This window comes from Ornithodoros turicata, chromosome 6 (assembly GCF_037126465.1).
Source record: "Ornithodoros turicata isolate Travis chromosome 6, ASM3712646v1, whole genome shotgun sequence".
NCBI lineage: Eukaryota > Metazoa > Arthropoda > Arachnida > Ixodida > Argasidae > Ornithodoros > Ornithodoros turicata.
This window is the reverse complement of record NC_088206.1, coordinates 54,396,494-54,525,105: the sequence shown is the minus strand read 5'-3', so window position 1 is coordinate 54,525,105 and position 128,612 is coordinate 54,396,494. Positions and strand designations below refer to the sequence as shown.

The window sequence follows — 128,612 nt, the reverse complement described above, 5'->3', positions numbered from 1 at the left end:
GCACGGTATTTTCCTCCGTGGTGCTGGCGTGAAGCAAAATATCCAGGTAACTTCTATAGCTATACAAATCATTATTCGTAATCATGGTCTGATTCAAGAAGACGGCTACGTTCTTGAAAAGCGAGCTGGCGAACGCTTTGACGGGTGGACCTCGTCGTAGGTCGTCCGATCGCCAGCGTTTGTTTCTGGTAGCGAACCATCGTCACGTACGATGCGGACTTTCGTCACTATGTACGCGGAGTTCAAATCGAGACAGTGATGCCCCAAATTCGAAAGCTGGAAGTCTATGACGGAGGATATGTCAGCGACCGGGTAGAATACCTCATATTCCCCCTCCAGTATATGCCACTGCGTTCCCGGCACCGAAAATAACTGTGTTTCCGACTTATCCAACAGAGGAGTGTCAGGATGTACGACGTTAATCGTGTCCATCTCGCAACTAAATTGTGGCCGCGCGGAACGTACGCCGTCGGATACGTCTAATACCGTCGGAACGCCAAATCCGTAGACTGGTACCGCTTTAGTGTACATGCGTCAGCGTCGACATACCGCGATTTTGTAGCGGTAGCTTGTGACCCGTGTCGTCGCGTATAGAGACAGAGATTGAGGAAATTTCGCGCTGCACTAACTTAAAATACTGAACGGGAAGAAAGCTGAAACTCAGTTGTTCTTTCGTTCTATCGTATACGAATGGAATTAATTTCAGTATCGGATGACGCCCGTTTCCCACTGCGGAGGGCGTGACGAGATCCGTGTATATCATAATACAGTTAAGGCGGTGCATCAGCGCCGACGCTCTATGGGAATCCCCATACATTTTCCAACTCTCGTAGCGCCGCGAAAATTTGGTTGATCTCCGTGCAACTGCTTTTAAATGGAAGACGATGCTTAGATCTAGTGCATGATCGAAGCAGATTTTGCGTTTTAGACTCATAAATTTTTATATTCTCGTCGAAAGGTCTGGGAAAAGCTATATTTCGAGGTTCCGCTCGCTTACAAAATAGAGCTGCCCAAAATCGAAAATCTGGCTCGATCACGCACTGGAGAAACATATCAAGAACCAATACCAACAAAAAGATTTCATCTATGTTAAGCCGTTGACTCGGCACAGGGGTTTTTGTCATGTATGGTCATCCGTAGAGTACGTCCCGTCATAATGGGAAGCGCAGTGCTGCCATCTATCATCGAGTGTGTCGTGACAAGCAACAACAATCTGACCGCTGGAAATGATATACCGCTGCACGTGGCCGGAAGACGACGAGGCCGACGTTGACCATGACGCGGGAGCACGGGCAGCGTGGCCCAGCCCCAAAATTTTGTTTATTGTTTGTTCAAGGATGCTCATTTTCTCGGGGAACAGTAGATGAAACTTATTTGTCTTGGAATTCCCAGTCGCAGCCACAGAAATGTGGAAGGATCACGCTCGTAAAAAAAATAGTGGCGCTGGATAGGTTATACAGTGAAATCTTTTCTTTTACAGTGGATGCCGGAAACCTGGCAGCGCTTTTAGCACTCATCCAGTAGGATATCAACAGGAAGGGAGGTCTATTGTTTCGTGGGACAACTTTACAATAGTTATTTGAGCCGCACTGGAATGCTGTGAAACACCGCTGTGAAACGCCAATCGGACTGCACGTCGAAAATGTTTGCAGGTATGAGTGATGATCGTGATGATTTGATTACTATTAGTTAGATGTGTCATTTTAGAAACTTCGGAGGAACTTGGAGTGAAACAGGATAAGAAGATTCCGAACGTACGGTGAAGAGGAATGGGGTGTACGTCGTGACCTACATGGAAAACAGGAGTGTCGTGTCATCTTCTCTAAGAAAATACAAGATGTGAGGTGGCCAACGAACGAAAGCTCCCTGTGGTCCGTGAGTGCATCGCACAGTTAGGCATATGCTTTGTCTAGACACAGTGAGTGATCAGACTTATACTAAGTGGTATGTAAATGTAAAGATGTATTGATTATTTCTTTCTGCTCAGTGTATGCTTTTAGCAGAATAAACGGTAATTACTTGAGCAATATGTGCATTTCTACGCATTATTTTCGGTCATGCATTCTGTGGTCCCAGCTGCTAAGTGGCCGGATCCCGGACCACTTAGCAGAGGGGACTACTGGATCAATTCCACTGGTTCCACTTCAAGTGGGACCATCGTGAAGCTGGTTCCACTTTCAACTGGTCCCAGTCACTAAGTGGTCCCACACTCAAAGTGGGACCTGTCCAATAAACCACTTTGAAGTGGTCCCACTCCAGATTTTTGCCTGGGAAAGTAATCGGATAATGTAAGCGACACGTTTTCCCGCAAGCTCAACGAACAGTTCCTCGCCCATGCATCGTACGTGAAGGGAAGCCCCCGGCTGCAGACGCTCGTAGATATCGCTCACGAGAGCTTCGGGTGTTTCGTAGTAATTTGGTGGAAGTGAAATGCGCCGACTTCCCGTCTCTCATGTGTTTATGTGGATGCGGTACGTCCTCACAATGGGATTACACGTGATGCGTTTTCGGGATCCTTCAACGTGGATGTGCTTCACATGAATGAGGTCCTGGAACTCGGTCGACAAGTTGAAATTCGCCAGGAGAGAGAGCGAGTAAGTGTTGTCTTTGTATTCCACCCTTGATTCTGTATCGTTCGTCGCTCTGAAGAATTCGTTGAATGTGTCGGTAATTAGTGATCGGGGTTCCAAAATGAGATCATTATTGATCACTATCACCCGCCGAACTCGCATCATAACGGCTCTTTCCTCAGCGAGCGGTAACATGTTTGGGACGGCGCATACTCTACCACCCTCCGGGTGATCTCCATCGATTTCGACGATTCCGACGATTTCGAGATGCAGTGGTCTGTCGATTAATTTCACCGAGCGCACGCGCGACGGTAGCTTAAACACCTAGTGATCTTCCTCGCAAGTCCACTCTATCCCATATTCAGGGAATATTTTATTCAATAGTGTGTCCGCGTCTTCGAACGTGAGCTGTTTTGTTTGCCACTTCTCCATTGATAGAGTTATCAGGTTATCCCGCGCTTGGTTCACGCTCAGGAAGCTGTTGGGAAAATCTCTCTAGAGCGACGACGTACGAATCATCCAGGTGTAGCGGCTTATCTAACGCGATCGTGAAGTCATTCAGCGTGTTGGGCGGGTGCAGGTCAATGCTGGCGTTCGAGAGCAGATACACGTAAAATTCATTTTCTGACATCGCTGACGGGCACTCAAGAATCGTGATCTTTGGCGTATCCGAACCAACGAACCAAGTAGTGCAATACCCCGTTAATTTTCTTCTTTCTAATCACCGTGAATATGAGTCGCTTATCGTACGAGGAAAGATGGTGGACGGGCTTCAGCTCCTGCTCGTAGAATGATCCCAGTATTTCTTTTCCCGTCGAATCTTTCACGTACACTACGGGTGGATAGCTTTGCGTGGTCGCAATCTGTGCTCCTCGTGAAGCTTCTTCTTTGTGGTTACTTTGCAGTTGCGAGCGCTCACGTGTTGTGATGTCACCGCCCTGAGCGAAGAGCAGGCTGGCAGCGAGGCTGCATCTTCTCTGACCAATAGGACTGTTTCATTTGTTCCGATAGCTCGCGTTCTCGTGCTCTCATACATGCTCATTGCCTTCCAATGTTCGTTCCCAAGCTCGTTCGTCATCTTCTTTTTCTTCCCGTAATAAAACTTGTGTGCATCACTGTAAGGATAATCGTCGAGCTATACGCAAAAAATTGTAAATCATTTTCCTACCCTGACGATGGTGTGGAGTGAGAATGGTCTTAAGTATGATACCAGAACTAGTGTGTGCTGAGTTCTAGTTCACGTGGGAGTCCGAGACCAGAAAGGAAAGACGTAGTGGTATCAGAAGTATCAAAAGAAGAAAGAGGAGGAGGCTGCCGGTTCTCCTCAACGTGTACACTTATTTCATTAACTTTATGTAACTTTTTCTTCAAGCATGGAAGTACAATGCGCAGCCTTACAGTCAGGTTTCATAAACAGTGCGAACAGCATTTCTTCCCGGACGGAACAACTTTACAAAATCTATCTGGTCCAGTTGAAAGGCATCCTGACGCCTAAAACATTTACACTGTATATTTAATTCGAACACCACTATATGCATCCATTTCGCCTTTGTTGTTCATCACAACACCCATAGCTATCAAGACGGAGTGAAGTACACAGTCCCAAGTCCTCACAAACGGTGCGGAGAGCGTTTCTTGGTGGACGGAAGAACTTTACAGAATCTGTTTCGTCCAGTTGAAAGGCATCCTGACGCCATCACGTCCATGGGGCACAGTTAGCTGCTTGTGTGATCGCTCAAACGAGGAATCACTCGCCATCTTTCTTGGGCAGCTTCAACGTCAGCGTGTCGTTACGAATAACGAAACGAAGAAACTTATCGACGCCTTGCTGTGGCACAATCCCTGCTCCTCGTTTAGCTTCTTCGTTGAGGCTATCGTGCTCGTAACGAGCCGTTACGTGTTGTGATGTCACCGCCCTGAACGAACTACAGCTGCCAACGAGGCTGTAATCTTGTCGACCAATGAGGTTGTTTAATTTTGTTTGGATAGCTCGCATGGTTTGTCTATGGCTTGTCGTTGTCACTTCTTCGTCTTCTTTCTCGTCTTCATCTGCATCTTCTCGAGAATATCTCACAGCCCTCATGTAACCACTGGTGTAAATACGATGAAAGGGGGAGCATGTCATTTTGTACACAGTCGTGGAGCAATACATGTTCGTTTCTGCAGAAATTCCGTTTCTGCAAATCTCCAAATGAAGATGTTTCACATTCTAACGAGTGGGTAGACCCTATCGTTAGGCAAACGATCTAATTTGATCATAACTGGACCGAGAGATTACGCCCCTGTCACTTTAAGGAAAAGAGCGCGTCATACACCACGTGCTCGAGCTCCCGAGTGCCTCGCGCCTCGTTAGATCATGAGCCATGTAGGCGATGAAGCCTGTGAGCACGTCAACACATTCGTTAGGCATTCGCACAAAGCGCCCGCAAGACGTAAAGAAGAGAGTAGAGTTTTCCGTCATGGAATTCCGAAGAATCTCCTCACGGATCGCGGAAGCGAATTTTGGGGTTCCCCCATTCGTCAGTATTTTCAGTCGCTACTAAATCACTATAGCACGCAAAGCGGAATGAAGGCGGCCTCCTGTGAACTCGTGCAGAGAACAATTCGAGAAAGAATAGCCAGGCATTTCACTAGTACGGGGAAGTTTAATTATATCAACGTGCTGCCGAAGATAGTGGCCGACTATAACAACTCGGTACACTCCGTCACGGGCGAAAAGCCGAAAAACGTGAACGTGAACGTGAATTCGGTAGTTACGCGAGCAAGAGATTACGCCTTTGTCCCGTTAACGAAAAAAGCGCGTCACGCGTCACGTGAAACGTGTCACGTGTTCGTGTTAAGGAGAGCTCCGCCCCTCGTTGGCTCGCGAACAATGGAAGTGATTAAGCCCCCTGGTCCCCTGCTTTATACTTGCTCTCGCGTGGGGTCGTCTTACGATTCAATCTGTTGAACAGAGCTACTTCATTTCCGGCGTTCACGTTTTTCGGCTTTTCGCCCGTGACGGAGTGTACCGAGTCGTTATAGTCGGCCACTATCTTCGGCAGCACGTTGATATAATTAAACTTCCCCGTACTAGTGAAATGCCCGGCTATTCTTTCTCGAATTGTTCTCTGCACGAGTTCACAGGAGGCCGCCTTCATTCCGCTTTGCGTGCTATAGTGATTTAGTAGCGACTGAAAATACTGACGAATGGGGGAACCCCAAAATTCGCTTCCGCGATCCGTGAGGAAATTCTTCGGAATTCCATGACGGAAAACTCTACTCTCTTCTTTACGTCTTGCGGGCGCTTTGTGCGAATGGGGACCATGTACAGGTACCTCGATAGCGTATCTATGACCGTTAAGATGTACCTGAAGCCCTTGTTAAATTTCTGATATTTATGCATATCCAGAAGGTCAGCCTGATATAAATCCCTCACGTGAGTTGCGATGATGAAGCGCCGTTTAAATTTTTTCTTCACGGGCTTGTGAAGGGTGTAAGCATCTTCTTTTTTCAGCTGTTCGATGGCTTTTCTGCGCGTGAGCTTGTGATAACGTCCGTATCGATCCACTCCACCTAACCCTTTCTTCTTGATCTTTCTATAAGGCCACATATTTGCTCCAGCGAGCAATTCCGTGCATTTTCAGAGCGCTTATAATTTTGGATACTTTTTTGTACCCACTGGGTTTCTTGATGAGCGCGCTACGACGTGCTAAGTAGCTCACAAGGGCCACAATGTTTGAGCGGTTGATTCGCTTCCCTCTATATACTAGCACATTATCCGCCTGCCAGGTGAAACCTTTCTTCAATTCTTTTAGCACAGATTTCGCGCGTGCTTTATCAACGCCGGAGGGTGGTGGTGATAGGGCTTGCCGTTGTCGGCCTCACGTATGTGGGCAACGTCACGACTCACGCCCTGGGGGAATGTGCGTCCTGGGCCGACTTCTAAGGGAACTGTGCCGACATATGTCTGAAAGCGTCTGAGGAAAACCCAGGAAAAACCCCAGACAGCACAGCCGGCACCGGGATTCGAACCCGGGTACCTCCCAGGTTCGAATCCCGGTGCCGGCTGGTAGGTGCCGCCGGAGGGTAGAAGATTAACATCGAATTGATTGGGTTCCGGTTCGGGTGCCGAATGGACAGGTTCCAGAGGAGGAGGAGGAGGGGGAGGATGATAGTGAGCGCGCTTCAGCAAGTAATAGAGGGCTTCCAGTATTTTGGCCACTCTTACATCGTCCGAATCATTAGATTTCAGAACGTCACCTATTTCTATTCTATGAGCCATGACCGATGGCTTTGTATATCGCTCGCCCGGCGACTCCCGCCACGAGACTTGATAGCCCTGAGAGGAGCAGTGGAAGTATGGGAATGAGACCACCTCGTTGTTGCCTAATATACTCCTTCAAGTGCCGGAGGCACTATTTGAAGTGACTTGTAAGCGAGGAAGCGGAGGACTTTTTTTTGTTTCTTCAAGTTTTTATGAAGTTCCGTAGAAAGTGGGATATTTCCGCGTAGAATGTTGAGACAGATTTCCGAAAGGCTCTTTAAGTAACTCTGCGCGGTGCGTCGGTTTGCTGGTGGCCAATACTTTGAGGAGCGTGAGATGTCTTCTAAGATCGGCAGTCATTTCGCAGGCGTAAACGGGAACTGCCAATCGTGCGGTAAAATACCCGTTCGCAGGCTACGGGAAGGAGGTGTTTGCGAGTTAAGATCCACAACTAAATAACCGTGCGCCTTCTCCGTCGCATGGTTATATGCGTCGAGAAAATAGGAGAGCCCCTGTTTCCCGGTATTATTGACGTCCGAAGGTTTCGATCTGTTGTACGGACCGAGCGTTCCGGAACAATATGATATAACTGGCGTTCAGCGATATCGTTCGAAAAGAGGCGTTGTGGTAGAACAAGGCTTGTGTGATCAGGATCACGGACGCATTCTTATGGTGGCTACCACGCACAAACAGTGACTCTACTTCCGATAGAACCCCCTTTTCCGTGATTTGATCATCAATAACTATGAGAGTGGGATATTGTTCATCCCAATCTGCGGGTATCCTATCCATAAACCCCATGCCGTCGAAATCCTTTTCCCATCCGGCTGCATACTTTCGTACGTAGAGTATCTTCTGCGGTGGAATGCTAAATAACTCGGGGTGTCTCATTATATTCTGCGTGAGCACCGTCCTCCGTACATGGACGCGCCGGAGAATTCGAGCGGGGTGCTGGAACTGCATGCGCATCGTGGAATAACTTGAGCAGACTGTGTAGAGAGGTGTGATGCATCTTTATTTTCATCCATAGTTCCTAGCGCGATTGATGATCGTCTCCAGGACTCTTATTTCTTCCTGACATAGTTTCTTAAGCTCGGGCAGTGATTGCTCGCTGTAAGCCGACAGGTACTCATCCAAGATTTCGCGTATGATGTCCCGCAACTTGTTTGCCGTAAAACGGGAGCGCAATATGTGGCAGCACATCACGACGAAGTTCTCTCACTTGTGTGTGACGCCTCAAAGCGGAACCGTGCTGACTGCTGAGTTGATGCACATGAGTCGCGCCATCTGGGTAAGTTTGGACGTATGAGATAAAGCCGCAGCAGGGTCGCTGCCGAGCGCGCCATCTGGCGGGCGCTAACGAAGGCTATGTTCAGCGGGCCTAGTCAGCCAATCAGTGGGCTTAGAACGGGCCAATCGGTAGGCTTAAATTGGGGACAGCCAATCAGAGGGCTTAGAAAGTCTGGAAAATGTGGAGAGTGATCAGTAGGCATAGAATGGGCCAATCAGCGGAGCCGGTTAATTAGCATAAAAGGGCGGAGCTGTGCTCAGCAATACACATGCACCAATCAGCGTGAAGTGGGCGGAGCCGAGTAATTAGCATAAAGGGGCGGAACTACAGTCAACCAATCAATGATCAGTAGGCTTAGCACGGGTCATTCAGCGTGAACTGGGCGGAGCCAAGCCAACTAATTAGCATAAAGGAGGGGAGCTACGGTCAGCGAATCAAAGATGAGTAGGCTTAGCATGGGCAAATCAACGTGAAGTGGGCTGAGCTAATGACGGCCAATCAGATGGCTTTGGATTTGGCTTGTGTTGGATTAGAACTGGATTATGGCTTACAATTTGATTCGAATTGGATTAGAATTAGATTGGAATTGGATTAGAGAAAACTCTTGGCTATAGGACATATATTTATACTGCTATGCTGAAGGGCACTCCTTAAGAGGGCATCAACAAACTCCTAAGACAATGTTAACTTTCAATAATTAACTTATTAATTATAAAAGCTACGAAGTTGTCCCAATGAGAACATCTGTTCCGCATCTTCGGAGACGCATATTTCCTTCATCCCCAATGTGAGAGGATGAAGGAGCACAGTGCCACCTCATGCGACGAAGATGAGCTTCAACTTGCGGAAACAAAACAAAAACAAATGTATCGGGTGACTCTATCGGAGCTGCCCTTATCTTGTGTTGCATTTTCTGTTTTCTTTTAATCTTTTTCCAGGATGGGAGTCATCAGTTATCAGTTTTTTTACCTCTGCTGCCGCCGTGGGTTTGCAGCACGACGGTTGTGAAATGGTCGGTGGTAAATAGTAAACTTTATGGACAACGTAGAACTTCCGTTCTCACTGTGAGGCTCGTGAACCAAATTACCGGGAGCAATATCGGATCTGAGCGCTGACGATGAAACACCTCAATCATTATCTCGAAATAAAGTTTCCCTTTGGTCGGTGTATTTGACAGTGACACAGTAGCCAGCGGTGTTTTACCGTCACGAAAGCGGCAACTGTAAATCATTGATCATTTTGCTGATCCAGTTTTTGCACCTTCCTCCTTATACCGGATGTTTCAGTTAAATCCCCGGGCTAAATGATTCGCGAACGGGCGCAGCAATCGACGAGCTTTCTTTTTCTATCTATCCGATACCACCTACAAGCTGTGCATCGTGTGAATGAGTGGGAGGCCCTCATATATTTAAATAATAATTCAAATGAGTTTCGTACAAAAACATAACTTCTAAAGCAGGGCGCTGTCGGCATTAAAATGGGTACTACCCCTTTTGGGACCTTCAGTGGACACCTTTGAGAACAATCTGCCACCGAAGCGGGTCATTTGTTGCAGTAATTAATTGGTTTCTGTTTACATATTTTTGTTGCGGCTGGTCGCGGTGAAGCGCAAAAGGACGCTCTTCCACTCCCTCGCACACCAATTAATTATGTCCTTACACCAATGAGTTACGTCCTTTTGCGCTTCACCGCGACAAAATATGTAAACCGAAACCAATTAATTACAGCAACAAATGACCCGCTTATGTGGCAGATTTTTCTCTAAAAGGTGTCCACTGAAAGTCCCAAAAGTGTATACCCATTTTAATGCCGACAGCGTCCTGCTTTAGAAGTTATGATTTTTTAAATGAAATTCATTTGAATTTTCATTTAAATAATGAGCGCCTCCCACTCGTTCACACGGTGCGCAGCTTGTACGTGGTATCGGACAGATACCTGTAAAAAAGAAAGTTCGTCGACTGGTGTACCCGGGGACTTAACTGAAACACCCTGTATAGAGGCAGCTGATTGGGCCGCGCTTTGAGGGTCGAGCCGCTCAGCAGAAGAAAAAAATTTGCATTGTCTTTCATTATAGACTGCGTGATTAATTAAGCAGAGTGTCGAACAACACCCTCAATTTCATTTCATTGCCCCTTTCAGCTCTTCGGGAATTGAAATTGGAGAGTCGGTTCTCGCCTGTACAGCCTGATTCACCTAACGCTAGAATGCGTTAGGTGAAGATCCCTTCACGACTCGGTGCCATGCGATGAGTTTGTAGCACATATAGAAGCCGCGTACAAGATACACAAACCTTTCTCCGGCGAAATCGTGCGAACCACTTGCTATTCGGGACGTTTATAAAAAGCACACGAATTGTCCCTACGTTGCTGTTGTTGACAAAAGACCAACACCGGTGTTGTTTATATTTGAGTTACGCGTTTTCGGTATTCGCCGAAAAATGGCCGGAAACACCCGCCGAATATTTTTTTCGAAGTTCGGTACGTTCCGAAAAAGTCCGAATTATACTCTTGCATATGGTACTACATGCCGAAAATGCCCGTACCTGATTGCACTTTTCTTCCTCTGGGGCATCACATTTTCTTTTTTCCTTCACCTCGAGTTCGAGTTTGAGTTGGGTTGAGTTGAGTTGGGTTGAGTTTCTAGGTGGGAAGCAGTGAGTGCCGCTCTGCGGAGCTGCTAGCCTCTAGTTTAGAGAAAAAAACTTCCCCTGTAACACTTTGATCAGGAGTAGGAGGTTTAAGTACACGTGGAACCCTCCAACAAAGGAAAAGAAATTATATGCGTTCTCAATGTCCTCTTACCAGGCTGCTCTCCCTCCATAGTCCTTCTCCCTAGTGATTATAGCTGCCGATTTTTCGCCATCTATTTTTGACGGCGCCAGCTGCTAACGGGAAGGTTTCAGGAGGTCGTCGTGTCAGTGGCACAAAACACCCCTCACCTATCCGATACAGAGAGGAGGAAAGCAGAGTGTGCGCGTATAGAAGACTTTCAGTTTATAAACATGGGACGTCACGAGAAGACTGGTTCGAGGTTATGTCTTGCTGCGGTGGGCAAGAACAACACCACCTAGATAGAGAAAGCCTGCGCATTGCCTCCTCTCCCTCTTTCAATTAAGAGTCAGAATTCGTCCGCTACTGCGATTCACCGCTCTGCGAATTCAAGAACCCGCAAATGATTGCAGCTAACCTGCAACCTGCAGACCTAAATATTTCGACAAAGAGGGCAACACGCTTGCAAGAAAATCAGTTTTGAGAAAGATTGAGACCATTTTGCGCTTTATTTCCAATTTTTCCCATTTAGTATGAGGGGACGTTCAATCACAACTTGCAGACGACGGTGGTTCTTCTCAATGGTCACGACCGCTGAAAGTACGTTCGTGATTGGCTACGGCAGTTGAAAACAGGATACTGATTGGCTGACTCTTACTTGTTACGTCACGTCGACGGGCGCGCAGGCTTTCTGTATCTACACTCTTAAAAATGAACTTCACCACACAGTACGCTCCTAGCCAACCACCATCGCGAATGACAACGTTCTCGCCCCTGATTTGTTGAAAACGGGAGGAGGAGCCTATTTCGTGCCGTGCATAATGGCACAAAATAGGCTCCTCCTCCCGTTTTCAACAAATCAGGGGCGAGAACGTTGTCATTCGGGGTCATGGTTGGCTAGGAGCGTGCTATGTGGTGAAGTTCATTTTTAAGAGTGTAGGTGGTGTTGGCAAGAAGCGGGAAAAACGCGTCGGCTGATAGGCTGATAAGGCTGACAGTGCCCTCCAGCATGCTTTGCGCGACGGCGTTACGTAATCAATGGCATAGGGGTTCAGGTCGTCTATGGGCGCCTTGAGGTATTATTTCTGGACTCTGACGGGCAATCAGAGGATGTGGGTTCGAATCCCACCGCGGGTGCCTTTTCTTCAGCTGCCATCATTCAATTGAAGTGTGCAACTGGGTGTTGTGAGGCTTGTGTTGTATTTGTCCCTCTATGTTTAATTGCCTCATCCACTACAACGTTAGCATAGATCCGATCGCGCCATGCAGCCGTACGCTTCATGTATTATGCATTTACAGTACATATGCAGGGAGTTTTAGGAACTCGTAAGTGCCCTCAGATTCCGACTCCGTATCGCTTGTCAGTCTATCAGATATCAGCAACGTGATGTCACCCACTCCGAAGGAATCGGGCAATTGGCGTATCATGTTTTCGGAAACGTTATCATCAAGCTTCTACATTTTTCTAAAGTTCCCTATAAGAGGGTTTTAGTAGATCGTAAATTGTTCACATTAACGATTTCATAAACAGTCAGTCGCCCTGTATCCTTGAAGCGGGTGACATCACATTGCCGATCTTTGATTTGATAACTTTCTTTATCGTACAGTTCTTCCCATGTACTAAAACTCGCTATTGATAGTACCCGACGTCTTCAACGTAGACGTATCCAAGACGACCATGGAACAAGTCTACGAGCAAATGGGATTTGTGATTCGAAAACGATGTCACCTATCCGACGTCGCGCAAGGGCACCTGCATAGATTTCGTGAGGACCAGACCGAACATGGTCTCGGTTCACCATATCATCGACATCATCAGCAATCATTTTTGTCCTAGACTGTTTGCCCCATCCCAGTACAACTGTTGACCTTGTGTGCATTCTGCCATGCACGAAGATGGTTCGAGGTGCGGTGGTGGCAGTCATCCTGTGTAATTTACCGTCCATCACGAAATCTGTACCTCTAACGGACCGTAAGGCTATTTCGGAGATTGGACAACACACATCTATTGACCATTCCACGGATATACCCTAATAGCCTGCAATCGTTTTGCTCGGCTGGTAAAACCGCTACACATTTCAGGCAGAGTGCATAAATTCTTCTCGGAACAATGACACTTCATATACTGCACGCATACCTGTCCGGCTACAAGAGTCACGGGTTCTGGATTACGTATGTCGTAATCGAAAAACAAATCTATGCTCAGATCCAAGCAACTCCAGAGTAGTCAACAAGAATTGCCACAACTCCCAAGGCGCGCGAAAAAAAAAAAACCTAAATAATCAAGAATAGTTTTGCAAAAGAGATGCGCCTTTAATGCAGCATTTATGTGTGAGCTACATAACGTGAATCTATGTGAACAATAAATACAAAATGTATCCCTCAAATATCCGAGATAGTTGCTGCATTAGCGGCTGGGAGTTGTGGCGTGCTCCTGTAATCCAGCTACTTGGAGGCTAGGTCTAGAGGACAACCTGAGGTTGGGATCGATGTCTCGTGCCACCCCATGTTGATCGGGTGTCCGCACTAAGATGGACGTCATCATGGAGGTCCTAGAGGAGTCCAGGACCACCAGGGTGTCTAAGGAGGGGCGAACCGGCCCAGGGCGGAAACGCAGCAGGTAAAAGTTCCCGCGTCCAGCAGTTGTGGGATCGCACCCGTGAATGGGTAACGTGAGGCAGCCCAGCCAACAAGGCTGAACCTAGACCTTTTGCAACTTTGACGCATATTGTTAAAGAAGAAGTGAATGCTTTAAGTTCCCTGTGACATACATAAACACATTTCGTACAAGATGGTGCGATTACCAGCCGTACATGATGGAGTATACCGTCTTCGTCTTTCTCTTTGCCTCGTGTCAATCAATTGGGAGAATACAGAGCAAAATACATTATCAGTCGTTCTTAGCATTAAAATTAACGCTTGCCATGCGTGTACAGGTTCTGCGATTACCTAAGTCACGATCCGTCCACGAAAGTCCCAGTGTACATCGAAAAACTGAAAATTTGCTTTCTAAGCAGTCACAAGGAATTGCGCGAAAGAGACGTAACTTCCACGGAGCGCTTGTATATCTGATACGCCAACCATCATCTCCAATGATATCGCTATCTGTCCTGATTTGTTGAAAACAGGAGACGTACGCCTTTTTTGTGACAATTATGAACAGCATAAGTGTCACAAAAAAGCCGTACGCCTCCCGTTTTCAACAAATCAGGGCAGAAAACGATATCATTTGAGGTGCTGGTTGGCTAGGAGCGTGCTATGCGGTGAAGTTCATTTCTAAGAGCGTACTGCTAGTTCCGTGACCTGCTTGCTTCGCGCAAAACGGCGAAAGCTGCGATGCAAAAGGAAAGCGAAAAAAAAAAACGGGCTGACTGAGGGTGCATGGAAAGGATGCCATCACTCCACCGCGCAGAGCGCGAACCCTGGAATTCGCATTACAGAGTCGCAACTGTCCTCGTAAAATCCATTGCGCTGCATCCTCTTTCAGTGCACACTGGGGCCGCTACACCACTCGAAGTGCCCGTCCGTGAAGATGACATCGGAGATATCTGTGCAGATGGCCAGTGGACTCGTGATAGCCATGTGTTACTTCCCACCTCGCGCCACGACGGAACGGATGCGCGACTATATAGTCTACGCGCTCACACCTTACCGCATTAACAAACTCCTCCTCGTCGAGAACTTCAACGCGGATGTTTCAGCGAGCAAGAACACGGCGTTCCGAGAAAACATGTCCCATCAACTAGATCTGACGCTACGCACCGACGTCCTCCAACCCACCACCAGACAACGGGCCGTGCACAGACACCCACTCTGAAAACACCCACTCTGTTTAAGACGTCGCTCACCTCGCCAAACATTTCCGAGCCCAAGATTCGCGGACAAAATAGACGCAATGCATAAGAAACGTATAATTTCATTTTGAAGGAGAACGCCGACACTTTTCTCTGGTTCGCCACTGGATCCTGTGAGATCTATATAAGGAAGGACTTATACAAGGAATTATGCAAAAAAGTAATTATCCGGCTTTTGTTCCCCCGGCGTTTGAAATCTTACACATTGCACTCAATGGGACAGAAGCAGAATTCACGCTCCATCGTGATTTCACACACAGTCTTATACATCAAAATATATCCGCTGTAGGTAATTTTCCACTGCAGTTTCACAACTAGGGGGACCATGTTTGGAACTTAAAGTGGATGTCTTGGTTTTGTAGCGAGCCGATTTTGCTCCCGAGGGCATCAAAGTGCGGCTAAAATATGAGACATCACACTTAAAGAGGGCTTAGCCTATCGACACTTTTGCATGTAGGAAAACCCACGGTACGTTTGAGCACGTGTAAATGGGAGGAGGAATAAAACTCGAAAGGGAGGGGAAATATCAGACTTCAGCACGCATTCTCCTCTGATAACCAGCACGCAAGACGCGTTTGATAAAAACATATACAAAATAAACGTGTGCTTTCACGGCCAAAAAGGCTGAAGAACATTTCTGGTGACTTTTGCTTTAACAACAGAAAAGACAAGGCCGCAGATACTGCGTTCCCATGAGGTTCGCGTTTTGGGAAATCGAACGCTCTCTTCTTCTTAGTATCAGTTACTTAAACTCTTTCTGACATTGTACATACGGCGTTAAAAAGATGTACAAAAATTCCAATGGCTTTAGTGTACTGTTATGCGTTGTGATCTGCCCGCCGACGATTTCCTTTTCATCTTTACCTCTTTTGAGTCGTCATGAAGAATGTTTGTGAGTAAAATGAACGATGTCACGAGTGGGAATATATGTGATGCGCGCTGTCGAATTTACGCATTTTCCGTAGACACCCGTCACAAAAAGACTGTTGGGGGCGTTGCCCTAATTCACAATACAATTTGCTATGAGAAGAAAGGGCAATTCGAGAGGAACACAATGATGTAGATTACTTTTGGGTACCACATCTAGGGGACGAGTTGTGAGGTTCCCAAAACGTACCATATTTTACAAATGAGGCAACTTTGCGATTGCTCTCCTTAAAGGCTTGCTCTCCTTAATTGCTCTCCTTAAAGGCAAACCCTAGAACCTTCAGAACATAGGATTCAATGCTACCCACTTCAGAGAATACGTGGGAAAAAATTCAGCTGAATATGTCAAATAGTTATGAAGATACGTGGCGTCAAACTTCGCAGGAAGCGCAATGGTCGAAATGCCCACATCTGAATGATAATTCATTAAGAAATAACCACCAATTATTTTCAAATACTTTCAGCACCAATATGCCACCTAGGGACAAGGCTTTAATATATGTTTGAAAGAGAAAAAAAAAAAATGGAGAGGTCGACCGGACAACCCTGCCTGATTCGGCGTGAAATCACCCAGGTGCAGAGGTGGGCAAAACTCCTCACGGTCTTTGCCCTCACCTCGATTTTCCTGGACGGAGCTTTGTGCTCACCTCACCTCAACTACTTTTCGGAGAAGTTCCATCACCTCACCTCACCTCAAAAAAAATTCGGAGAATTTTCCTCGCCTCACCTCACCTCAAAACATTATCAGAAAAATTTCCTCATCTCACCTCACCTCAGCCTTTCCTGAAAAAATATTTCCTCACCTCATCTCACCTCAGCCTTGCATAAAAAAATTTTCCCTCACCTCACCTCACCTCACCTCAAATTCCATGAGGTGAGGGGGTTCAAGGCGCCCTCACCTCACTTGCAGTTAGGAGGGTGCCCCTCCCTGCTCAAGGTCGACACTTCTCACTTTTTTAAATGACGAAAGTACGCAGCGTAAAGCAAGTATCGAGACTAAAGCATCAGGTCCCGACTCTCTGCTTCAGCGGATTGTGACTGTAGGTGTTTGTGGCGCAAGCGCAACAGAGGCCAGAAAGCGCCACGACTGCGGTGAGTACCTGATGAATGGCGATGATAGCTAAAATTATTTACGGATCATGTCCTACGCATTATATCATGGCCGCTCGCCATCAGCTAGTGGGATGGCAGGTGCATTGCTAATTGTCTCGTTCACCGCCTTCGCACGGCTTCCGATAGGTTGAGCGCTACAGTGGTGGTAGAATCGAAGCGCAGCTTTGTGAATCATAATCGTATGAGTGTCACGTCATCAGTGCACCCAATGTCGTGCCCATATTGCCCCCTACTTTTTGTGGGATGTGCAGCCAGAGTCTAGACCCATCGTCAGGACTCAGGACCAGCCAATAAGCAGCGATTATTGATAGTGAAGTGCAACGACTCGCGTCGTTCGGTTTACAACAGTCACTGAAAAAACAAATAAAGTAAAGAAGACAGCCCTAACAACTACCTTTTGCCAACTTGCCTCATATCACCTAAAAATTTTCGGACACATTTTCCCTTTTCTTCTCTCGACACACGAAAAAAAGACCTCACCTCACATAAAAAAGGAATCCTCACCTCAGAAAATTTTAACAAAATTTCCCTCACCTCACCTCAAATTTTTTTCAGAAAATGTATCTCATCCCACCTCACCTCAGCCTTTCTGGAGAAAAATTTTCCTCACCTCACCTCACCTCAGTCTTTCCCAAGGAAAATTTCCCTTACCTCACTTCACCTCAGCGTCTTCTAGGAATATTTTTCCTCACCTCACCTTACCTCAAATTCCGCGAGGTGAGGGTGAGGTGAGGGTGAGGGAGCCCTCACCCTCACAAGCCCTCGCGAGGGTGCCCACCTCTGCCCAGGTGCGACATCGGCTGTGTTGCACTGCTACCGCGCTCTAGACTGTCTCCTTCCACAATACCAGTATAATTTAGAGCTCTGAAGGAGTCAGACAAGTATCGCTTCAAGACCAAGTGGTTTATGAACGGTATACAACGTGACGATATCTTTGCGCTACACATCGACAACTGGACAGCCCAGCCACAAAACATGCCGCCGATCATTGTAGTTTCATCACCATCTAATCATTGTAGATCTAATATTTTCGCCTAGCCGGTTCATAGCTGATATTGTGAAAGCGTACAAGTCACTGGAAGCACTCAATTACTTCACCTTAAGCGACCTGCTTGATCGGGACGTTTCTGGAAACAGCGCTGATTTGGTACGGTGCACCGGTTCATGTTAGCGTCGTTTATTTCTTCTTTCTTTCTTTTTCTTCCTTTTTTTTTTTTTGTTTGTACACAGGTATCGTAAGGGATATCGTGAGGGATATCGTGAGGGATCTCACAAATGTGATGTCAGGCGCTGATCGCATGATTCTATAGGTGGCGTAGTTTTTTTTATTATTAGAAATCAATGACACGTTTTCTGGGACACCCTGTATACCAGAAGCAGGCTACCCCAAAGCAGTCGTATGCGGCCCGCGTGGTTCCTCCATGGTTCAATGCGGCCCGCAGACACGGATGAGTTCGGCACCCCTGGTGTACACTAAAAAAAAAAAAAAAAGATCGGATATCGTCATGGTGATGGGAATATTGGGGTAACGTTATCTTAGGCTATTGACAGTACTTTGTCAAAGGCGAAGTACAACGTCACCTCGAGTGTTTGCAAAAATCGCCCAGGGTGCACTATTTCCCGCGCAAAAAACATGCCGCTAAAATATAACCAGGCAACTGCACAGAATGATGCATGTCTGCGAGCATTTGCTTAAAGGAAGGATCAAAAAGCCCGCTTCTGGCAATGTGTTAAGTTTCTGCACAATTACGGCGTCATGATTGGCTTGAAGTCAAGAAAACATTGACACAACACGATTATATGCGCCCAGTCCCAGTTGCATTCGACGCATTTAAGTGAGTTGAACATAGGGGCATATGCCTTACTTAGATGACATACACATTTTGTTCGTGAATGACGCTCCCGCACAGCGCAGGCGCAACGGCTCGGCCATGCACGGTTTAAGCATGCTGTCTCCGAGACAAGTGTATGCATAAAGAAAAGAAAAAGAAAAATTGCCTTGCCGTAGCTTCTCCTAAATAGAGGTATATATAACGTCGTTAGACAAAATATACAATTTTACAGCCATTAAGGTATCCCTCAAATTTCATACTGGTAGCAACCAAGCTTCCCCGTGGTGCTGCGAGGAAAAATTAAGAAAGAGTGTGAAACATAAAAGTAAGCATACATTGTATACATACAAAAAAACATGACGGTCACAGATAAGGTAAAGATGAAAAGGAAATCATCGGCGGGCAGATCACAATGCAATAACAGTACACTACAGCCATTGGAATTTTTGTACATCTTTTTAACGCCGTAAGTACAATGTCAGAAAGAGTTTAAGAAACTGATACTAAGAAGAAGAGAGCGTTCGATTTCCCAAAACGCGAACCTCATGGGAACGCAGTATCTGCAGCCTTGTCTTTTCTGTTCTTAAAGCAGAAGTCACCAGAAATGTTCTTCAGCCTTTTTGGCCGCACACATTTATTTTGTAGATGTTTTTATCAAACGCATCTTGCCGTGCTGGTTATCTGAGGAGAATGCGCGCTGAAGTCTGAAAATTCCCCTCCCTTTCGAGTTTTATTCCTTCTCCCATTTACACGTGCTCAAACGTACCGTGGGTTTTCCTATTTCAGTCGCACTTTGATGCCCTCGGGAACAAAATTGGCTGGCTACAAAGCCAAGACATCCACTTTAGGTTCCAAACATGGTCCCCCTAGTTGTGAAACTGCAGTGGAAAACTACCTAAAGCGGATATATTTTGATGTATAAGACTGTGAAATCACGATGGAGCGTGAATTCTACTTCCGTCCCATTGAGTGCAATGTGTAAGATTTCAAACGCCGGGGGAACAAAAGCCTTTATAGATATACGGATAATTCCTTTTCGGCATAATTTCTTGTATATAGATGTCACAGGATTCAGTGTGGCGAACCAGTGAAAAGTGTTGGCGTTCTCCTTCAAAATGAAATTATACGTTTCTTATGTATTGCATCTATGGGTGTAATGCAGGCGAAGCACGCTTTAAGTTTTTGTCCGCGAATCTTGGACATGAACGACCACAAAGCAGTGGTGACCACACTCAAACTAATGCGTCCTCACTCAACCAAGCTGACGCTAGAATTCGCGTTACAGGAGCCGTAACAGTCCTTGAATTTTGGCGCAAACGTTTCAGAATACCGAAAATATCCAAATTTGACAAAACATATAAATGCCTAAAAACACCCGCCGAATCTCCCCAAGAATAAATGCCGAAAACGCTGAACCCTATTATACTACAGCGCGCAAAGGCTCAGAAGGAGACTTGAGCGAAAGTTGGAAACAGGGGAACGTAAGGCACAGCGAAGCATGGGATAGAGTGTTACATTGCCGATATCTGCCCCATCCCACAACCTTCGAAATGTGAAAATGTACCTGTTTCCGTCAAACAGTACGAATTCGTCACCGGTTCATGCCTCAAGTGGTGGAGCCGCGACTGTTCGGCAAATCGTGCATCCGGACGTAATTCGATGAGGAAAAAATATTTCCGTCACGTCTCTCTGTGGTATACAACAATGTGCTTGTTGCAATGAAGTCAAGTGCGGTGCAGAAACGTCTCGCCAACGGGAACCGGAAATGGTGAAGCGCAGGTGGTTTATTCAGCTCGGCTGTCAGTAGTATAGATTAATACTGTATAATAACCGTGCTAAACAATGACATCCTTTTTCTAATCCAAGATGGCCGATTCTAATCCAATTCGAAGCCAAAATCCAGCTCTAAGCCAACAGAATCCAGTTGTAATCCAACACAAGCCAAATCCAAAGCCATCTGATTGGCCGCCATTAGCCCCGCCCACTTCACGTTGATTGGTCCACGCCAAGCCTACTGATCTTTGACTGACTGACATATGTCGGCACAGTTCCCCTAGAAGTCGGCCCGGGACGGACATATCCCCAGGGCATCAGTCGTGACATTGCCCACATACGTGAGGCCGACGACGACAAGCCCTTTCACCATCACCACCCCCACCACTGACCGTAGCTCCGCTCCTTTATGCTAATTAGTTGGCTGGGCTCCGCCCAGTTCACGCTGAATGACCCGTGCTAAGCCTACTGATCATTGATTGGTTGACTGTAGCTCCGCCCCTTTATGCTACTTACTCGGCTCTGCCCACTTCACGCTGATTGGTGCATGCGTATCGCTGAGCACAGCTCCGCCCCTTTATGCTGATTAACTGGCTCCGCTGATTGGTCCATTCGAAGCCTACTGATCACTCTCCCAGACTTTCTAAGCCCTCTGATCGGCCGTCCCCAATTTAAGCCTACCGATTGGCCCGTTCTAAGCGCATTGACTAAGCCCGCTGAACATAGCCTTCGTTAGCGCCCGCCAGATGGCGCGCTCGGCAGCGACTCCACTGCGGCTTTATCTCAGATGTTCAAACTTACCTTGTGGGGTGCAACTTTCTGCCCACTTCATGCTGATTGGTCCATTCTAGGCCTACCGGTTCAGACGTCTAAGCGAAAGCCTACTGATCACCCTCCCAGACGCTCTGATTGGCCGTCCCCAATGTAAGCCTGCCGATTGGCCCGTTCTAAGCCCACTGACACTGGATGGTGCAACTCTTTACTCGCTCCGCCCACTTCACGCTGATTGGCCCATTCTAAGCCTACCGATGGCTGGGCCTGATTGGTCCACGCTAAGCCTACTGAATGGTGATTGGCTTACCTGAATTTGTCGCTCCTAAGCCAGGCAGCAGCTTCAGACAAGACACACGACAATTGTTGATTTCAACCTTTATTTGGTAAAACAGCCTCCTGGTCCAGCTGTGGGTAGGTTCAGCTGCATCAGAGCTCAAGACGCACTGACGCTCCAACGCTTATTAAACAATGCTATGCACGTACATACTCAAGCTTAAAAAAGAAGACTCAACCCAAGCTCCATCTGGTGTCAGTGGGTTTAGAACGGGCCGGTGAGGGCCAATTAGAGCGTTTAGAAAGTCTGGTAGAGTGATTAGTAGCAGGGGGGTGTCGAACCGAAACGTTTTTCATTCCGGTTTTCGTTCCGGTTACATCATAAACGATCCTGTACCGGTTCTGCTCCGGAGCAAAAAAATAACGGTTCATACCGGTTTTTAACCGGTTCTTCTGCTGGGAATATTCATCCCCACAAAAAAAAATCAATGTTACAAAATATAAACCCGTTTATTCCACATACATGGTATTTAATATTAATAGACAGCTGTGAAATTGGTAGCTCATGGTTCCTGTAGGTTACTGTATGTTCAAATGGGCTTTCTCCTTTCTTGAAGCACATGCTACAAACAGACTTGTTTGTCATGATGTCATACGTAAAGTACTTTCTTGCTGGATTGGAGCGATCGCGACCCATCCGAATGTCTGTTGCTACTGTCTAGCCAGCAAGCACCACCGCACGAGTACGACGCAAATCGAGGAACACCTTCACTCACAAACGTGCTTGACGGCTCCGTTTTATTTTCTTCGTGTCCTGTCCACAAAAGAGATGCCACTTCGCACGGGCTTGCCCTCGCGTATACGTAAATGTATTGAATTTAGCTGCTCTCAAACAAGGGACGCGTTGCGCGACATTACCGATAAAGAAGCCGTTATGCAGCCCCCTTGGGTCGCGGTTTAGTTGAGGAGAGTTTGCGGGGATCAAATTAAAACGAACACTACGGCACATTGGTAGAGAGTCACATGTACCTCTAAGTCTGTGTGCGTGCGCGAACGATAAACCATTACAAAGGGAGCCTAAGGGTCATAGTATACCGACATACATTCCACCGTAACCGTAACCCTCGTATAGTATCCATGTCATGACTTCAGAGCACACGACGTCTGTTTCATTCGCCTATCCGTAGTCCAAACCGGCGAAGTTTTTTCTTGGACCGAAAACATTAAATAAAACATTAAATTAAAATGTTAAATATATTTTTCGGTTTCCCTCCTGAGCGAAAAAAACGTATACGGTTTCGATTCCGTTCCGGTTCGCACCAAAATAGCGGTTTTCGGTTCGCTCCGACACCCTGATTAGTAGGCTTAGCGTGGACTGGCTTAGAAGCCAGCAGGCTTAGAATGGACCAATCAACGCGAAGTGGGTGGAGCCAGTAAAGAGTTGTGCCACGAGGTAAGTAGCATAGACCAATCAGGGCCAGCCACAGCAATACCAAGCCGTGCCCTATGACGCAGCTGGACCAATAGCATAATTTCTATTGAATGTGTAGGGAACCTCCTTCGGCGCCGTCAGAGCATGCGCAGAAACGTTGTGAACCAATGAGCAGCAGGGTGGAGGCATGCAGTTAGCACGGGCCAATAGCAGTTGGAGCCCACCAGCGTATGACCCCGCTAAACTTATCTTATGGTAAAAGTTACAATCTCCCACAGTTAAATTTATCTCATCTAGAGATGAGTGTGAGTGAGCAATGAGTGGCTTGCGGTTCAATGGATCAATAGCAGTGGGTGAGTGACCACTTGCAGTTAGATGAACCAATAACAGTTGGAATCTACCGAGGGAGCTGAGTGAGCAATGAGCGCGAGAGATGACCGCATAGAATTATGAACCAATGATCTCTCTGATGCAGCTGGACCAACCCACAGCTGGACGAGGAGGCCATTGTACCAAATAAAGGTTGAAATCAACAATTGTCGTGTGTCTTGTCTGAAGCTGCTGGCTGGCTTAGGAGCGATAAATTCAGGTTAGCCAATCACCGTTCAGTAGGCTTAGCGTGGACCAATCAGGCCCAGCCATCGGTAGGCTTAGAACGGACCAATCGTTGTGAAGGGCCAATCAGCGTGAAGTGGGTGGAGCCAGTAAAGAGTTGCGCCATCTGATGTCAGTGGGCTGGTGTCAGTGCGCTTAGCGAGGGCTAATCGGTAGGCTTACATTGGAGACGGCCAATCAGAGCGTCAGGAAAGTCTGGGAGGGTGATCACTAGGCTTTGGCTTAGACGTCTGAATCAGTAGGCTTAGAATGGACCAATCAGCATGAAGTGGGCGGAAAGTTGCACGCCACAAGGTAAGTTTGAACATCTGAGATAAAGCCGCAGTGGGGCCGCCGCCGCCGGGCCAATCGGAGCGCCTGGAGAGTAGGACCAATCAGCGGAGCCAGTTAATTAGCATAGCGGGCGTGCACCAATCAGCGTGAAGCAGGGCGGAGTCAAGTAATTAACATAAAAGGGGCGGAGCTATGGTCAACCAATCAACGATCAACGGGCTTAGCATGGTCCAATGAACGTGAAGCTAGCGGGGCCAACTAAATAGCATAAAGGGGCGGAGCTACGATCGACCAATCAACGCGATGAGTAGGCTCGTTGTGCGCCAATCAACGTCAAGTGGGCAGAGCCAAGCCAACTAATTAGCATAAAGGAGCAGAGCTACGATTGACCAATCAATGATCAGTGGGGCTTGGCGTGGTGGCCAATCAACGTGAAGTGGGCGGGGCTAATGGCGGCCAATCAGATGGCTTTGGATTTAGCTTGTGTTGGATTACAAGTGGATTGTGTTGGCTTAGAATTGGATTAGAATCGGCCATCTTGGATTAGAAAAAGGATGTCGTTGTACGTAACGGTTCTTATACAGGCACCGTTATTATGCCGTATTAAACTATACTACTGCTGTCGTTGCCTGTTGCACTAAAGTTTCGCCCGGCGACCGCTGCGCCAATTCCCTCCCCATATGCAGGGCGCCCATGCTCGACGGTAGTGTCCGGCATATTCCCTGCCGTTCCGCTGTAACGGGAACGTCATCTCTTTTGTGGAAATCATTGTGCCACGATTTTGCTTGCTTGCTTAACGTCGAGTAGGGAAGCTCGGCAGAGCAGCAGTGTAGGCGACACATGCCTGTGTACGGACAAACCTCCGGCTACACGACCACAACTGGCGCTGCAGAATACGGTTCGGAGCGCCCCCAAACGCCGTGAGACTGCTCATACTGACTTGAATCCTGCGCACTGTGGTGGCAGTAGTAGAAGCGGAATTCAGAATTAGGATCAAAATGTGTCATCTGTTTGCACGTACTGCTGAAATCGAATTATTTTCAATCCCGAATTATCCTATATAACACTGGTTATCGTTATCGTTGCTAACGATAACGACAGTGTCCTTATCGTTATAATATCGTTAATGTCCTGCCTGTGCTCCAGTCAGTAGACGCCGTTAGCCCTGCTAGTACGTGTTGGAAGTTTACTTTCCATGAATTAACATTTTCTGAATGCTGCACATACCTGTTTATATAATCTTCCCTCACTTTTTCGTCTCACTGTGCTTTTCCCCTATTTCACACAGAGTTAGTGCAATTGCATTTATGTGCAAAGCTATTAAAACATGATGCGAAAACAAGGTGTGCAAAAAGTCTTCATTTTGTGTAGCATACAGCGTGAACGCATTTTCCAAAGTTGAAAGGACACTAGACATAAGAAAATTACTCTCAAATAATCAACGAAAAAGTGCCGTTTCTTGTCTGCCCGCTGTACAAGCAGGTTGAGCTAGATGAACCTTTGCTTAAGAATATGACAGATTATACATAGATTGAGAAGTTACCCGTCAAAAGGAACTCGTTACAAGTTAAGTTACCATGTGCAAAATGTAACTAAGTTAATAACGAAGTTCTTCAGCCTGAAATGTAACTCGCAGTTACTGAGTTACTTAAAAAAAAGAACGAGTTACTTCCAAGTTACGTCGGACACAAAATAGCATTACGCAGGTCCAGCGCGCGTAAACAGTTAAGTTAGACCTTGAGTTGCCTGTGGAGGAGTGCAACACGCTTAGATCGTTTTCGTTTATGTCCAAATATAGACCTTTCCCTGCTTGTAAACAAATGACGTCATAGTGTTCGACAGTTCAATTTGGTAGAATTGAACTACGCTCGAAGCTAGAGGTGAACAAGATCGCGCCCGAAAGCCACGGTCATGAGGGGATTACGATATGACCCGCGGTCCTGCTTTTCTTTCAATGGGAGGCAGCGAACAAATGCCCGTTCGTGGAACCCAGCCCACTCCTTCCGATTTGTTTCGGTTTCAGTCTGTCTACCAATGTCATGATGACGTTTCTCTGGTTGAGGTCTATTTGAACGCTTTGCATCTTACTCCCTCTGGGCGCACAATGGTTGAGCTTCATTTCAATGGCAGCTGTTCTTACTTTTTGAATAAAATACTGTCATTGATTGAACATCACGTTTTATAGCAAAAAATGCCATGAAGGAACCGGAGAGAAAGCAAGAATATATGTGGACGTGAGTGAAAAGCGAGTTTAAAAGTAACTTGGAACTTAACATAAGTTACTTTGGCAAAGTTACCTGAAAAAAGAACGAGTTCCTCTGAAAGTTACCACGGCGCAAAAGTATCGAGTTAAGTTACAAGTTACCAAAAAAGGAACTTAGTTACAGTAACGAGTTACTTGTAACGAGTTACCTTGGTTCAGACTAACCTGGTTACCTAACCTGGACTACCTAACTTGGTTCAGACTGAGCTGGGCCGCAGTCACATGGCAGTCTTACTAAGAGATACTAAACGAATAAATTTCTTCCTAAGTAACGTTTACTTGCACTAAGATACCTGCTGCAGAACTGAATCCAGAGCATCAAGCAGCAAAGAACGTTCAGGCAAGATCAAGTCCCAAGGTCAAGTCCCCAAGACCTCTCTTGTTCCGTCCGCCTACCTGTATCTGATAGCCACAGCCACGCAAAATGTATTTTCAACCACTGACATACAGCCAGCCTTTAGTCAGCAACAACTACATGCTGGCATTCATGGACAAATAGGATGAATTTATTTTAATAAGATGTCTCTGTGATGCGGCATCATTCTCTGAAAAGAAAAGAGGCATGACTTTAGGCCTTTCAGCTGCCGTTTATCAAACCTGGAGGCGGTATGTATCGTTTAGTATAATTTAACGGAGGTTAGCACACGTCTAGGCTAAGCACAGACCGACCGTACGCCCTCACTCAATGACTCAATGAAGAAGGACATCGTACACAACAACGATGTGTCTTGCTACTTCGAGGCCCCAGGTGATGCCACGTAGGAAAGCCGCACAAACGAGTGCAGTACGATCACAACTTGTGGTAACTGGGGTCATGAAACCTCAAATCTATCGTTACTTTAGGCAGCTCTTAACAGCAGTCTGCTTTATATTCCAATTGGAACAAACAATTGGCAAATATGTACAAGTTCCTCCATACTGATCGCTTGGTATAAATGAGCGGTGTGGTCTAGATGAACGCATCGTACGAACGTTGAGGAAATTCCTCGGTAGCTTTGCCAGTGCACTATACGATCACACCAATGACGAATTTGTTCACTGTTCGTGCAAGCGAGCCCAAGTCTACATGAGGGACATACAGCCGATGACATGAGACCACAGTGAAAGTAGTACGATAAAGATGCTCTTTCGCCAGCTATCTGACATAGCTGGCGTGCATCTCTTACAAAAATACTAATTTGCCACTTTGCGGAAAGCGTTGAGATAGCTCGTTTGAAGCATACGTGCGACGTCCTGAGTTTACTTTTCTGGCACCATCGGTTATATTTTTGGGAGCTACGGTACACTATACCGAGCTTTTCCAAGACTAGAGTGAAATTGATACGGATAAGACTGCAACTAAGTAGAAGCAATCACAATAAACCAAATAAAACGACCTATAGGAGATGCCGTAATGGGCTACTTGTGGTAGCGAAGACATTTAGTGCGTAAAATGCATTTTTACATCGAGTAGAGCAGGTGTACCTCGCATTACTCGCAGCATCCTTTTCTTATCCTTGTTGACTCTCGTTGAACACTCAAATACTCTCGTGTTATACTCAAAAGTCCTCCAAGGAGACATCCAGGGAGCTATCTCTTCTAGGGCAACGGCATGTATTCACGAGAAACGCACATGTTCTTGTGCTAATTTTGCTGAGTCCGTGCGTACGAGCCTCTCGCGCAGTGGACGATGCTCGAGTCCGTAATTTGACACGTGTCCGTATTTGGATTCGTATTTTTCGTTTTCCGTATTTGGTCTGTACGTGTCCGTATTTGGTTTCGTGAAATCGGCATCAGACGAAGAGAATAACTTCATGAAGCATGGTGTGTTCCTTCTCGGATATCTATTCACTCTTTCACTGTTTACAAACAGAAGGTACAACCGGAAACTGGCTAGCGTTCCCAGCGTCAGCGACTACATGCGCCACGCCGCGTCACTCACTTCAGTTAAATCCACTCACCGTTTAGAAATAGTGAAACGGTTTAACTCAAATGAGTGACACGGTGTGGCGCCACAAGCAGCCGCTGATGCTGGGAACACTAGAGAACCTCTGGTTGTGCCTTCTGTTTGTATAAACAGTGAAAGGGTGAATGGAGATGCCCAGACGACACATATCAGATCCGGCCCTAAGCCCCATAGTATTCCGGTCGCTCCCATCAATGATACTCGAGATATTCAAGACCATTGCATTAGCATACACTGTCATAGCGCAGTTCTACTTCAAAGCACTCACCAAGGTTCATGCAATGTTATCTAACGGTACAGCCACCATCCGCTTCGGGTCTGGTCCCTGCTGGTAGTCGCTGTCCGCGACAGATCTCGAGGCATTCGCGACGTCTCCCATATCGTGCGTTGTGACGTCGTCTCCGGTTCGGTTGGCTGCATTATTTCCCCCAGCGTCCACCATGGCTCGTTTCTTTGTCTCTTCCCCTTCATTTGCTGAAAGGTTCACGTAATTAAATCAACAATATTGTTACCGCAGCGCTTAATGAGACGAGTTTTGTCGGTGCAAGGCTTGAAAACTTTCCTACAATGCTCAGAACATGACAAAAACAACATCGCGTTCCGTGGTTGGCCGAGAAAACTCGTTCATATTATAAAACCAGGGTAGGTAAAAGATGTAACTTATAGTCACATAACAGACCGCTGTGTGGAAGCGGGGTAGTCGGTATACCATCATACCGCGAAACGCATAAAAACGAACAACGACTGATTGACGTTAGCAAATTTTTGTGTTTATAAATTACGTGTGTCAATAAACTAGTTAGTTGAGAGTACGCAGTTGGTTCCTGTCCCCTTTTCTTTTTTTACCGCGTTTCCACCCACGACCTATATACGATTATAACTACCATGTCATCCTCCACCCCTTCCCAGCGCCGCATTTGGAAGCTAGCGGTGGCGCTACTCATCGGCCCGGTTGTGCTTCCTCAACTTCTACAATACTTTTTACTTCAGCTTAACTTAGTATTTGTGTACAAGCGGTGGATATCCCACGGAAGATGTTTCATTCCAAAGTTGATTATGATCATCATTCTACGCATTTTCATAGGAGCTGTTGCTGTCGTCTGCTACGGTAGCCGTACGTCCGCTTCTACGCGTTCAAAATTCAAATTTACATTGTCCAATCATGATATAGATCTCGCGGGCCGTTGAGTAGCGCCCCTAGCGGATCGTGCGGACGGGCTCCTCATAGGGGTTACCGATTATGACATGGTCGTTATAATCTAGTAGGTCGTGGTTGCACCTAACAATGTGCACGACAACGTTAAAGGTTAAAGTGATAGTTCGCTCTTGACGGATCAGATAGTACATTTTGGTTGGGAAGGGTAGTGCATTTTGTACCTTATGAAGGTTGTACGTTACTTTGCGCAAAGTTGTACGGCATAATACAGTATTGGCATCATAAAGCACTGGAATCCTCGCGATTTGAAATTCCCGCCCATTGAGACCAGACTTGTACACGTTACTTTAAAAAGGCAATGGATGTAATGTTCTAAGGAGCCTTCTGCTTCCACCGCTTTACTCTATCTTCAACCTTCTCTATCTATCCTTCCGTGTTCCCTTCTCGTCTGCCTGCTTCATCCTCCTCGGCTTTAGGAATCATCCTTCCGTGGATGATAAGGAATGACGTTGCTTATCGTTGCCATCTCTTTTTTTGCGTGAGCTCCTGTATAACCAATGGCTTTTAAGACGCCTCCTTGGTGGATCGTCTTCCATACGACGAATGGGCCGCAGATCCCAGCTCGACTTCCTGGCTGCCGGACTAGCACCTGTTCCCCCACTTTAATGTCCGGTATATTTGTATTTCGACGTTAGTCGAAATTCCTCTTCATGCGACCGCAGTATTTTTCTTCTTCCTGTGCGGATCGCCGCCGCTCCTTTAAAGTAACGTGGTCGGTGATTCCTAGCTGCTCATCCGCGGAGAACACTGGAGGCATGTTGTAAAGCTGCAAAATATGGACTGGTACGGTGAAACCGGAGATGGGAGGAGGACATGTGTGTAGGCACTTCAACTCTGGGTACAATGTCACAACATCGTCGGTACACGTCTTACTTGGTGTAACGCTGTGTGCACTGGTGGCCGATATTCATGCACGACGACCTTGTCGTCCCAGTAAAGGTCCAAATGCATTGCTGTCATGTGGGGACGGGATAGGAGAAAGTCGTACTCTACTCCCTCCATCACCAGTGCGTCCCCTTGTATGGCATGTTCTTGATATTCGATCTTCTCAGTCGTCCATTCTCTTAGTAGCTTTGTTGACCCGTCGTAGGCCTTAATTTGCACGGAAAAACCCATCTTTGCCTACCACTCGCTCGTTGATGATACTAATACTAGCTCCGGTGTCCAAAAGCGCCTCTGTGTGTTTATCGTTGAGCAGGACGGTCATGCGGAGAAGGTTCTGATTGATTAGGTATACAGTCTATTTTTTTCTTTCCGGGTGAGGCTGCGAACCCGCGTTTATTCGTTTTTTTGAGTCCCAGATGAGTCGTGGGCTCCCTCTAAGTCGTCATCCATGTACGACTGGCGTGCAGTATCCACCATGTTTGAGGCTTGGTTCCGTTGCCGCCACGGGAGACGTCCAGTTATTTCCCGGCTGCCGGACGACGACGGTTGGGGATTGTCGGATGTCGGGGCAGCTGACTTACGTCCATGGCAGTCCAGGTCTGTCCAGGCAGAGCTCCTTGAAGCAGGAGAGCAGCTCCATCACCGTGGTGGGCCCCCTCGTCTGCACCTGCTTCTGTAGATCGCGGTGTAGCCCATGTATGACTAGAGGGACCATCGAGCTCTCGGGAAGGTTGCTGTCCGCCATCTGTAGCAACCTCCTTTTTCCGTAAAAATACTCTAGAGGAGTGCCAGATCGGTACTTGTAGAAGATGGCTTTATCCCATCTGCCAACGGCATTTTCCTGGAAGGCCGCCAGAAAGCTTTTTTCCATTCTTCCTTGGTGTCCGTCCCCTTCTCAAGAATGTTCAATTCGTGCCAGCTTTTCGCCATTCTTGATAGGAACAACCGAAGATTGGTCACCCCGTCAACGTCTGCTATCCAGTGGTTCTTTGTGCAGGCATATTCATAAAATCGAAGCCAAGCCTCAGGACTCGTTGAGGACCCGTCGAACGTATCAGGCTTGACGTGCTCAAATTTAGGCTTGGGGCTTGCAATGGTTAAAGCCATGCCGCGGAGCAGCTCTAATTGTTGCTGTGACTGCTCTTGTTGTATCGAAATCATCCTCAGTAGGAGTCCATTGGTCGTTTCTTCTGTGGAGAGTGTCCCTGTTGCCCGCCGTACAACCTCCAGTATCTGAGCGTCGAACTCGCACATTTTCATGTTGATTTTGATGCTCCCTCTCTTGACGATCTCATCGATGCTCCGCTTACTCTTCGATGCGAAATACTGGATGCGCTCCTGTGTGCTGACAAGCTCGGGTAAGGCGACAGGGTCTTCACCATCCAACTGGTAGCTGTCCAGAGTAAAGCTGTCGCCGGATGGTCTTACGAAAAATTCCACCCACATCCTGTCGACTGCGCCAAAATGTAATGTTCTAAGGAGCCTTCTGCTTCCACCGCTTTATTCTATCTTCAACTTTCTCTATCTATCCTTCCGTGTTCCCTTCTCTTCGTCGTCTGCCCGCTTCAATGGATTACCGTTACTATTATTCTGGTGGCAAAAGTAATTTTTACCGTTACAAATTACTCGGCTAAAATTGTAATAAAGTAACGGCTAAAAAAGTAACGCCGTTAAGTAAAGCCGTTACTTTCCAAAATGATACGTCATAAAAGCTCGTGAAATTAAACCTACCTCAACCCGCTTTCTGAGATTGGAGTTCCTGTCTTTGAACAGGATAGGAGCAACAACACTTTCTTAGGAGCTTTTCTTTACGTAAACACATTATTTCTTCAAACAACACAATGTTTTCTTCTTTTCTCTTTATCACGAAGAACATTTTCGAAAAGCTGAAGCCATGGCGATAAATCAGGAGAGCTAGCGGTGGTTTATCTAGAATCCCAAGCATGGAGGGGTGCTGGAAAAAATGGGGGGGGGGGGTCATTATTATAGTTACGTCTGTGGGAGCTCGACCGGAGCCAGAGAAAGGGACAACCGGTTCGGCCAGTGCGGCAGCAGAAAGGACGTTTATTATTCGGAGCGCGGGCTCCAGAAGCGTGAGCGTGCTGTAGTCAGCACTTCACTGTCTCTTGGATCACGGCGCACTACAAACTACCCTCCCCCTCGGGGGACTGGAAGGATCGTCCGAAGCAAGGGAGCCCAGGAAACGGACTTTTTAGGGCGCGGAGCGGGGGACACTGAGCCCGCTGGAAGAGGCGTGTCGAAGGCCTGCACGGAGGGTGCGTCGATGAAGGCTGGCTTGGTGCGGTCTATGGACACCGTTTCCGGCTTGCCGTTGAGGTCGATGACGAGGGTCTTCGTGCCATGACGGAGCACTTTGTGCGGGCCGGAATATGGGGCCTGAAGAGCCCGTCGAAGCCTGTCTACGCGGAGAAAAATGTGCGAGGCTTCAGATAGAGCCTTGGGAATGTATCCCGGCGACGGCGGGGGAGGGTAGCCGTTGGATGAAGGCGGGAGAGTGTAGATTGTAGACGGCGCACGTAGTCAGAGGGGGCATCGGGCGGCAGGGGGGAGGCTTGAAACACGTCAGCAGGTAGCCGGATGGTGGTGCCGTACACCAATTCCGCGGAGGAACACTGGATGTCAGGCTTCAAGGCCGCGCGAATGCCGAGGAGGACCAGCGGCAGATTCTCGGTCCAGTGCTGGGGCGCGCCGCGGGCCATCAGGGCTTGCTTGAGATGCCGATGCAAACGCTCCACCAAGCCGTTGGAGGCAGGGTGGTACGCGGTGGTGCGGAGGTGCGTGGTACCAAGGAGCTTGGTGAATGCTGTGAATAGGCGGCTCTCGAATTGGGGACCGCGATCAGTGACGACTTCCGTTGACACGCCGAAACGGACGATCCAGGAAGAAAGAAACGTGGAAGCGACCGTTTCGGCCGTGGAATCCGCCATGGGGGTTGCCTCTGGCCAACGGGTGAAGCGATCCACGCATGTGAGAATGTATCGTTGGCCATGAGAGTGAGGGAGGGGGCCCACGATATCGATGTGCACGGTAGCAAAGCGGTGTGACGGGGGGAGGAACGTGCCAATCGGAGACTTGGTGTGGCGGTGGCACTTTGATAGCTGGCAAGGAGTGCAAGCGCGGACCCATCTTCTGACGTCTTGGCGCACTCACGGCCATACGTAGCGATCTGTGATCAGCGTAATGGTGGCGCGTACGCCGGGGTGTGCGAGGCCGTGGATGCTATTGAATATGGGTTTCCGGAGGGCGTCAGGGACAAGAGGGCGAGGGGATGCACCGGAGATGTCGCAGAGCACGGGCGTCGGAGTTAAAGGGTACGAGATATCTTGCAGCTTGAGGCCGGTAGACGCGGTGCGAGGCCGTTGCAGTTCGGGGTCCCGTGCCTGGGCGGTAGCCAAGTCTGCGATTGAGAGTGGGCTGGAGAAAAGGGTGGAGATCCGGCTGAGGGCGTCAGCCACTACATTCGCGGAGCCAGCGATGTGACGAATGTCGGTTGTGAACTCCGCTATGTAGGAAAGGTGACGGATTTCCCGCGGAGAGTAGTTGCGGCCGGCCGACGCCATGGCGCCGACTAGTGGCGTGTGATCCGTCCAAAGTGTGAAGGACCGCCCCTCGAGAAAATGGCGGAAATAGCGAACGGCTGAATAAGCTGCCAGGAGCTCCTTGCTGAATGCGCTATATCGTGACTCTGCTGATGATAACTTCCGTGAGAAAAATGCAATGGGCTGTGGGCAGGAGTCAACCTCTTGCTGGAGTGCGGCGCCGACAGTCTGGGCGGAGGCATCCACAAGCAGGGAGAGCGGGGCATTGTGGCGGGGGTGGGCTAAGAGGGTGGCGTCGGCAAGGGCTTGCTTGAGATTGCTTGCCTGAATTTCGTAGGCTGTGTGGAGATCCCGGCGAGCTGAAATTGGCATTCTGCCTGCAAGAACCACACTGAGGGGTTGGCGGGCCAGAATACAGGGAGTCGGACCGCGACGGAATTGACGTGCGGCGCCGGGGCTGGCACGTCGGTGCCACCCTGGGAGGTGATGGAGACGTTCGGTATGTCCGGGTCACGAGATGTGGGAGCTCGACCGGAGCCAGAGAAAGGGACAACCGGTTCGGCCAGTGCGGCAGCAGAAAGGACGTTTATTATTCGGAGCGCGGTCTCCAGAAGCGTGAGCGTGCTGTAGTCAGCACTTCATTGTCTCTTGGATCACGGCGCACTACACGTCGTTACAGCTTAACATATCATTACCGACATGTGTCTAAAGCTGAAATCGCAAGGGCACCCCCTGTAGGGGGTACACAGGTGAAAAAGTTAGGGGGTGTCACTGAACATTTCGGGGGGTGTTAGGGGGTGTAGGGGGGGTCTGGATAAATCACTGAGCTCGCCGACATGACAGTGCCGAAGAGGAAGGACATTGGCAATTACGAACTCAGTGTTCCCAATGACTTCTCTCTGGATCTCCTACCAAAGCGTTGACCTTTGAGGTCTTCATAATAGAAGCGCTAAGTCGCGCTACATTTTAACTTGGAAATTCCAGGTAACTCAGTATATCTGAAGCTTGACCCACAGCGGATTGCGGTCGGAAGGGAGTAAGGTGTCCCCAGACACTCAAAATACATGTGCGGAACACTACTACAATGACCTCCACTGATGGTAGTGGAAAGCAAAACAGATAGGAAAGGCTGTGATTGAGCCTGTTGGTTGGTTTGGTGTACGAATAAAGCTTAGTCGAGAAGTACTCGATTACTTGTAACCCGATTACTCACAATTGGAATGAGATTACTTGGAAAATTACTTGCTCGGAAAACTAATCGATTACTCGCAAAAGTAATTGAGTACTAGCACGGTCGTTATGACCGTGGTACTAGTAACACAATTACTTGTAAAGCGTTACGTACAAGTCTGATTGAGACGTATGCTCGATGTCATGTGACAATTTTTTTCTTCAGAGTAGCATGCACAGAACCATACATAAAACACTTTACCAGCTCGTTGCATGTCAAGGTCGCTCCTTGTATGCGTTTCAAAGCTACATGCGGACCAGAACAGTGGTACCGTTTCCCGGAATGCGCGGTAAATACCCCTAATTCATGGCACGCAGATGGCCTCACACGGAAGTCAACACTGTCCCAGCAAGACGAAGCAGCGGGCAGAGCAGAGCCGTGGCGAGGCGAGTTTGCGCCCGGGGCAGGGTAAATCTGAAGCGCCCCCCCCCCCTTCCTTACGGCCGCCAGAAGCCTTGCAAACGAAGAAAAGAAAACGCCCATTTACACTGCCGAGACCGTAAATTCAAATTCTCTTCATTCGTACTTCATACTGTCCTACTAACCTGCCAGGGCTTGCCGTTCGGCGCCCGCTCTGGCGAGGGCGGCCGGAGCGACTGTCCCTCTCGCACCCCGTTCCTACGGCTCTGGGGCAGAGGTTCTGACGTCCCGATAGGCCCAAATGTCATTGTCGTCTGCTGTCGCCATGTCGATGATCCTACTCGCGCCCGTTCCACAACCAACTCGAGAATCGCCTACCCTCTTGGACACGTGGTGCAACCCTGTCACGTGACCAACTCCTACTCGAGAGTTTGTTTTGGAGTGGATTAGTTTTCAGTTTTGTCCTCCCTGTGAATTTTCCTCCCGCGCTGCAATCTCTCACGGCGGAGTATAAAAAAAACATTGGAAATGCAACGATTTCCGAGCGAAGTCTTACAGGAGGCTCACTCATGCTTGCCTGTCATGGAGTTTATCCACCGACTAGCCTGCATCTACCCCATTCTGTTTTACAGGAAAGTGGTTTGGACTCAATTAACTTAGGGATCGCACTATTCCTTTAACATCACAACTGATCCTACCCCCGCACGCACGCACGCACACACGCACAGACAGACAGACAGACAGAGCCACTGTCATGTGTATTGAGTGCAGTTCAACAGGTGACAGTGATGTATACTGTGAGAGGAGGAGGAGCGAAATGGCACTTAGGAGAATTGCTCGAAACCCTGCTTAGCTCATCGAGCAGCCTACAGTGGCGCGCAGACTTGCCTCGAACAGCGGAGCGCGTGTCATCGGGCGCTGATAGACAACTGAAAACGAGATTGGGATGATCCACTATACCGTTGAAGGGAGGGTCGGGACGCACAACGGATGCGTCTGATAAACGGTGCGGTATGGCGAACGCATGCGTTGCCGTTGTGCGTACCCCCCCCCCCCCTTCAAGAGGATAGTGGATCATCCCAATCTCGTTTTCAGCTGTCTATCAGCGCCCGCTGACACGCACTCCGCTGTTCGAGGCATGTCTGCGCGTCACTGTATATATATCAGAAGCGCTCAAGCAAAATCCTTTCGCCGAAGAGTGTCATTGCGGAATTTAATTTACAAAACCGCTCTGAATATCGGCGGTGTGACTTATAGCGTAGCCTGCAATTCCTTTCTCTCGCTTTTCCTTCCTTTTTCTTTTTTTGGAGGGGGGGGGGGGGTTCAATAAACACTTTACACGGAGAGGAAGGTGTCAAGTTGTCAACCCTTCCCCAAATGCACCATCAATGCTAAGAGTTCCTCCATATAAATTGTAGAAGCACGTAGAAACCCTCCCGAAATATCTTTTCTGGCTAAGCTATACTACGTGACGTAGCATCATTGTATAAAGCAGCCGCGAGCGAGCCACCTGTACGGGTCCCGCTGCGTTACGGAGTGACTGAGTTTCTTCTGTTGACGAAGTGACTGAGTTTTCTTTCGCGGAAAACAAAATGCGGGAGAATAAAAACGAGAGATTGATGTACCGATCATTCGGGCTTTTTCATTTACGAGACCGTGGAAGGAACGAGACCCAGGTCCCCAATGACCTCGCGCACGTGGCACAGGTCAGCTATACTATAGTTCGTCATTTCCCACGTAAGAACATTTGTCACAGAGCCCGCCTCAGCCAAAAGCGGAAAATGTGTGGAGGTGTCTTGCACGACCCTTTTAGTGCTATGGTCAAGTTCCACGTGGATACGCGTGGTAGAATCGCCGACAGAATCGCCCCAGTAGACGTAGGTCATACCATCTTCGTTGAGGCCCTAAAGTGCTCGTTCGTGGTATACTATTACGTAAAGCATTAAGTTTTGGATGCTCAACGTCGAGCTTTATGGAACGAGAACATTGTGAGCTGTTCATTTACTGCAGCAATGCGCTGCGGCGGATAGCTGCGAGGATATCCGTGAGAGGTTCCAAAGGGGCGTTACTGTAGGGACAACATCAGTGGTTCCCCTTCTGTTTCGCCGTTCATTCTTTTGTTCAGACAGCGAATATAATAGGAGATTGACTAAGATGAGGGGATGGCGCTCTTGTAATTGAAAAACGTCTGCCTTACCGTTGACGGCCAGGGGCTCTCCAGTCGCCGCTCCATCTGGACGTGGGGCATTGGGAGTAGCGGTGGAGTCAGAAACTAGATTTGGCGCACCTTCAGTGGCGCCAGTGTTTGGTATTGGCTCAGTAGAAATTTTTGTGCCCTCTGAAACAGCAAAAAAGTTTCGGGGAACCTCATGGTGAGTCATGCGAAGTTCTCGTACAACCCCCCAAGCTATAGATACGCTTTGAAGTACGACTTTTTGGGGGTTATACCAAGTACATCAGTATGTTATCCGGTGGCAAGATGTGTCGAAAGCCTTGGAAACGGACAGCAAATTCTACGGGAGACGGCATAGAAATGTGCAGATCAGTGCTCCAGTGGGACATAGCTCCATCACCTATCGGACAAAGAGCGCAGGCATGCCTCTCAACACCAGGGTCGTTACTAGGATCCAGCGATTTGAGAAACCATGGGAATACTTCTTGCGCAGAGTAAGTAGTATAGTCAGGGCCATCGAAGGAAATTATGGGCCTCGGGGATGACTTCGGATGAGTCCTGCCCGGGCCACGCTCCTCACATCTCCTGGTACTAGCAACCGTCGGGCCTTAGATCCGGGGAGACCCTTTAGAGGCCCGGACCCCGGGGCTCCATCCCCGGCGGCCTCCTTTACTCTAACCTCCCCCATCTCGTCGTCCCCGAGTATACGCGGCATGTCAGTCTAGCGTGCGCGTGAGTGTCAGATGAACAGACTCAGCACAAAAGGCCTCTTCACTCTTTCTGTGGTACCAATGTTGCACAGTGGTTTCCAACAGATTGACCAATGACATCGCTGGAAGTGATTAGCATTGCCGTCTAGGGGGAAAGGCTGCACTCTACGTCCGTTGTTGTACAATCCCTATCGTGTTGTGCTCCACCCGTAATAATATTACCAGACAATTTTGTATCTTATAAAATACTAATATACTAATATTAATAATTTTATGCAATAAAAATAATACTCTAAGGACTGTCGTACTAATCCCATGCACATTATTTCCTGATTGTCGTACCATCTAGCGTTTAAAGAAAAATCACTCTTCAAATATAGTTGCGTAGGGGTGTAGTGGCAAAACCGGTCATCAGGGCTCGCAGGCATCAGTTCTGCGTACACACGGTGTGTCTGTGTAGACGGTCTACACAGGACACACCATCTGACCGTCTAAGTAGCAGCATGCACGCTTTATCATTTACTTGATAGCGTGTACGGATTCCTGAGATGGTACTATTTAATCGCATATTTTTTATTCGGACCTCCTCTGAAAACGATGGGTCTCCTCGATTCGGCTGCACTCCCTGAACTAGTTCAGACGGTGCAGCACCTTCTGATATGTTTTGCGAGCGTCACGCGCGCCCTCTGCACTCTCGTATTCGTTTTGTAAAGGTGCAGCACTAGTTCTGCGCGAGTTCACAGCTCGCACTTGCTGGATAGGGAATGCAGTACCAGCGCACGCGGAGCAGACGACACGGGTCCGCGCCGGTGGCATGGATGTCGGTACCCTGCCGGTTACTTCCTTCTTCCTTCATGCACCAAGACAGTACGCATGTGTGCGATGCAGCAGTCATTGAAGTTGCATGTTCGCGATAAGCACGTGGGATAATGCGGTTATATTTTGCGACTTAACCGAATGGAATTCTCGGATGCACGGGGAGCATCTTGTCTTCACTGCGCCGGCAGATGACACAAGCTTTGGAGAAGCCGAGAATCATTTTTTAATAAAAATGTACAGAGACGAAGGACCAAGTAGGAAAAAACAGGAAGAACTCGTGTTCGTAGCATCTGCCACATTCTCGCGAAAGCCAGCAACACGATTACGATCTCCCCTTCCTATGGAAGTAAGTAGAATGCATACGCCGCCCACGCGCTGCTTACAGGTACAGAGCCTTGACAAACACTCATTCGAATGACTACTAACGCGAATATGAAGCACAACACAACACACAGATCAGTATACAAGGTGTTTGCTCTAACGTGTCCAGAAATTTTATTTAACGCGAGCGATAAAAGAGAAGAGGGCGCTACTTTTCGGCTACTTCACTAAGAAACAGATGCTACTAGTGAAGCAGTACCTGCTTCTACTCAGGTAGCAGAAAAGTACCACTTGCTTTTCTTTTATCGCTCGCTTTAAATATAATTTCTGGACACGTTAGAGCAAACACCCTGTATATGAAAGAAAAGGACAACAACCAAACAAACCAATCACTACTTCGCAGCGCACATAATCATCATCTTCTTTTGTATTTTCAATTTGGACGCTAGACTGACTGGCCCCCCAGCCACATTGATTATTCAGTGATTGTTATAATTGTTGTGCTTGTTGTTATAATTTTCTTTTGTATTTTCTTCACCTATGTAATCACTTCTGGCCTTTGGGTTTCTAACAATAAATAAATAAAGAACATGACAGGGGCCCCGGTGCGAAGGGCAGACGACCAGCCTACACCTGCACTCGCTTGTTCGTTTTGGAAGCGTTAGCGTTAAACCTACACCTACACTTGCACTGTCTCAGCCGGCAGCGCGCACTCTTGGCACCACAGCGGGACTCCTCTGACCTAGTACTGGAGGTGCAGGCCAAATCGAAGAGGCCTTATTACGTTTAGTACAAGTATAATGCTGCACCATCACCTGTTTCCGAAGAAGTCCCATTTTCAGGATTCAGGGCGTCAGTAGACATCTCATCTGGAAAGATTACATCCCTGGTCAGCTTCCACAACGTCATCTTCGTATCCATCGTGTCGCATTATTCGCATTATGGTAGTGACATGAACATACAACGAAACAGCGTGTAGATTGATCGGCAAATGAGTACAAGTCTGAACAGCGAACAATAAGTAAATATTTTCGCGTCATTGGTTGCCCAGCACATACACCCTAAGAAAAAACGACAATTATTTTATTCCCTTTACGCCCTTTATTCGCTTTAATGCATTATCCCCTTCCGTGAATCAATTCAGAGAAGCTTATGTGGAGTTTAGGGACATTTTGCAGTGTTGGGGAATAAATTTCAGGAACGTAGTGATTGCAAGTAGCATAGTAGTTAAAAAGTAGTTAGAAACTATCTCTGGGAATTTAATTATAACTCGTAGTTAAACTACATTTTTCTGTAGTTAACTACAGCAGTTAAGTTACTGCCGGCTAAAACTACTTCGCTTTTTATTACTTTGTCTCCAATCTACCTGGCAGCTCTCCCCGCGATAAAAGTAAACACGATACATGGCGGTGCTGGCATAACTTTTTCTCTTAGACACACATGCACGTATACAGGGTGCGTCACGTAACATGTCATTTGACCGGTGTAAAAAAAACGGCTCAACAGAAAGATATGGGGACAGCGGCTACCAACCAGCCATTCAATTTGCCACCTATTAAAATTACTTTTAACGACTTTTAATTTAAATAAATTGAATTTTTTTTAATTGAACTCTGAAATTTGCCTTGCCAATGTAACGTTTTTCTTGCTGAATCAGACAGACCGTGGCTGAATTAGCCAAACCCATCGCAAAATACGTTACGTAGTACGACGATTATGTCCAGAAAAGTCGTCCGAAAATTGAGATTTTTACTTGTGCATTTGTCATCGACGCACTAAGTTGGCCGCAAAAGAGCGGCGTGAGGAGGGCATATCACTATCCACCTGAGAGAGCAGCTGCAGAAAAGGACAGAAAGGCGACAAGAGACGCCGCGTACGTGCAGATAAGCGGGTTTCTGATTGATGGATGCGAAAGCTACCCTTGCCTTATTTCTCAGCGGCTCTATCTATCAGGTAGAGAGTGGTATACCCTCTCACGACGCCGTTTTGCGGCCAACTTGGTGCGTCGCTGAAATATGCGCAACTAAACCTCAATTTTCGGACAACTTTTCTGGACATAACCACCGTACTACGAATCGTATTTTGCGGTGGGTTTGGCTAATTCAACCACGGTCTACCTGATTTACCAAGAAAAACGCCACATTGACTAGGCAAATTTCAGAGTTAAGTTTAAAAAATTAATTTTTTCTCTCTCTACGTCAGTCTAGATTTGACACCGTGGGTGTACCGAGAGGGGGCAAGGGAGGGGGGCGTGCCCCCATCTGGAGCTTCAAAGTCACTCGTAAAAATTGTGCACTCTTTATTCATAGGCAGTCGTAATTCCTCTTAGATGGCATAATAATATGAACATCTGAACACCCGCGCGGTTCGCAGCTTCCGTCTGCAGGAAAAGACCCCAACAACACCGAATATCCTCTGGATGTACGAATAATCTCCTAACGGATTCGGACGTCCGACGGATATCCGGAGGACATCCATCGGACGTACGAATCCGTTAGGACATTATTCGTACATCCAGAGGATATTCGGTGTTGTTGGGGGAGGTAAGGAGGTTGCACACTTTACCCCTCCCCCCTCCCCCCCCCCACACACAGTGGAAGCACTTTTTCCCCCTTGGAAAAAAAAACTGGTAACGCCCATCCTTGTCACTATAGCCAAGCTACTTCCATATCTGTTGTCTTAGTACCGAAGCGTAAGGTACAACCTGTGGGCGTTCCTACCGAAACCCATGCAGCTGCAAGAAACGCTCGGAACGTACCTGATTCGTAAGGTCCCGCCCTTCCCCCTTTCTTTTGTGATGACGACTGCGACGAAGCGCTGGACTGGGACATCGAAGCACTCGACATGGAGCTCAAAGCACTCGACATGGACGTCAAAGCACTCGACATGGACATCGAAACACTCGACTCGGTCATCGAATGAGCCGACTCGGCCTTCAAATGAGTCGACCCAGACATCGATTTAGTTTCGGAGGCTGTGACTTTTGCCGAATGCGCCATTGTGGATACCATGTCACCGCTTGACGTGACATTGTGGCCAGGTTTGCTATGATGGCCCGGGGAGGTAGAAGGCGTCAAGGGCGGGCTCACAGATGCGGCAGTGCTCTCATTTCCTGAGCAAAAGAAATATTTCCACAGGAAAAACGAGTTACACAGGAAAAACAAGTTCGCAAAAAAAAGAACACGTAAGAGACAAAAACCTGGAATGTCGAATTTGTACCAGAGCATCAAACCGAACCGGAACCGAATACCGGGAAGAACCGTTATTTTTGCCGGAACCGAACCGGAACCGAATCGCAAAGGCTGCTGCCACCTTGGAGCTGAACCAGAACCGAACCAATTTAGAAAATTTCCACTACCGTTTCAAGACCGGTTTCAAAGCGTCGAGAGTTCGATACTGACCGTTTTTCATCTTACCTATTTTAAGCGCCCCAACCTGTTCCAAAAGTGACCGGTTCGTGCGACATTTTTTACAACCCGTGCCTGCAATACAAGTTGAAATGCGTAGCTGGACGCCAGCATCGATGGAGATAACGTTGGACAACTGCACTCTATAGTTTCGTTTTCCTGTGGACAAGCGTTCTTGGCACAGCTTTGTGGCCAGCTATAGGACGGCTTTCGAAACTCTCCTACCATACCTTGTGCGATGAACCGGTTCGGAACCGGTTTAGAGCATCTTGAACCGGATCGCAACCGATATACGTGTCCTCCTGGAGCTGAACCGGAACCGAACCATTATGCCTCGACCCGACTCTGAACCGAGCCGGAAAAAATTTCGGTTTGATGCTCTGTTATGTACAGTGCATAATTTCCTGGTTTATACAAACGCCTTTGTGCCTTTTTTCATCCTTGCGATGGTTCACAATTTAACGAATATTGCGTTCGTCTGCTTGTTCGAACGCAAACTTTTTCCACTACCAGCCAAGATGCTGGCATGATTCGTTGTAGAGCTGCACTCAAGGCATCATGAAAGGGTACCAGAGAGACCTTAACATTAACCTGGTGAACCTGCTGTGGCTTAGGATTACGATGAAAGCAGCTGCTGGTGCATTTAACAGCGAACCCATGTTCACTTTACTCAATGTGTCAGCAGGACGGTGTTAAGATGACCATGACGGTGGTGATTTGGTTTACTGGTGCAAAAGCCGCTAAGCTTTCCGAGGAAAGAAAGCAACAAAGCCCCTACTCACCCGCATCTGTTACGTTCATCGCCCCGGTCAACACTGCAAATTGAAAGAAGACAACAAATATGTAGATAAGTAGCGCAGATAGTTAGCACTTCCCGCTTCATAGGCAGCGAAACTCTCATATAGGCCTTTGCGTTTTCAGAACGACGCCACGATAAAAACATCCAGCGCCATTCATCTGTTAGCAGACTAGACTACGACTGTAAACAACATACGTCAGAAATGACATCAGCGATATGAATAATAAGCAATGTATAAGCCGAGGTGTGTCTGCAAAACGGCGAAAGCCTTTTTGCAGGGTCTACACTGGGGAAAGTATTCCATTCCTTTATTGTTCTCACGAGTTAATCGTACCGTGTATTCACACCCACACGGGATGTTCTAGTGGAAGAAGAGGTAAAACGGTGCTCACGGGGAGAAAGTTCCGCCACGTCCGATGCTGAGCACTCTCACGTAGGGCCGGCGAGAGGGTCGGGGGGCTGCCGGGCATAGGCGCCGACAGCGGGGGGGCGCGGGGGCTCTTGCCCCCCCGGAACATGAACTAGGGGGGGCGCCGCCTCCCCCGGGAAGTCCCGCTAAGAGTCTGACACCAACCTTTGGGGCTCGGCGCGCCAGGGTCAAAAGAGCGAAGAGGCACCAACCCCAAAAATGCATCTTGCAATTTGTAAAATATGTATCCGCCCACCATACTCATTATCACAGTAGAAGGTGAGGCGAAGAAACACAGAGGATTGCACAACACATAGACTGAATTTCGCCCAAAGCAATCAGGTCAATGAAACGAAGCAGTCGAAAAGGTACCAGCAGCTGCGAGGTGTAACGGTAGGATCTTCGGAACGCATATCCGTTGGGAGCGGGTTCAACTCCCGCTGCTCCATTTCGTTGACCATGTTCATTATATTGCGCGCATTTCGGCTCAAACACCGAGGATTCAATGCATTTTGTTCCTTTTGCACTCAGTTTTCAAAGGCGTAATGCCTTCAGTTGTGCACATGTTCACTGTTTACGTTCTCTCTGTTTTCTCTTCTTCTTTTTTTTCTCTGTTCCTCCTTCCTTTTATTTCTATACCAGTTCGGCATACATCATAGGATTCGCCGGAGTGTGTGATTCTTCAACTTTAGTTTTGTGTTCATCATTTTTCTTTTCCGTTTCTTTCCTTCTTTTTGTTTTCTTTTGCTTTCTTCTTTGCCCTTTTCTTCCCCCTTTCACTTTTTTGTTGGAATAACAAGCCGACATCCATCTGGCTTTCCTTTCTTTTTTTTTTCTTAATAAACATATCCCCCCCCCCCCGCCAGAGTACTTACTTCGCGGTGCGCCCTTGCCCCCCCCTGGGAAAATGAAAACTCTCCGCCTCTGCGCCGGGGCTCGCACGACCCAACGCCCAACGGCTGCTAGCCCAGCAGGAGACCTGAGGAGGAGGCACCGTACAGGACCCATCCGGAGTCATCCCCGGGGCCCTTAATTTCACTCGCCGGCCCTGCAGTCGCACAGCATCGGAATATCGGTAGCAGACGACACATAGCAGACGACACCACCGATTCTGTCGTCTGCTATGAAAGCTATGACGCAGTATCCGAAAGGGAACGCTCTCTTCGCTCTGTTCATTACTTTGCCGCACCCGCTTGATTTGCGAAGTTGGTATGTTTCCTGTTTTAAAACTCTAAATGCTTGTTGTCCACGTTGAAATATACACCGCAGTGGGTGGCCTGCGTGCGTATACTTACTCTCTTCCGTGGTAGAGCTCTTGCCGAGGAGCCAGATGACGATGAGTATGATGGCCACGATAGCCACGAGGGCGATAGCGCCGAAGATGAAATACATAGTGGCATCGCTCTTGGGCTCGCTGTACTCTACACTCTCCCTGCAGAGTGCGGGTTACATGCATGAGCCAAAGCACCCTAAGACAATGACATGTCTGTCAACTGGTGGCACATGGACGTACATCGTGACATGTATGGTGTACATGTGCGTCTGTGTGGCCTATCCCTGTCGAAACTAATGGTGTCCTCGACCGTATGAGTCTGTAAAGGTTGGCCTTGAGTGTGTGGTGGTGACTGTTCGCAAACACGACCGTCTCTTTGTCGGGCACGCGCGGTTTTTTCAGTGCCGTTCAGTGTGTTCGCTAACATAATCTATGTCGCTGGACATTCCAGCAGGACAGTAGTGACCACACTAGAGTGAATGGCTTATCAATGCCCCTTAGCACTTACCCAGGCTCCTCCGCATCTGAAAAGAGATAAACCAGGAGTTAAACGGACGACCTCATAGCAAGTGCACTCTCACTGGGAAGTTCGCAGGCCGGTCGAACTGACCACTAGAGGACACAACACCTGAAACTTTTGATCCGATTTTATCATTCTTTCCGCTCGTTCATCTAATTCAGCTTTTATTTTCTCGCGACGCCTTGCCTTTTAGTGCATTGCTGGTAATACCACTTTCTATTTACGCAAAACCACTGAAATATGCAACAGGTGGTAACACACAACCGACATAGGACACATGTGGTGCATCTCCCAGCCCCACTATCTTGCATGGCTACATTCCTCCCAAACGCTGATGCGTCCGCGTTCGTCAACGCCAAACGTGTTCAACGCTGCTCAGATCTTTCACATAACAAGTGGTCGTTGAATCGACCGATGTTTCAATGTTGCGATGTTTGAAGACTCACCGCTACCGCTGGCTGTTTCGGAAGAGGACATGGTTCGCGTTGTAAAACACCGCGCAGAGTTGTTGTGAACACTATGGGGAAAATTAGTACGGTGGAAGGCTCAGCTCGGCCTCATAGCGCTCTAACGCGCGTGGCCCTCTGCCCTAGCCCTGAGGTGGCACTTGCGCGGTTCTTCTCCTTCTTCCTCCTTGTCCCCACTGTCGGGCAGAGCATGGTACGGCCACGCCGTCTTTAACTTTGTCCTTTGTCCTTTTTCCTAAATCATGGTTGTTTCCGGTGTTGAGTCAGGTGGGCAATACTTCCTCGTGGAACTGCCGTGATACCGGCACGCTACGTCTTCAACTTTGTCCTTGTGGTGCCTGAATGAAATCACCTCCGGCACTGTGTCTGTTTTGGATTGACGACGCCTTCTAGTGGAACTGCAGTGCATGTGGGCGTCGATTAGCCTTTAGGGTGTACCGACGGGAAGAATATGAACGCAACCTTGGAAGAGTAACCGCAGGCACTGTTACAATGTCGGTGGCATCGACTACTTATCGGCCTTTCTGTACACACAGAAGGTCGACTTGTTAGCTTACTACTTGAAGTGCAGCTTTTTTGTACCGTGGAAACACCTTGAGAATTGCGGGAACTGTATTGGGGACAGATATTGTGTGTTATTTTAAACTATCGTATGTCGGAGAGGAAGCGCAGTATATTGTTGGTTGGCTGCACTGGGCAATGTTTGACCAGTCCAAAGTATGAGAAAGAGTTTTGTTTGTGATTGGGCATGCGAGAATTTTGGATGTGTCCCAGTGCTGCTTCCTTTAATGGAGCACAAAAAGTATATTAGAGTTTTTCCTCGCGGGACGCCGTTACATCGACACCAACACAACAGGAACGAAATTCACCCGTTGCGTCGTTCATGACCTATGCGCGAAAGAACAACAATTCATCGTGTGTTCACATACAAGCGAATTTCTCAAGGATACTACAGCGGAAGATGCGCAAAACGTCATCGCTTTCTGCTGACACGTGAGCGCGAGTGCTGAAAGTCATGTCTGTTCGTGCTCTTCTAAACATGGGGAACTGCGGCGCAGCCACAAGATATTCTGTAGCAGACGACAGTACGGCAGGGTCAACGGCGTCGTCTGTTATGTGAGCATGCAGTACGCCACCTGCGGTATTCCTGCGCCGCGCGGATGCTCATCAGGGGAACATCAGCCCCGTTAGCAGTTTTCTTTTTCTTCTTCGACAATGTTCCGCGGGAATGTCGTTTGGTTACACGGTCACGCTTTCCCTCTCTCCTCCTTCTCAAGAACGTGACACTGCAGAGCGCTGCTCTTTCATTGGTCTAGAAGGCATCCCTACGAGCTACTGATTATCTCTCTTTCATCGATCCTAATTTGACAGCTATCGTGCTAAGCAGCCTGGAGAGACCACTACAAACAGCCATCCACAGAATCCGCCTAGGTCAGCTTTATTCACGGACAACACTCTACAGAATGAAACTAACATCATCCTCGTTATGCCGCCCATGCAACGATCCGGAAGACACACTTCACATAATCATGCAGTGTCTATTTTACGAAATTCACAGAGAACGACTTCAGGCTGTGCTTAATAAGCATTGACTCCCGACCTTTCAGCTTCTGCAAGCTATTTGGTTCCTGGCGCTGCAAACAGCAGCAAGTGAAAGTAATGAAAGCCTTATGCGCATTTTAAAAAGGCAGCGGTATCGTCAACCACTATTAAGCCTTTCTCATGCTGATGAGAAGATGAGATAAGAAGGAAACAGTGACGCTTATGCAGAGCCGTCGCGAGGCAAGTTTAAGCCCGGGGCAGGGCAAATCTGCAGCGCCCCTCCCCCTCCCTCCCTCACTGCCGTCAGAAGCCTTGTAAACACAGAAAGGAAAACGCCCATTTGCACTGTCGAGACCGTAAATTCAACTTCTCTTCATTCCTACTTTATACTGTCCAACCAACCTGCCAGGGATTGCAGTTCGGCGCCCACTCTGGCGAGTGCGCCCGGGGCGGCTACCCCTCTCGCACCCCTGTCGCTACGGCTCTGCGCTCATGTCAGAGCCTCGCACGTTCAAGACACGTGCCCACCAGGAAGACCACATAGCTCCAGAAACCTTCTAGTTACCGTGTATTCACACGAGCGACATCCTCACGGAATATTCTAGTGGAAGAAAAAGAAACTGCTCACAGAACCGAAGTTCCGTCCCGCGTTATGTTGAGCATTCACACGGTGCGAAATATCGGGAGTGGCGTACTGCGCGTTTAGCAGACGACACTAAGCAGTCGACACCGTCAGCGTGTTTGCCTGTCGTCTGCTACGGAATATCTTGTGGCTGTGTAGCAGGATATTCCCCACGGTTAGGAGTGTACGTGAAGACAGGACGTTGAGCGCTCGCGCTCACGTGACAGCAGAAAGCCACGACGCTTTTCGCATCTTCCGCTTCTGGGGAAATGTCGCTCGTGTGAATACACGGTTATACGTAGAAGAAGGTATTCGCAAACGATTTGTCCAATCATCGCGGCAGATCGTTTGAGGGGACCAATCCGGGGCCTCTCTGCAAGTACTGCCCTTCCTGAGAAAGAGGGAAACCATACATTGCGGCTTCACTCGCTCACAAATGATGCAGAGCGTTCCTTTTGTGTTAGTGTCAAGATAACGTCATGTAGGAGGCAGCATGCTGATACAAAGGCGAAGGTTGTTTATTGTTCCGCAACATCCTCCCACAATCAGACGGTCCAAGGAAAGCTGGAAGCAAGCACTCCGGCACACAGATTTCCTGTCTCACATAGACCCCGATCTCACGGCAATCATTCCTCATGACATCGGCCGAAGCCTCCACACGGCTATTCACCGGAATCGACTCGGCGCGCTATATACTGCCACCACCCAATTCCAACTCGGTATTGTGGCCTCAAGACTGTGCGACATCTGCAAAGTGCCCCAGGACACGTTACACGTACTTATACAGCGCCCAGAACAAGCAGACGCAAGGGAAAGACTGTCCCATGCACTTCAAACACTGGACAAAAGACCATTCTCTTACTGCAAAGTAATGGGAAGATGGCCTACAAGGGAACAAGACATGAAGGCACTCAAGGCATTGTGTGTCTACCTAAAAGAAAGCGGTATACACTGCCGCTACTAACAGGAACATATATGATAACCCTCAAAACTACCTAAATGAGATGGAGCTGCAGGCGCCCTTAGGGCAGCCACCCTGCTCCAAGTCTTTCCCCTGATTTTTTTTTTTTTTCAGTTAATTACTACTACTACTACTACCTCCCACAACACCTCGGTACCAGTGCCGTGTATTAAAAGGGAGTCTGACCATTAGGAGGAGTCTAAAAAAGAGGCTCGACCTGTCAATCAAACTTGGGCGCATTCCATGGATTGCCGTTTTCCATGGAGACCGCCATGACACCAACATTTCTCCAAAATCGAGGGTTGTGCATGGAGCGGCGAAACGTAGATTTCGTGACAAAAATTTTCAAATACCACTTTAATTTCATACTGTAAGTATACAGGGTGTCCCAGCCAAATGCGAACATATTTTTTTAAAATATATATATCACTTTTTCCGAGATGAAATCAATTGCAATATAGCATATGCTGAAGGGGACTCCTTAGGAGGGCATTAGCAAACCCCCAATGTCTTAATTAACTTTCAACAATTAACTTTTTAATTATAAGAGCTACGAAGTTGTCCCGACTCCCGATGAGAACATCTGGTCCCTTTGGTCACCTGATACCGTAACCGTTTTCGGAACAAAAATTCGTTGGATAGATCGTCCGCAAAAAATCGTGAAGGAACGCCTTTTTTTTTTTTTCGTTCATTGCGCATCTTCGGAGGCCCGTCTTTTCTTCACCACCAATGTGAGAGGGTGAAAGAGCACACTATCGCTTGCGTCCTGGAAAAAGATTAAAAGCAAACAGAAAATGCAACCCAAGATAAGGGCAGCTCCGATAGAGTCACCCGATACGATTGTTTTTGTTTTGTTTCCGCAAGTTAAAGCTCATCTTCGACGCATGAGGCGGCACTGTGCTCCTTCCCCTCTAACGTTGGGGATGAAAGAAATACGCGCCTCAGAAGATGCGCAATGAACAAAATAAAGAAAAAAACGGTGTTCCTTCACGAATTTTTTGCGGACGATCTACCGAACGGATTTTTGTTCTGAAAACGGCTACGATATCAGGTGACCGAAAGGAACAGATGTTCTCATTGGGACAACTTCGTAACTTTTATAATTAAAAAGATAATTATTGAAAGTTAATTAAGACATTGCCTTAGGAGTTTGCTAATGCCCTCCTAAGGAGTGCCCTTCAGCATATGCTATATTGCAATTGATTTCATCTCGGAAAAAGTGATATATATATTTTTTTTAAATACGTTCACACTTTGCTTGGACGCCCTGTATATAGCAAACGACACCGTGCATATGCCCTGTGTCGGCTGCTGCTACGGAATACGTTTGTGTTTCCAATGGGCGCGTTAAGTAGAGACTCCAGAGTAAACTGAGTCATGACTCCATTCACACGGGCTACTAGATTATAAAGACCACGTCATATGAACCCCTTCCCGGCGCCGCATTACGAAGCTAGCGGTGGCGCTGCTCATCGGCCCGGTTATTGCTTCCCCAATTTCTACAATACTTTGTACTTTAGCTTACCTTAGTATTTTTGTACGATCGGTGGATGTCCCACGGGAGATGCTTCTTTCCAAAGTTAATCATCATCATTTGAATTAAAAATGGAATTGGAAATGAAAGAAAAATATGGAGATGTTAGCCCCAACCCAGTCAGGACTGGCTACTCCAAAATGCATTTGTGGGTGGAAAAATAGAGCCAGAAAAAAGAGAAAAACAAACAAACAGGAAAGAGGTAGAGTGGGTCAAGCAGGAGAAAGCATAAAGGAAAACGGGTGAAAGGAAAAGGGGAGACGTTAGGCACAGAGGAATACTCACTGGTTCATAATGTCAGATTCCGCGCGAACACTGTGTCACAGAAGTTGTTACAGAGCGTCAAGCAGGTTCGAAGCGGTAAGGAAGTCGACAAGAGCACGCAATGCTGTCACCAGGTCATGGGCAGGCCAGCAGCCTAGAACCTTCTTAACGGAGAAAGGGCGATTGTCGAGGCTGGCTAGTACCGCCGCAAGGGGACGACGAGGCGCTCTGTATCGAGGGCAGACCTCGATAACATGCTCTGTGTCCTCCAATACCCCGCACTCAGAACAATTCGGTGAGGAAACCTTCTCAAGTTTAAAGAGGAGGCGACAGGTATATGGCACATTGAGACGGAGCCGGTAAATGATGGAGGTAACGGCCCGAGGGAGCGCTGGGGGCATTAAAAACTGCAGGTCCGGATCCACTTTGTCCAGTATTGAGGAAGATGGGACGCATCGACACCAGTGTTCCCTGCTCAGACGCTTCACTACTGCGTTTATCGTGCTCTTTGCATCCCCTCTTGTGAAGTAGATGGGGTGCGTGCGAACGCCACGCGCTAGATGGGCTCGCCTGGCAGCTGCATCCGCAGCCTCATTTCCGGGAACACCGCAATGGCCAGGGACCCACTGCAACTGGATGTCGTGCCCCCGTGAAACGGCAGAGGAGTACACTTCGAGGACATCATGCAGCATTGGAGACAGATAGCCCGATCCTCCAGAGTAGAGAATGACTTGTAGGGTGGCTTTGGAGTCGGTGTAGATGGGCCAGTGAGCTGGGGATGGAGAGGACGCAATGAGACAAGCGCCGTACACATCGCGTGCAGTTCTACGCGTTCATTCTACGCGTTTTCATAGGAGCTGTTGCTGTTGTCTGCAGTGTCGGACGCACATGGTTTTTTGGTTTGGCGTACGTGACTGACCCGGACTGTGACGTGGCGCGGGAAGGTTATATAAACCATGAATGGCATCGAGGAGAGTGGGACAGTCGCCTAAACAGACAGTCGTAGTTTTGCGTCGAGGGTCGGAACCAGCGAAGAGTCACCGATATGTGATCCAGAGCGGGAGCCCGGACGAATGCCCGGAGGGAGATGGACGACGGCGGCGCCTTGATGACTGGAACCCACCTTCAACCTGAGGGTTCGTCCCAGAAGTCTCCTTCCACCAGCGCTGACATCCGGGCAACCGAAGTTACGACCTAGAGGCCCAGCTAGCGGTGACTGACCGGAAAGAGGTGCACCCGACGACGATGTGGCGAGCGGAGAGACAGATCGACGAGGGCGGTAGCCGAGCTCCTGGGACCAAGCCTCCAAGTGCACTCTTAAAAAAAGTGTGTATTTTAACTCCTTTCCTTGCCACATATATAACACCCTTTTGGAGAGTACAATTACGCTCAAAAGGGTGTCTCCTCACTCCCTCAAGGGAGTAGCATAACACATTCTCCCTGCCGGGGAGTAATATTACTCTCCAGTAGGGAGAAAGGTGTTATGCTACTCACTTGAGGGAGTGAGGAGACACCCTTTTGAGCGTAATTGTACTCACCAAAAGGGTGTTATATATGTGGCAAAAAAAGGAGTTAAAGGACACCCTTTTTTTAAGAGTGTGGGACGGTACATAGGCCTGCCGCCAAGTCGCCGACCCGGCCGTGGACCAAGAATGGAGACCAGAGCGGATGAAGATCGACGGAAGCAGCAACCGAAAGCCACAACATGGAAAGCCGGCAGCGTAGGTCACTGCCGAAGTCGTCTTCAGAGCTCATCTGCCACGCCATCGTCCATGGCCTGGTGAAGATGTGGTGTCGTCGGAGTGTGCAAAATCATGGTCAGTCACTTTTGCCGCGTTGTTGTCTCTCCCGCATTTGCGCATGATTCTCGAGTTTTGTTTGTCGGCGGTTTGCGTAACCGTTTATTTAAAGCATATCACGTCATATATTTAAGCTGTGTTCGCTGATATCATGTGTGTTGTTGCCGCGATTTGTGTTATCCATCATACGAACTGAATAATGGCGTAGTGTTTATTTTTGTCGAATAAATCATGTTCGTTATTGTTAACGAAGTGTGTGGTTGTTAGTCCTTCTCGCTTCTGCGGGTGCCCACGTTGAGCGTATCTCCTTTTCTTGGAGAATTTTGTGCCCCGTCCCTTTTCGGCGTCAGAAAGGAGGGACGTCACACCTTCAACTCATGACCTAAAACCAGTCAAGCCCTCCCTATAGGGTCACTAAATAAGCTCTGCGCACCTTGTTTATAGTGACTCTAGCCCTCACGGTCCTTCACCCTCACATGCCTTCAACTCATAACAGGTCTCACAACCCTTCCAGGCCTCACGAGGCCTTTACCCTCATATACCTTCAACTCATAGAAGGCCCACACAGCCTTTCAACACTTCAAGGTCTCATGATCCCTTTCACCCTCATATGCCTGCAACTCTCAGCCGGCCTCACAAGTCCCAACCATTCAAGGCCTCACTAGCCCTCTGCCTTCACTTCAATCAGTGGCGGTCCCAGGGGGGGGGGGGGGGGCAAAAGCATAGCCTGGTCCAGTTTTCGTCTGCTTCCCTGTGCCACTCTCAAGGAGAGCGAAGAGGGCGCACCCCCAAACTTTTGTTACTCATAAGACTTCCCATCGTCTAGCATACCATTACCAATCCTTCCCCCTCCCCTTCCCTCCTCTCGCACCCAAATGGATAGCGACTGGCTAAAGGCTCGCAGACGTCCCCCCCCCCCCCCCAACGTACTTCGCTGGGACCGCCTCTGCCTTCACTTCATAGCAGATATCACAAACCTTCAACGTTTGTCTGCCCAGCGTGGCGACATGTTGCGCGTTCCGCAGGGTAGGACTTGTTAAAGGCATATGAGGGTGAAGGCTGTGAGGCTTTGAAGGATTGAGAGGCCTGCTATGAGTTCAGGGCACGTGTGAGGGTGAAGGGCTCGGAAGTTGCGGATGCGTGAGTCTTTGACGAGTTGTGAGGCCTCCAATGTGTTAAAAGCATATGAGGGTGAAGGGCTCCTGAGGAGTGCGCATGAGAGTGCGTTTGCACGCGTGCGCATTTGGCTTTGGCATAATTGTGATACAATGGTTTCGCCCATTTTAAAGAAGTCTGCAGCCACCTTTTCCGAATTTTGTGGACGTCTCTGTTACAATCACTGTAGAAGGCCATAGCATAAGTCGCTGACATTCAAGGTCACTGAAGTCACAGCTGACGACATGCCTCTGGCACCGTGATACAAGGCCCGTTTTAAAGGGCTCTGCTGCCGCCTTTTCCGATTTTTGCGGTCACCTCTGTTACAATCCCAGTAGAATGGCGTAGCATAAGCCGTCAATAATATGACCCTGGCACTAATAAACAAGCGGTTTCGATCGTTTTAAAAGGCTCTGCTGCCGTTCAATGCACCTTTTTCTGTTGCCTTGTCTTTTTCCGCGTCACTTCTGGTATGTCCTCAATACAGCAATTCCCTTCACATTTCCTTGCCGGTTCGCTGGATTTTCTAAAAACCCTTCTTCACTCATGAGAATGCTCGTTCTTGCTCAGTGTGGCAAGCTGAAATGATGTTCCAATTGAGTGAATTGAGTTTGGGCGATTTAGAGTAAGGCTCACACATTGTGAACTGAGCAGTCTGATTCACCCCACCCCCTCCCCCGCGCATACTTGCAATTCCAGAGAATTAACCGCTGCCTTACACCTTTGCAACACAACCTACATGGTTTTACTTTACCTTGCAATCCCCTCTCTTTACGACGTTTCACCCTCATGCAATCTGACCGATACATTGGATTCCTTTCTCTTCCCTCCCCCACTACGCATTCCGACAAAGAAACCTCCCACCCACACACACACATAAAAAAAAAAAGAACGAGGGTCTGGGCCCGCCCCTGCCCAGAGCTCAGCCAGAGACGGGAATTTCAAGACGGTTAGCCTAGCTGGAGGATGAGTGAACATGGGTGAGCAAGCGGAAAGGTGAGCAGGGAAAGGGTGATCAAACGGTTAATTCAGCGAGCATGTGTGACCGGCAGTTACGAAACGAAATAGCTTCCCCGCGAAATTTGCATGCCACACATACCACATAGGCGCACTAGAATCTTATCGTGACTTCTTTTTGAGTAGATATGCAAGAATGCGTGCTATCCGGCGCTGTCAGTGCATGGTTCATGGAGAGTAGCCCAACGTACGTTGACCCAACGCTTGGTTGACCGTACGACCGTACTCTGGTTTGTGGACCATATATTTTGAACTCGATAGTGCTGCCACTGATGCCAGCGAAGACGAAAGAAAGGAAAAGCCATGCCTTCGTGAAAATGCGGCCAAGACTGAGTTCCGGTTTTTGGTACCGTCCTTTTCGGCTCTGAATTTCAATAGCACGGAACGTGTAGAGATGAATTTCTAGGAAGGGCAGCATTATAAAGACATTGTACAGATTTTAGCTTGATGAAGAACCTTCTCAGTACTCCTTGTTGAAGGGAGCAGTTTCTAATTGCTCGGGTGAAGTGTAGCGCAGTTTGAAAACATCCTCCCGGATTTGTGTGCACCAACATCACCGTGCAGGGTCGCGTGTTGAACGGTTTCATTGTCTGTTTGTGTGATCTTCCCATTCACTGCGAAGAAGATGAAGAGTTGACGATTCATGGGCTGTGCCGTGATCCCCGCACATCATTGGTGCAAGTGATTTCTCACGAAAGTTTTCACAATGCCGCTGTACGGGAAAAATCCATTCATTCGCAAGGAACCACCGGCTGATTTAAAACCGGACGACGAAGTTTTCTGCTGCAAAGTCACCGCTGAAGTGTTTGACAATTACGAGTAAGCATACTTGACACTCTGTACTTCCAGTAAGTCACACTTCGAGGAGCAATTTAGCACCGAGTTTTAAACTCGTGACATTCTACTGACACATCTTCGGAAGCAATACGACGTAACCCTTGTTAGGCCTACAACTAACTTCGTTGCGTATTTTTCAAGAAGGAGTTACTTTTCGCGACTTTACTAGTTCGAGTAAACAACTGCAGCCAGGGCTGACCAGTTCGAGGGTCCAAATAACGTGATTGGAGGCTATTTGGGTGTAAGCACTTTGGTGTAGGGCACCTCTGCGCACATTTCATTTCATGGGTTGACCTTTTTTCGTTGTCATCATTGCGTTTGGTCACTGTGAGATGCTGGAATCGCGGGCGACGTTGTGGGAAGAAACGGGACCCGTTGTACAGCATACCTACTCGGTTGTGCCTTCCTGGGGATGCCCCTATACGTGATTGGCCTCAAAATTGTTACGACGCTAATTCTCGCACCACACTTTTACCAAAAAAACGCTGGTCAACATGAATGACACCTTCAAAGAGAGTTACATAATTTTTGCACTTATTCTGAGGAACAGTAATGAGTGTTTCGCTCTTGCATTGTACCCGGTGCTTGCATCTAATCTTCTCTAAATACACAAAAGCTGATTGCGTTGTTAAAACTGAGCAGAATAGACGTTGAATCGGCAACAGCAACACAGTACTGCCACTCTCACGCACATTACACTTGCAGCAAAGACTGAGTAATAGCAAACCACTTTTCTCCTTTCCAGGGAATACTTTGCCCGTGTCATTTTGTGCAACAGCCTCGTGTGGACGTGCTCCGTGACTGGAAAACCGGGGCTAACATTCCAAGATGCGCAACATTCGGAAGAGCAAGCTATTTCGATGTTGAAGCAGTTTCCCGCTGGCCTGCGAAAGCCCCTCCTGTATCTGGCAACACTGACAAGGCGGGGCCGTCTGGCAGACTTATGCGACGACGTCTTTAGCTTTGCTCGGGACCGCTACTTCATTGGGGAAACGGTTGAAGTCACAATCAAGAGTCAAAAGTAAGTGGTTATGCTGCTCGAACGCCCTCAGTAGCAATGCAAGTGTAAGCCACTAACCTCTGTGCTACGTGGAAAGCGAACTGCTGAACTTGCACGACGTCAACCCTCTTGCTGGAAGCATGAGTATGTGGGCTTTCGGTGGGATAGTTATCGTCTGCTACGTCGATACGAAGCATGCATGTGGAGACAATGGTGGAGATGCGACACTTCAGTGGCGGAGGAACGAGAACGAACACTCTACAGCTGACAGTGGCGCAGCCAGAAAAATGCTTTGGGAGGGGGTGTATATGGAAACCTTACTTGTAGAGGAGAATTTCACTCCATTCTCTCTTTCCCAAATGCATTGCCAAAAGGAACACGTTAAGAGGGGGTTTGAACCCTGAGGACCACCCCTGGCTACGCCACTGACAGCAGATGACTAGTAGGGAACACCAAATTGAGAAATACAATCCCATTGATCATAGCTGCTGTAGCTAGGCATAGCTGCCGCAAAAACAGGGCAGACGGCATGCGCACCAGGATATGGCATTGCTCCGTTATCGCACCAATTAGAAGAAACTTTTGAGAATAGAAAACGGCTGCACTCCTCTCATCTGAGGAGAACGCTGTGTGCATAGTATAAGGGTCAGTGGCTTACAAATATACTAGTTACCACGATCTTGCATGTATTGTATTTAACGATTGTCACATCAAGCTTTGAGGCTCTGATACCATGACATACAACATGACTACCTATATATGCCAGCGACCCTCCTGAAGGGCCGCCAAAAAGACACCTTTCAGGCAGGAATAATCCACTTTAGGACAACAGAAGGGAGACAGAAAATCAAGAATACGGAGGGGCACGAATTTCCCACTTGTCCCCAGGATTTGTAAAGCAAACGCTGGCCCTGGTGCCCATGGTTTGAGAAGTTTGTCTTCATGTTGTTTTCAGGCAGTTGTCTGTTAGCAAAAAACAAAAAAACGATGTGCCTTCGTTTCGTAATACAACACTTACCACCTAGCCGACTCCCAAACTTTTGGGACTTTGGGGACTTTTTGGGGGAGGTATAACCCCAGAGAATGAAGAAACAAAACAAACACAACACAATCTCAAAATCTTCTTGTACCAGCTCGCCCTTGCCCCTTTTGCCATTGGCTTTTTTTGTTGTTAGTGGAAGCAGGACCAGCATAACGAATTTCCCACTTGTCCCCAGGATTTGTAAAGCAAACGCTGGCCCTGGTACCCATGGTTTGAGAAGTTTCTCTTCATGTTGTTTTCAGGCAGTTGTCTGTTAGCAAAAAACAAAAAAACTATGTGCCTTCGTTTCGTAATACAACGCTTACCACCTAGCCGACTCCCAAACTTTTGGGACTTTGGGGACTTTTTGAGGAGAGGTATAACCCCAGAGAATGAAGAAACAAAACAAACACAACACAATATCAAATTCTTCTTATACCAGCTCGCCCTTGCCCCTTTTGCCATTGGCTTTTTTTGTTGTTAGTGGAAGCAGGACAGGCATAACAAGGCCTGAAAGGCAACAGCGATAACCCCTTTGTCCTGGAGGGCTCTAGAGGGCAACCCTATTCATGTATCTCACAATAGATATTCTTTGCATAATTGTTGGTATGCAGTAATAATGCCCTCAGGTGATAATGGCACAGGAAAATGATGCCCTCAGGTGCAATAATGATTCCATAATAATATTATTATGGTAATGATAATAATAAAATAAATGCTAATTTGAAGAAGTGGCAAAGTACCAAAATGCAAAATTAGCTTTAAAATCTTCTCTTAGTTAATCAAAAAAGAAGAAAAACCTGTATTAAGGCTACTTGGGCTGCTTGTACCAAGCCGTTCTTGTACGAATGGTGTCAGGCCATGTGCAAGACTAACAGAAATAATCAGAGGTCTTCTCTAAAGGTCAAAGTTTGTACTTTTAGTTCTGCTCTAAAATAGGTACAGCTCCCGACAAAAGCTTACGGAACACGCGAGCGGTGTATTTTCTCCTTGGTGCGACACCCTACCAGCGAGCGGAAATGGGCTCATTTACTCGTTCAGAGGGGTGAGAGAGTGCGCTGGTAGCGACACACCACGTTAGTTTCGGTATGGCTTGAACGAGTGAGCAAGCCCGCTTCCGCTTGCCGCTAGGGTGTCGCACAGATGAGAAATTACACCGCTCGCATGTTCCGTAAGCTTTTGTGGGGGCCTGTACAGGAATAACAGTGCTACATTTGCCTATGCTACACAGTGTCCTGGTAGACAAACCTTCCTAGCTTCAGGTCCTATATTTTGACCAGGAGTGATTTAGCCCCCACCCCCAGTCACCTGCAAGCACGGGCGGATCTAGAGGGGAGTCAGGATGTCCTGACCCCCCTCCTCAATTTCTGTCTTCTCATAGTGTTTAATTGACCTAGATTGTGTATGTACCATGCTGGCCAAGGCTGGACCCCCTGTCAGAAAAATCCTGGATCCAGCCCTGCCCGCAAGCATCTGGCAACTCCCCTCTCCTTTTCTTTCTTGTGCACACTCTGCAGAGAGCATTTGTTATTTCAGCTTTAGACACACGTGAGCAATGATACTAAAGTGATACTAATGATATTAATGCAATGATGGTAAGTTTGCTACAACTAATGTAATTGTAAGAATGCCCTCCTCCTCCTCCTCCTCCTCCTCTGTGCCTGCAGTTCAGTAGAGAGGAGGCCCAAGTGCTGAACGTGGAGAAAAGACAGGTCTAGAATGAAACGTACATATTGGGCATTGCTTTGAAGCCACTTTTTGTGCATCTACGTTGGTTTTTGATTGCGAGCTTTTAAAAAAACCTATATTTATCACATGTCGAACACATGCATTCCAGAGTGTTGCTGTACATATTTAATAAACCAAGGTTCTCACGACCACTTACACTACTTACAACTGGTCATTATATTGGACCATTAGAGGGAAGTGTTCACTGTCACCCCTTTCATATTACACTTGCACAGATCCAGTCCAATTTGCAGCTCACAATTCTTTGTGGTTCAGGCCCCCTAAAACGAATGAACAACTTATTGATCCTGACTACATTTGCAATTTATGATCAGATAGCCTTGTCTGTTAAAGCTGTTAAACATTTTTGCATATAGTTAGAGCATATGTACATAGAGTACATGTACAAAAGGTCAAAGCCTACTGTGGACATTTTCCACGTACTACCCACCCTGTTGTTTTGAACATTAAAGTGTGATTGACCATCAACTGTTGTGGAAGTGGGCAATGTGGTATAGAATATTAAGTAGGTCATTGAAATTGTATTGTGAATATAATTGCAAAGTGTATTACTGAACAAATTACTTATAATTCAGTTACAAACAGTCCGAAGCAAATTAGGCATTGCATCCAAAAATACATGTTTTTAGTTATACATACTTATCAAACATTTGTATTTGATTACTTTACTACCTGTAAAACAATTAGCACACTTGTGGCAAATTCTACTTGTCAAATGAAACAGTAAAGACAGAAAGCTGCTCCTAATTTCTTTTTACGAAATATTTATGACTACGGCTCTCCTCATCCTGCACATTTGCACGGCAGCTTTACACCTTTGACGTTAAATTTTCCTACTGTCTTCTGGGATCTCTTCAGCACTCGTCTTTGAGGTTTTCTCCTCGATGTAGCTTAACGCGCTTGTTCCTTGTCGTTTATTTTTGGGTTAACTTCATTTATTTCGGCGAATTCTTGAGAACTGCCCTGTTTTCTCTTTTTTTACATGTATGGTTTGCTTTTTGCTTTCCTCTGCGAGCCATCTTCGGCACAAAAAAGAGCGGGCTGAACGTGGGAAAATAATGCGCGCCAAGGTTGTGAAGGCGCCAAATGAGGGCAAACGGAAACGGAATTACGTCACGGAACCGGTTGCGCCAATCGGGAAGTTTTCCTGTTGGAAAAAGCGCGGGCTGTGCGGATGTTGTTGTTCTGCATCGCACGTCCGAATTTTGGTTGGAGAGTGATTTGCAGACTAACTATTTGCGCACATGGTGTTTAAGGACTGTAACATGACTCTAACGAAACAGAGTAAGAAAGATTTGAAGCAGGTGGCGAAATCTTGTTCCAAGATCACGGATTTCTGGTAAGCCTCCAAGCCTCGAATGCAGTGTTGAGGCAGCGACATTTTGAGTGACTAAAATACCCCTCAAGTCTCTTGTTATTGAAGCAAACGACAGAAGACCGCCGACTGTGTCATATTTGCCTCAAATTTGAGAATCGTATTTGGTTTTAGTGTGGAAGCCATTGGTGTGTGTGTCCATCTATCTTTTCATGGCTCCTAGATTACCCCCTTTCAATTAATAAGTAATAATTGGGTGTTTTACGTCGCGAGACAACTCAGATCCCACCTTTCAAGGCCGTTGGTGTGACAAGCCCTTTTGTATCAATACAGTCAGTCCTAGAGTTGTGAACCTCAATTTACGAATGCCAGTGGCTTATTCAGAATAGCAAGCAAGAAAAAAAAAAGGGGGGGGGGGTCATTATTGGACGAATTCCCTCTCTTTGTGAACGAGACCTCGTGGGAGAAAACATTCTCCTGTTTAACGAACCTGAATCTCGGAACAGTGAACGTTGTTTCATAGAACGAACCTGGAATGCACCTGGCGTTTTTGACTTCGATTCATGAACAGAATCAGCTACATGAGGCAGATGTCAACGAAGCAACCCATGTCCACAATGACAAACAGTAATTCGGTTAAAGCTAAAAATCCGCCCTTCTGGAACTCGAAATGGACGTATCGGGATGCGCAAAACAAAAGGCATTAGCTGGGAATGAACAACATATCTACCACAGCAGAAGCAACCTTCGGCGGCCTGCCGGTCGGACTAGTTATTGTGAACTGAAAGTCATACAGAGACGATAACGACAGTGGTGGTTACTGTGCTGGAAACAGCACTGTAAGGTACCACTGATTGATATGCATGGAACCATACCTAGGCTACAATGCCTTACTTACGCTGAATATGTGATCTGCGGGTGGGAGGAAAATAAAGGTAGAAAAATAGAGTGCTTGTAAGGCATTGCGGTAGTAACATTCATAGTTTTAAGGTTGAGAGAATGTTGACCCCAAAGTGTGTCACTTCCCAGCTGTCCGTGGAAGAGCCCCAATTTTATAAAGAAATTGCCGCAGCTGACATGGTGGCAGTTTTGTATGTACTCACTCTCTAACATGGGAAAGATTGCCAAAAACATAAAAGCTGTTTTATGTATATGTGAGGAAGACTCATTGTTAATGCTCTGTTGGGACAAACTTCAACTACCACTGGCTGTGTTCAGGCCACGACCTACTAGATTATAACGACCATGTCATAGACACCCCTTCCCAGCGCAGCATTTGAAAGCTAGCGGTGGCGCTACTCATCGGCCCTGGTATTGCTTCGTCAATTTCTGCAATACTTTGTATGTCAGCTTACCTTAGTATTTTTGTACAAGCAGCGGATGTCCCACGAGAGATGCTTCTTTCTAAAGTTGATTATCATCATCACTCTATGCGTTTTCATGGGAGCTGTTTCTGTCGTCTGCTACGGTAGTCGTACGTACGTTTCTGCGCATTCAAAATTCATTGCCTAATCATGATGTAGATTTCGCGGGCTGATGAGTGGCGGACCATGCAGACGTGCTCCTCATAGGGGTTGCCGATTATGACATGGTCGTTATAATCTAGTAGGTCGTGGTTCAGGCACGTGTGCCATTTTTGTAAATTTCATCGACATGGGCATCGTTCATGTTTCACTTGTCTTCACCAGGAAAACATGTACAGTCACCGGAGTCTCGGCAGCACAACGGTCAAAGTCTCCGTCAAAGGCCACATCGCCACACAAGAAGCCACTACAACCCCTGGCAGCAGACAAGGTCAAGTATGAAGTACAGGACAGCAATGGCAAAACGCATGTTGCGTCTGGTTCAGATGTTTGGTAAGTCAGCACTTGTTGCACCTTCGATCCTATTTTCTTGAAGCAATAGTTGTAGCAGTTTACGGCAGTTGCAGTATACAGGCCTGAACATGCCTGAAAACACTGAAAGATCGAAATATGGCAGTCGCCGAAAAAAAAAGGCAGTGGCAGGAATTGGCTTCATTACAGGTGGGGTGTACTAACTGATTACAGTAATAATAATAATAATACACGCAGTAATGATATGATAATGAGTTAGTGCACTGGACTGGTAATCAAAAGGTGTGGATTAGACTTGCTGCCGGAGGTCGGCATTTTAAAAAAAATTCGTTAAACACTACATCGTGTCTGGTCTTTGCCATCAGCCCATAACATCGCACCACCATCAAAGTCTTACATCGTAACCCATCATTCAACATCACTGCATATCACGTAAAACCTATCATTTCGAACGATGGACTTTGAAATTGAACGCCAGTGACGGGTTACGAGATTCAGGGGAGTGCCGCTGGAGCTGTCTGCCTGCCTTCGATGGCGGCATGTAGCTCGGTGGGGGTGTGTCTCATGGGCCAACTTCGCCTCTATGAGATTGAGTCCGAAATTTTGTGGTCTTCAGCTGGATTCCGGAGCCAGGTTTTAAACTTGAGCTGAATCGTGCCATGAGACGGGGTTTGCGGGTGACAAAGGTTATTTATACCTCGTCGGCCGTGTTTGCTGTCTTGATTGTTGTTCGCTCGTTTTTGTTTACAGTGGTTGGTGGAGAGGTTGAGCATTCATAAGCACCTCCTGTGTTGTGGTGTCGGAATGGCGTGTAACCCAGAGCTGTGTGTATGTGATGGGGACGTCAGCAGTGCTGCACTAAAATCAGAGACTGTGAATGTACGAATGTTAGCAGTGGGTGGGAAGTGGTGTGTTGCTAGTGTTCGGAATGTTGCGCAGTGTTAATTTGTGTTGAGTGCTGGGAGCTCTGCATAACAGACGTCGCGTTCGGGCGGCTTTATGATACCACCTTTCTTCAAACAGCGTTTTTCACGTAGGACGCGTCTGCAGTTTATTTTCCGATAATTATTAACGTAACGCCGCAGTTGGTCACCCAATACCGTATCATTCTTCGTGATGTGATGGTGCATCATGTCCGTCGTGGCTATCAAGAATGAATAACCGACATATGCTGAAAGTCGCAGATCCTGAATCTAGATACGGTGGGTTTGCAGGTGACAAATGGTATGCCTGCTTGGCTTTGTTTGTGCATCTTTTCTTTTCTTTATTCTTCGTGTGCGGAGGAGGGGTGAGCGTTATGTTTGCGTTGGTATGCGGCGGTGGCAAGGACCCCGTGGAAGACAGATACAGCAAATATAAAGGCATGTGCAAGTGGATGGTGGGTAGGAGTGTCAGTGTTGGCGCCGCTCGTGACCTCACCTCGTCCTTCTAATGTTTCTCGGTGTTGGTCATTAATAGGGCCTGACTTTTTAGGGTTAAACCCGTATCCGCCCGATATTTACCCCCCGAACGAAATCTGTAAAATTCGGGTTTAACCCGAATCTACCCGAAAACATCCGGGTCGCGTGGCACACTCGTAAGCGTGCATTAAAATAAAGTTTGATAACATTGCTAAACATTAGTTCCACGTTAAGACAAATTTTTATTAAACAATAAAAAATCGCCCGAATTCCTGACGACAGAATATGCCGTAACAGGATTTAACCCGAATACACCCGAATTTTCCAATGAAAAATATCGCCCGATATTTACCCCCCGAATTTGGCCAAAAATAAAACCCGAAAAAGTCAGGCCCTAGTCATTAACAGCGGGGATTTGCCCACGGGACGTAGTACACTTGTCTCCTATTTCTTGGTTCGCTGGACGAGACACTGTATTAGTAAATGCCCGTTGCAAGGGTTATACGGATACCCCGCCTTGCTGATTTATTGCTTGTTGTCGGTGTATGGGCCTGGATTGCATATGTTCAGTGCTTGCACAAGAGAATAACGAAAGCCTACATGTGTGCATGGCAGGGTGAGTACGTAAACGCACTACTGAACCAGCATCCAGCGAACAGTTTTTAAGTACAATCACTAAGGAGGAGCAAAATCGCATGTGCACAACCTCACACTAAAAAGTACATGTGTGTGGTCGACAGGAAGGCTGGAGCAAATCACTCCCACTTGATCACAAAAGGGGCGTTCAAATCCAATCCATGACACGATATCTAAGCAAAATTTTTTCTCCAATTGCGTGTTTTCGTGCATTGATGACTGAAAATAGAGTGTTACCAAGAATGTGGTGAGCTCATCTTCCTTATCATTTTGCCCACATTCACAGACTTATCATTTCCTCTACTGTGGCTCATTGTCTTCCACTGCATACTATGCTTGGGGAGAGTGCCACCGCTCTAATCTAACCCAACACACGGTTTCCCTTGCTTGCTTAGACATAGAGCTACATTCATGCTATACAAAATTATCTCACATTTACTCATCGACTCACACACTTGCGCAGACATAAGGTACGGTTCTCCACAAGTCCACCGCAAAAAGAAAAGAAAAAAAAATGCATGTTAAAGAACACTCGTATAAGTGTCCTAGTGCGCTGCTGCGCTGTGTGTCTGAAGTACACACCTGCTTTGGAAACCATATAAAACGGTGAGCATGCCAAGGTCAACCCTCCTCTCACCTGATCTGAGTACAGCGCCACCATCTCCTCGCCATTGATGTGGGCTTCCTGGTTCTCGACTCCAAATATCACATACAACTTACAGGGCCCTCTCCCCTCCCATCACAAGCAAGGTCAAACTTACAGGGACGAGGACTTGTGCCATCTTCTCCCTCTAGGCTCAGTCTAATAGCGGACATGAGGCCTGATACATTGATCCCCTCATTATGCTGTGGGGTCCCATATTCATGTTTAGGTCAACGCTCAAGCGAAATCTACGCAGATAAACAGCAGCAACCAAAACTTTTGGAACTTGTCACGGTTACTTCAACTTCAGGACATCTCATGGCAACTTCAACATCACATCACATCGTGTGCTAGAACTCAATGTCACATCATTCTCAATGCTAAGGTGAATGATGTCCGTGGTGGCCACCATGAGTGAAGTTGCCAACCTATGAAAGATGAAAGTCACTGAAAAGGTTGTTTGTATCTGTCCCCTCTATGTTGTTCCAGCCTCGGAACATCAGTTTATATCTTTTGCCAACCTATGTGTGCAGCTGTCTGAATTTTTCAATTACTGCCATATTTCAATGCCAAAACAAGGTGCTCAAAACACGTCCTGTAGCAGAAATTTTAAAGTATTTGTGGGACCTTTCACTTGTCTCTTGTGACATTCACATTGGCGATTATATTTCTTCTACAGCCGAAAAAAGAATTCCTACACACGAGACAAAAACCGAATATTCTTCAGGCAAGGCATTGAGCTTGCAGACGACGTCCTGGTTGTGAAGGTGAGTTTCTCTTCTTCCGTAAACATTTCCTCGCCTTTCTTTTTTTGGATTCAAACTGCATGTTCCTGTGGTTAACGTTTTTGAAAAAGGAGTTTCACATTTATTGATTGCCTTGTCTGCTTTTCTGCTCAGGAATCCACTCAGAAGAAATACTCTTTGAAGCAGACACACTTTACAGACATCTTTGCTGGGCCACCTCCAAGCTTTTCTGTCTCTCCGAAAGGCAAAGGAGCGTCTGCAGAAAAAGGAAAGAAATCCAAGGCATCACCATCAAAAGAGACGCCTAAAAAGAAAGAAGGTGAAGAAAGCGCACCTCAAACGTCCAGTGTGGATGTTGCATAATACCAGTTGAAACTTTCTTTCTGTGTGTGTGCAGCTGGAACTCCAAAGAAGGACACAGCAGAAAAGCAGGCAGCAGCTGCAGCGGCGGCGGCTAAAGCAGCGGAAGAACTAGCCAAGAAACGTGACAAAGAAATGGCCGATCTCTTCAACAAGAAGATGGCCGAAAAAGAAGAGAGAAAAATTGTAATTATGCCTTTATGTCCATTATGTGATCATACAATCCGGTAAGGGGACACCCAATATTGCAAGTATTGCTTCTAATCGCCACAGAATTTATCGTGATAATGGATCAGTCTGAAGTTATAGTTAGAAATAAAACGTTTGTCTTGGCTAAGGTTTCATGAACAGTGGCTGTATATAATCTTGCTTGCTGCACATCGTAATGAATTTCTTCGTACTGGAAACACTACTGTCCTTGCTGTGACACCTTTCTTGATAGATTTATTCACTCGATTGATTGAAAAGCAGCAGCTGACATGGTCTTTAAAGCATGAGACCAAGTAATTCAAGCTCAAGCACATGAAACACAGGTTGTCTGAGTAGCTCTAAAATCAGTACTCCACCATGCCACTGTTGATTAGGACTAGGGATGTGCCAACGGAATCCACATGCCCAAATCAGCAAATCGAATCTTTCGAATCCACCAACCATGTTTATTTATTTGTGCATTTTTTCTTTTGTGAATATATGCATTTCTTGCAGTCGACGAACAAGACGTTAAATAAATTACGTTTAAGAAGAACTATATGGGTATATTTTCTCCTGAAGCTGAAGCATTATTTAATTTGTTTTTCGTTAAACAAAGGTACGTATCATATGCTGCTTCAAAACACTTTTCATTGGAAGTGTTCTTTTTTTTTTTCTTGGCTTTTTAAAGTTTTTTTAAAGAAGGGGTTCGAAAGATTCGAGATTTGTAAGATTCATGGATTCATAGAACCTTGTTGGATTCAGATTTGGATTCGAAAAATTTTCGATTCGTCCAATCTCTAATTAGGACCATTTGCCAGTACATGTTCTTAAAGGGGCAATAAACAGGTATACAATATGCACTTCTTTTTAATGCATTGTGATACGCTGAACGTTTTCCAAAAATTGTTGTCTTAAAAAAGCAGATAACGGCTCCAAACCGACCAAATATTCACTACACTCTTTCGCACTCGTGCCCAGCTCTGTGATGCGCTGGCGACAATAGCCACACATCATTTTGAGGACCATCAGCCATTTAAAATGTGTCTCGGTTATACACCGATTTTGTTGTAATATCGGGAAGTGAGGTCAATTTCTAAACATCTTTCCACTTGTCAATCGTAATATAGCCGGATCAAATGGTACCAAAAGCCCACAGTGTTCCATTTCATGTGTGCACTGTTTTCAGTGCTGTATTGCTCCTCAAGGTTACCAGGATGTTCCAGCAACCGGTTCCTTCGTGAGTTTCAGTGGGGCCCATAATTGGTTAGGAGAGCAAAATCTCCCCCACCTCCAGTGCCTGGAATGCAGTGTTGCTATACGTTGGAACGTTGTGACGTGACCCCGTTCCGAGGAGGGAGGATGAGCTCATGTGGATTATGCTCTTTGAATGCCATTGTTTCGTGATAAAGACGCTTGCTAGAAGTCAACTAATTTCATATTTGGATATCGTTAGCCACGTTCTTTCATGGAGCATAATAATTGGAGAATGTTAGCCAAGCTGTTTAGTGCCCCTTTAACGTTAACACTGCTGATGTTTTCGTAAAAACTTCTTGACGTTATTGTGAGCCTCTGCTGTCATTGTTTGTGTTGCGTGAAACGTACTGCTTGCAACACGATTGTCTGAAATCTGCACCCCATGGTTTATCCGATCTCAAACCTCGAGGTTTTGCAAGATCATTTATTTCGAGTAAGAAACATGTGCAGCATATGGTCTAGCTTTAAATACAATATTGAAACAATGTTTGCGAGGGCACTCAAGGAATTATGGGCTGCGGAACTATACTGACAGGCGATTTCAAACAACCGTGTCGCGAGCAGTCCATCCACTCCTGCGTTGCGCCCAGTGGGATGCTGAAACTACGTCTGTCTAAAAAATAGAACAGGCTATTTACAAAGCAGGGTCTAAACTGCACGTGCTGCCATTTGTATAAGAAGGCATTTGTTTGACGGTGTTTGTTTGTTTCTTGTAGAAAGTTCAACAGAAGCTTGAAGAAAAGAAGCTTTATGCACAGTTCATGAGTGAATGGAACAGTCCAAGGGAAGACTTGGAATGTGATGACCTGAAGGAGCTCCCACCACTGGTGCCCCTCAAGTGTAGTATCCCTCAAGAGCAGTTCGGGGACCTGGTCATGGTGCTGGAGTTCCTCAACCTATTTCCTGAACAGCTCGACCTCAAGGACTATTTTGCATCTGGCGTCACATTTGGTTCGCATTTCTCTAGTTTATTTATTTTTATTTATGTTCAAGATAAACTGTAGCAGTGATGAGATTTAATTAATGTGCAGCTTTTCTGGTTATTTTGTGGCAGGATACTAACTGCACATTATAGTAGTTGGCACACAGGGTGTACATGACTATACGTACATAGTGTCCATGGGGTTCGGTACAATTAAAACGTCTAATTCCTTTTTCTGCACCGACGCCATTGCTACCTTCTGAAAAAGAATCGAGCCAGTACTGCACCAGGAAACAGACCCTGAAACGATAGCAAGTTGGAGGTCAATCTTATTGCTCTGTCAGAAACTCTGTTTCTCCCTTGCCCTTAAACGTGAGGGAGAAGAAGTGCTGGGGTCTTTTCTCCCTCGCATTTAGGAGTAAAGAAAAACGGTTTGGTTTTGAAAAACATGTTTCTGGTGGTCCGACAAAAATCACCTTCATTCTGCATTTTTTCTGAGGCCATTTCCTCACTATGTTGGCTCAATCAGAGCAGGGTGGGTTCACACGAGGGACGCATCCCCGGATAAGTCCGCGGCAGGCGGTGACTTCACGTGGACGGAGGAGTCCCCGTCCCCGCCATGCATTCACACGGGACGAGGGATGGGAGCGGAAAAGTCCGTCTCCAACAACACTTACCAGGCTGCGTGAATGAGTTTTCTCACATTTCTGCACTGGGATTGAACAGAAAAAATGAAATTTTGTTCGTTGGTGTACATTGCATCTCCAGCATTCCACAGTGCAGGGAACCACTGCACTAGCGAAATAAAAACTGTCATCGATGACAACAGATATTTTGCGGTCTACGCCTTTGCGTAGGAACTGCGTTGCCGTGCCGCGGAATCATAAAATGTCCCCTTCGTTGAAAAGAAAACTCAAAATGCACTGTGTTTTGACCGAATGAAACAGACAACTGTCAGCTCTCGAGTCTGGACACGTAGTAAAAGCTATTTACAGTACAAAGCGACATATGCATATGCAAAACCTGTTATAATCATAATAGTCATAATCATAATTTATCTGAAAAAATGGCTAGGAAGCAAGCGTGCTGGTGAAGTTTCATTGATACTTCGTGTTTGTGTCTGTCCCTTCGTGTTCCCTAGTCTCGGGGTTTTACATCATGCATAATTTATCTGTTGTATGTGTAGTAAGATCACATTTCCACATCGTGCTATAGTGGGTAGTGTTTTTGGAGACCCACTTGCTCGTAGCAAAATCCTCGTTTTCCTCATTTTTTTTTTCCTTGTTTCGTGGAGACCCGTACACGATTTCTCTTTTTTATTACGCGGTTCTTCGAATCCCCGCTGCTTCAGCGGTCAGAGCTGTAAAACAGCTTGTCGAAAGAAAAAAAGAAAACAGTCAAAAGACGCTGCTCTGTCCTCAAGTCCCCCGCCAAGACGGGGATTGTTTGTGGGTCGGAAACGAATGGTCCGCGGTGGGATTCCGGTCCTCCGCGGACCGGAGAAGACGCACGTTTTGATGAGGTAGGCTCTGACATTTACACCATACGCGGACTTATCCTGGGGATGCGTCCCTCGGGTGAACACACCATAAAAGGAACAAGCGTCTTTGTGCTAGACTTCTATCCCTAACTGCTAGATTTCATTTGTCCAAGCTATTGAGGATGGTGCCCCAAGAGGTTCTTAATGCAGCAGTAAGGTGGCCCACTAGGCCTAGAATATATTAACATTTATTGTAATTAAAACATTATTTCTGTGTTTTATAGTAATTCTGTGCATAATTACTAGCACTGCCACCCTGTATACATATACATACGAACTCACATGGAAAGTTCCGTGTATTATAGTCGCAGCATGTGGTAACTTGTGTGTACCTTGGACCAGAGTTCGAGGAAACTCGTTACTGTAACTAAGTTCCTTCTTTTGGTAACTTGCAACTTAACTCGGTACTTTTGCGCCGTGGTAACTTTCAGAGGAACTCGTTCCTTTTTCAGGTAACTTTCCCAAGGTAACTTAAGTTAAGTTCCAAGTTACTTTTAACTCGCTTTTCACTCACGTGCACATATTTTCTTGCTTTCTCTCCGGTTCCTTCTTGGCATTTTTGGCCATAAAACGTGATATTCAATCAATGACAGTATTTGATTCAGGAAGTAAGAACCGCTACAATTGAAATGAAGCTGAACCATTGTGCGCACACAGGGAGTAAGATGCAAACCATTCGAATAGACCTCTACCAGAGAAACATCATCATGACATTGGTAGACAGATTGAAACCAAAACAAATCGGAAGGAGAGGGCTGGGTTCCACAAACAGGCACTTGTTCGCTGCCTCCTATTGAAAAAAAAAAATAGGACCAAAGGTCGCGTCCCTTTCAGGGACCATCGTAATCCCCTCGAGACCGTGGCCAGGCGCCCACAGCTCCCCATAGAGCCCATAGTTTGAGATAATTCAGGCAACACTGGACATACGACCAATGAAAATGCGTCGTGATGCCTAGCAGCCAACCAATCAGCACCCTCTCAGTTTGGCTCGGCTTTCGGCCGGCCCTGGCTGCCATTGACTTCTACTGGTTTTCAAACCTGGCGCCCGTTACTCCAAAATAACTAAGACATTTTTGATAGGCGAAATACATATTTATTGATGCAACGTATAAACTCAAATGTTTGACTCATATATTCACCGTGCGTACAGGACGTTTCGTTCCTTGAATAGACAGTAACCAAACGAAGTTCGAACTTGCAAAGCACACATACAGTCTACTTCTGGAGGTGAGCGAAGTCCACGAGTGCGTGCGTTTCACAGATGAGCATCTTCTTCTCATTCTGGCGATGCACCGTAGGTCACACAGTCACGGGAAATACTTTTGTCGTACGAACACTCTCTTCTTAGTCACTGTATTTGAAAATGCGACAGCGCTCGAAAGTGTTCCTCAGGCGTCAGCTCACCAAGCATTCCAGTTCCGACCTGGCACGAATGTCCGTAGGTTGACACTTTATCGGAGATCAGTACATGGCCAGAGTCACAATAGCTCACGAGCAAACCCGCGCGTACACTTCCTCTTTGGTCGTTGTGGTCAACCGACATCGGCAAGCCGCGGAGACGCAGCGACCTTGCTTCGAGCTGCGCGCCTGGCCGACTGCCCAGACTGCCCGCGAAAAGTGAGCTGTCAGATATTTCAAAACTTTATCAACCAATCCCGAAGCGCGCATCCTCCTTTGGCCAATGGGCATCCGTCATGATGCCTGACGATGTAATACCACGTGACTGTGACGTGATTTTATTTTTCTACTGCCGCTAATGCGGGGAGCTGTGGAGGCCTGCCGTGACTTTCGGGCGCGGTCTTGTTCACCTCTAGCTTCGGGCATAGTTCAACTCTACCAAATTTGTGGTGTTGTCGAACACTATGACGTGATTTGTTTACAAACAGGGAGAGATCTATTGTTGGATATAAACAAACACGATCTAAGCGTGTTGCATTCCTCTACAGGTAACTCAAGGTCTAGCTTAACTGATCACGCGCGCTACGCCTGCGTAATGCTATTTCGTGTCGGAAGTAACTTGGAAGTAACTCGTTCTTTTTTTTTAAGTAACTCAGTAACTGCGAGTTACATTTCAGGCTGAAGAACTTCGTTATTAGCTTAGTCACATTTTCCACACGGTAACTTAACTCGTAATGAGTTCTTTTTGACGGGTAACTTCTCAATCTATGCCTTGAACAAGTTTTGTTTGCCATTCATGCAGACCTCTTGGAACAAGCAGTGAAAGAAGTTGACGTGCTGGGTATTTTGAGCGACGTGTTCCAGCTACTGCTGACAGCCATCCTACGTACACAGGAGGAAGAGATGCAAGTGGACAAAAGGATGGCAGGTATGATATGAGGAAATGATGTTACATGCAGCCATGCTGGTGAAGAAACAGGTTTTACCAGCCCTAAACTATTTAGGGGTCTAACCCTAAAACACAAGGCCCTACTCATAAACAGTTTTTAACCTGCTTTGGAATGAAGACTCCGTGGCATAGTTTCTCAAGCTGCGTCCCGTAGACTACTATCTCGGGTTCCGTGGCAGCCCATCAGCTGCACCCCCGTCACACCGTCAAAACTCACATGACCTGGCTTGCTACGCATACATGAGCCGGGTCAACATTAGCCCTGCCGGGTACTACACATGGCATTATGATTAGGGGTGAGTGCAGGTAGGATTGACATATTTCATCCTCACGGTATCCACACATGCAAGATCCGTGACGGTAACTGCACTAGTTGAAATAGGTGTATCTGTATCCGCGGATAATGAGTACCATCCACACATCCGCAGTAATTCCATTTGTAGGAAACAATCTGCGTTATGAAACTGTTCTGTTACAAACGTTGTTACTTTTTAGCATAAAAGCTCTCTGAGGAACACTATGCCATCTGCGGTCCAGTAATAGCAGTTGAAGGAACAGTAATGCAAGGGATGGCACACCTCGACACCCTTTTGTATTCATTGCATGCTCTGAATTATGGCATCAGCAGAGGCACGAATGCTAATTTACAGATAAAATGCGATAACCATGTCCACTGCAAAGGTGTGTGGTTTTATCTGCATTTTATCAGCGCTGATTTCAAAACATTGTTTTATCTGCAAATCAGGATGTCATGCGGATATAACCACATCTGCGCACACCTCTAGTTATGATGGCATCTTGTTTGTGCTTCTGCGCACAATTTGTTTACCTGTTCATGGGAGAGATTGTAGTCATGTCGCCTCATCTCTTCGACGGTAGATGCACACGCGTATGTGTCGCCAGCACAGCACGCTTTCTAATTGCTTCTGCAGCTTTATATTTGTGTTACGATGAATACTAAGTGTGCAAGTGGTTGCTGCAGCAGATATCTCCAATATGAATCTAATGAGAGCAGAGGTAATCTTCACTGCTTAAAATGCAGTGTCACCCTCCACACCGATGTGTGTAGTGGCTGTAGTATATTCTGTTAGTGCAATCAACATTTTGGCTCCAATATTTGCAACCCCCTTCTGAAGAGTTGTCTGGACTGACAGCGATGACATGGTGAGGGAGTTCCTTGGAATTTTTCAAAAGCTGTTGAAGGGTTCCTGGGGTGAAAAAGTTTGTGAAAAGAACCTATCCTCTGGGTGTAAAAGTACATTTTTGCCATTGACTAAAAATTCTCACCAATTCTATGGCTTCTGGTCAACTGTACTGTCACGGGACCAAAAATCTGTCTGCGACTGTACCGTATATACGCGCATAATTAGTGCACCCGTAGTTTTGCACGCAGGTGTCTGGCCCAGTGCCTCTCGCGATCTTGGCTGCGATTGGTTTCCGTATAAAATGTGGTCTCTGCCATACCCTCCGCATGTACCCACTTCCAATTAAAGACTGCGCCGATCCGCAACATGCGTTCGGACGGTAATCCAGTGACACGATGGAGAATACCGTCAACTTGAGCTACAAAACAGGCGAGGAAAGAAACGCTGGACAGGCACGCTATGAACTTACAGCAAACGTGACAGAGTTGACTTGCCTTTGATCATCAGTGTACTTAGCAGCGACTTCAAGGAGTATCGGAGTGTCTCTCCTTATTTCACCGGTTGGATGAGCGGTAGTGGACCCCGTATTTTTTCTCCGGACCTTACCGACCGCCGCCGGTTACCCGGCTGGTGAGCTAGACCAGGATTGTGTGTGCAATGCAGTGAAAATGTCACCGCTATACTACTATTTCATTTTGGGAGTACAGTGTCTTTGGAATATCGTTAATAATTAGAACCTGATGTTTTAGGGTTAAACCCGATTTTTCCCCGAATTGAGGTTCACCTATCTAGGGTTAAACCCGATTTCTACCTGCAAAACTGCACCTAGGCTAGGCACCTCAAGGCATCGACATACTAGTTTCTCACAAAATATGAGACTGCCCCTTACTTCTGGCACTCTGGATAAACGGTACAGTGAACGTTTATTCTACAATAATGCCCGATTTCTCCCCGAACTTAGTCTGATGGTAATTTTTCTGCCCGAATTTGCAAGGATTTTCTACAGCTATTTATTGACCCGATTTCTACCCCCCGAATTTGGAAAAATATAAAACCCGAAAACTTCAGGGTCTATTAATAATGTTCCCATGCAATTTGCGCACCCACAACTTTTCTGACTTTTTGGAAAGAAAAAGTGCACAAATGATGCGTGTACATACGGTATTAGTCTCGCATAGGTGCAACGTGGACCTCTGCATCGAGCATTATGGTGCTTTAACGGGGGTGCTGCATTTCAGAGGGTGAAGAATCCGGAAGCGAAGACGATGCTGAAGAAGACGAAAAATTCATTGTGGGTGGCATTCCGATAAAGAAAGCACAAAAGGCGGCAACAGCGATTGCTCGGAGGCCTCAACAGGTTCTGGGTAAGTCATCAGATTGGCAGCATAGCATTTTAAGCATAGTTGAGCCCGTTTATAACAACACTGATGGGAACGCAAAATTCAATCTCTATATCAATGTATTGTCATATATGAACTTCCGTGAAATTGCCTGCTGGAATCACGTCAGCGCAGTAGAACGGTGCAAGTGGAATGCCACTGAGCATGCATGTTTGTTGAAGGCATGCAGTTATTTGATGTAGCTCTAGTTTAGTGCATCTTCGTGTCACATTCCATGAAAGGTTTTCCGACGACTGAATAGCCGCTGATACTGTAAAAGCAGAAATTTTTTGGAGGACTTAATTTTTGCAAATTTCGCGTTCGAACTTTTTTTGCGAAATTAAGGTTCCTCGAAATATAGGTAGCAAGGATGAAAAAATATGGGCACTGGGATTCTCGACGATATGAGCTCCACAAAGACAAATCGACTCACTTGACAATCTTTATTCTCACACTTTATTCTTGTCAAACATTTCTATAATTGAAACGCCACTTGAACATCAGTAGTTTATTCGCATAGTGTATCCCTTGGCATTGCGGATACCTGCTTTCACAAAACCAGCACGTATGTCGTTACGGGATTTGAGTTAACGGTAAACCTCTATAATAGGCCTCTATAAGCCAGCAGGCGTGTAGAGGCCGGTTAATTCTTGTTGTTTACTGTTGGCAGTGTCATGATTTCCCGATCTTCCCGGTCTTCTGACCCTGCGATTTCCGCTTCCACACGAATTCGCGAATTATTAAGACCGCGAAGTTAACCACTTTTACAGTACTACATGAGGCTGTGCAACCTCAAGATCGATGACCACATGCATTGCTTTCAATCACAGTGTCATAGTTGGATAGTTAATCATCGTTCTTACTATAGGAACTCCATTGTCCATTAAGGTGACTTCCCTGGTAATTCATTGACATGTATTTTAGTGGCGAGGGGTAACTATCTGCCGACTTACATTTTAGAAGGCTTTACAAACACCTGTACAAAATTCGTCGAGCACATTCATTTCGAGGCATGTGCCTTTCCTCACCAAAATTCTTTGTGGAGCCGCAGGCACATCGTTACACATAGCAAATCAGAAAACGCTTGAGGGATTATGTTGAGAGCGAGTAGGCTCGGTTACTTTTTCCGAGGGCCTCTGGGGTTGCACGCTCCAAAATGCATGGGTCTAATCCCGTCGTTCACGCACAATTAAACTCTCTGCATTCTCTCTTCAGAGCTCTTGGAGGCCCTTGGAAGTGCCTCGGTCTTTTGTTTTCAATAAAAAAAATGGGGTGTTGCTTCTCTATTTTTGCGCATATTATCATCCACCAAAAGAATTCTATAGTCGTGTTCAACTTCAGAAGGAAAAGAAATCTCGTCCCTCAGCTCCCAAAATATTGCACAGGGGCATCACTCTCTCTTCTCCGCCCGAAAATTTAATCCATCACACTCACTCTGTCTCCGTATTGGCTGTGAAGACTGGTCGCATGACACTACGTGAGCCCTCCCCCATGATGGCGGTGCAGTATTTTTCCTGGCGCGGTATTGTCTCCTGATCTCCAACGGCATATGTAGATGATTGACTACATTTCCTTACCTGCTTAAGTTAAACACGACTATAGTCTCTACGTATATGCAAGCAGGCGCTTTCATGACAATCGTTACCATGAAACCATGGAAACTCTCAATTTGACCGTAATACCAGAGTTATGTTTTTTGAAAATTGTACTAAATGAGCTCGGATTGTATTGGATGAAGTTTTGCATTAAAAAATCACACTTATGTTATTAGCCTTTGTGTGGTTCATAGTTTGTCATAGCTCAGGGTTGTGATTGCTGTGCCGATTGCGCAATTTTGCGCCCACGCGAAATCCTGCTACATTCTGCTACAAAAAGTTGAACTTTCTGCGCCACTGTGCGCCCATTCCGATTTCTTCCCCCATTTTGAAGAACAACAGTAAGAAAACAGAAGTATTCGCTTGCACTAGCTTATATGTCCGGCTAACCCAACTGGCTCTGTCGACTATCGAGTCAGTTCAAGCCATGCTAAGCCATTCAACTTATCCAATCCGAGTCAAGCACTGCCGTGCGGTCACATGGTTCCAGTTGTGCTTCTGGTGATCTGCGGGCGCGCTCAAACACGTATTGCGGAACCTACATGGCTTTGGCATTGTCGAAAGTATCAAGTAATTAGCTCATGTTTTTTTTTTTTTTTTTTTTTTTTTTTTTTTTTTTTTTTTTTGTAACATGATTGTCGTGGCTGATATTACAGCCGTACCCACAGGTGAGAGTGTGTTTATTAATAGACCTCTACCTGTTTGTAAACAAATGATGTCATAATGTTCTACAGCGCCACGAGTTTGGTAGAGTTGAACTACGTTCAATGCTAGTGGCGAACAAGGTTGCGCCCGAAAGACACGGTCTTGAGGGGATTATGATGGTCTCTGAAGAGGGACGCAGCCTTCGGTCTTACTTTTCTTTCAATAGGAGGCAGCGAACGATTGCCCATTCGTGGAAACCAGCTCTTCCCTTCCGATCTCTTTTGGTTTCGGTGTGTCTACCAACGTCATGATGACGTTTCTCGGGTAGAGGTTTATACGTACCGTGCGTTTCTCGGTTGCGCTTTGTTTTGACACCGGCCTGGCTGGCTTGCACGACGAACTTATTTTCGAGGGCTTACAGCAGTTTAGTATTTGAAAGTTGTTACCCTTGTTTAAAAACCATGTGCTTATGTAAAATTGTATACATAGATGTAGGTCGCATTCATACACATATTGTTTAGGACTTCTCTTTGTTAACAAATGCATACTCAATTCATGAGATTCCACAGATCGCTAGATCGTTTTGTTTTCGTCGATGTCTCAAAACAAATTCAAAGGCACTTGTGTCATTGTGCTTTAAACTACGCCTATGTCCTTAAAATGCGCTTTCAGTATCCTAATTCTTTACTATGAATTGGTACGAGTGAGAAAAATACGGAGCGAAAACTGAGGGATGACATTGAAAATGGACTAAGGATGTCATGTCATGCAGTGGATCCCAAACGGTATGAAATCAACAACCTTTAGAGACATAGACAGTGGTCAGACCCTCCTATAAGAAAGCAGAACCAAGCTGGTAGCAGCCCTGGCAAATCTGGAAAGGAACAGAAAGGCATAGTGCAATAGAAATAGCCACCGAGGCACTTCCGAGGCACTGGATTACTAAAATATATTGTTTTAAGCAGTTTCTATGTTGTACGTCACTTTAACAATATGTTAATTATTAAACGCTTCGTGAAACATTGTCCACACTGCACTTTTGTCAGTTTATTGAGGGGCTACCAAGATGGCTTTTGCTGCTCCGAACAGGCATTTTCTCTGCTGCGATTTCTGCTCCAAAACTGCAAAGCCCAATCACACCCCTGATAGCTGCTTTGACAATGTTATGGCCTTTTTGTGTGTAAAGGTGTGTTTGTGTCTAATATACAGGCATGAAGCTGACCAAGGTGATGCTGGATGCGCTCTCTTTGACGGAAGTGTTGCGCCTTCACTTGGGTGGAAGTGGTTCCCTTAACATAGCCAAGAAAGTCTACAGTGGCTGGTACACACAAAGGGAGGACCCTGGTCTGTGGTTTGCAGCCCAAGAGCCAGAGATCATGGCCAAGCTGGCAACTAGCAGCATCTATGACCTCAGTGCTGGTGAGTTGCACTTGCTGCAGAGTGACTTATGTGCAGAGCTGTGAAGTAATTAAGTTACTGCCATTAATTACAGCACCTAAACACTTTCAAGAATAAGTACCATATTTGTACAGCATACGAGGGGGGACCCAAAAGAAACCGGAATTATTTTCTAAAAAATTGTGTTTTTATTGTTGCATGCTGTAACTTCAAACACCTTCAAAGTAATCTCCCTTTGATGCAATGCACCTGTCCAGACGTTTTTTCCACTGCTCAGAACAGTTTTGGAACACGTCGACGTTGATGCTTTTTAGTGCTTGTGCCGTTTTCTGTTTCACTTCTTGGACATCGGCAAAACGTTTCCCTTTGAGGACTTTCTTCATCCAGAGGAACAGAAAAAAGTCACAGGGGGCGAGATCAGATGAGTAGGCAGGGTGGTGCACAGGGGTCATTCAATTTTTGGTCAAAAACTGCTGAACACTCAGCGCGGTGTGGGCAGGTGCGTTGTCATGGTGAAAGAACCAGTCACCTGAATGCCACAGCTGGGGACGTTTCTTCCGTAGATCTTGGCACAACCTTCTTAAAACTTCCAAATAACAGCTTTGGTTCACCGTTTGACCCAGCAGAACAAATTCCGAGTGCAGAAGCCCCTCACATCAAAGAAACAGATCACCATTGTCCTGACGTGCGACTTCACTGGTCGTGCTTTCTTGGGTCGTGGTGAACTGGCTGTTTTCCATTGACTAGAATGCTGTTTCATTTCGGGTTCGTAACCGTGGCACCAAGATTCGTCTTCTGTTATGATTTTAGAAAGAAAGTCGGGGTCAGTCTCCAACTGGTCCTTCAACGCACGGCACACAGCCATGTTCAGCTCTCTCTGGACGTGAGCAGTCGAGGCCAAATTTTGCTGCAGCTCGTTTCACGTGCAAATCGTTCGATAAAATTCGCTGACATGAGCTCTACAACATCCCTGCCAACTCCACAAGCTTATCAATGGTCCACCGGCCTCGGTGGCTCAGTCGGTAGCGTGCACGCCTTCTGATCCCGAGATCGCGGGTTCGAACCCGGCTGAGGATGCCAGCAACTTAGTGGCAGGGTACAAGTTGCTTAGACACGCCATCTTCCGCGAGGGACGTTAAATACGGAGTGCCGTGTGATGAGCTTTCATCGCACGTTAAAGAACCCTCAGGTGGGCAAAAGCAATCCACAGACCGACCGCTGTGGCGTCGCTCATAATCTCAGTTGTCTCGCAACGTAAACACCCAATTATTATTATTATCAATGGTCCGACTGCGGTCTTGCAAGAGGGCTTGACGAATTCTGTCGATATTTACTTCAGTGCGGCTGGTCGAAGGCCGTCTGGAACGAGGTTGATCGTCAATCGACATTTCGCTTCGTTTAAATCGAGAAACCAATTCGTACACTTGTGTTTTGCTCAAAGCAGCCTCCATGTAAGCCGTCTGTCGCATAACTACCGTTTCTGATGCGTTTTTGCCCAACAGGAAACAAAATTTCACTACCACACGTTGTTCGTGCAAATCAGCCATCGCGAAATAGGCAAACGCATTGAAGAGGTCTAAAAATAGAATTCACTAAAGCCGAACGCAGCGTGCACAACAATGCCATCTGGTGCACTGATGCAAAACAGTTCGTAAAACTCTCACCTAGTGGTGGAAGCCTGTATTACAAGGGATCCGCCCTCACGTGGACAATTCCGGTTTCTTTTGGGTCCCCCCTCGTATAGCAATGCAAATCTGCAAATACAGTCGACCCTCGATATAACAAACTCGCAGGGACCGCAATTTCTTTCGTTGTATTGAATTGAAGATCACGACCTTTACGTGGGCACGCGCTGTACATAAGCGTCGATAACTCCCGCCACGATGTGGAAAAGTTTTCTCGTGAAAAATGACAACTACAAATACAGCACCAAAGGGCACCTACGACGCTTTATTTTTGCGTTAAATGGCTGATTGTTCACGTCTGCGTCATGCCTAGCAGACACGGTGTCACGCATTGTTCGTGCGCCGCCAAAGCCTCCGCAGCTTTCTCCATATCGTGTTGCGATCCAGCAAACCTTCTAGATACATCTATGGCAGTGCGTCTTCCGTAAGGCTCTCCGTTGCTACGGCATGTTTGTCCCTGTCAAGAAAATCATCTAGGCTGATTTCGTCACTTGCGCCGCCACGCGAACGAAGTGTTTCCCACACGCGCGCGATTGCGAGTTGCGTCTCGTGCTCATTGCTGTTACCTTCGTCCTGTACTTGGCATCAGCCGGACAGTTCAAAACCAGCGAGAAAAGGAGAAGCCTCAGAAGGAAAATCGCTAACCTTCCAATGACTCAGACTTCCATTTGTAGGCACCAGATTCCTCCTGACCCTAATTGCGCGTGTCATCTTTCGCCGCGGGAACAGGACGCTCCTTGCGTCCTTTGTTTTCGTGATCGTAAAGTCTGCTTTGAGGTCATAAACCTTATCTCGTTCTTTCGCTGTATCAAGGTTAATCGAGGTCGCTGCGGCTAAAAATTGTTTTGTTGTAGCGGGAGTTAAAATATATTGATCTCTATGGCCCTCTGCCAGGGAATCCAAATTATTTAGCTCTATTGCGAATTTCGTTATATCGCGTTTCATTGTATCGAGGTTTGACTGTAATGCGATGCAGGATTTTTGCATTCCCCTAGGAGAACAGTTACAACTGCAGATGCTGGGCAGAAGTAGATCGTATGTGAACACCTCCCAGATGGTTTATTGAGCAAAGGTGTCATGCATGGACACTCGACACTCCCTGCTGTGCTGCTTACATGTTTTCGGCTTTACAGTGAACTCCCGTTAAGACGAACACGAGGGGACCGCGGAAATTTGTTCGTCTTATCAGAAGTTCATCTTAACAGAAGGACCCAAAAGTGTCATAGAAAATGTCAAAAACAGGGTAGCAATTGTGAAACGGCATATTGGCAACATGGCAGCATACAATAGCTTACTTCCTGCCAGTTTAGCCACCTACTGAAGCGTTATTAAGCCGCTGGTTGCCCACTGCTGCGCGCGGATAGAATGGACCCTAACAGCACGCGAACGGCAGTTCCCCCGAGACTGCACGCGAATTGCGCAATCGCACGTGCCGCACTGTAAGGAGCGAACGTATTCCGAATGCCTGCACATCAAAAGACACCACAAAGTTTGGGTTTCATGTTATGGTGCACTTGCAAAAGAGGGAAAGGCTGTGTGTGGTCGGCCCAAACAGGGAGGGCTAGATTTTGAACTTTTCGCCATCCCGTAACGTTTGCTAAACGCTCGTGCTCCCCCGGTTGACGGCCAATGCGCGTGACGGAATGAGCGCGCAAATTTTGAAAAATAGCTATAACGATCGCTATGTGCAGATCAAGATTGAGCCCCAAACGACCACAGAGTCTTTCTGCGTGGCGGGGGTGGTGGAAGCTGAGCCCCAAAGGTGCCGTGTGCACAGCATCACGTGCCTTCCTCGCTTCCGTGCGCGCGGCGAAGCCCGTTTACAGGCGCCGCGGGCGCCGGAAAAGTTTGGGTTATCCGAAGTGCCCGCGGTGTCTGTTCGTGTTAAGCGGAATTTTTTTACATGGCGTCTATGGGAAAACAAACAAATGTCCGTAATTTGTTCGGCATAACCGGAAATTCGGCTTAAGCGAGTTCGGCTTAACGGGAGCCCACTGTATATCACTTGTCTGGCGAGGATCGGCGAGTATCTGATGAGGATCGATCTTTCGATAAGCTCCAGACTTCGGACCACAAAAGGCTTTCTGTGTGGGTGCACAGCGATGTCCGCCGCTGCTGACTCCAACGACGAATATTCGACTCGTTGCAGGTTTCCAGCATGTTATTGGAAGCCTTGGCTTCCAATAGAGCTTGCCTTTTGAATTTCGCTGTGTAGGCAGCACGTCTCGGCGGCATTTTGAGGTCACTTTCGGTTCTGCCAACGCACATGTCCGAAGCAGCAGAGCACCCACTGACATATGTGAAAGAGGGGGAGACTTTCCTTTTACTCTCTCTCAGTACTTGTTGATGATTCGCCGCTGTAGACAAATCTCAGCGGAGTGGGGAAGGGCTGATCAGAAATGCTGAGGGCGAGAGGCCTATGACAACATGTACCACGTATAATGCGAGCCTGCGTGTAATACGACACAATTTTTAAGGGCTCATTTTCGAGGTAAACCTAACATGCTGTCTAATATGGTAACTGTAATTTAATTTCATTTTGCCCGTAATTGGTACTCAAGGGACAATTACTTTCTGCCATGGTTTAACAGTTCTGTTGCGAATTTCTGTGACCTGGATTGTTGCTTTCCAGAGGCTGAGCCTTTCCTACTGCATTCAGGTTTTTCATTTTTCGTATAGCAGCTTGGTCTCGCACAGGTGTTATCATTCATTTAACATGTGACATAAACAAGGTTCTCACTCTTAATTAATAGTTGTATTAGCTTGTCCATAAACAGTGCGATGGCCTTCTAATATGGTACAATGGTTAGTAGAAAGCAGTGGAAAATTAATTTGTTAAACATTGTACAATCAAAAATGTCAATGTCACAAATTTCATTATTACGGTAACTGTACCAAAGCTAGAGTACTGCTCCATTGTATGGAATCGTATTAGAAATGGTTTGGCATCAACCATAGAAAATGTACAATGCCGATTTATTAGAATTTACTTTGATAGATATCTTGGTAGGTGCTATTTTTATGAATATCACAGAATACTTAGCCGTTGCAATTTAGACACGTTGGTTACGAGACGCAAAAGTCGAGACCTTATATTTTTGTGCAAATGCGTTCATGGCATTTTCCATAGCCAGTGCTTGATTGAATCATTTAGTTTTCAAGCACAAATCAGAACTTTCCGTCAGTGTCGTGTTTTTAATGTTCCAAGATTTAGCTCACTGAGTCCCCTGGCCCGTGTGCAGCGTCAGTTATGTAGTTTTTTAACATTTCTTTTCATAAATTTGTTTTGCCGTGGTACCAGCACCACCACTTTAACTATGAATACTGTTGTGTATACATGGCGCTTGTTAGTGCACCATGTAAGAACGACGACGATGAATAAAGGTTGTTGGCTGGCAGCAAACGTGCACGGATGTTCTAGAATATTCGGCTCCGGCACTGTGGACAGAGATCTAGGCTCCAGGACATCACATTTTGGCGACGAGCTGAACCGACGAGCTTATTCTGGAGGTATTCGAGAGTCAGCAACTTTCTAGCAATGAGCCTTAGTGGACTTGCGCCACCTCCGCCTTTTCTACCGGTACCGGGCAAACCAGTGGTTCCATGGCCGCAATGGAAGCCACTCTTCACAAATTTCCTGATTGCGTCTGGAGGAGATCAAATGTCTTCGGTTCGACGGAAAGCTATATTGCTTCATGCACTTGGGGTAAAAGGCCAGCGTGTGTTCTACACATTACCTTCGCTTCCGGGAACAGTCGCTCAGCACGCTCCTGCTAGCAGTTCGTCGGATGGTACAGGAACATCTACCGCACCCGACAGTGAGCCGGACGTCTATGTTGTCTGTCAATGTTGAATCAAATCAAGGTGCCTCTGGTGCCACAACGAAAATCTACAAGGAAGGGGAAGCCTCCTGAACGTTTTGGTTTTCAGTGAGGTGTTATGCGTTTTGCTTTTCGGGGAGGAGTGATGGATTTATCTACAGGGGGAGAAATGTTGTGTATACACGGCGCTTGCTAGCGCACCATGTAAGAACGACGACGATGAATAAAGGTTGTTGGCTGGCAGCGAACGTGCACGGATGTTCTAGAATATTTGGCTCCGGCACTGTGGACAGAGATCTAGGCTCCAGGACATCACAAATTCCATGTGTAGCCCTACATAGCGAATAATTTAATATAGATGATAGATGTGCATTCTTGTCTCTGTTCAGGTTTCTGTTCTCTACGCACAAGTTTTGTTGTTCACACAAATACTCATATCATCTAGTTCACTGTGTAAATTATGAATTTGTCACGAACAACATTCTTTTTAAGTAGGTTGTGGGAGACTTAATATCTGGCATCCATAAGTGGACAAGTAACTCAATTACATTTGATGGGTACCTGTAACTGAATTACATTTTTCTTAGGGTAACATTTTTTCTAAGTCTGTATTTACTCGAATGTAAGTCTACCCTTTTTTTTCTAAAATAGGGAGTCTACTTATAATCGAGATCTACGCAACCACCTTGCTCTACAGCCGAGGCGCTGGTCACGCGCGCTCGCTTCCTCACTTGGAGGGAGAGAGAGTGGAGGATGAAAGTAGTGAAAACGAAAGTTCCTTCTTCCGTTCTCCGCCATGGGTAAAACTCGTCGTTTCTACCCGGCGTCATTGAAGCAACATGCGATACCGTTTCCCGAAGTGAGCAACAAGTGCGCTGCAGAACGAGAATTTGGCGTTTCTGAACGCGTCGTCAGAGAATGGAGAAAGCAACGTGAAGCGATCTTCAGCTGCAGCGGGACACGCCGCGGATTCACCGAAGACGGGACGTTGCTCAGCAATTGAAGATAAGTTCAAGGCATTTCCGCAAGAAAAACGTGACAGTAAACGTGCGACATGTTGCAAGAGGAGGCCAGACGTCTTGCAAGTGATGAAGGAATGGGCCATGCCCAGTTTACGGCAAGCAGTCACTGACATGCTCGTGATGCCCGGAGGCCTCACAAGCCAGCTGCCGCTGCTTGAGGTCAGCTTAAGCAAACCGTTCGAAAAGTATGTCAGGCGGTTGAACAACGAGTGGTTGGCAAGAAGAGGGCACAAGATGACTTCGACAGGGCGGGTCAAGTGCGTGTTGCTATCCGAGGTCTGGAGATGGGTTTCGGCGGCGTGGGTGGCAGTGCCATGAGACATGGTCATTCGTACATTCAAGAAGAGTGCACTATGTGTTGACGACGATGTCTGCTACAGCTATGAAGAGATCAAGGAAGCACGACAGAAGAAGAGTCTACGACGATGAATAAACCTTTTACGCTTTCGTTACCACAAATTTATATATATATATATATTTTTTTTTTCTTTTTTTTTTTCATTTTCATGAATCTCGAAGTGGGGGGGTCGACTAACATTGGGGTAAATACGGTATATTCATGCAAGTGTAATGCAATTTTATTGGTATAACTAACTTGCATACCTCTTCTGACTAACTTATAACAGCTCTGCATTCGTGTCATATTTGAAGCGGAAAAGAATGTAGTGCCATATGACACTAATGTGTTACATGGCTCCAACTTAAGGGATTTTGTTAATCCTTTCTTAAAAGACATTATATGCAGTAAGCAAAGTTCATACGAGTCTAAAACACATTGTACATGTGTTATGGAGCTATTGGATTATGACCTGATGGCTTACCCTGTTTTTCTTTGTGGCAGGTGAGAAAATAAAGCTGATGCGTGTGCTCGTGGAACAGCTTCTCTCGATGGAGACGTTCCGCAGCGTCATTGAGGAAAACTGGATGAGGCTCAAGCAGCTCAAGCACGATGTGAAACAGCTGAGAATTGCTTTCTTCAGGGAAGACAGGGAGGCCAAGTGAGATCCTATTTTGCATTTTGGGTATCGATATTATGTTGTGAGTCAAAGGCATTCGCTTGATGCACATAGACAAATGTACATCTTTGACAGCAGATGGGCACGTAGTACAGTGGACTCCTTTTTAAAATTTGGTGGTTACTGGTTTGTGAAACATTCAGACGTAATGTACGTTGTGAGAGATCGGAACTAGGATTTACACAGCGGATTGTGCGGCGTTGCCAAACAAATTCGAAACCGAAACTGAACAAAACATAACTGCAACCCAAGTTAGCGAGTTGTTTCATATTTCCTCCTCACATCTATTGCGTCCATGGAATTGCGTTAGTTTTGAGATCGGGCGGCGCTTTGTTTCACCAGCTAAGGTAACACCTATCTTTCACCGGTACTTCAAACCGGTTTTTGCGTCGAAACTGGTTCGAAGCGATATTTTACGCTACTGTGGAGCTGAACCTGAACCGAACCAAACAAAAATAATGGTTCCCATCCCTGCCGAAAAGACGAGTCCCGACTGAAAACCGCACATACACCGCACCAACCTGCTGCCGATAGATGAGACACACTTCAAGAGGCAATTCACAAAACCTGCACAGTCCTAACCCTTTATTTCATGCTGATTTGCAGAAGTCTTACTTTTGCTTGCCACCATGCCAACGATGTGCACTTTCCTGTCGCTTACTCCCTTTCTCAGTTTATGAAGGCCACAACTTCATTGACTAGGCATTGGGGGGGGGGGGGGGGAAGACGTTCAAGGCAGACCTAGTGGCCATGTTCCCACATGACCTTGCACTTTGAAAGGAGGAATGCTGTACGCTGTACCGAAGGGATAGTATGACAACTTGCCACATGCTTGATACCATGACTCAGTTTCTCTAACCTGTATGCAACCGAAATGGTGGCCGGTATGACAAGACAGTGGGAAAACAGTATGGATTAAGTGACACGTACACGAAAAACCACTGCAGCTTAAGCGGTTATGGAAAACTGTGGGTTTAATGGCACCCCTGTCGGGGACGTAGCTAAAATACTTTTAAAGCGGAAGTACGGCTTACATGGGTACATGTTAACGAGGCTGTACTGTAATACTACAGAAATTGTGATGACGGCTGGCACCATCAGCCACGATCAGCCGCTGTCTCAAAACATTCTGGCTGATGAGTAGCATTTAAATTACTTCAAATTAGAATTCTGCCAAAAAGTAGATATGACATTTATTTGAAGGCACAGCTGTAACGTGTTACACAGGGGTGGTTCACACAATGCTTGAAACCACTTTGAGGAGAAGCTGCAGCATGTGATGGCCAGGGTGGAGGGAGGTGTACTAGGTTCAACTGTTTCCCGTAGGGGATTGCGCTCTGCTTAAAGTGCCACTACGGACTAAATCTCGTGTCTTCAGAATCCTACCAAAGTTATGTTGCTGAAATCTTCTTGTCTCACTTTACATTCCTGCAAAATGTTTTGGCTCTACATGACGTGAAAGCGAGAGAAAAATTAATTTTTGTTTTTCAAAAATGTGACGTCATGTTAAACTCAGACGGAGTGCCCGGCTCTCATCTGGCAACATTGTTACCCTTTGCGTCTTCCGGTGGGCCCACTTTTTGCACTTCATTAGCAGAGCCCCACGTCACATATTGTCTGACCGCTCCGACCTTCGAGAAAACACAAAGGAGGGAAAAGACATCTCCCCCAGTTTCCCCTTTTTCCATCAGCCTCACATGACTTCCCCACCACATTACCCTCCCCGGACGCCGTCGCTAGGAGACGAGAGCCCTCTCCAGAACATGATATCAATGCAATTTGTGGACTTATGATTACATCACCCACTCATCGCGTCATCGAAACTTGTGGAGGCTCAGCAGATCTTCAAAAATGACAGAAATGCACAGTGTTAGTAAACAGGATTGAAATTTCGTATATAGAATCCTTGAGGCACCTTGTTTTCGTGGACTAAATAAAATAAACGCTGTTTGCAACGTTCGTAGTTTTATTTCAGTAAGTAACCTATCAATGGCCACAGAGACGAGATTGTGGATGCCAGGATGAGGTTATCACCATATTGTACTTTTTTGCTGGTACAGGATTCAACTCATCATAACAGGAACACAGCAACAGCTGTTGAATCGCACACACAAAGTAGTATCCGCGTGCACATTTTCGGGGATTTGATCAGGGAAGCTAAGATCACTTTGTTATAACACAGTGAAGCTTCATTTGTTACCTGTATACAGAAAAGTAGAAATTTTATAGACAAGTTATTGGCCATGCCCAGTTTTCCCAGGAGTAGTAGGTTAGGTTTCTGAGTGTGTGCTCATTATTGTTATCAACTAGTATTGGACACTAAGACACATTTTTACTGTAGAAAATTGTGTGTGTTTGAGGTAGATAATGAATTTTCACTAATCTTTTTATGACTGCTTGGGACCACCAAGTTTGTGTGATTAGCGTGTTACCATGATCGACTAGTAAAAGTAGAGCCTGAAGTTTTAGGGTTTAATCCGATTCTTCCCAAAATTTGCACCATGGATTAAAGGTTGCCTCTTTAGGGTGAAACCCAATTTTTACGCCGCAAATTGCCCTCACTGAGATGTATGTAGGAATGCAAACTAACTTGTTTGGCAGCAAATGCAGTTACAGCACCGTTTGTACCAAACCAATACAGTTAGTTAGTAACTGAGCCAGATTTCTCCAGGAATTTAGCATACTGGAAGTTTTTCACCCGAATTCGCATGAATTTAGAGCACATGTTACTTACCTGATTTTTACCCCTCAAATTTAGAGAAACAAAACTTCAAAACTTCAGGCTCAAACTATAAGTACACAATGTGTCGTAAAATGTTGACTATGTTGTGCATGAATGCAGTTGCATTGGGGGCGGGAAAAACTCTGTCCATTGAATGACTATGTCCAGGGAAGGGAGATGAAAAGCATACACTGTGTATTTATAGATTGATTGCGTACTGATTTTATCTTAGTGGGAGAATAATTTGTTGTATCGACGTTGATGGTTGCATGTCTGCTGTTGTGCAATTGCAGGTTGAAAAAGAACAAGGACGGTGCCCCTGATGCAAAGAAAGATGCAGCAGATGGAGAGTAGGTTACTTAAATTGTCACACAATATTACAAAAGAAAACAAAATCCATGTTACCACCTGTCATCCAGTCATCTCCAGCAACATGTGAACATGAACACTAAATGCGTGATTCTTTGCAGGGACAAGAAAACAGAAAACAAAGACAACACTCCAGAGTCTGTTGAGTTGAACAAGGCTCTCCTGCAAAAGAAGGAACGTGAAGATGCTCGCCGTAAGGAAGAATTCGAGCGCAAAGAACAGGCACTCCGCAAGGAGATCGATAATCTGCAGCGCTTTTGCTGCTTGCAGCCCATTGGTCAGGACAGAATGCACCGCCGCTACTGGGCCTTTTCCTCATTGCCCGGCCTATTCGTTGAGGACAACGACACTGACAAGGGTGCCTGCCTGCCTGGGGGAACTCCGCTGGTGTCCTGCGAGCTACCCAAGAATCCATCCATCGCGTTTATGGAGTCGTTCCTCCTCAAGCGTCGTGGCGAGGAGTGTGCGACAGATTCGGCAGCGTTAAGTGACAAAGAAAACAAGGAAACAGCCGCAGAGCGCAAACCACCGAACGACACAAAGTCGCAGAAGCTACTTGGCGACTCGAATCCGAGGGTTGCACGACGCATGTCTCTGGAAGCAGGCGTCAACGGGTGTGTGGACCCAAAGCGGGACCTGGTCATTGTACTGGACAAGATGGAGTCAAATACAAGGGAGAACGTGCCTTCTGGAAAGGCGTACCCGTTCGGACTGTGCTCGGGGCTCCCGGAAACCTGCTCAGTTCACGGGAGCTCTTCTGGAGGTACCAGCTGGTGGTTTTGTGGGGACAAGGACCAGTTAGAGGCTCTTATAGGAGCGCTTAACCAAAGAGGCTTCCGCGAAAGCAAGCTGAGAACAGTGCTGAAGAGAGAGGCAGCTCACTACGAGATGTTAATTGCCAAGTGCCCAAAGAAAAAGTTGAACCCAGATACGAGCTGGCCAGAGGAACCCGAGGTAGTAGAAGAAGTGAGAAAGTCCTCTAGACTTAATAACAATGCAGCGGCAAAGCCTTCTAACCTTGCAGGAATTGAGTCTCGTTTGGCGCAGGTGCTGAGCTTCCGCGAAGCGTTGCTCGATTTGGAAGAGAAAGTGTTTGCCGGTAGCCTCGGCATGCTGAAAAATGCGGAGCGAGAAAAGTGGAGGGAAAAGTTGGACTCCCTGCTCCTTGCTGTTGAAACAAAGAACAAAGACACTGCTGAGATCAACAAGCTGTCCGAAGAGCTCAACTATGCTGGGGAAGTAGCGCTGTTGTCCGGTGCGCTCGTTGAAGTGTCGTTGGCCATAGAGCGCAAATTCCTCCAGCCTCCCCTGGGAGAAACGGAAGAGCAGAGGAAGAAGCGCAAGACTGCAGAGCTGGCACGCAAGAGCAAGGACGACGAGGGCGAGGAACCACCTAAGAAGACGGTAAACGTGATGGAAGTGTGGCGGGACGCTGCAAGAAAGAGCACATCCGTTGCTCAGCTCTTTCTCTACATGTCGTCGCTCGAGCGCAGTATAGCGTGGGATCGTTCGGTGCTGAAGGCATATTGCAGAATCTGCAGGCGACGGCGAGACCCAGAGAACATGCTCCTGTGCGACGGTTGCGACCGTGGTCACCACCTTTACTGTCTGCGGCCACCATTGGACGAGATACCGAAGGGCGACTGGTATTGTACGACGTGTAGGCCGAAAGAAAAGCCTGCCTCGCCAACAAAGAGAAAATACATAGAGGAAGATGAACTTGAGAGTGAAGACGGGGATGAGGACATGAATGAGGAAGAGGAGGAGGAGAGTGAGGAAGCAGAGGATGAGAATGATGACACGTGCAACGCCTGCAAGAAGGGAGGCACACTCATTTGCTGCGACAGCTGTCCACTTTCATTCCACATGGAGTGCACAAACCCGCCGTTGAGGAGGGTGCCCCGTGGTGCATGGAGCTGCACAAAGTGTACAAAGGCAAAGTCTGATAATGTCACAATTCGTGGGAAGGGCAGCAGAACACGCTCACAAAGTGCGGCAGTTGACTCGAAACGGTACATGGAGCGGCAGCAGCACGCTCTGGCTACCAGGAAACGACACAGTGCAGGCAACCCTGTAATTGAAGCTCTCAAGGGCGGGAAACGCTTCAAAAGAAGTTCGGACGCTGCGTCGTCTCACAGTGACGATACGGTCAGCTCCCGCGGGTCGTCGCGTCGTTCGAGCCAGGATCTTCCCCTCGATTTCAAGGCATGCGACGAGATCCTTCAAGCCATGGTCCACGACGCGGACTCGTGGCCGTTCCACTGTGCCGTCAGCCGTCGGAGTGCTCCGGACTACTACGACATCATCAAGCGGCCCATGGACTTGGGAAAGATCCGTGGGAAGCTGAGCAGCATGGAGTACCGTACGACGAAGGAGTTTGTCGCTGACGTATACCTCATCTTCCAGAACTGCAGTGTGTACAACAGTGCGGGATCGCCGGAGTACGCTGCTGGCTCAGGCTTGCTGGGGAGGTTTGAGAAACTGCTAGTGGAGCACGGCCTCCGCGGATTCCCCCATTCGGACTGCTTCCAGCAGGAGAAGGGCACAGAAAAAAGGTCACGACGCAGCGCGACGAGAAAATAAGTGTTCTTCTCAGTGGTGGTTTCCAGCACCGTGAGTGATACCAACCCCCGTACTTATCATGTAGCTGTTATTCCATTTGTTGCTACCCTGTTTTTAAGTTCTCACTGCAAATATCCCGTGGCAGGTCGTTTAAAAAAGTCTTTGCAAAGAGAGCAAGAAACTTGCAGCACCGTGCTTTCCCTTTGATGGGCAAATTTGGTCGCCCAATCCGGTGTCGGTTTTAGAACGTGCCCCCGCTATTTATGTTTTATCATGCCGCATACAACGTCACCACTTCTCGTCGAACTGTCCTGGAGGCCGTGGTAGTGTCTTTGCACTCCATCCTGCTTCTGTTGGAATTCTGACTCTCCCTCTCGTGGAGAAAAAAAAAAGAAGAAAGATTCCTTGCCCTCTTGTGTGTGCATCGCCATTCCTGTAGATTTCCTCTGAAAGAACATGCGCAACCTGTACAGTATGCAGTTATTAAAATTCTCTTTTTTGTAAAACTGCCATGTTTACTTTTATTTTATTTTGTGGGACAGCAGATACCACATTTAACGCCAACACACAGCCATAAACACTTGAAGAGTCATTCATTGGATATTTGCGGTCGCTTTATAATGCCCTTTATTATGAGTAAAGATAGGGACGAGAGCTTGTTTCTGTTTAACTGCCAAGGAACTCAAAACATTTATACCTATAGGAAATTTTTTGATGCTCTTATTATGAGCATTGTGTACACAAACTTCTGTCCACATGATCACCTTTGATGCACACATTTGCACAGTGATGATAAGTAGAGCCTGAAGTTTTCGGGAAATATTGTTTTCCAAATTCGGGGGGTAAAAATCTGGTATATAAACGTACTCTAAATTCATACGAATTCAGGTGGAAACACTTCAAGTATGCTAAATTCCTGGACAAATCTGGTTCAGCTACTCAAACTAACTGTACTGGTTCTGGTACAAATGGTGATGTAACTGCATTTGCTGTCAAACAGGTTAGTGTGCGTTTGTGAAGGTGTCTCAATGAGGGCAATTTGCAGGGTACAAATCGGGTTTCGCCCAACGAGGCAACCTTCAATTCGGGGAAGAATCGGGTTAAACCCTAAAACTTCAGGCTCTAATGATAAGGTGTTAATCCCATAGAGAAATCGTAAGGCACAACTTTTTTCGACAGCAGTTTTGAGCCATAGAACATTTTCACAAAGTTTTCACTTTGAATGTCAATTTTCACACGTGTGGAGCAATTCTACACACACAGTAAACCCTCGTAGCGAAATCGCTTCTTTTGTTGTTATCGCATTATTCGAAGATTCACTCTATCCCAGCCGAAACTGACGAGAGTCGCACCGGATATTTCGAAGTGTACTGGCAGCCAACTCCACTTCATGCGAAGGACGTACCAGCGAAAGGCTGCGCACTAAAGAAAATAACCTACACAGCGTAACACACCCTGTGCCAACTATTGTGTCAAATGATAGTTATCCCTTCTAGACTATCTTGCAGAAAGAGTGGGCCATACACCTTTTTGTGGCAATTAATAGAGGTGAGTGCGGATACGATTACGATACCACAATCGCACAAGTTGAAATAGCTCATCCACGCAGATCTTGAGTATGCCGTACATCCACGGTCGTGCATTTCTAGGAAAACTTATGCCGACAAAAATGTTATGTTGCAAACTTTTTAACTTTTGACAATACAAACTTTCTGGGGAACATTGTCATTCACAGTTGTCCAATAGTAGTAGTTAAAGGCACAGCAAAGCAGGGGGTGGAACACTTCACCATTTCGGGTTCACTGAGCACACTCAATGAAATTTTATCACTGCTGCTTTTGCGCACGCGCTGCCGCACGGATGACCTTGGGTGCGCCGCACAAGGTTATCTCCGTGTTCAATAGATGGCGCTGGATAGGGACGGCAGGGGTGAGGATATCGCGCAAACCCTCCAATGGTGGTTTGCTTGAGAGCCGCTAGGATGCGACACGAATGTGAAAGAAAAAGGCGGAAAAAAGTCCATTATGGCTCCCCCTGGGGGACGTCTGCCGAGACTCTAAGGCTTATTTCCGGTAAAATGCGGATATCCGCGCACGATTTTATTAGCGCGGATTTCGAAACCTTGTATTTTTGTCCGCAAACCAGGATGCCGCTTGGATACAAAGAACCCGCGCACATCTCTAGCAATCAACATATATATCCAACCAAATTGCCATAGAGAGGTGTAAGCCTACCATATTTAGTATGTCAGGACCACTGATCTCGATTGTAAAAGGCTGGATCGCGGATAGGGAGCGCGAGCGTGAAGAAACCGGCCGCCATCTTACGGTGCCCACAACAGCCGCCGCAGCGATCATGGCAACTTCTTGCAATTACGGTCGTACCAACCGTACTGGCAAGGTTACAGGGCCTAAATTTATACAGGTGAGTCACTCTTTATCGTGGAATAAATAGGCATTCATTCTGTATATTTAGTTGACCATTATGAAGTGTTTTTTTGCCCAAAACGAGCACTGGATGCAGGTTGCTTGATCGCTCTTCCGACGTTCAATCGAGTATACTTGCATTTTACCCGGCGGCAAATACAGTTTGAGTGCATAATATGCTTGAAAGAACATGTTACACTACACAGGTAGTGTTGTCATCAATATATGTGCGAACACTCGAGCGCTTTTTTGCATGCATTGCTAGCATGGTACACGGTGTTCTCTGCGGAAGCAAGTGCCACATTCATTTCTTTGAATTACCTTCACGCACAGGTTCGGTATTACGTCGTAATGAGACCACGATTGTCACCTTTTTTCATGTATTGGTATTGTTTTGTGCCTTGGTTTGATTTGTTACAAAGAATCCTACGTAACGGTGGTGTGGCGCGACTCTTTTTGAAACGCATGTGTGAATGAGCCTTAACGCCTTTGTGTCTGAGCTGTATCGTCAGCTTGTTACGATAGTAATAATTTGTAGCGTGTCGTGCCATTTGTAGCAGTTTTTAAGGCAAAAGTGGTCTCTCAATACAGGTTTCGTCATGAGGGCTACCCAGTGAATAATCTGTGCAGTGTGATACGGCTGGGTGTACAGGTAAGTATCACGTTCCTCATACACTGGTTTCTACTTTACAGGAAGGAACAACCTCAGTGCACGTACTGTGGTTAGCCTCTCTCAGTTTTGCATATTTTCTTACATGTTCACATCAGAAACACGCCTTACACTTTAGGCTCCTTCATCCAGAATATAATAGAGATTATAATTCTTTTTAGAAGAGTTCCCCATATTCTTTTTAGAATAGTTTTTAATCTTTTTAATTTTTAGAAGATACAGGGATTGTAAACCATGTTTTAAACTGATGTTTTAACATTTGTCCAATGCATTTATTAAACAACATATTCATTTTTAACTGGTTGCACCCAATCCAATGTTCTGATGTATTATTTCCCTTGTTGTCGATGCACCATAAAAATTGGAATAATCATCATCAATGCAGGTTACTTCACAGCTGCCTCGACATACTCAAGAAATGGGTGCAGAACCTGCGTAATGCCCACAAACTTTGATTACCACAGCACCTCCAAAAAGTATGTGTCACATGGGATTTTTAAATGTATTCACAGTATATAATACCTTGTATTAACTGTTGTAGATCTAAGCCGTCTCTACAGTACACTCTCAGAAATTAAAACCGTGAGAACCGTGATAATTGTTTCAGTTAATAGGCATGCACATATATGCTATAAGAAGAAAATTATTTCTTGAGAATGCACTTCTCTGGCTACTGGTGTTGTTTACATCTACTGTTGATCACATTCATTTATCACATATTATATTCTTATATATATTATTCTACAGAACGATCTCTTTCTGCCATGCGAGTATATCCTTTCCCGGACCGTTCTTTATGGAACAATTTTTGTCCAGAACGCAGCACGGGATATTCCATACATGGTGGTTGTTAACCTCACATCGTTTCTTGTTGAAATATTGGCTGGGAAACGTACTGTAGTACAATCCCCAGCGCTGCACTGCTGTGACGGTCTAGTTTCGGAATACAAAACATAACGTAATTAAGAATCGAACGGCAGGACACCTGTGAAACACTGTTAGGATACATCAGTATACTTGCACCTTACAAAATTGTGTGATGACAAGCAACGATCAACGCCTGCAGCGCAATAAATACTCACAATCTCCGTTGCCTCCCATTGTTTTCTATGGGCGCACACTGCGCTTTAGGGCCTCCCAACATGGCGGCCCGAATGCACGCCTCTCCCCCGCGAGCCCCTCTCCCATGCGCCATCCAGCCTTTATAGATAGAGATCAGTGGTCAGGACACACTGACATTCGAAATGACCTCCGGTTGTGACCGTGTAATGCGATTAGGTTTCGCTTTTAGTGTGTACAGCAAGTCCAGCTTACGTCTCCCTTCGATTTTTTTTTTCTTCTTTCTTTCTGTCTTTCTTCCTCTTATTACACAAAAGGCTCACAAGTTGCTCACCGCCAATGGGCGCGTTAAGCGGGCTCCCGGGCGGCTTTCCCCGGGTTCCCAGAGCCCCGCTCGTGCGCCACTGCTCGCGTTCCCTTCTGTCGTCTGCTTTCTGTAAAACAAGCCGCCCACCAGACGGCGCATACATCAGAAAATACGTCACGGGCCGGTAGACGTACCGCTTTACCTTGGCATGAGACACGGGAACGCGCAACGGAAGCTGCTTTGATCCCGGGAGGTGCTTGGCTCGTTCCTTCAGCATGCACCTCCGAGCCTACCGTCACCATTTTCGTGACGCTTCCGCGTTTATCGACTTCCCGCTTATTTTCTAGCCCCGCCGACTTCGGCATAACGAGGGTTTACTGTAGTCGGAAATCTCAAGTGCTCAAATACATATGGAAATACTTGACGTCAGGAGCGAATTTGCTCCACCGGTTTGGGGCAAAAGAAGCCTTGAGTATTCGTCTCGTTCCACAAGTATCTCATGTCTTCAGCATCCACTTCGTGCGAGGTTATCCTGCGTTCGTCGCCAAACACACAGCTCGCCTGCTGCAGGGTCACTTTTGGCTTGAGTGCGATGCTTTCGTGGGCCAGGATTTTTAGTCCAGCTTTCAGCCGACAGAATCCAGTCACATACACATCTTCTATAAAGAACACCGGCGTGACCATCGTAGCCTGGTATAGTTTTCGGGCAGACGCCCAAGTGAAACCGTACGCAAATCCACCACAGTACTGTGGAAAGAGTTCTCCCGGGAGCTCTTTTCTGGTGACTAGGTACTTTTCATACCGTTTTGGTATATCGTGTCCATCTCGCAAGATCCGACGGATTGGGTTGGGGTGGCAGAGGATGCTGTAGTCCATATCACTGTTGTCCAGTGCACTAATGAGGTTAGGAATGTGTAAAAATATATCGTCGTCAGTCTTCACTACGTAACCTGCGTTGGAACAAAAGCTGACTGCCCATTTGATACCCATCACTGACTTAAGGGCCAAGTTGTGAAACGATTCGTCAAATGCTTCTTGCACAATGTCACCGTAGGTGTAGCTTTCGCGCAGGATTTCTTTCGAAGTTGTCTCGTTGTGGGGGTCTGCTAGTAAAAACACTAGTCTGAAATGGAGCGCCCACTGCAGAGCCCTCTGACCCCACGTTTCGCGAATGGCGCGTCGCCGTTGGGCCCCGCTCCGGGCATTCGAGGCGATCAGAACCAGAAGACGAACGGGCCCTCGGGAGCAGACGGCGTCGTTGTTGATGATGTACGTAAAGTGGTGCGGGTTCCTGGCAATGCCGCGATGCACGGTGACGTTCCCCGGCAGGACGACCCATCGCGGCGTGCCGTCTGCAGCGGGGTCGTTGCTTTTTGAGGCGGCGTTTAGCAGGAAAAAAAGTGAAATGGCAAGGGAGGCTGCGAGACTGCCGACGGCCTTGAAACATCGGCACCGCGGCATGACTACCACTACCGCCGCTGCTGACCGTTTTCTGCTGGAAGAGAGGAAGATAGTGTCAGTGTCGGAGGGGGGGGGGGGGGGCACATCCCACCAAAGATAAAGATCTGAGCACAAAGCATGTTCTCTCGGATATGATAAAACGGCAATGAGCCGGTGACAAAGCATGAGTTTGGGCAAAAAAGAAGAACGAAGTCCTCTAGCTGTGTCTCCGTTTTTCTTTTTCTCCAAGCTCAGACTTTTTTACGGTGTGGAAACACTCGGATATACTTTCCAGGTTCCTTTCACACAAGAGTCTGTCGTGCATGGTAATTTCACCAACAGGCGGAACCGTTGCCTCCTTTGAGAGAACAGGCAAAAGAACCGCAACCCCGGGTCAATACCTGAGCGTGGGAGGCTATACCGATAAGGGCGCCATTCGGTGTCGGAACTCCTACGAAAGTGACGTGATAGCGTGCAAGCTGCTACAGAGTGGAATACACTTTATTATCTGGCAGTCATCTGCGCTCATTTATCGACCCAGACGGGCACGGTTCCGGAATACCAAACACATGATCCCATAATATCGTCTTACAAAGATAGTAGTAAGCGCGCCTCCCAATCGTCCAGATAACAAAAGATCTCAAGAAATAAAAGCCTAATGCTCTCAAGGGCAACACCAAACAGGGACGTCAGTAACTTGTGCACTGTTTTGTGTCACGAACCTATTATGATTTAGTGAATGAGACCACAGAGAAACTTATTGCGCCGATACTAATTTATTTCCATCTATCTCACGAGGCGCATAGCCTATAAGGCGGATTCGTGCTTTTTCCGAGCGAGTGTCCAGTAAAGGACAGCATGCTTCACACTGCTTCAAGATCAACTGTAAGACTTGATGACGATAGAAATTGAGGGGATGTCATGACATCTGCCCCTGGGCATAAACCAATGTGTCATTGGGGTATACTTATAAGTTTGCGTCAAGTATCTGAAAGTATCTGAACGCTGATTACTAGGAGCTCAATGGAATACGAAATGTTGAATTGAACGTTCAATTCCAGCCGGTTGCCGTGTCAAGAAGGAACGAGTCCTCGCTCAGGGATGCTCAAAAACGGTAATCCATCGCCAGCGGGATGTCCCCATCGAGATCCTTCGGTTTGACATTTTAACGGTGCGACAAACCGGATTGAAATAAGCGACCTTGGCTGCAAATCACGCAGCAACTTTCAAAGAACTGGCAACCGTTATGTAACCGATCGACATCAAGCTTTTGGCACATCGTCTGCAAAAAAATCTGGCATACGACGCGAATGACGGTCTCCTGCTTCTAGTCCCGCTCTCTAGATTGAACGCCATGTCATCTCGCCGCTGAAGGCATATCTGCACCCACAACGCTCCCCCAAACGCCAGGTAAACTGAGCACCACGAAATTCCCCGAACGAGCATCCTGCACGAATCCCCGAAGGCATGTAGCAGTCGTGAATTATGTGCACGTGACCTACTCGGCCTATTCTTCACCTTGAAACCAATTAACCGAATTCCGCTCATAATTGCTCTAAAAGGAGGCGAAGAGACATTTTGCCGCTGTGAGTGCAGTTCGATCGGACTTGTAACTCGATCAAGTTTGACTTCGCATTTCATATCGACTTTCTCTAGACAGGCTTCTACCGGCGTTACCACAGGACTTCGCGTGATGGCCAAATCCGAAACCAGAAGTTGATAAGCGATCGTGTCCACGCAAATGAAATTGTTTAAACTGCTGGATAACGCGGAGGATGAATATATTATTATTTGTCAGAGTGTCAACTATCATTAGGGGATTGGATGCCGCTTCCAACGCTGAACTATCATTATGCGCTAAGCACTTGCTGAGCACGCAGGGTGCGATCCCACGTATAAATTTGAACTGGAATCCCAAATGGATCGGATTCCAGCTCAAATTTCTACCTGGGACGACAAAAGGTATGCACAGTGTATCACGTTTGCTTAGCGAACATGAAGCATGTATATAGTCTCGCTCCTAACAACCGGTCACGAGAAGGACGATTGTGTTTTCTTTTCTACAAGGGCGAAGGTATCTCACTGGCTTTACGTCACGAGACAGTGGTCCGGTCTGGGAATAATTTTGCCCCACCTGAGGGTTCTTTAACGTGCACCGATAGCTCAGCACACGGCGCACCGTATTTAACGTCCCAATCTCAGGTGTCTCGCGACGTAAACTCCCAATTATTAATTTAACGTCCCAAGCATTGATCGCTGAAGTGATACAGTGGTTGTACAGGTGGTTTTCCCATGGGAAGTAGTGCTGAAACTCCAGATCACGGAAAGCAAGACACCTGACAACAGATAAGTGCTGGGGAAGGTCTGTTAGAAACAAAATATATGGAAACACGCAGTCCGTTCTTCTGCCATTACTAACGGAATGCACTCAATGCAGGAGAAACGGCAGAAACTTTTGGAGTTAATCAACACGATAATGTGGTTTTTTCACGTCATTCGCGTATGCAGACGACACCCACAGTGTCGCGTCAGCCTTATTCATAACAATGCGAAGGAAGCCTAAAAAAAGAAGGCGAATGGCAGTCACGAAACTTTGGGGCGTACTCTTGCATGACAAGGATGTTTTTATAAGCCTAGCGAAAAAAACGCCTATGAATCTTGTCTAAAGAAATATAAACATCATACACGCTCCCCTCGACGAACCACCAGGGATACTCACATATATGCTTCCTCGATGAGAATTCCCTATTGCGTCACGTTACGAAAACCGTCGTGTCGTCTGCTTCCTTGACTCCATGTCTTCCCCGCAAGACGAGCCGTCTTAGAAACGGTTTCTAACTTGCCCGTGTTGATATTGCGTGGTTTTAGCAAACAGCGCTCGCACTGACGCATGGTTTCTGCAGAACTGACTCTCGCTACCTGTTTCGAAACAAGTGCGGACGAGAAAACCCGCTTTCTCTTGCTTTCGCTTGGGGGAGTGTCTTAATGTCGTCATTTCCGCTTTCTCTGACTTGATTTGGAGAACCCCCTCGCTAACCTCTCACCGGCAGGCTTCTAAATAGATAGCTTTCTGCTCTTGCGCTACTTCTACTGTCAGGTATGTGTGGGAGGTGCGCCACCGGCTGCATCCCCGCTTGTCGGAATGCGTTGGGTGCAGTGTGCACCCCTGGTAATTGCTTGACTCAGAGACTGTATGGTAGTCTTACGTAACCCCACCACGACCATAACGACCATGTCATAGGCACCCCTTCCCAGCGCCGCATTTGGCAGCTAGCGGTGGCGCTACTCATCGACCCGGGTATTGCTCTACCCGAGAAACGTCATCATGATGTTGGTAGACAGACTGAAAACAAAACAAATCGGATGGTGAGGGCTGGGTTCCACAAACGGGCCCTTGTTCGCTGCCTCCTATTGAGAGAAAAGTAGGACTGAAGGTCGCGTCCCTTTCAGGGACCGTCGTAATCCCCTCAAGACCGTGGCTTTCGGGCGAGACCTTGTTCACCCCTAGCTTTGAGCGTAGTTCAACTCTATCAAATTGGTGGCGCTGTCACACGATGACGTCATTTGTTTACAAACGAGGGAGAGGTCTATTAGCTTACCTTAGTATTTTTGTACAAGCGGTAGATGTCCCACGGGAGATGCTTGTTTCTAAAGTTGATTATCATCATGATTCTACGCGTTTTCATGGGTGCTGTTGCTGTCGTCTGCTACGGTAGTCGTACGTCCGCTTCTGCGCGTTCAAAATTCAAATTTCCCTTGTCGAGTCATGATGTAGATTTCGCGGGCCGATGAGTAGCGGATCGTGCGGACGGACTCCTCATAGCGGTTGCCGATTATGACATGGTCGTTATAATCTAGTAGATCGTGAACCCCACAAAATTTCTGAGCCTGCTGGCGACATCAGAGCGACTAATGACATCCCAGAACAGGCAGACGGGATATGTGGGTTTGATGAACACGGAGGGCCAGTACGTTCGTGCATTGCTCTTTCTACGCCCCATCCCACGTGCAAGTGGGGGACCGGTACAGAGGTTGTCTGGCATAGGTGGGGAGTAACGCGTTACAAAGTAGTGCGTTACCGGTAACGCGTTACATTCGAGTAGTGAAATATGGTAACGCATTACATTTGGGAGAAAAGTAATGAGTAACGTAACGTCATTACATTTTTAACAACTAACGCGTAACGGCGTTATGCGTTACTGCGTGTTCGGGAACTTGAAAGCTTGAGCGAGGACCGTGCCTGCAGAATCCGGGAAAGTCCCCGATTTTTTCTATTCATCTTCAACAATGACAAGAAGGTCACATCGACACCCACGAAGAACGCAAAAGAAGGGTTGTTGAGCTACCCTGGTTTAGGTGTCACCTTTGTTTACCACCTCTGTTTTTCACTCCCTCGGTATTTTTCGGATGAATGGGGCAAAAGCGGCAGAAAAATAGCCTCTACCCTCTGAACAAGTAACAAAGTACCAAGGAATTGGCTGTTTGGATTTGTACTGTATGAGATAAAAGGTCACCGTCTCTATCAACCTTGACAAGGAGCACTCACTGGTCATTAGGCGTCCTCTCAGCCCAACGGGCGAAGCTCACTGAGGAAATTTTTGAATATCAACTACTTCTGCGTTGCAGTAAATCGTACATGTAAGTTGTGTACATGCGTGACCCTTGTTTGTGCCCAACATTGCTTGTATTGATTTGCGGAATGCACTTATGTGACTCAACCAAAAATTGTGCATATTATAAGGACAACTGGTGAAGTAATGCAAAAGTAACGGCATTACTTATCAGAAGTAACGGCGTTAGTAACGCGTTACCTACTACCGCAACAGTAACGAATAACGTAACGCATTACTTTTCGAAAAAGTAGTGAGTAACGGTAGTGCACTACAAAATAAAAGTAACTTCCCCACCTATGTTGTCTGGTGATGCGCCGGAAGACTGCAATTTTCAGCCTTTCCAAGGACAACAACATGCAGAGAGCAAAACCATTTTGTTTCTTTTGTGTGCGTGTGTTTGGTTCTCTACATCTTCCTGACCCGCCACGTGTGTATAGCCACACAGAAGGAAGGAATTTCTGCTGAGATAGTTGTGTGCGAGCAATGCAGCACTCATTTACCCTTGACAAGATGCAGGTCAGTGTTGTCCGCTGTGGTGATAGTAACAAGACAATTTGCGCTCAAGGTATCTGCGGCTGGTAGTCACGAGATCACGTGAACTGAAGCGGCGGCACTTTGCACTCCGGTTGGAAACCATGCAGCTGTTCCGCCTTGCTCTCGCGGATCCTTACGATCATGACGTTGTGACGTCAAAACTTCAACGCAAATCGCAACGAACATCACATAACGTATACAGCGTGTTTCAGTTAAATCCCCGAGCTGACCTTTCCTCCCCCCTTTTCTCCCTTTGTTCTAATAAATATATCCCCCTGGCCTAAATAATTCGCCAACGGGTGCACCAATCGAAGAACTTTCTTTTGTACAAGTATCTGTCCGATATCACCTACAAGCTGCGCACCGTGTGAATGAGTGGGAGGTGCTCATTATTTAAATAAAAATTCGAATGAGTTTCGCGAAAAACATAGCTTCTAAGGCAGGGCACCATCGGCATTAAAATGGGTACTACCCCTTTTGGGACCTTCAGTGGACACCTTTTAGAGAAAAATCTGCCACCGAAGCGTGTGGCATCATTCATTGGTGGATAAGGGGATGGAAGAACGTCCTTTTGCGCTTCACCGCGACTAGCCGCGACCAAAATGTGTAAGCCGAAACCAACTAATTGCTGCAACAAATGACCCGCTTCGGTGGCAGATTTTTCACGCTTTAGCTTTTCTTTCCTAACTCCAGCTCCAACACTTTCGTATTGTATAAAACTGTGTATAGCAATCATTCCTTACTCAATTACTACTTTATACCCGCCCCCATGTAATGTCCATTCGGACCGTTGGGGTACTATGAAATAAAAAGAAAGCTCTTCGATTGGTGCACCCTACAGTGACTGTACTGCACCCGTTCACGAATTATTTAGCCCAGGGATTTAGCTGAAACACCCTGTATTATCGTTCGGAGCGGTCGCGTGGAGCATCGTCTGAATCCAGAGTTGCCTGCTAAGGGAGGCGCTGCAAGCGCTTTCATCCTCTTATTAATGCGATAGCATTATAGTGTTCGCTACGCAAGAATCGTGGCTTTGTCGGTCTGTAGCCACAGCGCGCATGCGCGATGAGTGGAGAGGGATGGGGAGGGTGCGACGCGGCGCCGGCACTTGGCAGTGCGCCTGTGGTGGTCGCCAGGTTCAGACGGGTCTGCGTGGGCGCGCCATGGGTTATGCAAGCTGTGCGAAGGAGCGGCGGCGAAAGAAGGCTGCAATACTGCGCCGCCAAGCTGAATCGTAGTAAGCCCGAAAGGCTCCTTTGGCTGCGAATGCTGTCTTGCGTTAGCGTTGTGCAGGATCGTGTGAAGGGTTGCGTAGCGTTTGTGAAGGGGAGCTACCAAATGGTTTTCAAGTTTTAACGCTAACGCATTTCCTTCGGATCCACCGATGGATCGACCATGATTTTTTTAGCTCTTTCCTAACTTGTGCTTGGTCATAAACAGTAAGACTATTTGCAAATATTTTTAGTAGCATAAGTAGTGAGGTGTGCATATTTCACTTCACCCCATTCTTAGCAGCTGCGGGGACAGTTTATTCCGCAAGCATCAGTTCGCACACCTTGGTTTCCCCGATCAGTGCATTCCCTAATTTACCGAGGGGCAAACTTTATCGTCGGCACATTCACAGGGTTTGAAATTCGCGCGCGTTGAGACGTATGTGCGACGCCAGTTTAACGACATTGTGACGACACGGGGGCGTTCCCTCTTTCTGTGCATCCCGCTGAAGCCGTGTGACCCGTCCTGTGCTTCCTCCTCCCCATGGGTGGGAGGTTCGCTGTAGTGTTGGGATACGGTATACATGTAGGGTTGCCACCTTTCGTAGTGAAAAATACCGGCTGAGGGAGAGGAGGTGGATAGAGGGAAAGGAGGAATGGCTCGTGGGAAAGGGAAGTGGGTGAGGGATGGAAGAGCACACACAGAAAACGAGAGAGAGAGCTCAAGATAATACGAGGAAACCTATGTTCCTGTGAGTAATAATAATAATAATAATAATAATAATAATGAATACCTAAGGAAAGAACTGGTGACTGCGGAGTTGGCTCTGTGCTCCAGATTTATTCAAGCTGTAGTGGAATGTTGAAGGGAAAAGCCCCTATGAAAGGTCTTGAGCCACAAATACCGGCAAAAGGCTGCCGGTATCACCTTCCTACCGGCAGAGCGAGCAAATAACTGGCCGTGCCGGTATAATACCGGCCCGGTGGCAACCCTATATACATGGGCGTCGGCACGGGGAAGGGGTGTGGCAAAAAGGGGCAGTTGCCGCTCCCCAAGGCCTGACATCACAGCCACCGATATGTACGCTGACTTTCGCTTCAAACTGTTCTTTTCACTCACATGTACAAGTGCTGCGATCTTGTAGTGATTTTATGTTGGAGACTTTTGTTTTGTGATTTTCGCGTCTCTAACTCTAGACCTACATTGTCCTATCGGTCAGTTTCTAAGCTGTGCTTTGACTTCCTGTCCCCCCCCCCCCCGATGCAAATGCTGACGGGAGCGGGGGTCCGCGAAAGAAGAATTCGGTAAACGAAGAAAATAGGGCCATAAAACATCTGTGCTGCCTTTTGGTCTGTCACAGTAGGAAAGACCCCGAACGTAAATAGGAAACAGGAATACACAAGTGGTGCAACGAGGGAGACAGAGAAGACACGACCAGAAATAATGCCGCACCCGTGGCCTTTGAGCATTTGTGCACTGCAGTCTTAAAGAGGAGGGGAGGAGATGTTGCTGTCCACACGAACTCGTATCTCTGGTAGTACATTTGGGAGGAGAAAAACGAGAGTGAATATCTCGATTAGTCGAAATTATGGTGGTTAGGAAACTTGAGACGGGGATAGTTGTCAAATAAAATTAATCATATAAAAATCATACACATTAGCAAATTACTGGTGATGCTGTGTGGCTGTTGTTACACGTTTAATTCACTGATACATATGTTGTCTACGACCACGCAAGAAGTCTATTGCGTTCGTGACATGTGGAGGCATGTGCAGTGGATCTGGGGGTTGGTTGAGCTCCAGATGGGCCGGCATGCTGACTGGCTCCGGTACCAATGCCGCTTGCCCCTAAAGGATTTTCATTTTGTGGAGTTAGAACCTCTCGATGCATCTTTCAAAGAAGTTTCATGGTCAGCTCTGATGTCTGTGATGTGCTTGCTTCCATGTGTACCACAAGGGGTGTCGGAGGTCTATGCCCATAGGCGCCGACTGCGGAGAGGGCCCCCCTCTCACCCAACAATCAGAAGGCCGAAAATTCGGTAAACCGAATTATTGAAAGGCCGAAAAATAAGGAAGCCAAGGTACGAAAACTGTTATTCCAAGTGCGGTACAATTAGCTCTCCAAATTAATCAGGATAGTCTTGATGGGAATCAATACAGCAAATAAATAATTTCACCGAACTTCTCGTTATAAGTTGACTTACTTATGCAGAAAAAAAAATGAAAAGTCGACATATGAGCCACTGTGTTATTGTATGTGTCTGCTGTACACGGTGGCAAACACGTTCGGGTCACAAAATGTAGAGAAACACTTTCTCCTCTACAATTCATTCAGTGGATGATACAAGGCATTCACCCACCAGGCACTTTCTTTTTGTAGTAAACCTGTTATAGAGTATTGCTTTCTCTTTCTCTCTCTCTCTCTCACTAGCCAGTCTATTTCCGAGCACCCAATGCTATGCATTCCCATAATTTGATTTCAAATACAAGAGCCACAAAACTTTTTTCATAATCTTAAAAAAAGAGTAATCTCCTTCAGTAGTCATTCACTGGGATGCTTACCCTAGGTGTTGTGTTTCTTTGGCCTCTTGGCCTTTGGTCTCTTTGGGCTTTCTGATAGGTGTTATGATTTTTCGGCCTCATGGCTTTTGGCCTTCGCCATTTCGGCGTTGTCGTTTGCACATTTGCGGTATTTTGCACTGTTTGCGACACGGTCGTCTGAAAGCGGCACCCCGTTGTTCAACCCATCTCAGACCTCGAGGTGTTGCAACAACAAAAACAACAATAAATGAAGAAGTGATGATGACATGGGATGTTTCCCCGTGTTCCAAGATCATTTATTTCGAGTAAGAAACCCATGCAGCATGTGGTCTAGCTTTAAATACAATATTCGAACAATATTTTCGAGGGCACTCAAGCAAACATGAGCTGCAGAACTACTGACAGGCCATTTCAGACAACCGTGTCGCGAGCAGTACATTAAACTGCAATCGTTTAGCTGTTGTCTTTACCAGCAGCATGGCCGAGTGAGCTGAGGCGTCTGCTCGTTGGTGGTAGCCAACGTCGTGCTGAAGACTGGGAGATCGTGGGTTCGAATCCTACCGCCGGCTGTGCTGTCTGAGGTTTTCCCTGGGTTTTCCGAAGACCTTTCAGACGAATGTCGGCACAGTTCCCTCTGAAGTCGGCCCAGGACGCATACTAATCCCCCTGGCACTAACACGCAATCAGAAGAAAGTTGTTGTCTTACCGAATTTTCTCCCTCTAAACGCCCTTTCCCAAAACCCTCTCCCTCTTCATTCGTCTCTTGCACTGCCTTACCACCCTCCTAACCCCAATGACAAAATAGTGCCGACGCGGGGAATTCCGAGCGTTGTACACGATCCGAAATTCCGGCACTGTTCTCGAAAAAATCCCGGGACTCCAGGACTCGAGAGGAACGCTGCGACCTTCGTAGCATTTTTATTTCCTTGGCAAAGTGGGTTTGCCGCACGGGCTTTCGTCGGCTTCCCCTTCGCACAAAGCGAACACTCCCATTGATGAAAGAACTGATGTTCTGAGGCTGGAACAACATAGAAGGGACAAATACATACAATAGTAGAGCCCTCGACCGGCAATCCAGAAGGTGTGGGTTCGAGTCCTACAGCTGGCTAACCTTTTCAGTGACTTCCATCTTTCACTCCCAATGATGTTGTTCGAAACGCGTGCATTTCGGTCGGGACCGCGGAAGGGTTGGAATAAAGCTCGGCAATTCAAAAAAGGGACTTCGTTATAGCAGGGTTTACTGTACGTGTATACAGTGTGTCTTTTTTCTATACAGATTTTTCATTTAAAAAGCTATAAGGGCTATAGACATCCTGTTTTCACTTCTATCATCTCTGGGCCGGCGGACGTCCTTGGACATCTGTTGCTCAACCGTCGAATGACTAATTACCTAAAAATCGTTAATTAACTTTTTTTAATTATAAAAGCTACGAAGTTGTCCCAATGAGAACATCTGTTCCTTTCGGTCACCTGATATCGTAGCCGTTTTCAGAACAAAAATACGTTCGGTTGATCGTCCGCAAAAAAATTGTGAAGGAACACTTTTTTTTCTCTTTATTTTGTTCATTGCGCATCTTCGGAGACGCGTCTTTCCCTCCCCACCAATGTGAGAGGGTGAAAACAGGATGTCTATAGCCCTTATATTTTTTTTATGAAAAATCTGTATCGAAAAAAAAAAAAAAGGACACCCTGTATTTCCTTCATTGCGCAGATTGAAATGTCTCCGCCAATGGGCTCCACGAACGTCATTTTTTATTATTTACTCTGTGTTAGCGCCTGAGGAGTCTCTCTATTTCTTTCTCTCTGTGTTTGTGTGTGTGTGTGAGAGAGAGGCGTGCAGACGTGGACAGACTGAGAAGAGAATGACAGCAGGAAGGAGTGGAAGACAGGGGGTTAGTACGAGAGCTGGGCCGACTTCAGGGGAAACTGTGCTGACGTCTGTCAGGAAAGTCTACCGGAAGCGGATAGCCTCAGACAGCACAGCCGGTGGTGAGATTAGAATCCACCACCACCCAGTCTTCATCACGACCATGGCTACCGCCAACGGGTGGTTGCTTTCACCCACTTGGCCATGACACTGGGCCACGAACATCTCCTTCGGTATACAACGTGAACCATTTGTTTGGTAATGGGGTGTTTTTAAAGTGAGCCTTTTCTTCAAGATCAAGCAGAGGGGGCATTCACTTCCTCTTGCTTGCCAAGTTTTCATAATCGGGTGATTCTTGAAAGCTTTGAAATGAATCGTCGGCTGAGGTGGGCATCCTGACGAGGGCAGATGAGGGTGAGGGGCTCCTTACCTCACGCAGTTTGAGGTGAGGTGCTGAGGAGGGTCCCCAGGAAAAGGTTTGAGTTGAGGAGAGGTAAGGAAGATTTCCTGGGAAAGACTTGCGTTGAGGGGAGGGCAGGAAGATTTCAAGCGTAGGGATTGAGGGGAGGCGAGGAGAGAAAAGGTTATGGTACAAGGGTTGGGGTGAGGCTAGGTGAGAAAATTTTCTAGGAAAGAAGCTGAGGTGACGCGAGGTCAGGATAATTTCAGGCAAAATGGTTGAGGTGAGGTGAGGACAGAAATAATTTTATGAAAAGGGTGAGGTGAGGATGTTTTCGAGAAGAGAAGCGAAGGTGAGGCGAGGAAAACTACCGGCAAAATGGCTGAGGCGAGGAAGTGGTGGTGGTCTGGGAAACGTGGTGATGTGAGGTCACGAGAATAAAAGTCCCACAGGAAGATGGTCGAGGACAAAAATTTCTGCACACTGAGCTTTAGTCGTGGAGAAGGAAAATTCGGAAAGAAAGCTGAAGTGTGGCAGTATAAAGTTTTGCAAGTTCTGAACGTAAGACTGCTATATACAGGTGTGGACAGTAGGTACGTATCTTATTAATGCGCTGTTCTATCTTGACAGTGCTGTTCACGTACCCGTCCCTCCCTGTGCGGTTGAACTTTCCGTACATTCTTGGCTGCCTTTATCGTATTTTTTTCGTACGTGCTTCTGATATACTGGTGATGGTGATGTGATAAAGAAAAAAAATGGGGAGCTTCCGGTATACTGCGCTGTGTAACATTCGTAGTTCTAGTGTAGGTTGCATCGAACACCGGGAGACAAGGTTTCAAATGGCAAGGGGGATGTTGTGAACTACTTGTTGTTGTCGGTGTCGTTGGTCTGCAAAATACGGGTCACCTGACTCACCTCCAACCTGAAGACTCCACGAGCCATCACAACGGAGAAGGTCGCAGGCCGAATCAGTTATCGAGCATAATGAGCCAATGGTGTTGCTGTTTCGATGTCACACACACCAACAGCCTTGGGCATTGCTGGCCGCATACTCCGTGTACTTGATATAAACATGATAATGAATACCTTTGCCGTTTGACATAATGAGGGTCATAGGTACAGAGACAGATAAAAACAGCATTTATCGGCAGTGATTTATCCAGATCCCTCTTACACCCCCTCCTAATACCCCCAAATATTCAGTGACACCCCCCAACTTTTTCACCTGTGTACCCTTGCGATATCAGCTTTAGACACATGACGGCATATGTTAAGCTGTACGTGAAGCTGTGACTATCTAAAATCTATCTGTGACTATGTGAAATATTGGTGACTGTCGAGACTCCAGAGCCGCTTTTTATGTCAATCATGCCGAATTATTGTTCAGAACGTGGCGACCAATCACTTTCTATCATTGAGGGGTTATTTACATGTTATGCGTTCAAAAAACTCATCTGATTTAAAGACACAAAGCACAAATTGTAATAATATTAATACACTGGCTTTGTGAAGCAGTTGGAGGAGCCTGGGAATGGACATCACTGCTGATTATTTGCGTATTTTGACCAGGGATTATCGTTCCCGATAGCCCTTGTGAACAAAGGTTTCTACAAATATCAGCCCAACACGTACCAGGCAGAGCAGTGTGAAAAAAATTAAAAAAATAAAAAACGTCAAGGAGGAAGTTTGAGACCAAGAGGAGAAAATGATGTTGGAATGAGGCGTGGAGGGAAAATTCTCCTGAGGTTGAGGTGAGGTGAGCAAGAAAATGAGACATGTCGAGGTGAGGGGATCTTACCGAAATAAGCTCGAAGTGAAGAGAACTTCCCAAACAAAGGTTGAGGTGACGTACGTGAGTACTAAAAGGGGGTGTCGATTCACAGACAAGGCGATTCAGAGACATGGACCCCTGACCCTGTGCCGTTGACCCTTGGGTCCTTCGCGTATTTTTTCCAGCTTATCGGCGGGCGGCGCGTGTGCGGAGGGTTGTCCGCGCGCTTATCGGCGGGGGAGGACTGCGCGTGCGCGTATCGTAGCGTATTTTTCAGTCTGGGCCGACTTCTTTCGCCATTTTTTTTCATTAGAACAGGTGGGCGGTTTACATGTAAGTATAGACATGCAAAGGATAGCCATACATAAAAGTACAAAGAAAAATATATTTATTAAAGCCAATAGTGCTGGGAATTGTGCCAATTGTAATGCGAATAGTGCTGCCAATTGTGATGCCAATCAGGTGAAGGAGGAAAACCCAGCCGAAAAAACCTTCACGACCTGAGACGGAAGAAACAAAACGCAAGACAGTACATGTAAAGAATATACATATTTTATTCGCTATTAATATTTCCAGTCATCAGATTCTGAAAAAAATACATAAAATCAAGATTCATCACATTGCTTACTACCAATTGTTCACTTACGGAGCCCTGCACCAACGACCTGAAAGATGACTTATTATTATATGAAACTACATTCGCATTCAATAATACGTACAATACTGCGGCCACGTTGGATAATCTGAAAAAGATACATTTTAATAACGACAACCATACTTCCATTATAGCAACAATAATCTGAAGGAGAATCTCATTAATATCATATTCCACTTTCAATAATACATACATTGCGGCGGCGGCGGCGCTGGACCCCAATAATCTGAAAGTGAATCTCATTTAATATCATATTCTACTTTCAATAATACATACAATACTGAGGCCACACTGGATAATCTGAAAAATATACATTTTAACATGAGCACCATCATTGCAACAGTGGAGCTTTACAGGAGCATGGAAATCATTTGGAACATATATTTTTTCACCGCTTGATATGAACGTACTACCTTCATAAACTGTTACGCAAAATATTTCCTTCGAAAAGTGCGAATTTCCTGAGAAAATTAGTTTGCAAGAATGCGCTCCGCGGCGACAGTCTCCCCCAGCCGAGTCTGGCGTGTGGTGACGTCAGGCGGCCGATCACTTCATTGGTTGCCGGAAGCGTCCGCTCCCCGGCAGAATCGTCTGCTAGCTCCGGAATCGTGGCGACTTACCGACTGAGACGCTGTTACTATTTATTTGCGTTCTTACGTGATTTGTCTCGTACGTTTTGCATAAAACAAGACTGCGGGCAGTGTAAAAGGTGTGGCTAGGCCTCTGTGTTGCCGTGACGGCCTGGGTTGAGGTGGACCGTACGCGGTTGTGGTTTCTGTTCCGATTGTGCTGAGGTGTCGTTAATTAGGGAACAGTATTGTGCCTGTGTGTGCAGCATACAGGGTGTCCCCACTAACTGTGAACATATTTTTTAAAAATATATATAACACTTTTTCCAAGATGAAATCAATTGCAATATAGCATATGCTGAAGGGCACTCCCTAGGAGGGCATTAGCAAAGTTCAAAGGCAATGTCTTAATTAACTTTCATTAATTAACTTTTTAATTATAAAAGCTGCAAAGTTGTCCCAATGAGAACATCTGTTCCTTTCCGTCACCTGATATCGTAGCCGTTTTCAGAACAAAATCCGTTCGATAGATCGCTCGCAAAAAATTAGTGAAGGAACGCCATTTTTTTCTTTATTTTCTTCATTTCGCATCTTCGCAGACGCGTATTTCCTTCATCCCCAACGTGAGAGGGGAAAGGAGTACAGTGCCGCCTGATGCGTCGAGGATGAGCTTTAACTTGCGTACACAAAACAAAAACAAATGTAATGGGTGGCTCTATCGGAACTGGCCTTATCTTGGGTGGCATTTTCTGTTTCCTTTTACTCTTTTTCCAGGACGCGTGAGACGATAGTGCTTCTTTCTCCCTCTCACATTGGGGGTGAAGGAAAGTCGCGTCTTCTAAGAAGCGCAATGACAAAATAAAGAAAAAATGGCGAATTTTTTGCGGGCGATCTATCGAACGGATTTTTGTTCTGAAAACGGCTACGATATCGGGTGATCGAAAGGAACAGATGTTCTCATTGGGACAACTTTGTAGCTTTTATAATGAAAAAGTTAATTAATGAAAGTTAATTAAGACATTGCCTTTGGACTTTGCTAATGCCCTCCTAGGGAGTGCCCTTCAGCACATGCTATATTGCAATTAATTTCATCTTGGAAAAAGTGTTATATATATTTAAAAAAATATGTTCACAGTTAGCTGGGACACCCTGTATATATGATACGACTAAATACATTCCTGTCTGTTGGAGATTTATTCCATGTGCCATTGTTGTATGCTGCGTATGGCCATTCAAAAAAGAAAATGCTTATTTGGCCATGTGTTTTGGGGTTTCCCACAGATCGCTAGCAGATGAACTCTACTGACTTTATTTTGGTATCCATGTTATGCTTGTGGAGACGTTGCACTCCTGGTATCAGTAAGAATGTTACACAGCTATGCATTCATCGGTCCGCTCTTTCGCCTCAGAGATGCCAGTGTCCATGCGGTTCAGAGCCCATAGTCGGAGAAGTCATGATGGGCGACGACCTCTTCAAGTGAACACACTGGTCACTGCGCCGCGTCTTCATGACTATGCATTTGTAACCGAGAAGAAGCACTATATTTCAATCCGAATGTTCGTTCACACTTAGTAGCATCACTTACCAGCCTCCGGTACATTCGTATGGCGAAATCGAAGCTGGCGGAGCTTAGGCTCCAACTCCATAAAACGTCTCGTCAAGAAGAGCAGACGTGTCGCCTAAAGAGTGTTCAGTTCATCACCTGTCCTTTCCACGACGTCCGATGAACAACAACGCTTCCTGCTCGGTCGGCTTGCCGGCGCCGCGACGCCGGAGAAATCGCAAAAAAGAAAGAGAAAGACAGCGCGGCCATGTGACGTCAGCGGCTGGCAGCCGAGTGAGGGGGTATTTCTGCCGCGAGATTCAAAGCTTCCTCGCGCTCCAGGATTGCGCGCTACACTCAAACTTTTTGTGCGAATATGTATCACAGGGCTCAGAATCGTAATTTCTACTTCTCCCGTCATATTTTATTCCGATCATTTCCATGCTCCTTTAATTACAAGTTCTGATAGATATAAGTAATTTCGAGCCCAATATGGAAGCTAAGTTTAATATTCCAACGTGATACAAATTTAATTAATCAGTTTCTTATGAAGTGAATAGCGCAGACATAAGGAAATAATTTGAATCAACACGATCAACAGATAGCATTAATATAGAACCAAAACGACATATCCTCCAACATGTAGGGAAATAATAGCTAAACTATACCATATCAAAACGAGAAACGGACACCATTTAATCAAAGAAGATATTCTTAACCAATATGACTACAATCAAAATTACAAGTTCTATTATAAAAAGTCTAATATTGACTACCGTCGTGACTACCATCATTGCAATAGCGGAATTATAATTACAAGCGACGACAGATGTATGTAATTAATTGTGAACAGCAGAGACCCTGGAAGACCATGGAACACGAACGACATGACGACACGAACACAAGAGGAAATAAAATCTATAACGCTACATTTAATCAAAGAAGATATTTTTAATCAAAATAACAGAGAAGAATAATCTATCATTTTAACTATCATAAAATCATCCTCGTGGCTTAATCTAATCGGACATTATACAATTTTCATTCTAAGAGACACTACAAACCTTACTTTGTTTTATGAATCCAACACAGAAAATAGATATGTTACAAATGAACTTCACCACATAGCGCGCTCCTAGCCAACGACCAGTTCTAATGATATCTGCCCTGATTTGTTGAAGACGGGAGGCGTACGCCTGTTTTGTGACAGTTATGAACATTTTCAGTGCAATAGGGAATCTAAGTTTCATATGTTTTGTTCTAACATTACACAACTTTTAATTAATCAAATTTCTTATTAAGTGAATAGCATAGACGTAAGGAAATAATGAGAAACAACACATTCAACAGCTAGCATTACTAGAGAGCCAAACCTGCGCACCATCCAACACGTAGGGAAATAATAGCTAAACAATATCATATCAAAACAAGAAACATTACAAATTTAATACTGTGACTAGCACGGACTTAGCGCTGAATAACAGAGAAACACTCTAAACGGTGCATCTGCTAACGTGTAAACAACAGATACATGCAGGAAAATAATAGCGAAATAATCTATCAAAACGAGAAAAATTACAAATTTAATACTGTGACTAGCACAGACTTAACGCTGAAGAACAGAGGAACACTCTAAGCGGCATCACGTAGACAACAATAGAGGAAAATAATCTATCATTGAACCATCATTAAATCACCTTCGTGACTATACACTATACAATACACTCTACAATTTTAATTCTAACACTATACAATTTTCATTCTAACGAACGCTACAAACCTTACATTGATGGAGGCATCCAAACACTTACTGATGTGTGGTAGTCTCCACTTCTCCTGGAAGTGAATCGATTAATTTTAGCATTTAAGCCACAATCAAGTATCTTGTATAGTATGTGTGACTATATGCACAACTTTTAATCTATATCTTTAAAAAATGCATGAAAGTGTGTACAGTTTTATCTTGTTTTATCTTTTTACAGAAAATTATCTTGAGTGTGGAGTTTGCGTTCTACCACGTTATGAGCTAAAAACTAAACACTAAACAAAATTAAACACTAAGAATAAGTGATAGTTTTTCAGTATGGCTACGGGAAACCTCGAGTACATTTTGTGAATTGGATCTACGTTTATGTGTGACCTGTGCTGATCTGCTTATCATAATTAAGATTACATATCTTCCATTGTGTTTATGCATAGTGCTCATCCTCATTGTGTATTGGTTAAACAATTCTGATGACAGTTGTGTGATTCGCTTCTCCCAAAATCGGATTGCTACTTAGAATTTATCTCATATACGGTTGTGTGCCGTGTGTTACGAAGATTACGTGATTAGAAATGTAGACTTCGCCTGCACGTCATGCTTGTAAAATCCTCCATTTTCATCGCGGCATTTGGTAAGAGATTCCTTTCAACATGTATTTTCAAAAGATGTTATAGACAAACTTTCAATTATACATTTGTCGTTTGCTCATGCATAGGATAGCTAGTCCAACTGTGTGAGAATTATACATGAACTTTGGAATTTAATTCATGTAATTCACAGCAGATTAGTGATCCTCTTTTGTAAACAAAGACTGATGTGGCATACCTCTAAATTTCAATGATCGATCCTTCTCCGGCAATTCTATCATTCGGTTGTTGAAGCTGTACAGAGTGGAGTCGGGTAAAACCTATTTGATGGTCAGCTCTGATTCCATATGAGAATTCTTGCACATAGTGTGGAATATTCGTTTCCTTAGCAATCATTGTTCTCAATCTAACCATGCTAAATACAAACTGTTTTCATTGCGATGTGTAGAATTCATTATATTGATGACAAATATTGCATTTATTATTTCAGTTATGCGCTTGTTTATTTCGATAAATTACAATTGTCCTATTCCAAACTCTGAAGTTTTCGTTTGTTGTCTTGATTGATGAATTCAGAATGCATTATATAATGATGTCTTATTATTGGTCGCTTGAATCCAGCGTTGATTAATGCAATCGATACGTTTCGCCGCATTTGTATCGCTTGAGCAACTTGCACTTTGTTGCGACGAACTTGCACAATCTCTTATTGATGTTTCCTTTCTTTGTATGAAGATTCTTGAATGGTGTACAAGAGAGTATTAGATGAAAATCGTCCGGTGGTCCACCGCAGTTGATATGTTCGTTGAGTTTCAATAAGTGATGATGCATCAGACGTTGTACAATAATATTGAACAGCTGCACATTTGACATCGTGGCAAGAACTGGTAGAAGAAAATAATTGCGTAGCCGTGGTAGTGGAACATATCATATGATAAGATTTTTATGTACTTTCCATCTCAATAGTTAGGTGTAATTTCAACAAATCCGTAATGAAGCGTGCGATGTAGACCGCTTGTATATGATAATTTGATCTCACTGCTTTCTTAATGAACGCAATGCCCATTGCAATGATTACAATTACATCTGGTCTAGTGTATTTCAATTCTTCATTAGCAAACCTCAAAACTCCGCCATCATTCCCAGTGGTCCTTCCGATGTTGATGTGCAGATATTTTTATAACTATTGTAGATTCAGCATACAAATTCTTGCACCTTCAATTCTGTAGTTTGTACCATATCTCCGAATACGACCATGTCTAGGACGTATTGAAATGCGGTGATAATGGAATCGTTTCGCGGCTCTTCTTTTTCGAAGCAGTTTTTTATCACATCTTCCCATGACTTATGGTAACGAGTACAAAATCTGTCCATCTCTTCAATGTAGAGCAATTGTCTGTTCTGTTTTCGAGTGTGCCTCTACACTTAATTAAAAGCATATCTATCCTCATTTTATTGTTCCAAAATTTATTATATGGTTTAGAATGTTATTACTATCCACCTGCCATGAGAATTATGGAAATTGATTTACAAAAAGATGTGATGAGTAAGAAAAAACGTGTGCTTTCAATGATTCAATGCACGAGACCGCGCTAGAATCCTCCCTTCCCTAACTTGATGTTTGTTGAGGTCGTCGGCTTGCATCACTCACTTTATCGCTTGAATCCACTAGTTGATCCTGTTTATTCATTAAAAAAGACAAGTTTCTGTACAGATTCTGCGGTGTATTCACGCTGCTTGCTTAGAAATGATTTGTCTGAATTAATTATTGTTTTGACTTTGTTTCAGGTGTTCACTCGATTGGTATTCTATGAGTTGGGAAGTTACTGCCTGAAATAATTATTGTCTTGTATTTGTTTCAATTGTTCACTCGATTGACATCAGTAAAAATAATCTCTGAGTTGGGAATGCCTCATATTTCTGAGTTGCATTTCACATATGATGTTTCTATGTGGTTCATCTATATAGAACTTTCTGTTGCAAGATATTGCCACGAATCATCTTCGAGGAACTTCCAGGGCAGGCACGAAACGGTATATCTCATCCCGGCGCATGCTGAAGAAGAAGGAAGAAGCTTCCAGTCACATCGCCTGCTCTCTGGCAAACGCACGTGCGGTTTCTAGACTTTTCGGCGCGACGCTTAAATGCTTGTGCGCTCCAATCTGGAGCATTCATTCTTTGGACTCAGTTGTGTTCAGAGAGCTATCACTCTTGTGTTTTGCTACTAAGTAGTCTAATAAACCGTTCGCTGTTTATTCGACGACTCGACGACCCATTTCGCTTCGTGACAATATTATAAAAAATTTATGAAATTAAATTCGTTGCTCGTTTTTTGATTGAGTATTGTTTCTGTCATTGAATAACTTCGACTTCCTCTACATGTTCAATAAAAAATATCATCTCTGTACAAACTTAGCCGACTTGTACTCCACTTTGAATAAAGACTTCCATTTCAAGGAAAGAATGTGAAAAGATAGTGATCCCCGCGAATAATGCCGACATCTATTTGCGATGTACAATAAAATATATTGCCTTTGTACTATCTTATCTGACCTTGAGAGCGTCCTGTTTGCTGGAAGAAGGAAAAGGAATATAGCCTCAACCCTTTGAGTGATAAAGCATGCGCAGGTGCTTCGCTTTGGTCGTATAGATAGAGAGATAATGTCTCCGGGCTTTGAAGAAAAACCGAGATCGTCTCAAATTGTACGGTGCCTGTGTGTTGGATGCCTCCATCAATATAAGGTTTGTAGTATTCGTTAGAATGAAAATTGTATAGTGTTCGATTAGATTAAGTCACGAAGATGATTTTATGATGGTTCAATGATAGATTATTTTCCTCTATTGTTGTCTACGTGATGCCGCTTAGAGTGTTCCTCTGTTCTTCAGCGTTAAGTCTGTGTCAGTCACAGTATTAAATTTGTAATTTTTCTCGTTTTGATAGATTATTTCGCTATTATTTTCCTGCATGTATCTGTTGTTTACACGTTAGCAGATGCACCGTTTAGAGTGTTTCTCTGTTATTCAGCGCTAAGTCCGTGCTAGTCACAGTATTAAATTTGTAATGTTTCTTGTTTTGATATGATATTGTTTAGCTATTATTTCCCTACGTGTTGGATGGTGCGCAGGTTTGGCTCTATTAATGCTAGCTGTTGAATGTGTTGTTTCTCATTATTTCCTTACGTCTATGCTATTCACTTAATAAGAAATTTGATTAATTAAAAGTTGTGTAATGTTGGAACAAAATATATGAAACTTAGATTCCCTATTGCACTCGAAATGTTCATAACTGTCACAAAACAGGCGTACGCCTCCCGTCTTCAACAAATCAGGGCAGATATCATTAGAGCTGGTCGTTGGCTAGGAGCGTGCTATGTGGTGAAGTTCATTTGTAACATATCTATTTTCTGTGTTGGATTCGTAAAACAAATAAGGTTTGTAGTGTCTCTTAGAATGAAAATTGTATAGTGTTCGATTTGATTAAGTCACGAGGATGATTTTATGATAGTTAAAATGATAGATTATTCTCCTCTGTTGTTTTGATTAAAAATATATTCTTTGATTAAATGTAGCGTTATAGATTTTATTTCCTCTTGTGTTTGTGTCGTCATGTCATTCGTGTTTCATGGTCTTCCAGGGTCTCTGCTGTTCACAATTAATTACATACATCTATCCGCACTTGTAATTATAATCCCGCTATTGCAATGATGGTGGTCACGTATAGGAATATTAGACTTTTTATAATACAATTTGTAATTTTGATTGTAATCATATTGATTAAGAATATCTTCTTTGATTAAATGTGGTGACCGTTTCTCGTTTTGATATGGTATAGTTTAGCTATTATTTCCCTACATGTTGGAGGATATGTCGGTTTGGTTCTATATTAATGCTATCTGTTGATCGTGTTGATTCGAATTATTTCTTTATGTCTGCGCTATTTACTTCATAAGAAACTGATTAATTAAATTTGTGTCATGTTGGAATATTAAACTTAGCTTCCATATTGTGCTCAAAATTACTTATATCTATCAGAACTTGTAATTAAAGCTCCACTGTTGCAACGATGGTGCTCACGTTAAAATGTATCTTTTTCAGATTATCCAATGTGGCCTCAATATTGTATGTATTATTGAAAGTGGAATATGATATTAAATGAGATTCTCTTTCAGATTATTGTTGCTATAATGGAAGTATGATTGTTGATATTAAAATGCGTCGTTTTCAGATTATCCAGTGTGGCCGCAGTATTGTATGTATTATTGAATGCAAATGTAGTTTCATATAATAATAAGTCATCTTTCAGGTCGTTGGTGCGGGGCTCAGTAAGTGAACAATTGATAAGCAATATGATGAATGTTGATTTAATGTTTTTTTTTCAGAATCTGATGACTGGAAATATTAATAGCGAATAAAATATGTATATTCTTTACACGTACTGTTTTACGTTTCGTTTCTTCTGTTTCATGTCGTGAAGGTTTTTTCGGCTGTTTTTTTCTCCTTCACCTGATTGGCATTACAATTGGCACAATTCCCAGCACTATTGGCTTTAATAAATATATCTTCACTTGTACTTTTGTGTATGGCTATCCTTTGCATGTCTATAGTTGCATGTAAACCGCCCACCGCACACCTGTTGTTACGGAAAAAAATTGTGAGGGAAGTCGGCCCAGGTGGGAAAATGGCGAAAGAAGTAGGCCCAGGCTGAAAAATACGTTACGATAAGCGCACGCGCAGCCTTCTTCCGCCGATAAGCGCGCGGACTACCCTCCGCACACGCGCCGCCCGCCGATAAGCTGAAAAAATACGCGAAGGACCCAGGGTCAACGGCACAGGGGTCAGGGGTCCATGTCTCTGAATCGCCTTGTCTGTGAATCGACACCCCCTTTTACAACTTACGTGGAGTGATGAAACATTTTTTGAACAAAGGTTGAGGCAAGGTGAGGTGAGAAGGCCTTTAAAAAAAGCTGATGGGAAGTGAGGCGAGGATATCTTTCTTTAAAAAAAGGTTGAGGTGGGGTGAAGCGAGGGCGATTTGTCAGAAGAATATTGAGGTGAGCCGAGGTGAGAAGACTTCCCAAAATGAGGTAGAGGAAAGGAGCTTTCTGGAAAACGTTGTGGAGAGGTGAAGTGAAGTGATTTTTCACAGACACGTTTGAGGTGAGGTGAGGAGGAGCATCTCCTGAAACAGAATGAGGTGAGGGCAGAGATGGTGAGGGATTTTGCAAACCTCCGATCGTCGGGCGCTATGCGGTGACGACTGCGAATCAAACTAAGCCTCTGTCTTTGAGGAAAACGTAAAAATAGGCGTTGGCAGTTTATTTTTATGTTCTGTTTTTTTTATACCGTGTTAGCGCCGCGAAGCAACTGTGGCTATGAGCGGCGTACAGATGTGGACGGACGGAGAAAGGACAGTAGGAAGGAGTGGGGGACAGGGGGATCAGTATGCGTCCTGGGCAAGACTTCAGGGGGAACTGTGCCGACATTCGTCTGGAAAGTCTTCGGAAAACACAGGGAAAACCTCAGACAGCACAGCCGGCGGTAGGATTCGAACCCACCACCTCCCAGTATATTTTTCTGTAAAATACGTTGCATATTAAGAAAGAATGGAAAAGCATTAAATTTATGAGAGAAAAAAACAGGAATTGTAGTTTTCCCTCTCCTTCTCAAGAAGGCCGAAAATGCGGAGTGGGCTCTCATTGGTTCCTTCAAGCGGCCTGTCCAGTTAACGTGGAATATCAGTTGAGGATGTCAATGGGAGGCCCTCCCCGTATTGTAGCTCTCCTCGTTAAATTCCGTTTTTTTTTTGTTTTTTTTTTTTTCGCTCATAAAGCACGAAAGACGCAACCGATAAATCCCGTTCTTTGCGTTGGTCTCAAGTTAACGACGTTTTTATTTGCTCTGGTGCCGGTGCGCCTCTTGTTTTTTAGAATAATGATTTTGTTTTTAAATTCTGCGTGAGCACCGTGAAGCAACTGTGGCTATGAGGGGCGTACAGACGTGGACAGATGGAGAGAGGACAGCAGGAAGGAGTGGGGGATAGGGGGTTAGCACATCTTGGGACAAAAGTTTACGGAACACCGGGGTGTCGCATTTCGCCGCTGGGACGACACTAGCAGCCAAAAGGAGCAGACACACATACTGAAAGATTAACAGAATAGCCAGTCACCCGTTTCTTGTTCGATCTCTTCCTAATATCTAACAGGGGGCCGCTCCGATGAAGAAATGTGCCAGTGCCGTGTTCCGTAAACTTTTGTCCCAAGCTGTGTGCTATTCCTCGCATAGAAATCATAAGGAGAGAGGATAGAAGAAAAGATCCGCTAGAGCAGCGGAAAAGCGTGGGGCGCGCCATAGTGTAGCGGCCAGTGTTGCCGCACTCAAACACAAGTTCCGCGCTCAACGCCGCCGTCAGGTTGATTCCTTATTATTCCTATGATTCATCGGGAGAGGCGTACCGGCGATACGCTAGCGAAGCTATCCGATAGCGTCGCGCATGCGCCATGAGACCAATGCCGTAGCGGGAATCGTATCGGAGATGCAAAAAGAGGAGACGACGGATATTTAGAGTGTTCCGGAATCGCCCTGGAAATCGGAGAAAACGTCAGTCGAACAAGGCTAATCAGTGAGCGCCCTTTGACGCGAACAAGTCCAATCAGGGAGCAACTGGAGGGACATTCGAGGGTGTGCGTCCTGGGCCGACTTCAGAGGGAACTGTGCTGACTGTCGTCGGGAAAGTATTGGGAAAACCTAGAGCAACCCTCGGACAGCAGAGCTGGTGCCAGGGTTCGAACCCGTGTCACTTCCTAGTCGCGCGGAAAGCGATCATCCCAACCACTATGCCACGTGAGCTGGTGGAAGAATGAATGTCCACCCCCAGGAGCGGCGCAACGTCCTGAATTCAGGGGGATCCCAACCGGCGCCCCCTTCCATCCCCCACCGTTACCACCAATTCACGCCCGGGGCCCAGAAAGCCAAAGGAAAAGGTTTATGGCGTTACGTTTTTTGTTTTTTTTTTCTCTCTCTCTCTCTCTCTTCTTTTTTTGCATGTGCCACATGAGATAACACTTTGGCGCCTCATCTCCATGAGAATTTTGCGCCCCCTTCACAAATTCAGGGGTTCTGCAGTAACCCCTGTCGTGCCTCCTTCCACCGCCCCTGTCCGCCCCCAGCGTTTGAACCATTTTCGGCACTGTGAATACTGAAAAGCGTGGACGATGTCCTCATCTTGCGCAATCGTTTTTAAACAGCCAATAAATATCGTTGTGTGGTGGTCTGTGTGTGCTTCGACGGTGTCCCTGGATATTCCGGAGCGATTTGCATGCGGCATGCGACAAAGCGTGCCGCCATTTCACTCGGCCAGATGTTCTGTTATGCACACCAAAGAGTACAGTGAGTGACCGCGTTTGCAGACGACACCCCTGTATCTCTGCACGAGGCCCACGGCAACCTATGATCCGGTTTGTCGATCTGCCGTACGCAAATCATGTACAGTCACAGTGCAGGCACAGTCCTTCCTCTGGCTGCAATGCGCATTTCTTACGCGTTTGGCAGTGCACCAAAGAGTACAGCAATTCAGTGATTTCTTTTTCTTTGTGTGCAGCGGCTTCAGTTCACATTAGCAGAACACACCTGCTTTCGTTGGGTAGCTTTGTGTCGGACCACGTTAGTACGGTGAGGTTTAGTTTTCCGAAGTAGTCACGAACAGAAGGCACAAAAGGCGGGAAAAAAATTGTGTAACGTGCAATACATATAAAAAAAAAAATAAGCGAACGCGCCACGACGAGTTGATTTAGTGAACGACATGTTCACCGTAGATGACGATGGAAAGTACCTTGGTGATATTACAGTCGTGTTCTCGTTTCTTGGTTTCAATGTATTCCAAAGTGTTGCTGGTTGCCGTGCTGTTCCACGCTATGGGTTTATGCGCGTCCTTTGAGGTCCGCGTAAACCCACCGTGGCCAAGATATTCGGTCGAGCAGCCGTCTCAGCCGCTGGAATACAGAATGCTCCTTCTGGTATTCCTAGCGGCAGTCATTTTCTTGTGTAAGATATGCTGCCTCTGTAAATGGCAACGGGTCTTACGACCGGCACCAATGATTTGCGTGTAACTACCATCAAACACGAAATTATTGGTGCCGTTGGCGGTGGTGGGGGGTTGGGGGGGAGGGTAGAGGGGGGTTCGCCCCCCTCTACGCCCACCACCGCAGGCACCAGATTCTCTGTCTTTCTGTCGCCGAATTCCAAGTTCGTCCAACTTCTGCGGCGCCAATGACTCAGTAAAACTACTAAACTACTTGGTGGACTTAGAGCACTTGCCTGTCTAACTGGAATATCTGCTGTGCCATTTCAGTCGTCATTTACCGATGTATACGATTTTGATTTTCCACCAGTACGTCGAGACTCCGATGCAACGGTGTTCAATGTCATCGTCGGCGCAGCTCAGTTGCATCGACAGTGAGTTTACGTCTATGATCTTCCTCTGCAAGTTGTTGACTCCACTTCGTTCAAGCGCTTGGAACTGCTACTACACATGTTCGTGCAAGACTTTCCATGCACTACCTCGAATACAAGCACTTCACTATCATGACCCACCCGGCCACCCCCTTGTGGAATCTACGTCGGGCATCCCGCGCATGAAAGACACCGAGAAGTTTCCAGAATTAAGGCGCCCTCTACAGAATCTCTACACTGTTCTCAGTCCCTCCCAAAGACTCCCATACCATTGCCGATCTGCAGTTGTGACGTGCAACGCTGTCGGACGTCTGCATCTGCTCAACGCCTTCAAGATGTCATCATGCCGCCAAAGAGCGAAGGGAGACGACTGTGGGCTGGAGTGGCGCTCCATCTAGAAAATGCCCCCTCCTGCGACAGTTTCAGCTGAAGTCCACGACGGCACCACCTGGTCACATAATAAACCTCTGCCACACGGGCATCACAATGTTTGTAACGTGTGATACCTTCTATCTTCCTGTTTACCTCCTGCACTATCTTCACCCGATACTCCAACACACACAACGGTCTTCGATTCTACCATTGGTGCTGTTTTTCATCGACAGTGTCTTGACGTCCATACCCTTCCTCTACAAGTTGTTCGCACCGCTTCGTTAAAGCGCTTGGAAATGCTACTACGTGTTCGTGAATGACTTTTCATGCACTGCCTCCAAAGCAAGCGTTTCACTGTCCTGACCTTCCCGGCCACCTCCTCATGGAAACCACGTCAGACATCCAGCACATGAAAGACACCTATGACTTTCCAGAAGGCGCTCTCTGCAGAACCCCCCACACTGTTCTCGGTCCTTCTCAAAGACTCCCGTACCATTGCCGATCTGCAGTTGTGACGTGCAACGCTGTCGGACGTCTGCATCTGCTCTATGCCTTCAAGATGTCATCGTTCCGCCCAAGAGAGCAGGAAGACGAGTGTGGTGGAGGCGCGCTCCATCTAGGAAATGTCCCCTCCTGCGACAGTTTGAATTGAAGCTTCACGACGGCACCACCTGGTCAGACAATAAACCTGCCACAATGTTTGTAACGTGCGCTACCTTCTATTCCTGCTACTCCTCCACTATCTTCGTGACAAACCAAGCCAACCTTCGTGAGCAAAGCAAGGGAGCTTGTCATCATGTAGAGGATGCACTTGCGTCTACTATTTTGATTTCACACCAGCAGCCCCATACTCCAACATATGCAACCGTCTTCGATTCCACCGTTGGTGACTAGACGATACATCAGACGAGATAGTGCATTTCTCGCGAGTGCAGTAAGCATTTTATTGCGAAAGTGCACGGTTTGTGTATTCCAAAACACAGGAACGCAAACCACACATTCGTTTAAATCACTTGGATACGAGATTTTGCAAACCAGCGAACAGACGACACAGAGACGTAGAGAGGGAGAAAGGCCAACAGATGGCGCAGATCACTTCGCAGGCACGGAACTTGGACGTTACAAATGTTGACAGTTTAAACCGAACTTCTCAAGCACTGCTGTTGTTCTTCAAAAAAATGTCTAATGGTAATTATTAGGGCCTGGATTTTTACGCACTTGCCTATAAATGCCTATAAACGCCTAAATGCAACATTTTCGCGGTTACCTGCCTCATTGTCGACTCTGTTGGATTGTAGCCTTTTTTAACGTTTTTAGATGCCAATAAGCCTTATTAGAGGTGCGAGTGTAAGTGCACCTTTCAGGCTAATGCTCAGTGCTGCGTTTTGCTCTTCGTTTCTGTGTGGTTGTGTATTTTGTTCCTTTTTCGTTTCGTTTCCTTCAATGTACCTTGGTTTGTTGGAAGGGGTTCATGCATATTTCATCAAAATATTCTACTTTTCAGTCGGAGTCAGCGTTTCAATCGGAGTCAGTTTTTCGGAGTCAGCATTCGTGTTCCAGAAGGAAGGAGCATTCTGAAACACCCACAAAGCAAAAGAGCGTACGAGATTAACACGCCTATTTTTGCGTTTTATTGCCTAGTTGGGGTTTGGGGGGCCGAAACGCCTGCCTATTTCCGTCGTTTCTAGTGCCAAATTTCCGGGCCTAATTAGTAACCTGTCTCGAATGATGTCTCAAATGATGTCTCGTGATGTCTCTCCACCAATCCGGGACCGACTCCAACTTTGTTCTTTGAGAACGTTAAGGGTGGCCACCTTTCAGTTTCTAGAAGTGGTCAAAACTAATGAGTGCGATAAGTATGAAGAACTGAGAGGTGATGACATTCTCTGTGTGGTCACACAGCCAAGTTCTAACATGATGACACCTTGAAATATTGTGACTATATTGGCGAGCAAATTGCATGTTGCATTGCTCAAAACCCTGCTTCATTTATCAATTACTCAATCGAAAGTCACCATGTGCAATATTTTCGCTGTAAAGTTGCATTGTCAGTGCGCAATTACCTTTACAAGGGCGCCCTGAAAAAGCAGCCATGTGCGGTGCGGCGTGTACTTGGAGGTCGGATGCCCGATCTCCTTGGGATGACGTAATTAGGTCCACGTGATGTAGCTGTGGAGGAAAGAATGCTAAACAGAGTGACGGCATGCTGAGAAAAGTCCGATGTTCTCCCGTCGCCATTCTATGTTTACATACGCACGTGGGTTCAAGCGTAGGAAACGCCGGTGCTTCAATTATGTCTGACGCAAAAGCGTCGGTTGTGAGGGAGGCTGGCCTGCACAAAATACAGGCTGAGGTTCTCTTTTTTTTTTCTTCTTTTTTTCATGATAGAACGTTTCAGAAATGTCGCCGACTGTTTGAAAGCAAACACGTATTTGGCATCATGGAGGAGGAGGAGGAGGAGTGTCGTTGGGAGGAACCCGAGAGGTCTGCCTGCCTAATTAGGCGGCATGTTTCTCGGGAAGGGAGAGGTGGTGTAGAGGAGGAGAGGAAAGGGTGAAGTGGAAGACCGAGCGGAATGCGCTCGGGGGGAGGATAGCTGCGTTCATGGGCCGACTTCAGGGGAACTGTGCCGGCATACGCCTATTACACATCTGAGGGAAACCCAGGAAAAACCCCAGACGGCACAGCCGGCCCGCGGATTAGATCCGCGGACCTCCAAGTCTCCAAGCGCACGCGTTACCGCTGCGCCACCGGAGCTGGTGGCATCATGGAAGAAACCACAGGGGTGGCTGGCATCCAATGTATTGCTCCGTAGACGAAAGCGTGCTTGGCGAACGCAATGCATCCTGGACAGGTCCTGGTCGCACGTCACAGCAAACGTCAAGGCACACGTGACCTTAAAGATGGCGGCGCCCGTGATCGGTGGCCAAACCGTTTGTAAACAATGCGGTTATTGTTTCTGGACGACGTTTTGGATGTTTTTCGATCACGGTAATTATTTTTATCCGATAATCTCGCAATAAAACGCGGAGTTTTACACATAAAGCCTCGTATTGTTGACAACTTCCAAAGATGTGATGACGACCGCGCGTTAAGACTTACCGAGCCGATGCGATGTACTTAAACTAAGCTGAAACGGGCTACTATGTTGCGGAAGAAGCACCGCGTAGTTTACGCTGGCAAAATACGTTCATCTTTTGGTGTTATGACGCGAAAATATGTCGGTAAGCGGCAAAACGACATGTAAACAAAGTCACATGACCTCAAAATGACGTTTTCTATGACGTGCGACCAGGATAAGATGGCAGTTTTGCCAAAAGCACCCGCTTGAGGGTAGTTACAACAATGGCGGGTTTGTGTCACCCGTGTCACCCCTGTGGAAGAAACGATGACCCAACTAGCGCGGAGAAAAACTGACATCAGTTCTCGGAGACCAATGAGCATCCACATATTTCACGCAGCCAATTAGGGCTTTTTCGCGTGATTGCGCCAGTGGCGACATTGTTTTCGAAGCGGCGCGTTTCGCTGAAGGCTTCCGACGAGTGGTTTTGCGCCGAGCACGACGTGTAGCGTACGTCTCACGCTGTACCTCAATTCTCTGACATTTCTCCGAAGTTTGGAAATGCGACGCGAGGGTTATCGAAGCGAGCAGCCGCGAGATCTCATTCTCCACTGAAAATTGAT

General features: G+C 46.4%; 3 protein-coding genes across 5 annotated transcripts; 1 reads left to right on the top strand and 2 right to left on the bottom strand.

Annotated features, from left to right (window-relative positions):
* Positions 1-26,488: 26,488 nt before the first annotated feature.
* On the bottom strand, positions 26,489-46,331 carry LOC135398069 (serine-rich adhesin for platelets-like). Its single transcript, XM_064629505.1, has 9 exons — positions 46,079-46,331; positions 45,621-45,636; positions 45,135-45,271; positions 43,414-43,446; positions 41,983-42,336; positions 40,040-40,093; positions 37,399-37,539; positions 28,218-28,423; positions 26,489-26,549 (listed from the first exon to the last, which is right to left on the bottom strand). The coding sequence occupies exons 1-8, from the start codon at positions 46,107-46,109 to the stop codon at positions 28,224-28,226; spliced, it is 966 nt and encodes a 321-aa protein (XP_064485575.1). The 5' UTR covers positions 46,110-46,331; the 3' UTR covers positions 26,489-26,549; positions 28,218-28,223.
* Positions 46,332-55,316: 8,985 nt separating this feature from the next.
* On the top strand, positions 55,317-92,659 carry LOC135396737 (bromodomain adjacent to zinc finger domain protein 1A-like). 2 transcript variants are annotated; one of them, XM_064627877.1, is made up of 13 exons: positions 55,317-55,812; positions 56,576-56,851; positions 62,604-62,771; positions 66,109-66,196; positions 66,329-66,494; positions 66,573-66,721; positions 68,698-68,932; positions 72,644-72,769; positions 75,174-75,299; positions 78,764-78,973; positions 86,322-86,478; positions 89,512-89,568; positions 89,689-92,659. In XM_064627877.1, the coding sequence occupies exons 1-13, from the start codon at positions 55,700-55,702 to the stop codon at positions 92,168-92,170; spliced, it is 4,353 nt and encodes a 1,450-aa protein (XP_064483947.1). In that variant the 5' UTR covers positions 55,317-55,699; the 3' UTR covers positions 92,171-92,659. The 2 variants fall into 2 exon arrangements, with proteins under 2 accessions (XP_064483947.1, XP_064483948.1); XM_064627878.1 differs by lacking the exons at positions 55,317-55,812; positions 56,576-56,851 and adding an exon at positions 60,751-60,939.
* Positions 92,660-96,968: 4,309 nt separating this feature from the next.
* On the bottom strand, positions 96,969-101,036 carry LOC135396738 (beta-1,3-galactosyltransferase 1-like). Of its 2 annotated transcripts, none has more exons than XM_064627879.1 (2): positions 100,771-101,036; positions 96,969-98,106 (listed from the first exon to the last, which is right to left on the bottom strand). In XM_064627879.1, exon 2 carries the CDS (start codon positions 98,070-98,072, stop codon positions 97,038-97,040), a length of 1,035 nt encoding a protein of 344 aa, XP_064483949.1. In that variant the 5' UTR covers positions 98,073-98,106; positions 100,771-101,036; the 3' UTR covers positions 96,969-97,037. The 2 variants fall into 2 exon arrangements, with proteins under 2 accessions (XP_064483949.1, XP_064483950.1); XM_064627880.1 differs by having other exon boundaries at positions 96,969-98,103.
* Positions 101,037-128,612: the final 27,576 nt, after the last annotated feature.

Coding starts and splice junctions, on each gene's coding strand:
- LOC135396738 (XM_064627879.1), bottom strand. CDS start 98,072: ATGCCGCGGTGCCGATGTTTCAAGGCCGTCGGCAGTCTCGCAGCCTCC.
- LOC135398069 (XM_064629505.1), bottom strand. CDS start 46,109: ATGTCCTCTTCCGAAACAGCCAGCGGTAGCG. Junction 43,447..45,134: donor GAGCTCTACCACGGAAGAGA/GTAAGTATACGC, acceptor TTCAATTTGCAG/TGTTGACCGGGGCGATGAAC. Junction 37,540..40,039: donor TGGGACTTCTTCGGAAACAG/GTGATGGTGCAG, acceptor TTGCTGTTTCAG/AGGGCACAAAAATTTCTACT.
- LOC135396737 (XM_064627877.1), top strand. CDS start 55,700: ATGCCGCTGTACGGGAAAAATCCATTCATTCGCAAGGAACCACCGGCT. Junction 55,813..56,575: donor GAAGTGTTTGACAATTACGA/GTAAGCATACTT, acceptor TCTCCTTTCCAG/GGAATACTTTGCCCGTGTCA. Junction 89,569..89,688: donor AAAGATGCAGCAGATGGAGA/GTAGGTTACTTA, acceptor GATTCTTTGCAG/GGACAAGAAAACAGAAAACA.